General features: G+C 36.5%; 1 protein-coding gene across 1 annotated transcript; it reads left to right on the top strand.

Moving 5' to 3' along the window:
* Nucleotides 1–52045: 52045 nt before the first annotated feature.
* TTC29 (tetratricopeptide repeat domain 29) lies at nt 52046–123857 on the top strand. Its single transcript, XM_005525633.2, has 10 exons — nt 52046–52184; nt 54862–54958; nt 57353–57436; nt 70811–71034; nt 80674–80859; nt 96391–96603; nt 99167–99252; nt 114551–114642; nt 120431–120554; nt 123540–123857. Exons 1-10 carry the CDS (start codon nt 52046–52048, stop codon nt 123840–123842), a joined length of 1548 nt encoding a protein of 515 aa, XP_005525690.2. The 3' UTR covers nt 123843–123857.
* The last annotated feature ends 20322 nt before the right edge of the window (nt 123858–144179 follow it).

Here is a 144179-nt window from a genome sequence, read left to right as displayed (position 1 = left end):
ATTTATGTTCAAATTCACTTTATTTCCACATTTGTTAAACAGTAAGAGTTCTTGGATCTCTATTCAAGTAAGCAAAATGAAGCAAGAAAAGTTATATGGACTAAAATTCTTGGTACCTAGATGTTCTGTGTAAGAACCTTCACAGGATTAAGGCTCTTACCTTGTGCAGTTTTGCAAGAGCATAACGTGAGAAAGACATGCCAGACGCACTACTGCACCCAGAAGGAAGCAGACCTTCAGAGCCTTTCAGCTGTGATTTGCTGACTGGCAGAAGTATATGGATGTAAAGAGAGCAGGAAGCCATTTCCACATAGGTTTCTGTTAAGGGAGCAAGAGTGGAGAGCATGATAAGCTCTCCACTTATGTATGTATATAAGCAGTATAGGCATCATACAGAAGAATACTTTAGCTCTGACTATAGATAAACGGATTTTATCATCAGTGGTGTTACAGCTGTAATGGTCTAAAGACAGAAATGAGGCAATGTTTTAGAAAAAGAAATATCTTCCATTAGGTGTCCATACAGAGCAGCTTTCAGGTGCATGGATCTCTTCCTCATAACTCTGTAACAAGGTAGAACCATTACCCACTGCACCAAGGGCTGGAGCCCTCAGAGCTACTGGCTAGTGGGGAGCATCCTCCTCTAGTGAGGCCACCTTTCTCCACAAAGAGGAGGAAAGAGTAAATGGATAGGATCCGGAGTCTTCCATGCAAAAGGAAACAAAAAACCTTCACTTGGGCATCTGATAGAAGACAGGATGTATGCTTTGTTAAAAAATCATTTACATTTAAAACATCTTATTTACATAAAAACAATCTTAGGATATTTTTGTTTATATTGGCTATGTAGTTTAGTGTAATTGGTTAAACATTCTATCACCTCAAAGTCATGTTGTGTAGATTTGAGAAATTTAAAATTAAAATGATTGTTCTCTTTTTTAATCATTAGCAAATCACTGCCTTACCAGCACCTTCCCCCGCTGGCTTTTCACCAACTGATTGTTTGCAAACTACCTTATAATTCAGTGGGAAACTTACTGTCACATAAAAACATGTGAAATACTCTTTTCATGACACAGGAGGGAAAATATTCTGAACTCATTATCAATCTTGTTAAACTAGACCTGAGATCACATTATGTTAATTCTCTTAATTTTTTTAATTTTTTTTTCCAGCTTTTGCTCAGGACTGTCACTTGATTGCAACTTTCAGAAGTGGCTGGATGCTTCTTTCAATGAACCAATCTTTCCAAATTATCTATTTAATACTATTCTTCCTTTCCTGACCAATATTCACTATTTGATACTACCATTAATAATATGCTGAGAAAGTAAGTTTTAATAACAAAGGCAGCTGGTCAGTGAGAAAGTGGCCATGGTATTTAACCTGGTTCCATGTTCTGTTTTAAAATATTCTCACCAGAAGAAAGAACCTTATTCCTTTTTTCCTGATTTTCCTTTTAAAGAACTAGTGCATTTTTAAGTACATCTTAAATAAGTTTGTAATTTTTGGCATCTTAAGGTGCCATAGCAGAGAAATGAACCATAAATGAGAAACATCAAAAGTAGCTTAGAAATTTTTTTTAATATTAAAGCGATGAATCACAGGCCAAATTAACAAGTAAAGGAATCCAGCTGTAATGAAATCTTTTTTTCTAACATAACACTTCATTATAAAGGGAGTTTTTCTATAATAGTAGCAAGTGTAATTACATTTTTATATATAATTAGGACATTATTATCATTTCACCATATCAAAGTTCATTATAAGACATCTCCAATGCATTTTTCATAGAGCAAAAATAAAAAGAGAACAGGGGTCCTTCAATTAAAGTGGTATAAGGACATCCACAGAGACTGAGGGAAGCTGATCAAACAGCTTAGCCCAAAAGGGACCAGGTAGAAACTCAATGCTGCAAGTTGTGTTTTTATATATCCTACTTGTTATTAATTATACTCTTCACCCTTCTCATCTATCACTACATTGTTTGAGAGACAAAAATGTTTTTGAAATTGTAAAGCAACTGAACTGAATATGGAAGATATTAAATACCTGTATTCTATGAATATGAGTCTTGAGATTTCCTCTGCCTTCTTGTGCATGTGGCTCTTTTGCCCAGGAAGATACATCTCTGCCACGAGAAGGACATGCAGCTGGAATGCATGGGAGGTGATTCAGATTAAAGTGTTTAGGTTCTCTTTATTTTTTAGTTAGAAAAATAATTGGGCCCTTTTCTCTTTCAAAAATCCCTTTCTTCCTGAGTAAGGTGAGGATTAAGGAGCTACTGAAAACTGGCACAAGAACAGTAAAATATCATTTTGATTATTAGTTTGTATATTCCTTGAACACTGACAAAACTGTGCATACTTTGGTTATGCCCTGCTTACTTTCCTACTTCTGTAGGATTTTCTTTGCTGATCCTCCACATAAGTCCCTGTATGTTTTTCTAATTAGCATAAGAGGTGTGTTCTCTTCCACCTTCAAAATGCATGTTAAATTTCTCTGGCAGAGCTATGGGCTGGACAGTGTTTAATTTTGAATTAGCATTAGGCTGAGGGTGTTACATGCCATTTATGTATTGGTCTAGAAGCAGGAGATAGGTAGGTTAAATAACAAACAGAGTAGGAAATGGAATATTTCTAGTCTTGTTTCAAGCAATACATTTCAGACCTGCATTTTGGAGAATACTTCCTATTCATTTCTGGCAGAAGCTGGAGGTGAAACCCCACCTCACACTGCCAACAGCTCTGACTGCTCACAGTCCTTCTGCTCACCTACCCCAAGCTGACAGGGAAATGCACCAGTCCTGCAGGGCTGATAACAAGCTCAATTCTTCTTTAGAGCAACAGTATAACATAGGTATAGCATCCCTAAATAAAAACAGATGGATGTTCTTATGTTTAATTTCTTCACTTTTCGACTTTCCTTTCTTTTCTCTCCTAGCAACTTCCATTAATTGTTTCCATTTAGTTTGGGATTATCTCCTGTTAGCTTGTTTTCCTCTTCTCAGTTCCTCTGGACTTTAAACCCTTCTACACAACCATCTATATTATCCCTATGACTTTGCCTGATATCACCAGGATTTTTGTCCTGTCAGGGCAAAAGTTAATTTAGTTCAGTTGTTAAAAAATGGGATGGCATTTTTAGGGATCTGACGGTTCTCTCCCAAAAAGAGAAAGGATTGAGACAGCAAGACAGGAATGACAAAATCAGCACACCACCTATCTACACATGTAGACAGCTTCTATAAGTAATCACTTACAGATGATTAATTACAAAGGTCTCCACTAACCTTACAGTTGTCTTTCAGGCTCTCTGTGATAGCATAAATAATTTTTGAAACAGGTCTAGAAGGAAAAGAATGTGGGGGTCTCAGATTCCAGTTACGTTGAGTCTTTTAGTTTCTGACACAAGAGCCACTGTAAAGCTTTTAATTCCTGCTGCTATTTCAAAAATACAGAGAGACTCCCTTCCTTATCTACCAAATCAGCAAAAACAAAATAATGAAAGTATTGCCTGCTATGTAGTGCCACGTGAGTGGGGTTTGAATGATTTAAGAAATTAAAAAACAGTGAACTTAATAGACTGCATTTACTGAGGCACTTCTTTTAACTGCTCAAAAGAAGGAAAGCTGTCACTTCATCTTAGCAGTATCTAGTAAAAATCAGGTGAATTACCATTTTTAATGTATCATAGCATATAGAGAGTCAGACATAATGTAAATTTCCAATTTTATTAATTACACAGAGCTCAATTACTTCATTGTCCTCACAGCCAGAAAAAAAAGGTGATGTGGAAAACTCCCAAGCTTCCTAAACTGCTGCTCTGCCTTCTCTCCACAGCACTCTTTCCTTTGTAGGGTGGCTTCATTCTTTGAAAAAATAAAACAATAATTTTAAGGAAAAAAAAAATACATAAATATGATTTTGTAAGGAGCAAAAATGTGTGAAACCAGCCATGAGAGGAGGAAGAAGAAACTTCTGTATCATTATATTCCTTAATTTCCAAGAGAGTAAGGCAATAGATGATGTTTATGATAAGTCTTTGAAGCGTTTGTAAATGGATGTCGTGAGGCTTGGCTGCAGCCTGGGCAGCTGAAGCCAAATAATCCCATTTTTGTAATGCTGGTCCTCACTGCAGGGCCCGCTGCCCCAGGTTCATCAAAGCACTGACCATGGCTGCAGGATTTTAGCTTGGAGTGATCCATGCCTGGAAAGCCCAGAGAATGAACAAAGTAGGCTCTTGTCTGTTTGAGAGACTGTAGATGTCCCCATAACCACTCACCACTGCAGAGCCTGACTTTCAAAGCATTTATGCAGCAGCTGTTTGGCCTTTGCCTTTTCTATAAAAGATTTTTTTTTGCACTTACATAGATACCTGCTGGCAGCACTGTGAATTTCTGGTGCAGGAGTGCTGAGCTAGAGGAAATCAAATCTCAAAGACCCCAGTAAGATGCTGAGAGTTTCTTGCTCTGAAACTTTTAATACTTGGACTTCTACCTGATATAGTTTGGGTTTAGTTTTCTGTGACAATAAGCATTGACAGAATTCTTCTGAGCTGCAGTTAGGAGAGGCCAATATCTTTTAGACAAAGAAGGAGCACAAGGGAAGACCAGAAAGAGAAAATATGGACCCAAAATGCAAGGGGCCTAAAATCAAGACCAATAAAAATGTTTCTGTCTTGGTTTTTTTTCCTCTGTAAAGTAAGGATGTTAGCACTTACATCACTCAAAAACTGATTTTAGGAATTTTAGTGTTTGTTCAAGTCCTGAAGAAATCTTGTCTCTTTAATTAAGTCCTTGGGAAGAAAATTAGTGTTAGCATGGTTCTGTCTGCCCTTCCTTTTTCTAGAGAGATATTCCTGTCCCTAGTAAAAGGTCCATATTGAATTTGAAATGTGGCAGGTAGGAAAACAACATGAAATATTTCCTATGGGAGCTTCTCACACACAAATAGTAACACAGCTCTCTGCAAACATAGGCAGGTATCCATGACTTTATTCATACTTACATCATATTCTGGAATTTTTCTTTATGACCAGGAGCGTTGGAAGAATTTTATTTCAGCAAAAGTGTGATTTTGTTGAGCTTGATGAACTTTTCATGAACCTTAACTGGGAGATACAGGCCTCTAGCTGCTCCTATAGCTACAATTCTTGGTGTATCCATCCTCCAGAGCTACTCTGCACAGGGAGTGTAGGACAGATATGGAAAAGAAGCAGCATAGAGCACCCACCATTGTTTTGTCCACTAGCTAAACCTTACTTCTGACATCAGTTTCAGTCAATTAAATTTCCATTGCATTCTCTCTTTTACTGGTCTTGATCTTTAGACAGTCTCAAGATCACGATAAGTGACTTTTGTTTTTTGGAGAAGGTACCTTTTTAAATCATTATGGCCAGATATCCCTACTGTTGGCATTCTCCTTTCCTAGGAACACATTTCAGTATGAACTGATTCTTTTAAATTTGACAATAATGTGTTTCTAGTGATTGCTTCTCTTGGCGTGCCCTCTTCTTTCTCTTGCTGCCCGGTACAGCCAATCCACCAGTGCCCACCAGGCATTCCTCAAAAAATTCCCAAACATGCTACAAATGCAGTGGCAATGAACCCTCATGCTGGTTTTGACCAGCTGAATCACTATTCAAGTGCAGGGTATGGCATTACCTCAATTATTATAATACTACATTTCCTCAATTATTATAAATGACAAACATTGCATAAAATAAACACAGAAGAAGAAATACAGTTGGTCAAAGTGAAATATTCACCTTGGAACAAAACTGAGAGATTACTGAGAAGTACTTCAAGGACTGTATTGTCCATCAGATATGATAGATATGATCAGATAGAACTAAATAAAATTATTCACTTGATGCATTACATTTTATCACTATAAGCAAGTGGAAAATGTCAATGAAGAGATACAGCCCTTGATTTGGATAAGCAGCATGATAAGCAGTATCTGGTGAGAAAAATGACAAAATCCATTTGCATAAAGCAATTCAATTATATAGGATGGTACTGAGATAAGCTGAGTAACAAATGCCTGCAACTGAGGAAATCATATCTGAATTGACTGGAAAAGCATAGTCTGGCAAACAGGCAATTTTGTAACTAAGTAAGTGCCTTAAGTAAGGCAATTAAACAAGCAGTTGTTTACCTTAACCTCCACACATCAGAGTATAAATGGAAGGCTGAGAGACAATGTGGATTAAATTTTCTGTAGAAGAATATTAATGCTACCAGCCAAATGTGCTAAGAAGGCTCCTTGTGATAAATATCCTGGTGATCAGCATGCTCAGGTCTAGTAATTTGAAGTTAGCAGAAACTCAAGATAGATCATGTCTGCAACATCCTTTTGCTTCTACAAGCAAGCTTAGGAAGAATAACTAAAATAAAGGAAAAACAAGGGAAGTAATGATTGCCAGCAGTGTTATGCAGGGGTCACTTGCTCTTTGTTATGAGTATTCCCTAAACCTGGAAAAGCTAAAGGAACATGACAGCCACCCATACCTGAAGTATGCCTTCCTCCTAGTGATGAAGGGCAGGCTGAGAGGCTTTTAACATCCCTAAGTTTTCTGAACTAAATTGCTCCCAAACATTTAAGGAGCCAGTGGAAAAAAGATGCAATGGAGACACAACTGCTTCATCTTGGTGCATGCCGTGTGTCACCCTGGAGCAGGTGACTGGCTGTTCCATGCACAAATGCAAGATTCAGAAGGCAGGGACAGACAAAAGACGTGATGCCAATGAGAAGGTGTCTGCAGCATTGCTACTCCAAAAAGGATACCAGGCAGCTTTCATATAAAAACAGCTGTTATCAACAGAATGCAAATAATTAAAGTAATGAATTGGCTTTTTTAATACAAAATTTGGTCAGTTCAATTTTGCCATTTGACAATTGCAGTTCTGTTTGAAAATAAGTGTGACTAGTCAGAATTTTCTTAAAACCAGTAGGAGGTGACATCAAAATATTTTCAATGCATGCAGCTGAAATATCTATGTTACCTTTATGTCCCAGTTTAGATTAATCCAACACAGTAAACACTATGGTTGAACCTTGAAAACAGCAGAGTTACAATATTGTAGTGAAATGTGTTGAAAATGTTCAATCTACAAGAAATACAAAAAAATGTGTAAAGTCTACAAATCTACCAGCAGACAGTTTTAAAAGCAGCTGGAAACATCCAAAAGATGAGAACAAGAAACAACTAAATGTTTGTTGATTTGTCAGTCTGGCTAAACATCAGGAGCAAAGGACCCCATGTACACAGTGAATTCAAAGAATAAGAATTATCCTGGCAACTCCTTCTAATACCCAGGCCATTGAAAACCTGAGCTCTGAAAAACAAAAACAGCTCTCAGAATTGTGAGTGCTCTGGAGTCAGCACATGCTGGCCAGACATCACCCAGGTTGGCAGTGACCTGAGAATGAGAGTTTTCCCATTACCAAAGCAAAAGCTGCCAAATCTGTGTTTCTTTCTCATGCCCTATGCGTAAGACAAATATCAGAGCAGAAAAAAAAGAAATCAGGCATAAAGTACTTGAGATGTTGTATCCTAAAAGGAAGTCTGGACAGATTCTTCCACTGTCTCTTTGCAGCCTTGCCTTCCGTAGAAATGTTTGGTTCTCCACTGTAAAACTGTTTGTGTATATTTTATTGTAACTGTAGATTTGTAATTATCATCATCCATGGAGCCAAGCTGACATCTCCTAATTACATTTTTCCCCCAGTTATCTGAACAAGTGTGGCAGTGCTGTTTAGATTAGGTTTGGTCTGTTTCACCAGGATATTTTAGAACAATGTGATTATGCATAGTTGCACCTAGCTACTACTATCATGACAAGTACAGAAGTTAAATTATGAAGCAAACGTAAGCTTTGAAGAAATTTTTATTTAATCTGTATTCCCCTGTTTCATCTGCTCATCCATCCAGCACAATCTGCATCATTATTAACCACACCATATTTCTAAAAAAGGAGTATAAAAAGTAAGACATCTGTGTTATAGCATTAATATATTCAAAGGTTTTTACTTTCATCTTCCAGGCATTAACACTATGTAAGTGCAATGTAGGCGCAACTTACAGCATCCATGAGATACCTCGAGAAAAACGTGCTAAGAGTCAAAAAAGAAGGAAAAGAAGATACAAGTAGACCAAGTATTATGTAAAAAGAGGACTTTTATTCATAAATAGAGCACTTTTGCCTATTGCTCCTATATACATTTATTTCTAATTGCTACCACAATTTTTAAGGCACTGAGGCAAGCCTCCAGCAGTGTGCTGAAGGTGTGTTTGTGCTGTTATGCCCTCTGGCTTTGCTGCCAGCCTATTCCCTTAGATCAGAGCCAGAAGGCAGACTGTTTTCGAATACCGATCACCTCACCCGGACCTAATCCTTTGAGTTCTCTTTGGCATCTATTCCTTCTGCCAGTTTCCTCTTCTGTTCCTCTCTTTTCTTCTGAAGTTGACAACAAAGACATCCTCAGGGCCCTCCTTGATGTAAGACCACTCTTGATGTTGTTACAGTGTGGTTTTTTTTTTTGTACCCTAAAGTTGTGCTACTTTTATATTCAGCTAGCACAATATTTGCACACCAGAAGATAAAGAAAATGAGAATATGTTACACAGAATGATAGTTTCTTTTTTATTTGTACACCTTGGTCCTTTCAGTGGAAACCTTTTTTTTCTTTTTCTGTCATTCATCTACATACCTGATCAAGAACCTAAAGGTATCTTTTTACAAGCTGTGCTGCTTATATACCTTAAATTGGCCTGACCTGCCACTTTTAATTTTAAAAAGATGGCTGTATGGGATGTGGATGAATATGGAATTTCTATGAAGCACAAAACTTTTGAACGGTTCCTGTCCTCTGTGATAGTGAGTTTTAAAAGGGAAATCTCCAAAGAGCTAATTAGTAGACAAGTAGAGCTCAGGCTGAACAAAGCTGAAAAGATAGCAGATAACTAAAAGGACCTGGCCATAGCTGACAAAAATCAAAGCACTGACAGAGAGCTGGCAGTAACCTTGGGCTGCTAACTGACAGGGACAATAAAAAAAGCCTCTGAGTGTGGCAAAGAGTGACAGCCACAACCAGAGGCTCTCTGAAGAGCCTGAAACCTCCACCAAAACAAAGATATAATCTTCTGCCTGGCAGCACCATACATTTTCCCTCCCATTCCAAAGTGGAGAAATTGGAGCTTGTCTAAATAATTCTGCTCCATGAATGTGAGCCAAGAATGGAAATGTCCAAGACTGGTGTGCAAAGTTTAGTGGAAAACCTGTGGTCTGAGGGGACAAGTCTGCAAAAAATGTAAGTTTGACTGGGGGACAGTGAAGGTTTCTTTGCTTACTCTGACACTGGAGCAGCCACAGAGTTGCTTGTTTCTTATTCTTTGTAAGCCTTCATGAGATAAACATTTAGCACAAGCTATGAAAGAAATTTAGTCACCACATGCTCCCTGAAATGTAATATAAAATGGAAAACAAAATTAGCTTCTCTGCAGTTGGTGGGACAGGGCAAATGCTTGCTGCTGCATCACGTTCATAGAGGAAAATGTGATTGATCTGGTTCTAGAAGTCAATAAATGGTGGCAATGCATTGTATTTGTATGCCCTCACTGATTGTAAACATTTGCACACATCCTCTGAAACACTGTTCAGTAAATGATCCCTTACAAACTAAGATACTGATGAAGTGCACACACTGGACCAGCAACTGTGTAAATGAGTGTACAAAAAAAAAGGCATGGGGGTCATTTCAAGAGACAGAAGAGATAGTAACTGCAGGGAAACTAAGGCTGCAGAGGGCATAGAGCATTTATTGCTTCTGGGCATATTCATTTTTAAGACAGAGATTTAACTTTATTTTCATATCTTGGTGTTCTACCTGAAACCAATTGGTCTTTCATAGAGTAAAACAGTGACAGACCATTTTAAAAAGTGGCCAGTTCCTTTTATCCTAAAAGCAATAGTGAGCCTACTACATATCAACAATCCCTCTGAGTCATAGAAAATTGCACAACTTGGAAATGTCTTTTGTTTTTTGAAAGGAATATTGATGATTTTGACGTTAAAGAAGCACTGAACTTTTCTTTATGGACTCCAGAAAATCTTGACAGCTCTTAAAAGTCCTTGGTTTACCCAATCCTAAACCCATCACTGTGGCACACTCTCTTGGATATGTGTGTTTAACTTGACCTTTCAGCTAAAGGCTCAGTTATGAAATGTCATGCGGGTATTTGAAGCATTAAATAAGGCTTAGAAGTATCTAAGTATCTATCTGCCCCAGATATTCAAGTAAAACTCCTACACCTCAGTATTATTATTTCAATTTGCTTAAAAGCTTGGAAACATCTAAGTAATTTTTTTCAAAATTAAGACTGCAGTTTGGTAGTTTCCATCTGTCTGCAAACCAAGGGAAATTCAAAATCTTATAGAAACTGGCTTGCAGCTTCTCAGCCTCATAAAAGAGATAACCTTTTGCTTAATTTATATCTGTAATTTCCCAGCTTCAAGACCTGGAAATTCTTTTATTTAAAATTGTTGAATATTAATATTTTTATAAATTTCACTCATCCTCCACATCATCTATTTTCATTCTTGATTACATTAGACCAAAATAGCCTTTGACTATGCTTCATTTCTCCTTATTCTTAACTATGTTTCTCCCTCTTGGTCTTTGGCCTGACCTGTCCCTGTAAGATTTCTTTTTCCATTCTTTCATGCTACATGTCTTACAGTCTCTTTTCAAGCCTCTGAGTTTTACCTCATGGCTCCCACTTTCTTCTCTGTAGGTGTTCCTCACTCCTCGCCTACCTATATTTCGCTTGCACCTCCTGCACAGGATACATTTTCCTTGCCTTTCCCTCAGAAAGTGACTTTACTCTTCCAAGTATTTATTCATTTTTAGACACAACTCTGTTAACACACATGAACCAGAATGGCAAGGAAGGGCCAGAAGCAATATGGCCATCTCCTTCCTTTGTCAAACTGTAGTGTTTCCCTCTGTTTTACTGCACTGTCTTGGCTACTCCCCTCCCCTTTACGAAAAGGTTCACAGATTCATTCTCCCTTCTCACACTGATAGAGCTGAAAAGCTTTTACATTCTGGTTTTGTTAATCTTTGTGCTTTAATTCCTCACTGGCTAAAGGGCTGGTACAGGTTAATGTGCTAACACATATATATACTAAAACCCTTGTAAATTGGTTTTGGAAGGTAACATTGTACTTCATTATACTCAATGCATTCAAAATGAATACAGTTTGTAAGGGTGACATTCATTTCTGGTAGCAACTGAAATGAAATTGGGCCAGTTTAACTGAGATTGACATTAATATATCACTGAGCAGTTAGTTATATCGCATAAATTAGATATTACAAATTCAAGAATCATTTGTTATGCTTTTAATACAAATTTTCCTGACATAAGTGAGATAGAGATAAATAGCCACTCACAAAGATGTCATTTGGTCTCTTGGGTCTATATAGATGATTTCTGCTGAGAAACTGTAGCAATAAATTGCAATAAAATGAGGGACAGGCATCCATGGATTTTTTTTAGGGATCTTTTATGATTGGTTCCTCTCTTTTTAGTATTCATTTGTTTTAGTAGTATGTGTGTATGTTTGTGTATGGGCAGAAGAAACTCCATTGAGAAACTTTGGAGTCTCCTCCATTTAACTGACATTAAAAGAAATGTCATAATGTAATGATGAGTTTTACTTTGTTGCTTCTTCCAGCGGCAGGAGAACAGCTCTAAGTAATGAGGTTTTATTTTGGGTGTTAACTCAGATAAATCTCTACTTCTCTTTTCTCAGGATTATCTTGCACAGCCCTTCTGGATGTCAGTATGTTCACAATTCCAGTAATTACTTTTAAACTCTTGATACCTAAAAAAAAGTTAAAGTTTATTATTTGCATGTCACATTTTATTTTTGTAGATAGCTTCATGTATTGCTATGTATTATTACATTCAGTTGAACTGTTCAAAATCTTTTCTCCCTGAGGTTTATGGGAAATTAGGAGGAAATTCAGAAATGCTGCTTCCTTGGTCTTCTTTGAGGCAGAAATTCAGAAATGACAGAATTTTCTCTTGGGTAAACATTCAAGTATAAGTGTCTTCTCATTCACCAAATGCTGACATTAACCTGTGCTCAGGCTGTGTAATCTTTCTCAAGTACAGCTTGGTGACTCTAGGTCTTGTGGGTAGCACTTGTGTCCAGGGAGCATTCCTGGTACTTGGAGGCAGCAGGCAGGGGCTGTTTGTCCACAGGTGTAGATAACACCAGCAGTTGTTCCTGCAGGGCATGGGCTTCATGTCCCTAAACAAAAGTATCCACTGCTTAAAAGATGCTCGCTGAATATTGTGCCCGTTTAGGAACATCCAAGCGTGGATGTGGATCAGAGATCAGCTCTTTTTATTTCTTGTATCCTTCCTGGCATGATGTGAGTCCTCCTGTCAGGATGAGTTCTGTCAGGCTGCCTTTTCCCTGGGTCTGTAGAGTGGCACTGTGGCCTCTCCGAGGCTCTCTGTGCACACAGAACCCGTTGCATTGATGAATAACTCGATGCTGCTGTGAGCCTTCGAGGACTTGAGGCCTCATGGGCCTCATCTGACTCTTCTGAAACTACTTCCACATTCCAGTGATGTAAATGAAAGCGAGAAGCTTGAAGTGCCTTTCCTTTTCATATGCACATTCCTTGAATGCTGCCTGAAATGACCAACAGCAGAATGTAAAAGAAATGAAAGCTGGAGCTCCTTCTGCCAATGCAATCCCAGATCATCTGTTACAGCAGGACTGAATATTTACTGAAGAAACAGAGTTATAAAATTGAATTAATATGAGTGCCGCCAACACAGCCTCGCAGAGAAAATGTGGAGAAATCTAAAAATCTCTTTTCTCCCAGTCATATCACACTGCACATCCTTCTGTAGTTTTTTCTTTATGCATTTAATAAAGCTACCAGACACTGCATGCATACTTTGGTCCACCATACAGAGATTTTCCAGGGATATCTTTAAGCAGCACTGACAAGGGATTATTTTGTGTGTATCTGGTTTGTGAGAACTGTGTCTAAAAAATTAATAAAAAAATTCTCTTGTTGTTATAATTTTGAATTAGTCATTGTGGCATTAGTCAAATAGGATTTTTTTCAGTCTTTTCACTGAAAGAATTTCCTTTCTTCTTTATCAAAAACTTTATTTAAATAAAAATCTTTTATTTAAATGAAAATCAATAAAACCCATGTTGCAGCTATTGCTGTTAAGTGCATTTTAGGGAGACTCTAATGGTTGTTAGAGTTTTGCTTTTTATTATGACAAAACAGCTTCAAGTAAAACACACCTGATGGAAAAGACATATTTTTGTTTGAAATATGTGCAAATTATTATTTTCCCTATTTTTTATGGACAAATAGTAATATTTGGAGCCAAGAGTGGTTTCTTCCTTCATTCATTTGGGAAAGAGAAACACAAATTTTCTTTTTGGAGATTCATCTCCATGTTGTTTTGCATTCAAACCAAACTAAATCTGATATCTCTTCATGTCACACAGGATGTGCCTGCCTGCTTGCTGTGGTGGGATTGCTCACAGGGAAGCTTGCAGTTGCTTCCACACTGTTTCCACACACAGGAGTTTTATAGTTCAAGTTACTGATTAAAGGTCACTTCTCTATTTGTATTCTACTTTGACACTTCAGATGAGATGAAATTCTTGAATTATAAAGATATTTAGGCTATTATGAATTGTGCTGAGCAGTGAGAGCTCAGAGTTCAGCTCCCTGGCGACTGAAAAAGCCCCAGATCGTTCCCCAAGAAGCTTCAAGGGCTGATTTTTAGAAAAGACTTTGTTGAGACCAAAACCTGCAGCTTTGGAGCAGTCTTTTAATTGACAGTGGCTCCATTAGTCTAATGTATTTTAATATCATACATGATTTTAATCTCATAAACATATTTTATAAATCAAAAGGGAGATGTTCTGTTGTATTTAAAGCTGTTAAAAAGAATATTAACATTATTTAAAAGAACCAAATAGCATATGGGGATAAGTATGAAATAAAAATAGGATTAAAAAATAGCTTCTTCACATTAAAAATGTTATTCATGTGAAAAAATATTAATTGCAATTAAATGTAAACTACAATTAATATCAATATTCAGTGTTCTTGTCTGTTCACTGACTGCAGTAAAATGATTCCTGAACTGGATCTGGCCTAGTGACACTCACCTACCTGTGATTTGAAATGGTGATGATTTCAATCCTGAGAATTTAAAATTTTGCTTCTGATCTCAGGTCACCACAGTCTCATGGGGCACTGGGCTGAATTACTCTGGGACGATCGGAGCTCTCATGTTGCAGGATTGATAGTTCCTTCCTTCTTGCCTTCCCCCAGGATCCATCAGATAAAAATTGATGGGAGGGTGACATGTTACTTAGGCAAAATGATCTTCAAATCATATAATTTATATTCATTTTGTGAGTTCTCATTTTCATTTTTCGTTTTCATTCAATTTCTTAAATATTATCACAAGTTTCTACATTTCCTTTGAGGGGGGTGGGGGGGAAGCTGTGTGCGCACATCCAATTAGCTGTCAGAAAGATATTTGCCAGAATTCCCGTGAACACACTGATTGTCAATAGAACTATTCAACAGCAAAGCTGCAGTTTAGCTTAACCAAAGTCCCAGTTGTCTTCCCTTTCTCTCCCCAAATCACCTTACATGCATAAAAAAACCCATGGGAGGAGTGTCACACACTAATTCAGGGAAATGCTTGCTTTACTCAAGTGCAAGGGACACAAAAATATGCTCTGAAATGTCTAACTCTACACTTGGTTGGTATTATGGCTTTTGGATGCACAAACCAGGTGTGTTAATTTGACTCTGTTGCTGTGTAATTCTAAAACATTATGTTGATTCTGCATAGAAATTCTCAGCAAGCTCAGTCTTCTGGCACTGAGCACCAGTAAAATCTGTAAGTACCTCATAAATCAGATAGAAAAAGCACACAGTTAAGTTCCAAAGCTGCATAGCAGTATACATGGCTTTTAAAAGTTATTTATTGCCTCTCTTTCTAACTGTAAAGAGCATGATAATGGCATTTGATTTTAGTTACCTGTTGCTAACTGCTCCAATTTAGTGGGAAAGAAAAGAAACCTGCTGCAGCTTTTTAATAATTTTGCAGGTCAACAAAGACAAGAAAACAATGTATTTAGATTGACCAGAAGCAGTAGGGAACACAGGAGTTGCAGTTCACTTTTTCACAATGTTTTTATTAACATTTATGATAAGATTATTATTTTTATTATTATTTTTATATTTGTATATAATATATATTATTATTATATATTTTTATAATTATATTATTATATATTTTTATATTCTGATCCTCATGATCTTCAAAGTCAGGCTTTCAATAGTTATAAGCCTATGAAGATTTTTTTTAAAAAAGACACATATTAGGGTGAGTGGTTTGGGGTTTTTTAATTTTCAAAGTGGCTGTTCTGTTTCAATTAGGCTAACTCAAAGAGTAACGTGAATTAAATCTGGAAAGGAACCCCAGCTAGGTAGAAGACTTCTCAATCTTCAGGAGTGTATGAATTATGATAGCCTTTGGCTAATCATTTTGCAAGATTTATAGCCATTGCATATTCAGTTGCTGACTGTCAACCTTGTCAGGGGATGGAAAGACCAAATTGATGAAAGAATCTGCTGCTGCCAGTGGCTTTTTCCACTACCCTCAAAAACATATGTCACCGTGAGAAGTCAGAAGAACACAGAAGAGCTCAGGTGCCAAAAATGCTTTGAGTGGAAGTTCTTTGCATCTTTCTAGGAACCAACCCAAAGATCTACTCCAAGTGACCCTGTCTAGCAATTCAAACATCTTGTATGATATAGAAATATAAAATCCAGACCACCAAGAGTTGATGGGTTGGTTCTCATCACAGGTGTGTTAAAGTGCTCCTCTACCTCTCAGCAGAGATAGTTTACCACAGGCAGCATGTCAGCAGTTTAATGGTCAACAGGAAAACCTGGATTATAATTTGAAAAATTGAGTCAAAAATGTGTTTCTTACGCAAAAAAAATGAAAAATTTGCCTAGGAGGACAAACATGCCAGTGAACTAATAAAAGAAATGTAGAAACAAGAAACTATTATTGTAATCTGTAATGATTATGGCAACACTCTAATTGCCTAAAATTATGACTTTGTAGTCAGGCTATGCTTGTGTAGACTTAGCTTGCTTATTTTGTTTGGTTTTTAATGACTACTTGTTTGGTATTTTAATTACTCACAATCTCCACTAGTGATCTGCTAACAGCACTAGACAAGAGAAGCTTCTTTATATCCATAAACAATCTAACAAAAATTGCTTCACAGCCACCAAACATTATTTATTCATCTCCATCCTTCCAATAGGTCTACAAACCCTTAGTGATAGTTGCAAACAGGCTATAAAAGCAGAGACACAATGGCACCTGCTACTTTCAAAGTTGTTGAGTTAAAAATTTCTCTTCCATCAGTCCCTACGTATTCTAGAAGCAGTCTCCTAAAAAATCAACCCCAACACAGACACCCAGAAACATGCAATTTGGGGAATACTTTTAAGACATAAACCAAGTGTAATATTAAAACAAGACAGATTGTTCTTTTCATCTTCATAATGGCAGAAGCATTATTAATTCCACAGCCAAGTTTATCTCTCTTTGGTCAATAATTTTGTGTGATATGTTGTTTAAACCCTCCATCAAGATCAGGGAGTACAACCTTTCTCATAGTCCTATCGTAACTCCTCAGTATGAGGTGGAGTAAATTGTCTTTTACTTCAATTCTTTATCAATAAATGGGAATAAAAGTTCATTTCACAGCAAACAGATGTTGGTGAAAATGTATTGGTAAGCCTGATAGAAGCTCAAAGCTTTAAAAAACATCTCACGTCTTTGCTGGTGTTGATCATTCTGGGAAAGGGTGAATAACAAATGGTTTATTTTGGTTTTTTAAACTTTTTGAGAGAGTTTTAGGAAAATGTGAACTGGGGGATGGGGAATTTCTAAACTGCAAGTAAGACTTATGAAAACAATAATTATTAAAGACTGAATGGTAAATATAATTACTTAAAGGAAACTGAGGCCAGCTGCTTTCCTAAAATTAATCTGTGCTTTTTAATATCAACTACACATTGGTCTAACCTATCTGAATTCAGATTAGCTTAGCTATAAGAGAAGGTTTCAATTACTAGAAGGCTGTTGTAATTAAACCTGCAATGGATAAGCAATTTTTAAAGATGGTAAATGACACCCTCTCCTTGATACTGCTTCAAGCAATTCCTGCTGGTGAAAAGCAATGTCTGCTCCTTGGAATTATTTTCTGAGAAATCATTTGTTCTTATGCAACAGTGAAAATAAATAAAGTCTCCTACAGCCGGGCGTACTGAGCACCGGGAAATTGTATCCCAAAGACTGCAGATAGAAACACTGACAGTAAGTTTTGAAGATAAAACAACTGCTTTTAAAGACTCTAATAAAAAGTTGTTAAAAGTAAAAGGGTACATCTAAATAACACAGTCAATGCAACTAAAGATTACAAACACAGCTAAAGTCACTCTTGGGACCTCTTTATTAGCAGTACCTGAAAAAGAGAAAGGCAAATATTACAGGCTTTTGGAAGATCAGTTCAGTAAAATGGACATTAATAGAAGTATCAGTTTCAGAGCTATTTTCAGAAAGAAAGACTATTAAAAGTGTTTTCACCAATAGCATCAGATGATGTACTCTCTTGTAAACCAGACAGATTACTTGCATATGTGCCAAGAATGTGCTGAGACTAGGAAGTGACCAAAACAGAATGAGGGAAGTTGGATATTTCTTGTCTCGGATACTTCAGAGATTTTTGTGTATATGTTATTTATAAATAAATATATTCAACATAGTCAATTCAACATCAATATTCAACATCAATTTGAAGTGTCAAATGGCCAAACCTAGATTTTTCAAGCACAACAGGGCCAGGCATACCAACACAGAAGGAAGAAAAAAAAAGATAAAAATAAGTAGATTAAATTAATTGTTCCATTCACACAGATTCATGTGTTCTGTCTAACCTGGTAACCTTTTTCATCCACTGAAAGGTGTTGCCTGGACTTGGGATACCTTGCAATTCAGGCATAACTGATTCAAGTTAGAATAGTAATATCTGTTTCCCTGAAGTATTCTTAAGTATTTACAAATAAAATGGAAGTTCTTATCCAAGTCCTCCAGATGAGGAAACTAAGACCCTGAATGTTATGTGATTAGAGTAAGCTTGTCCTGCAAGCTAAGGGACAGGGTCCACCAAACTTGGTGCTATTGCCCTTGGCTCATGTTGATGTCCCTTAGGCAAGGACTGCATATACGAGGTGACAAATGCCATATTTTTTTAATGTATGGCATTAGTTGTTTAACAGAAATAGATTTATGTTTTGGACACATAGAACAAAAGTGAGCACAAGGGCTCAGTGAATCAAGGTCAAGCTACATATTAATAAAGAACTTATGTATCACATATTGAAAACTGTCTGGACCTCAGATCTCAGAAATTTGCTACAGGGAAAGATATTTGAGGTTATCAGTTGCCTCTTTCTTGGTTATGTTCCTTCACTTCTCATCCTCCATCTCAACTCAAGTTCCATCTAAAACCTTCTGCCTGTGCTTTTATATACTTCTCCCTGCACCAGACTCACAATTCTGAAGCTCCACAGCACTCTTCTACTGAAGGACATAGCTCAGTGGTATAAAGGAAGCATTGTTGGGAAATGGGGATGAGAGGCATAGCGCTTAATCCAGCTTCCAGCCTCTCTCTCTGTTCACCCACACTGCAACATCAACCCACAGCTCTGCCCTGGCATGGAGTTTGGAAAGGCAGTCACAATGCCACAAGGGTTGCCATGGCTGCTCATTCTCTTTTCCTCACTCTTAAACATTCATCAATGCCAGAATTAAGGAAGACTTAGATAGAACTGGTTATACTCTTGTTCTCTTCCCATGCACCCTAGTGGGAAAAGAAATCGTATGTGCAAATGTTTTGCTTAAAATGTGAAGGTTCTGTGTGTTTTCCAGTCTCTTCTCTACAAGTATTCCATTTGTGTTCAGTGATGTACTCATCTCAGAACTGATTAAACAAACTTTGGAACTGTTGGGCATCCTTATGTCCCACTGAAGTCAGCAGCCGTCACATGTGCAGTGCTGAGCTGAGCACAACAGCCAACCTGAGAACAACAAATGCATTTAGAGTGCTTGGACACACGTAATTTGACTGTACTGAGCTGCTGATTTATTAACCATACTTTCAGCTGAAGACATACCTTTCCAGAAAATGCTCATACAAATTTAGCTAATGTACTGTATGCAGTTTGTATTAACTTTGTTTGCTGACTTCACTCACCTTCATAAACAGAAACAGCCCCTCATACTGAAGCAAAAGCATTTTGTATCTCCTTTTCAATTAATTGCTGATATTACTCCAAATAATTAACTTCCACTCACTTATTCCTAGCAATTAATCCATGGAAAGCAGGAAATAAGAGCTATAAAATAACACCAAAACACAACATATTTAAGCAATGAAGCCTGGGAGCTGGAATTTTAGTCAAGTTGGGATCTAATGCTTCAGTCTACAGCATTATAGAAATGGTTAACTGCAAATTTAGACCCAGCATTAAAACCTGCCACAGTGGGGTTCACATGATGGGAAAGATGTAACAATACACTCCTCTGTATATAGATGTATTTCATGGAATTTATCCAAATGCAAAGAATTTACAAGAATGGGAATACTGGGTTTTCATCTTTTTTGTTTATATACTTGCTTTGTAAATTCAGATATGGGGATTACATTCAGAACTTTGAAAGAAACAGTTTTCCCAATCACTCGTCCAAATTTATCAATTAAGTATCATCTGCTGAGACACTGAATTCTTTTAAGGAAGAAAGCAAACTCTTCCCCACCCATTTTTTCATTCTAGAGGGAAGATGTATTTCCTTCTAGGCTGTCCCTTCAGAAGGAAGTCTTTCTACAGATTGCAGTCAATATTTTGCTTATACACTTTTATTTAAATTGACACCAACTCAGAGATGAATATGGTGAAAGTGTCATTAAGTTTGTAGGATAAAGCAGCTCCACTGCACTTGAAACTCAGAAAACCTGCAATTATGTCTCTTGTCTTACGATCCAAATTTTCAGCTTCTTGATATAGAAATGATTCCCTTTCTTACCCAAAGCATGTATATACCAGACTTTTCACAAACATTCTTGTTTTGCAGGCAGTTTTTTACAATATTTTACATTGAGTGAGATAATATTCTTTCTATTTCTTTGCTGGCTGAGAATTATTTGTAGCCAAGTTTCTGGCATAAATACCAACATTTAGGAGTCTACTGCCTCTGTGAAAGTTCCCAGCAGTACACCTGTGGAACTGAATTTCTCACCTGAGGAGGATGGGAGAAACAGCTGAAACAGTCAGATTTTATTTTTTACAAGCATAGATGTCTTTTCAAAGTTACTTACACTTACTTTTCTAACCAGCTTGGTAAAGCCTTCTTGTTTCTTTAACCAACTGGATAAGTGTAACTGGAAGAAAATGAACATGTCCTGTGATGTGTTCCTCTGAAAGATTAGGTTCTTGATGGAATGCAGCATTTCAAGGAGCCCAACGGGCTGGAACATTCTAATTTTATTTCACTGCATCTGAAGGCGCACTTGAATATAACCCAGCAAACAGTCTTCAGCGATCTCAGGCCAGTCAAAATATTGCCGAGTAATTGTTGATCATAAGTGACCAGATAAAGAACTCTTATGTTTGACAAGTTTGTGTGGTTATCACCTGAAAAAATGTACTGAGGAAAAAGAGCTTCGGGAATTCAGCAGCAGGGTGGATGAAATTGGAAATTCCTCTAAGATTTTTATTGTTTTCAAACTAAGCAACTCTTTGAGCAGACATGAAATTATTCATTTGCAGTCCCCAAATTCCCACAAAATGATCCCCTTTCTCCTCTCCATTTAGATGACAGTGCAGTGCATAAGGAAAAAGACTGTTTGCCTGATGGGCTGTATGTTTTTATTCACACATATCCAGAAATAATGGAACAAGTCCCTCAAACTTTCAAAAAATAATTTTTCATCCAACAGAGACCTAAACTATGAAAAATTTCACCCAGCAGCCAGAAGTTTTCAGAAAGTTATGAGCTGCTGAAAATGGGGATAGCATGGCAAACGTCACACAGCCTGAGCAGCAGTAGTCATTTTCTCTCCCACTGTAATATGTAGCCGTATAATTTATTCATGTTCCAAAATACATTAGGTAAAAGGAATGAATTCCTACTGCTGGTAGACTGAACTCAAATCCAATAAAAGTCAATATAGTTTCTAATGTGTAGGATTAAAATGGGGGGGGTTCCTCAATTAATTGTTTTCCAGTTGCACTAAATGAGCAAGTTTCCATTTTGGTTGGAAATACAAAGTGCTTGTCAAAATGCCACTTCCTACTGAATTTTAGCTTCCTGCCCTGGGAAAACAATCCTTAATAGCTTCCCCCTCCCTCCATTGACTAGCTCTCTTCATATTTTTGAAAAAATTACAGCAATCCCTAAGAATTAAAATGCTTGCCCACAAATTATTTTGTTTTAATTTAATTCTTTAGAGAGGAGAGCTCTTCAGAAATTAAATCATACTCTTTTCTAGTTACTGAGCTACAGTGCCTCCTTCTGCTTTTTTTGTGATCATCTCCACTTTTCATACTTAAGTGAGTTCCTTTTGTTATTCATTTCACAGAATTCCATGGCTTGCATTTTTGTTGTTTTATTTTTTTACATAGAAATTAGATTTATTTTTCCCCCCTATATAAAAATCTGTATACATAGGATCAGAGTCAGGGCAGGGTATGTACTTAATTATCCATTGATGTCTTATCCTTGGAGCATTAATGGGTAAAGACAATTTTCACCAGGAATAAAGTCAAGTCCCTAACGTATTTAAATTGTTTTAAGTTAATAGGCAGCATTCACTGCAAAGTTTGTTTTTGTATTACCTTTTTTTTCTTGAAACCATCAGAAATTTCTGTTTTACAGTAAGGATTGCAGTGTGTTCTAAGCAGGCCAGAACTTCCAAAGCATTATTTAAATGCCTCAGCTGAATACCAGCATTCTTTCATCCTGTTTCACACACTGAAGTACCAAAAGGGTAAATAACTTGCAATATCATTTTTGACTGACTTGACTTTGAAAAAGGCACAACTTACACAAACAACCAAGTAGTTGTTAGGTGCTTAACTGGATCTCTAAATGATCCCATATGCTGGTCAGCTAATGCTGATAATGATTATGAACACCTCAATTCATCATATTAATGAGTTATAGCCAATAGAAAAGGACAAAATATATAACTTTTCCACAAACTTAGTTAAATGTCAAGGTTTTTAAAGGCCTAGTTAGCAAGTATATTAGATGAGATATGTCAGTTTCCCAATTTACGACTCTGACTTGTCTCTTGTGATTCCTTATAGCCTCTAGCCATTCTCCTCTTACCTGAGGCATTCTCTGGCAAAAACCTGATGCTTCCAGTCATTCTGCATTCTTGTGTTCCTTCAAAAATAATTGGACAGGCACCTCTCCATAAACAATCATCATTAGTCACATAAGGTACACAGATAAGAATACCATACAAATAAGTTTCAATAGAATGTCTTGAGCTAAATAATAATAATAATTTGGCCAGCATGCTAAAAATGTGATTGACAGGGGGTTAATGCACTAAACACTTTTTCCAGCAGGCTGTTAAAATTAGTTCCTTGATGCTCAGAAAGTCCTGCTCCCAGAAAAGTGACACCGACATTGACCAGTGAGTTTGTTGCTGTTCAGTAACCTGCTCCATTTCCAGACTATATGATTAAAGTCATTATGGGAACTGTCAGGAGGAGGGAAAGAAATGAAAACTGTCATAAGAAGCAACTGTTGGAAATCTTGGGTTTTTTTTTTTATAATGCTAAACTATTTTAAAATATTATCTGTAATTTTAATATCACAATATCCAGCTTTATAATAAGGATCCGTGTAATGAAATAAATCCTTTGAGGTTATACATAAAATGGTATATATGAGCATCTTTATTACATACATATGTAATATATGTAGTAGGAAGAAAATAAATCATAGATTTCCTTCTACATGAAAGGAGTGAAAGGAGTGAATTAGCTTACCAAAAAAAATAAAAAAAAAGAGGATTCTTATTTTAAAATTTACTATCAGAATTAAATCCTCTAAATTAAATAAATGAAATAGAGAGTGAGGGAGAAAAGAAAGGATTCATAATTGAAAGAATTTTGTTTTTTAAAAAAAAGTCTGTCGACAATGTAATGCTTTCTAACATCTATTCTACAAAACCAATAAGATGCCTGATGAGAATGTACTAAACTAGAAAGTTAAAAATGTCCTAATTTCAACTTTCAACTTTTGTAAATTTATTCTAATATTTGATGCAATTATATACAAATAATTTTACAGAATATTTTACACTCCTAAATACCCATTAAGTTCTGTTTTTGCCGACCTGCAAATTGCGCTGTAAATTGTTGTTAGTTATATAGAGATTGCTATGCTTGTCATGTGTTGCTCAGACACAAATTATAGTATTTGTTTTGGATTGAAAATTGATTTAACAAATTCACAAATACTTAAAATGTTTAAAGATCAGGAGGTTTTACATTTCAACATAAAGATCTCACCCTTTCCTTACTTATATTTAAAATATTTTTGTAGATCCAAGAGGGTGCTTAAGATGATAGTATCTTTTATACAATAATACCAACACTATAATTATCTTATATTTATTTTTCTTTTCTCACCTGCTATGCCTAGGTTTTGACATTAAGAATATTGCTTTTGATATTTTCAGCATTAAAAACCACTTTATGCTTTGGTTCCATTTTACTCCCAGTCAGAAAGATCAGAAAAAGCTCAAGTCACACAGTGAGAAACTTTATCCACTGAATGAGACATTATCCATTCCACCAGACTACAAATCAAAGAGTATCTCTTAGGCTGCTTAAAAATTCATTTTAAAATCTGATCCTGATTGTACTTTTATGGTAATTTCATACCATCAATCATCCTTTTACCTTTAGTCTCTAGGTCCACTGCTTTCCCCATAGATCTCATTCTCTCTACCTCATTATAATTCTTTAGGTGAGAAAACAGGGTAAGAAACCTTAACAGAAAATGAGAGAAAGATGTAAATTTCTTGAGAAAAGTCAGGTTCACTAAGAAGCAAAACTAATGATATGTTCTGATCTAGGATTTTTTTTTTTAAATTAAAAGATGGAGGGGGATAGAATAGAGTGAAAAACACTTTTGCCATGCAAATAATGTGTTTGTAATATGTGTTCTAACTCAACAATATCATTTGTACAACCAAGCTGTCAAAATATCTTCTTAGATGGAGTTCCTTAAAAAAAAAGAAAAATAATAAAATAAAGATTTTTAGATCTCCACAGAACTTTTTCTAATTAAGTGCTGAACTCCCTAGAATTCTGAACTTTCCATTACCAATAAGGCTGAGCCATCTTTGCTAATACTACAGATTATGGAAATTGCAGTAATTAGGAAATGGAACTAACTGTGGAGTGCTACAAACATACTGATCAAAAACCCTTTCTTACACTTAAAATTTATGTAAAATGAACATAAAACCTTGTTGGTGTGTTCAGCAGTGGTAGTGTTTCATCAGGCTGATCACAGGAAGGGAAAGCTGCTCTGTGTTGTTCCACCAGTTCTTTGTGGCAGCTACAATTCTTGGAAATTGTCAAAATCTGGCCTACTTGTGGTGGCTTCTACAGGAGCTGTAGTTTCCCAGAAGTCAGTATTATAGTTTCAGTCTTTTCATTTGAATCCTGGCCATAATGAAAAGCCTTTTTTACAGCATTGGTAGATATGAAAAATAATGAAACCACTGTTTGAGACATCTGGGCTGCAAGAAAAACCATTGTTAATCACAGGGGAAAAGGATTTTTCCAGTACTGTGGGCTCAACCATGTTACAATTCCTAATGTCTTTAACAAAATGTAGCCATAAACCACTGAATTCTGGTAATAGCAATAATCCCTCCAAAGTGGTTTGTTACCAGCAGTTAGTGACCAGTTTCTTAGTTAATGGCCTGAGGGGAAAGGCTTTAAAAAAGCTGTATGCACTGTTTCCTCTCAGGCAATTTAACTGGCTGCATTAAACTGTATTTTCATTGAGCTTCCTAACATTTGTACTCTGATAAAATTCTAGTCAGGGAAGGGAATGAGGTGGTGGTGGAATATGTCATCAATCTACTTTGTAAGAGAAACACTTGAAATATAAAGCTATCTAGTGTCTTCCTAATCTGAATAATGATAGGACTTGGTTCTGATGGTAATAATAAATGCTAAAGTCTTTAAATATCATGTAAAATTAAGAGTAATTAGCAACTTTATCTGAAGAAAGATTAAAGAGTCTTCAGCTTTATGGTCAATGCCTTTGAAACAATCAGGGAATACAAGAAAAAACATTATGTGCTTTCATGCAAAATAAAAATGCTAATCTGCAATGCTCATTTTCATAAACTGAGTAAAAACAGTGCCTTATTTGGAGGAGTACCACATTCTAGCATGATACTTGAGAATATTAAAAAGTTAATAAAACATGAGTATAGGAGGACACATAAAGCAATTAATATACAGTTTTCATTCGTATTTTACTGAGTTAATACATTGTTTCATAAAGTGTTTTCAACTATGTCACTGATGTACTGACTTACACAAGTGAGAATTTTTTTTAAAATATACATGCTTTATCCATACTTTATGAAAAACCTTTCCAGTAGATGAAAATATTGTACAGCACAGTGCTCTATTAAAAGGTAAAATAAGAATATTCCTTCACTATTTTAGTTGTGTAACAAGCTGCAAGTCAGGCAAATCCATAAACAACCCTATGCTGATTCCTCTGCCTGCTCCTAAACTCACTGGGCTTAAATGGCATCTCTTCATTTTTTGCTCACATGGGTAAAAAAACTCATTAATCAGGAAGTTTTTCCCAAGTATGGCAGTAAAGTCAAAGGAATGATTGGCATTACACAGAACACTCTGTAACATTCACACAGGAATATAGGCTCTCATTAGGCACAGCATATTAAAAAAAAATCCAAAACAAAATACTGTACATCTTTGCTTGTGCTATATCGGATGCAGGAATGACAGGGAAAAGAACCACATGTAGGGAAGCGGGGGAGAATGGAGAGAATTTGAGAGTTCTGGAATCCCAGCAGGAATAGAAGGAACCAGTTCTGGGGAACTCTGACAATCTGCCTTCCTGCTTTGGGGAAGAGCTGTAGATGGCAGAATCCCAAGGGAAGCTGCTTTTGTGCAGGACACTAAAGCAAGGGTTTGTTGAGACAGAATTACTGTGCACAGCCTTTGTGAGGCCCTTGAGCAGCTGGTGCCATTACCCAGCCACATCACATGTCATAAGACATAGTGAAACTGGCTTTTTCATTAATCTTGCTTTTATAAAAGTGATATTGGAGCATTTTTTTGCTGTCTGGTCCCAGTTAAAGTCTCTCTACCACCCACCACAGAAAGAATCCTATTCCCAGTAATTTGGGATCTACCATTGCTATTATAAGGACTAGACTAATTTCAAAAAATTAGCAGTGGTTTGAAGCAGCATTCTTGTGGTGAGGGAGCTCATTCTAACTGTGTCACCTAACTATAAAGTCAACTGAATTATGGAGAGTAGAATGAACTATAACACAGTCAAATATTTAGAAATAAACAGACATGGTACTCGTTGGAAACACACCACTCATGCAGTTATATCACTCATAGAATGTCTTAAGTTAATAGTGGTAATGAACAGCATTAAAAGTTACCAAAATGGAACAATTAGGTAGCAGCCCTGGAATTTTAGGATAGTTATGTGAAAACAGGAAAGGGACAATGAAAACTAGCAAGAAGTGGAGAGAAGGGCTTATGATTTGAGAGCAGAGACAAAGGCTGTCTTGGGAAGGAAAGGCTGAATACACTTGGGAAAGGCCCTAATCAAGAAGAATACTTATTTTAACGAGTGGACCTTATGTCACATCTACAATTTACAATTACAAGCTGAAACATTGTTCTTTAATAACAGAATAGTAACTGCGCTTTTTTTTTTTGTTTTCTGTGATATATAAAGGGAGCTTGAAAGTCTTTTGTTTTTTGGGGTTTTCATGGCCTTCTTAATCCTCAAAATATCAGATGTTAATATCAAAATATCAGATCCAGTTTTGCTGGAGGACGTTTTTGCAGATGTACCTTCTGTACCTTAATTGATCTGATAAGAGAGAAGGGACTGAACATTTAATAATACATTCTTCCTTCAAAAAATTAATGAAACAAGAGTATGAAACATTAATGGGATTACTTCCTATTAAACTATCCAGAGAAAGTGCTAAACATAAAGGGTCTCGTCATTGAGGTGACGGTATAGGTTAAGTGCTCTGTTTGCATGGAAGGGGATTGGAGGAATCTGGGCTCCCCTGGATATTGTTTCATCTCTCGCCCCTACAAGGGGCTGAGCTGTTCCATCCACTTGTCTGAGGCCAGGCAAGGTTTCAAAACATCCAACTGCAGACTAGTTCCTTTGAGCTGAGGGACACCTCAGTTCAAAAGCTGAGCAGAGGAAGGAAAAAAGTGGACTAGAAGCATGAGAAAGAGATGAGAGAGAAGAAAGGGACTTGGCATCAGAGCTGGTTTGGTGCTGTCTGATTTGAATATTTTGAAAGCAGAATTACTTCAATTTGGATCATCTCTGTTAAAAATAAAACAGTTGGTGTTCATGTTGAGTACAAAGACACCCAGAAGCTGGGGCATTTCTCTTTTGGCTGTAGAAATCTTAGAGCCATTGTTAAATCCTGATTCTGCTATGACTTTGAATGCAGCAGCATTCATTTCACATTGAGCTGACAACAGAAGATATCTGATGTAGGAAAAGTTCCTACCTCTGAGAGCCTGCACAGAAAGAATTGGACTGGCAATAGTAACTTGATTTCTAGACAATTTTCTTCCACTGATGATGAAGCAAAAGCTGATGACTGAAGTTGGAATTTGAAGAAATTGCAGCTGGTGCCTTTTGTGTTTAACAGTTTTGTGGTAATTTACAAACTGCCAGATACAAAACTAACCATTTTCAGGTTACTTCTTCACAGTATTTTGTCATTAGGATGACTGTATTCCCTACCAGTTGTTTTGCAGGAAGCTGTTAGCTTAAGAGGACTGGCAGTGCCCTGCTGGTGTCAAAGCAGTGATTCTTTGCTTACTTGGTTTGTTCTTGTCATTCTCCAAAGTCTCAACTTGTTTCACTTCCCAATATTTTATTTAAATCTCAGTGAGATAATGGAGCATGGGAAAAGACCTCCTATTTATGGCTGAGCCTGCTTTCAAATCTGCAGGCTCAAACAGAATTGCATAGTGTTATGTGACCCTTTGCACTGCCTGTTCTGTCAAAGCTTTGGCCACATCCTGCAAAAGTGGTCAGTGATGAAGAGATCTCTGCCATGATTTCTGGATTAGAAATGGTGTGAAAACGCAGCTTTCCATTAAAAGAAAACAAAAACAAAACCAAAAACAAAACCAGAGAAACACAAAACAAGTTGGGTTTTTTTAAATCTTTTTCTACTTTACTCCTCATGCTAATACATTTCTGACAAATATTATTTTCTCCGATGACATTTTTACAGTTGGTCTATAGGAAATGTCAGCCAGAAAAAAAAAATCCCGCATTAATCTGCATTCTGAAAGACTTCTCATTATTTCTCATCCAAACTAGGAGCTTACTAAATAACAAAGTAGAATGCAAATAATTAAATAATGCAATTAAGCTCATATAAAGTTAGAGCTGTCCAGAAATAGCAGGGGAAAATTTCACACCATAATTTATAGGTGTATATAAGATGTATTAGTGTGTATAAAATTGCATTAAGAAAGATGGGGGTATTGTTTTTATGCACACTTTATATTCTTATCACTCAAATCATGTGGTTAAAAAAAAAAAAAAAAAGATAAATTAAGATGATCCTGTGCTATGGAACAATGTACAGTGATGATTCCAATGGAATCTGACAGGGATCATCTTTATGGAATTTTTCAAAACAAATTTCTGTACGGGAACTCCAGTGGTGGACAAAAAGGAAAGTTCAAAAATATCTCCAGTGTATGAGATTTTAAGAATGAGTGAGGGTGACTTAATTTTTTGAGCAGACTAGATTACACCTAATGCTTACAATAAATTATTTCCCAAATTTTTGTTCTGAAAAGGGAAGCAATGAGCAATCATTCCTTGACGAGTTTCTTCATACTAGTAATGATCATAGCAGCTTCCAGTTACTCCTTTTTTATCAACCCTTTCTTTATGTTTATGTCAGCCTTTCTCTTACAGAAACTCTTCCCTACCCTCAGTTGTCTTAATGATTATGCACAGATCCAAGGATGGACCCTTGGGGGAATGGAGAACAGGGGGACTCTATACGTAGTCCTAGTCCCCTAAAAACTGAGGAATGCCCACTATGCCTATCTAGTTCAGCCTTGCCTTAGGGATATAAACCTGTGCAGTTTCATAAACTGAGGCACAATCTGATACATTACAGAGCCTCTGTGCAATTTTCTTTAACAAGACAAATTACTGTAATTAAAGGGATTTTTCTTCATATTCTATTTTAACAAGGAAGGTTCAGAAGGTTCCTGATACCAAAATCAAAAATGGTCCTAGGGCAAGAATAAACATTATTTTGGCTATCTTAAAAACAATGCAATTCAAGCTTAGAGCAGAGAACAGAAGATACCCAGTCCAAGAGATTAAACTCATCCCCCAGGGGACAAGGACATGTGTGACCTGCATGGCCATGTAGAGGGAAGAGTCCTTATAGTTTGAAAACTAGAAAAAAAGTAATTGCACAGAAGCTATTGACGTAACGTTTTAAGTTATAACTTTGTGTAAATAATTTCAAATAGATTAGAAAACACCTGCACATGGACAAGTGGCATTTATCTAAATATTAGAGGCCCTTTCTTAAGTCAAGTTGTGAAATTCATGCAGTCATAAAACACCAAGAAATGAGTCTGGGACAAAAGCCTTTCTTATAGCTGAGAATTTAAAATTAATTATTTTTAGGTTAATAAAATTTCAAACTTAAAATTCAGATATATTGAATCCTTAGTCTGTTGAACAAGAAAACATAAATGAAACTCAATACAATTGCAGGAATTAGTAACAGAGAAAGTACCTAAGGAAGGAGAAATCAGCTCTTTTGCTAACATGCTACAGACAAGAAATAGTTTCAATTTTAAATAATTTGAAGAGTGTTTGACACAATGGTAGGGAGCAATCAAGTAATAAGACACAATTTTCTCTGCCTTCCAAAGGGTCCCTCTTTATCTTCAGTATCCTGCTCAGATTTGCTAGTCAGATCTGACTACTGCATCCTATTTTCAACCAATCCCTTATACCCTGGTGGTCTTCAGCCTCCTGAGAGTATTTTTATTATATCTTTGTATTAAGGACTTTAGAGAGAGCATTTGTGAAATTGTATTAAACCGTAATTTGTTTCTTCTTAATTTGTTATATTGTTGGCATGTCACAAGAAAGTTGGAAGTTACTTACAGGTATTTATAAAGTGATTTATCTTTTCAACATACAAATAGGCACCACTAGCAATGAAAACCTCTCCCTTACATACCAAATCATGAGCAACACACCCAGGACATTTTAGACATCTCAGCAAAGTGCTTTGAAAGTCCCTACTTTACAAAGACTATGGCAGTCTGACAGAGAGTGATCTCTGCTGAGAAGGGCAGCAAAAGTGCTGCTTGTAATCATGAGGGCAACTTTGCCAATAAAAACAAGTAAAGCAGAAGGCACTGAAGTTACTCGCATGGAGTTGCAAAGGTCCAGGTGTGCGTGTGATGCACACCCCCAGTAGCTCCTCTGCTCCACAGCCATGGCAGCAATGTCAATAACAGACAGCCCATCCTACGTGTCTGAGAATGCACAGAAGAGAATGCTCTGAAGAGTCTTGACAAGCAGTGCCCTGGGAGTTACTTTGCTTTCAAGAGACTGACTGCATTATTTGTGCTTTTGGCAGCAGCGCCAAAAAAATATATATATTTAAAAAAAAAAAAAAAGGCATTCTTTATCTCAACTTTATTTTCTATTGTTGAAAATTATTTCTGAAACCAAAAGGATATGACCTTGCATCTGCTAGACAAGAACTACAATGTTAAAAAGATCAAAAATTTATTTGGGGAGGTAAACTGAGCAAACACAATATGGAACTTAAAGAGAAAACATCTATAGAAACTATGCTTTTAGACATCAGATTTTTGAGAGAGGACATGTCTTAATGTAAAAGAAATTTAACATACTTTTCCGTCAGGTTTTTTAAAATAAATTTTAAATTATCTGTGCATATTTTGGGGTAAATTCAAAATTTAACTCAAATTTGAAAAGCATAGATAGCTTGTTTCTGTGATATGTCTTCCCCTCTCCTTGTTTTTCTTTTTATCTGTTTCTTCTGTTGACAAAAAGTCAACAACTTTCAGTGTAGTATTTTTCTAGTGTCACAAATGTGACCTTGATCACCCTTTCTTCTGTTAAGTCTTCAGAAACTTCTTGTCACAGCCAGCCATACTTTTCCAGAATAATACTAAAACAGCTTGAGAATTTATTCAGTCTTCAGTTCTAACTACATCTTTTTCTGCTCTCTCTGATCAATCTGTCTTGAGTGCTGCTTTACCCTGATGTATTGTTTTCTTTCCTGCCCATATTTCTGAACAAGCCTATTTAGATAGTCTGTTTCATCAATTTTAACATCAAACTCTATCATTACCTGTTTTGCCTTAAAAAAAATAAACTTTGTGGAATCCCATAACATACTAACTTCAGAGCAGCTGTCTACCTAGTAAAATAAAGACACAAATTCATTATCATGTGTCAACATTCCTGGTTAGCTCAACCCATCTAGCTCTGGAAACAATAGCCCAACAGAGGAGGGTGCAGCACGAGCTTTCCAAGGCAGGAGTGCACAGGATCCTTTTCCCAGGATCCTTGGAAACACTGCACTTGGCTGTGCAGAGCCAGCACGGCCCTTGATCTGACTACAGAAAATAAGGAACTGCTCTTTCATGAGGGCTTTATTTGTTCTAGACTGGAAACTTCTTTCTTCCTAATTGTATTTAATTCATGCACTGTCTCTGCCACTGCAGATCCTACCTGTCCTGAAACAAAAGCACAAGCTGTAAGTGTGGTCAAATAGTTTTGTTAACAATTTTTATTATGCCAAAATAACACAGTACAGTATCATAATTTTTACTAAAATATTTTCTGCACTGTTTAAGTCATATTACTTATTTATCCTCATAAGAGGATAAATACACCTGCCAAACCAGGCAGAAACAGATGTTCTGTCTTTATGATAACTTTTCTCTCACCTATACTATACAAAGGCATATGACATCTCAGTGCAGAATTATGACACAATCTTTCCTGTCTGGATGTTTCCTTCTCGCTCTTCTGTCTATTGGTTTACACCTGGAAGTAGTTCTATATAGTCTTTACCCCTTTTCAAAGCCAGACACAGTTCGACAGTTGAGGTTTTTTCCTTTTTTTCTTTTTTTCTTTTTTTTAGTTGAATATTTGTTGCTGCATTTTAAAGTGGTATTCAAATCTGGAGCACAATACATTGATGAGCTGCTAGACTTAATATGTGCATATAAAACCACATATATATTTATATATGCTAATCCATTTAGAACATCCCTTATTTAAGAAATGTATTATTAATTATGATCTCAATAATGGCAAAACAACTAAAAATCAATGCACAGTGAATAATTCTGAAAGTAAAGATATTGTATTTCCTAAAAAAATTTGTTAACAGGTATGAACTCTGAAATATCTGTTTTCCTGACTTGCCTTATTTAGAGAATAATTCTGAAAAACTCATTGGTTTAATTTTTTTTCTATTTCCATCCCATGATACAATAAGTGAAAGGAAGTCACAAGCAATGTTCTCAGCTTGTGAAAAATGGCATGGCTAAGTGAGAGATCCTTTATGCTAGCTGAGAATCTAGCCCCACATTTCTAAACACTACTCACTATTTAAAATGTATTTTAATTTAAAGAGTATAAGCCAATGAAATTTCATATATATAGACAGGAAGTTGTTAAGCATATTGCCTGTAATTACAAAAATGAAGGTCAGATTAATACCTAATATTATTTTTTGCTAAGATAATTTATGCTCCTTCTGGATGAAAGAAACATAAAAGATTTCTATCTTCACTTTAGAATGGAGCCTGATGCAATGCTATATGGGAGTTATTTTTTGCAGTGGAATTTTTAAAAGAAAGTATGTAGGGAATTCACTGAAGAGGGGCTGCTGCCATACTGTGTTAAAGGCTGAAATAGTCAAGCTAAGAAGAAGCTGTGTATAGGGTTCATAAAGTAGCAGTGAGGGGACAAATCACATGTAATATGTTCAAAAAATGTCTTGGCAATTGGGAATGAATGAGTCAAAGTGAGAGGAAGATTTAAACACAGATATGATCCAAATATGCAAAGAAGAAAATCACACTGAAGGTTGGACTGATTTCAGTGACATGAAATGTAAAATTACAGAACATATTTAGAGACTAAATGTGGAAAATGTTAATGTAAGACCAAGTCAAACTTCTTTTTCAAAAAGAATCTGCTTTTTAAAATTGAAAAGTTTCAGTTTGCAGAAGTTGCAGTATATAGGAATGACAAGTTTTAGTGACAACTTCGGAGCCATGAAGTCCAGGGCATGTTATACGGGAGCACAAGTCCTTCCACGCAGAACAGGATTCTAACTGGGATCTCATTCAAGATCTTGGACTAAAAGGATTCTCTCAGTGTCACATTATTACACTTTTCTAAATCACTTTTAGCTTAGCTAATCTCATCCCTGGCAGGAAGAGACTATGTCTGCATTTGCTGTCTTGTCCCATTTCCTCTGATGCTCCTGCAGTTAATACCACACAAGATGTGGAATTTGTAGGGCTTGCTTTGACTTTACCCCTGGCAAAACAGATCTGAAGAACTGGGCTGAGAATCCACTGCTTTCAGGTTCAAATCTGGCTACTGGGTTTGTGTGTTTTCTGGAATGTTTTTTTAAGTGTCATAATCTTGAATTTTTACATCTAATTCCCCTGCCAGCCATAATTGATCATATTCTATAGAAAATAACTTATATGGGGGCATGAAGCTTTTTGCCACACCAAAATCTTATGGGGATTCTTAAACATAAATACTCTGTTCTCCTATAAGTCTACCTGCTCTGCTGGAATTTTCTTCTCGGAAAAAATTCCTTTTTCCAGCATCAGTCACTTCTTTATCTCAGGTCTTGTAGTGTTGTACAGAAAAGGTCAGCTCCAAACAGCCCTACTGTGTGTCAGTCTCTTGACCTAGTACTGGATCTCTCTTCTCATCTCTGCTGGATGCAGCAGTGCTGGTTCCTCTTCTTTCTGAAGTGGCTTAGGAAGAGCACTCTTCTCTATTTCAGAGTCTGCTGCTTTCCTCCCTTTTTATTTAGGAAAGAATAAAGTATAAACATCAGCACCTTCTTCTAACACGGCACCAATGCCCTGGCACCCAAACAAATAAATCAAAGCTACCACTATTAATGGCTTTTTTGCAACTGAGATGATATGCTAAAAGGATCCTTTGTGTTCCCCTCCCTAAGAGAAATGCCAGATAAAACTACTACTCTGTTTAAATGGTGCCTGACTAAAGATCTTTAACATGTGGAATGGAAAAAGCAGTGAGAAAATAGTTCCTTTATCAGGATATTCCCAACTGGCAGTTCAAACCTATCCTACCAAAACTAGCTGAGAATGGAAAGTCTGTTTACATGTTAATTCGACCCTGGACATCTCACCTACCCTTCATAACTGCCAGGCACTGTACTTGGCAGCTCTGAGATCAGTCCACTGCACACTCAGTTGTATTTTCCTGCATTTTTACTCTTTCTCACACAATACCCAACCTGACAGTGTTTTTCGTCTCTTTTCTCTCTAGAGGTTTATTCAACAGGTTTCTAATAACTTATCCTTTTCCACTAACATTAATTATTCTTCTTTTTCACATTCTAACTAGTATCTTTAAACCTTTCATCCTCCTCCACACTTCCTGATGTTTCTTCACTACCCATTCACATTTCTTGAAACTACTTTCCTGTCAGAAGTTTACACTCCTTCTCTTTCTATCTTTTTCTTAATGTCCATCTTTATTTCAATCCGTATCTTTCCCTTAAAAGGCATCCTCCGTTTCACATAGATCCTTTTCCAAAGGATTTTTAATTCTTAAAGTGATATCCTTGCTCTTCCTAATGGTAAGTTTCAGGTCAGGTCAAAACACTAATGAACTAATGTCTATAAATTTGCACTAGAAGTACAGTTCGTTACAGCAGATCTTTTCAGGCTTTTAAGTCCTTCCTTGCTTTAAAAGTTCCTTTACTGTATTTAATTGTATCACCATGGAGAGGCTTAGCATGAACTGAAAACAGTAGATGTAAAGGCAAATTATGAAGTGCACCAGCAATGGTTTCATATCTTACACAGCCCTGTCCAAGATTATCTTACGCAAAGCAATCTGGGAATTTTCTCCCCACTAATAACTAGGAGCATCTGACCTGTATAATTAGAGAACAATATAACCACTTTAAATTTCATCAGTTAACATTTCATTTACTAGACATGAATATCTATTTTGTTTTTTAAAATTAGATGAGTTAGTTTTATAGTTGGTGTTTTTGTAATACAACAAAATTCTAGTCAAAATAAGCACAGAACAAGGTGAAGACTGTATCACAGAAAAAGGAGCCTTCTACCTCAATGAATAATTCATTTCTGAGCCATGGAGGCCATAGAAATCTGAGAACAATAAATAAATATAATCTGCACCACAAAGCTTGGGAGTGCTGTGTGGGGGTCGCTCACTCGAGCCCAAAGACTGATAACCAGTTTGGTTCTGGCTGCCCTGCCGAAAGCTCCAGGTAATGTAATAAAAGCTGTCATCAGACCCCTCCAACCTCAGGTGCCAAGAAAATGCTGCAGCAGAAAAGCAGCTGTCAATTGTTTCTAAAACAGCTGAAGAAAATAAGTAGAACATGTTGGTAATCCAAGCTGATGAGAAGAATGTAGAAAATTAAGAGACCTTTACTCCAAAAAGATCTTCAGTGGCTGGAGGCAATGAGTGCAGGAAATTTACTGTGGGCTATAATAATTGCTGCCTGCCCTGGGAAACGGCATCAAGGCCAGAGCAGTCATGGCTCCATGCAAGCACATCCTCTAATTATTGAAAAACCTGTGTAGAGTCTCAATGTTAATCAGTCTCTCAGAGACTTCAGCTTTATGTAGTTAGTGCAGATTTATGGCATTTTTCTTTTCTTGTTATTAAAACTGATATTTCACAAGGAAGAAACTATCTCCAGACAACTGTTAAAATGCAAAGTTTCAGCCATAAAAGAGAACTGCAGAATTATTCTGAGACTATTCCACAGAGAACCCAAACAAGAAGGGTAAGAAACAAAACATCAAAGACACACAGAAAAATGGAAAAAGATGAGACTTTAAAATATTAACTAAAGACGCAACAGTTGGCCTATAGATTCAAGAGGTTAGAGTGTAATTAATTAAGTGCTTGTTACAATTAGGGAAATAAACAGTGCATATGCTAATGCAACATGAATAACACATAACTATAAAAAAGTAGAACAAATTGAGAGGTTTGCACAGTCACATTACTGGAGTAATTTGCATTATTGTATCAATGATGTACTTAAAAAACAAACACAAAACTTCAAAAATCTATTGCAAGCCAGAGTTTGCTTCCTTTTACCAGTGCTGCAATAATAGTATAATGTACAAATTCTGATTATTCCACTGAGATGATTTTATATTATATTTTGGAGCAACTTTGAAACATCATACACAGTGGTCTTGGACAAATAACATGTTTAATCAATATTTCAGATTTTCTACCCGCTGAGTCTGCAGATTTCTGGAAAATAAAGTGGGCAAAGTTGTGTGTTTCAAGATCTTTTCTCTTACTCTTACATATTACATCAGTCCCTACTTTCCGAAGTACCTGCCACTTCATAAATAGATGAACTCTGGGAGAGTTCACAGAAATGAAACCATAAAAATTGCGAAGTTCTATGTCACTGACAAGATTTCAGAAGGGTTTGAGGGTGGGGAAGGCAACAGATGTGTAATTCACACCTCATTTGGTTGTCATCATTCTGAAAAATATGAAATAATAGATCTACTTTATCTACAGGTTTTAATTTACTGGTGAAAGCTCACTGTGCTCTTCAGTGGCCTAAATTAGCATCAAAATAATGTTTCTGGAAAGATGTGCATAAATACAGCATAAAAACTGACTGTAGATTGTACTTATAACCCAAAAGAGGCACATTTATTCTGTCTAAAAAAGACTGTGCAAGATACCCAATTAACTATATGGTAACAGGAAGTTCAAAAGATGTAACTGGAATAAGCAGTGGGAATGCCTGAATCAGAGCACAAGACTAGAATCAAAAAAGGAGATGCAAACTGACACCTGACATCAGCTCTCTATTCTACTTAAGATGCTAATACTTGAAAAGAAAATAAGGACTAAAATACCACAGCCATATGTGCAGGAAAGATGCAGAATCATTTGAAGTACAAAAAATTGTATGCAAAAGCAAGCAATGTGTTCAAGAATTCTCTTGTCAACACAGAAAGCTCTTAGATGTAAAGACATCTGGGACATTATTTTAGACTAACTTGCAGCTGTACCCTGAACTATGATCGTATGATAACTTAAATCCTGTTGTGAACTCAAATGTGAATCACAGCTGCAGATTTTACTGCCTGATGTACTCTGAAGGTGCCATCAGTTACAACAATGAAAATGCATTAAAGCATTCGAGTGTTTTATCTTCTGTAAAGATTTTGACCTAGTGCTACTCACCACCAGAATAAATATTTCTCAATATTGAACTTGACCAAACTCCAGCTAATCCTGGGAGGGAAAACATGCAGTGGGATTGGTATTTTATTCCCAGCATGACATTTGAAAAATGTATCTCCATGTAATGCTGGCTGTTACCAATGCAACAAATACTGCAATAACTGTGCCAATAGCAAATAGAAATAGCAGGGCACCGTGGAAATCTCTGTGTGCTGATGTGTTTGTGAGCCTGGCTGTGCTGGCTTTGGCTGTGACAGATTTTATTTTCTTCCCAGTGCCTGGTATAGATCTGTACTTTGGATTTGTTCTGAACGTGAAGTTGAAAATGTGGAGATGTTTTCTACTGCCATGCTGGAGACGGGGTGTGGGAAGGTGGGAAGAGGCACATCCAGGACATGTGACCCCAGTAGACCAAAGGGATGCTCCAGACCATGTCACGTCATGCTCAGTATACAAACTGGGGAGGAAAAATGAGGAGGTGGGGGATGTTTGGAGTGATGATGTTTGTCTTCCCAAGTCACCTGCGACGGGTCCCTGCTCTCCTGGAGATGATTGAACCTGCCTATCCATGGAAAGTAGGAAATTAATCTCTTGTTTTGATCTTTGCTTTCCCTGTTTAACTGTCTTAATCTCAACCCATGAGTTTTCCAGCTTCTACCTTTCCAATTCTCTCCCCAGTCCTGCTGGTGGGGCAGTGAGCAAGGAGCTGCCTGGGGCTGGGTTGCTGGCTGGGGATAAATGAGGATACCAAAAGTAGTTAGACCAATGATTGCTAATTACAAATTATAACTCATATGTCTATCAAAGAATAAAAGCACTCCATAATACTCAATGTTTTGCATTTAGCACTTTAGATCCACATATTCTCACTGGTGTGAAGTTCTGTTTTACAGCATTAGCTACCACTTTCTGCCTTAGTAATAAGATCCACATCCATAAAAAATCTGATGTCTTCCTCACCCTTTTATAATAACAACATGCTGAAATGCAACTGTATGCAGATTATATAAATATAGACAGGGAAGTCTAGATTTTCACACTTCTCTATCTGCATAATTGTATCTTTTCACTTTATTATTTACCTGTTTACCTTACAGCACATTAATTTTAAAACATGAATAACTGAGTTTTATTGGGTGAAATATGAAGTGCCGCCTTTATAAAATACCATATTCTACAGTAATTACTGCAAACTGCAGTAATGCTCTTATTAGCTAGAGAGTCTGAAATTACTGCTACAGAAATCCTGTAGTATTTTTTCTAAAGGAGGAGAAATGCTTCATTTGTGTAGATACATGTAATTTTCAATCCCAAAACTTTTTTAACCCACAGGAAAATTAAAAATAGTTAATCAATTTTACTTTCAAATGATACATACAATTATCATACAATTATATATTTATTCTCTGCTTCAACTTTCATGCAAACAGAAAAATGTTTTGCACGTCGATTTATTCAACAATACATTATCAATTACTGAAAATACAGCTGGCAGCTTCAAAGATATGAACAGAAAGTAAATTTTTTTGAAGATTTGCTTCACTGCTTTTCTAACCTGACAGTTATTTGCCTTATAATAATGAGAGATTATCTCACCTTTTAAAATAAGTGCAAGATTTTTGAATAAGAAAGTGTTTGAACAGAATATTTTAAGACCGAGTGGCAGATTTGGTGAGAGCTTCATCACTTACAAACTAAACAGATACTCTGCAAAGACTTAACAATTTTAAATCAAAATCCATTAAGCAATCTTATATGGATTATGCATTTATACAGTGACTGAATAAGAATAGATGTGTTATTTTCATTTCATTTTATAAATCATCTACAATTTTATGTTGATATCCTACCTTTGACACTGCTCATACTAGACATTGTATGTGGTGTCATGATGTGTCTTCATGTGTGTAAATAAGTGATCTGAGATTAATGTTTTTTGACTATATCTTTCCAGGGAAGAACAACATATGTCATTTTTGCTTACCTTCCTCATGGATATCACTGTGTCATAAGCTGTATGACGTGCTTTTCTGGGCATGCCTGCCAGTGTTTCTGTGTGTTGTGCTACCCTGTTTGCCTACTCCCTATCTGTATGGATACAGAATTATGTCCCTCTTCAAAAGACACTGTAAAAATACTGAGGAAAAATATAGTAATTTAAAGACAGCAAAAACAAAGGACTGGTTTTTTAGGGAGAAGGTCCATGTGCTATGAGTTCTAGAAAAACAAAAATTTAGTTATGTATGAGGGAAATAAACACCAATACTTGAAGAAAAATACAAAGCACAAGGAAGGAGAATCACCAGCTCTTCAGAAACAAGCCAGGCAGCTGCCTGTATCTCACACCATTTTTTTTCAGCTCTTTATATTGTTAAAATCAAGGTAGGATCCCTATAATGCCTGTATTTCATTCACTTCAGTCACCACATTTCTCTGCTATGATACTTTTAGAACCTTTGCCAGTTAATTTGCAGCTGAGAAAAGAAAAAAATTCCTGATGGTTCCTGGGGGAGCCTTGTAAAGTCTTTCCTGGTTGGACAGCAGGGATCCAGCTCTCAGGGGAGTTTGCAGGACAGGGAAACTGCACACTAAGGCTGGGCACAGAGGCCAAAAGGTAGTGCCTGAACTCTGCTCATGTTGAAGAAAGCAAGGATTCACTATGAGGCCTTGAGGAGAGTTCAGAGGCAAAGTTCACAGGGTGGACAAGAAGACAGCTGTTAAAATTACAAAATTAGATGATGTCATCTATAAGATTACAGTGTAGGTGCCTATAAACCTATATTATGCAAGATTCTTAACCCTGACTTTATTTAAATGGTTATGGCAGAGAAGACTGGTTCTGCAAAGCAGAAGCCTCTTGGCTGAATTGTCCACACTGGGTTCTGGTGACTAGAAATTCCTCTCAACAAATGCAACATCAAAGACAGATGGGTGCTGACATTATGGTGTATCATCCAGGAAGAGTTAATGTTGAATTTTGTTATGGACATTAGTCTCCAATCTTTCTTGCAGTAAACTAAAATTATTATCTTTACTATTGCCACAATCCATCTCCCAGCTGGGCCATGTTACAAAACTACAGTTTCAGTTCAGCTTGTTCCCATGTACTTAGCCCAAACTGTTTAAATAACATTGTTCAAAGAAATTATCATTAATCACACTGTAAGAACATCTATCTGGCAACACTTAAGACAAAGCTGAAACTGATGTTCTTACAGCATAACGGTAATGAGTTGTTACAGAATCATAGAACCATAGAATGTTAAGGCCTGGAATGGACCTTAAAGATCACCTAGCTCCACCCCACTCCCATGGGCTGGGTCACTTCCCACTAGACCAGGTTGCTCAAGGCCTTATCCAGCCTTGTCCTGAACACTTCCAGGGATGGGGCATCCAGAGCTTCTCTGGGCACCCTGTGCCAGCATATCACTACCGTCACAGTAAACAATTTCTTCCTAAGATCAAACCTAAATTTCCTTAAATTTTCTAAATTTCTTACCACTGCAGTTCCTACCAGAGTCCCTGTAGCCCTGCTGTAGCCTAGAAAGTTGCTACAAGGTCTCCACACAACCTTCTCTTCTGCAGACTGAACAGCCCAAATTTTCTCAGCCTGTCTTCATAGGAGAGGTGCTCCAGTCCTCATATAAATTTTGTGTCCTTCCTCTGGACTCATTCCAATAGTTCCATGTCCTTCTTATGTTAGCAATACCAGAACTGTACTCAGTACTCCAGGTTATAAAGGTTTTGAATCCATGGTCAAATCCCAAGAAAAGCTGCCCTTAGCATCATCTTCTCTGGAGCTGAGTGAGAGATTTAAGATTCAGAGCACTTCTAAATTTGTGGGAAATGATCATCGGGATAGAGCAAGATAGACAACATGCCTCAATTCCCTGCATCTGAGGAAACTGTGGTGTAAAAATGCTACTCAGATGTGTACTACAATCACAATAGTGTGAAGTTTGTCCATGGAATATCCGATTGTCCAGGAACATCTGTTTTCAATACACATGCTCTTCCAAAGCCTAATTCATGAGAAATTGACACAAACGCCTGTTTCACATTTAGGGGAGAATGTGACTCAACAGCTTGGGCCTTGCGGCCACCACAAGACAAAGGCATTTACGTCAAAGCTTACTGCAACTGCACATATATCCAAGTTCTGCTCTTAGCATAGTGATAATGCTTTTTTCAGGATTTATGGCCCTAAACTTTCATTTCCAGCTGCTGTCTTCTGCTTTACTCTCCAAAATTTTACTTTGACCACATAAGGAAGCAAAATAAGAGTAAGGCTAGACTGGACCAGTATTAACTTGAGTTACACTTGGACATCCCTACAGACTGAGGGACAATAAATATCACCTTCATCTGTGAACACTTTGTTTTGACGCAGATCCCTAAAGAATGAGTGAAACCAGTGGCTTTTGCTGGGAAACTCCTGCTTTCCTGTTCTGAACATCTTGCAGGCAGCTAAAAATCTTCCTCTTTTCGTGGTAGTGAAGAAAATCAAGCAAATGTTTCTGATTCAAGTATCATTCCATAGCAGCATTTCACTGAATTCTCTGGCTTTATAAGTTCAGTTATTATTTTTGTATTATCTGGTAATTTAGATACAGTTATTGTAGATTCTTCAGCCTGTGTTAGATATTCTCTGTACTCCCCAGAGTTTTGTATCCTGTTTTATACTTCTTCTCTTGTTTTTATCAGTTGTCACCTATTGTGCCTCAGTATTTTACTCTCGGGTACTTCAATTATATATGAATTTGATGTGCTTCACAGCAGCTACTTTCCATTTGCCATCTAAATATCTTTGTAGATGAATGTAGTAACCTACATTTAACTTCACAGGCAGCAGTGCAAATCTACTGCATTTCAGCTTTTGGGTTTTGGTGTGGTTATTTTGTCTGTTTGCTTTTATTTGATAATTGATTGCTAGATAGGTTAGGGTGTTTTTTATCCTCTGCTTTCCAAAAATAAAATGGAAAAAGAGAAAAAAAACAACTGCTTAGCAAAGTCACAGAGCCTATTCCTAAACCTGAAGGGAAAGAGGCTAGCTTGGGATATTAGATAGCTCATCTCTAAAGTTTAATCATATTGGCTCCCTTGGTGGTGCTCATTTACTTAAGTTCAGCAATTTTTTAAGAAAAGTCCTATTACAAGACAAGGTAGCTTGTCTGGTTTCAATGTCTTAGCAGAAGTAATTATTTGCAAAGCATTGGTAATACCTCACCAGACTGATTTTTCAGAAGTGCTTTCATGCCACAATTAAGCAGAATCTGTTTTCTCTGTACTCCTATAAATAAGACACTTTGAAAACAGAGAAGCAAGATCCCTGCTCTAGTATTGCCTATAGAGGTAAAAGCCAGGTAAAGAAAGTGGCAGGCATATGAGCTGGCACTAACATTTATTGGAATATCCTTTGACTTATTTCCAGATAATATCTGCAATCTCTGAGACACAAATATTTGTTTGATACTTTTGTAATTTTTTTATGTAAATATAAACACACTGAAGGAAAATCAAGTGTAGCTCACATCATGCTTCCCTATGCTCCTTATACACTATCACAGGATAGTGAAATACAATTTAGTATCAAGTTCTTAGAACTTTGAGTTTGGGCTCTAAGTCTTATTCATTATATGAAATAACAATCAGTGCACTACATTATATAAACCATTTTTATATTTATCAGGGTTTGGGTTTTTTTCCTCAGTCAGATATCTCTGCATCAGTCTACAGTATTTAGAAAATTATCTGGGTAGAAGATATATGCTGAAGAAAAAGGACCTGCCCACAAAGCTTATGGCTGACCACAAGTGTTTTAATGGTCCTCTCAGCTCTTAAAGTTACTTCACAGAGCAGATAATGATCTTCTCAAAGTCATGGAAAATATGGCTTTTGTGCAAAACTGAATTTTAGACTAATATAGCAGTTTCTTAAGCAGTCAACTTTCTGCTTGAATACAAAAATACATTCAGAAAAATATATATAACAATAGACATATATTCCTGCAGGAAAAAAAAAATCCCAGTGCTAGAAGAACAGAAAATATCTGTATTGGACAAAAATAATTCAAAAGAGAAGCCTTCCATTTATAGCAATAATATATTTGTTTGGATTTTTGCTTTTCTGAATCTGAAAAATTAAATAACATATCTTTGAGATATGTTAATTGAAATAATTTTTAAATTATTTTGAAATAATGTTAAAAATAAATAATTTGGTGGGACTTTTATATCATGATTTGAGTAGCAGTCTGACTAATCAGGAAAACAGCATGAACAAATGGTAAGTAAATAGAAATCAAAACACATCAAGAAATAAATGTCTGAAAAAAAGACCCAGCAATGCTCTAGGGAATTCTCTGACTTCAAATCTGTGCAAATACAGATTAAACTTAAGATGTGTTGTTATTGGCTAAACAATTTTTAATGAAATATAGAGACCTATGTGCTCTTAAATGGATAATTTATGCGCAATATTATTGTCTCACAAGGTTTAATTAAATGTTTGCCTTGTGGCTAATCAGCTACAATTAATAAATGAAGCCTATATTCATGTCACTGATAGGGAATGTTAAAATGGCCTCCATTGTAATTTCAGTATCTTTTTTGTGTCTGGTTAATAACGACAATCTAATGTATGAGAAACTTACACAAAATAATTTGGTAAGGACACTATGACAAAGTTCTGGTAGTATAATGCACAGGCTTATCACAATGCCTAATTTCAAGTTTGGAGGTAAGTACACAGCAGTACTGGATGTAGAAGTGTATGCTTACAAAGTGCTTTTCAACCCCAAAGTTTCCAAAATTCAATTGAAATACTCTACCAAAAAAGGAGCAACATTTCTTAGCCTTATGGATAGAAGAGTTTACACAGTGGAACATAAACATCCATTAATCACCAGACCTACTGAACCCAATGGACTTGAACTGTCTCTGGCATGACACACCTAAGTGTTGCCTTAGACTATGTAAGAACAACACATTATTTTCCTAGACGTGACCTTTCCATGCTTTTTCAATCCTGCTACTTTAAGTTATAAACCTCTATAGGTAAGCCTTTAAAATATAGGTGAGCTTCTGCTGGCTACTCTCCCATCTGAACATATCCTATAAATCATGGGCTAACAGAGAACAGGCCATAAGCAATGCTGGCTGTCACTGACAATGTTCCAGAAGTCATCTAGACAGAGAATTTTAGATCTGCCAACCTCAAAAGACACCTGTTGCGCATAGTTAGCATGTTCTTATTTGTTACTTATCATTTACACTGCATTAGTGCACACAGGTCTCAGGGCTGGGCTCCATCACAAAAAGGGACGTGTAAATAATTGCTGTTGCATATATCAGTGTTTTAGATGAGATGTAATCAATGGGTGTAACCAGAACTAGAAAATTATAATGAAAGAAGAGTTTAATAGAAATTAAGAGTAAAAAATCTTCAGGGACCAAGTGTAAATCTTCAAGGTACAGCTTATTGGGGAAAAAAACAATTTGTCTGCCAGCTGAATATGATCATCTCTTGCTGTAAGTCTTATTATCTCAAAGATTTTTTTTCACCAATTTAAGCATAATTTATTATACAAGGAACAGAACTGTACAGGATAATTCTACCGTCATCATTTAAGCCATTCATTTTGATTGCACCTCCTCTGATTTAGTTAGAGTCTCATTCAGCCACAAGCCATACCACGTGCAGAATCATGAAATTCACTCAGAGGAGACTGAAAGGCTGTAAATACTGCTGTCTTCCATTAGGATAAAGAAAAGCATAATTAATTGCTGTACAGTAAGAATATTGGCTGCATATTTTGTCTCAGGAAATGAAAACTTATTTAAGAATAACTTATTTCTCTTGGGGTTGTAAAGACATCTTTATCTGTACATCACTATTCTTTTACCCAGGCTTCCATTTATTACAGAATGAAGACTACACAAATTATTGTATTAGAACTCTTTATCTCAGCTGTCCATGGAACAGCTTGTCCCAACATACACCAGAATAAACAGATAATAACACACTGAATACTGAAAATACAACAGAGTTTTCTAAATGTGATTACAGTGTTTTTTCTCTCTGTTACTAGTATCAGTTCTACACATAAAACGTTTTTTTAAATGCTCTATAGGATAAACATTCATAACCTAATTCTGATTACAGTTTCCCATTCAATCATGAAGGAGACCTTCAAACTCACTTGCCTGAGGCACTGAGAAGCTCCAGGTCTTTGACGCTCATGAAAGGAAGATAACAATCACTCTTCAGGGGAGAGAGATTTTATTATACATACCCCGTGGGTTTTTTTTATCCTTTATCAAACTGCACCTTTGTGGGCCTTTAATTTCTTAATGGGTTGTTTATCCTTTCCCCCATAATTCATGATGAAAAGCTAGATGTCACAGAGATATTGTTATAGTGATGAAAAAGTTGTACTGATGAGCTGAGTCAGTGATGTAGTTTGATTAACTTTTTACATAAATCTTTCTAGACAGCTTTCAAAAGAAGGCCAAACAAGTCAGTTGACAATGTTACAAATGTTCCAGTTGGTGAAAATCCATCTGATGCAGATCTATAAAAATACCTGAAATAAGTAAACAGAACCAGGAGAAGATACTGATGGCATAAATTTCATTTTATTATAACATATAAAGTGCATGCCGGAGCACTTTTGTCTGTAATGCATGGAGAATATAGGGTTTACAATAGCATGTGTCGTGGTTTTAAACCAATAACTAAGAAAATTACTTATTTCTTGCTGTGAGATATGGATTAGAACAAGAGCAAAACAGGCATAAAACTTAAAAGGGAAAAAAAGAAAGTTTATTGACAAACTACAATAAGAACACCAGAATAAACTTCCAGAAAAACCTTTTCATCCCCTGTCTACCCACTATTCCCTTGTTCACATGACAAAAGAGACAAAACCTTTGGAACTTTGATGGTTAAAACAGTCCCAATTCTTGCTACAGTCTTTTCACCAGTCTTTATAGAGAAACAGAAGTTTCTTCCTGTTAATTTATGGAGTTTCTCACAAGAAAAACTATTTTTGTTATAGTTTTCCATTGCTCTAATGTTAGCTGCCCAGAGCTGCTGTTATTAGAGCCCACTCCTCCCATTTTCACATCACTCTGAAGTGTGTATGGGCCATGAGTCTAGGGATGGGATTTTTAAGGATAAGTTATTCAAAGGCAAAAAAAGTCTTCTTCATCTGTTTCCGTGAGCTTCACCAGAAAACAGTTTTCTCATTGCCTCTCAAGGCTTCAAATCTTCCAGCACTTCACTGTACCATAATTACTCTACTTTTTACTCAAAATTTACACTTTGAACACTCTATTCCTCCCTATATACTGTCATGAATTAAAGGAGTGTTTTCAAGACCTTATTGTCCATTTCCATAGTTTTAACAGAAAGATATTTCAGCTTAATTAAAGCATCTTCTTAATTCTCTACCTTTTCTGAAGCTTCTTTTCTTTCCTGTCACTAGTAGTTTATAAAGTCTCTTTTCATGTTGATCACTCTCTTTTCTCTGTCTGGATAAAAAGATTAATCCGCAAGTCTCATCTGGGAAATGAAAGAGTTAAAATCTTGCCCAGGCTGTTGTAGGTAGTTCTGTGGCCCCGGCCGGTGCAGGAGCTGGAGCCGTCTGCGATGGAAAGTTCCTCATGGCTGCTCTGGAGAGTGTAGGCGCCGCGCCCAGCCCGCTGCAGGCCCAGAGCCTCTCTCTCTTTCTTCACTCAGCAGTCTCCAGTGAATCCAGCCACAGCAAAAAACCTGCAGCCGAGCCAGAGATCGGCTCGGCCCGGCCCGGCCGGAGCCCGGAGAAAACCCCCTCCACAGGGCCCGCATCCCCCGGCCGGGAGACGCTGGGCCCAGCCCAGTCCCCGCCCGGCCGCATGGCCTGGGCAGGGAACGGGAGGCCTGAAGCTCTGCCACCCTTCCCAGCCAGGAAACAAAAAGAGAGCCAAGAGAGCTCTGGTTTTACACTTTAAGGTAGGGTTCACAAGTTGATCCCACTTTTCAATGGCCTAAACTGCTGTCAATTCTCAGCAATGACCGATAATTGGTCAGGAGAAAAGACTCCAGGCAGTTCCCAGCAACTTAAACTTTTTTAAAGGTAAAGTAACTCCATGACAGCATGATATATCAAGACTTAAGAGAAAGACTTTTGGAAAGCTGTATTACTTGTAATTCCAACATTCATGACTAAGTTTATTAGGTGTTCTCAGGCAAACACCAAGAAAATCTTTGTACACTGATTGCTACCTGGTAGCACACTCAGTGTTGCCCCTCTCTAGTTCCCTGGTTTTGTATTTTTAACAACTTGGCCTTTTCTCCTTTTTTTTTTCTTCATACTTTTCACCACTATATTTCAGTTTTCACCAAGACTCTCCCCCTTTCCTACCTTCTAAAGCAAAGGAATGGGAACACTTCAGGTTCACAGCTTTTTTGTGTAGTGGACAGGTAGATAAGTAATAGGAAAATCAGAATTACCAGGGACCAAAGATGGATTGGTAGGCAGGAATCAAAACACTTATTTTCTTAATGTGCAGTATTCAGGAGTATCCAGATATGTCCTGGTGAGTTTTGGGCATTGCCACATTTAAGCATGGCAATTCCTTTTCCATGTAACCATTAAAGGTGCACAAACATATTTCCTAAGGGTACCAGCTACTCATAATGATCAATACATTGCATCAGTGTAATACATTTTTTGCCTCTCTAGGTTACATTTTTGAATATGCCAATGTCGGAAATCAATTTTTTTTTTCAAACAAATTAATTTTTCACACAGTTTTTACAAAGAGCATTACAATATTGTCATTCCTTGGACATTATCACTGCTTACAGAATAGGGAGAAAACCTACTCTAATGATAGGAACAAAAAAGTGCTAGCAACTGAATTTTTTTTCCATGGACAGCATCCTTCCTCTTCAGGACTTGCAGGCCAAACATTTCTAGGCAAATTAAACTGGTGCTGGAACACAACATTGTAATAGGAGTTGGTTTCATCCTTAACCACAGAAAGGCTACTGCCTCCTCATATTACTATGGAGATGTAGACTGCCTTTGATTCTCTGCTAAAGAGTGTTCTCTCTAACTTACATATTGTTTGGCATGCAGGATCCTTTGAACACATCTCCATAAAAAAAATTCTTACTTTGCTTCCAAGTCAAATGAATTATGTATGTTTAACACACGAGATGTAGCTATGGCATAAATGTCTGCTTGTGAAGTCCAGATATCATTCCAGAATATTAAGAGCAATCTTAAATCTGCTGGTTTATCTTTTTGGTTTTTACAAATAATAGTAAGTCAAATGTTTTATTGAAGTCTCATTAAATTACATCAATAAGCAAAACTTGCAGCCTCATTAAGACAGCAAAGTCTGATTGCCAGGCTCTATTTTTCTGCCAGGATATATAGATTTTTTAGCAGAAGCCCACGGTAACTGGAAATATCTTTCTTCTTTTAAATTACTTGTTAACTGAGTTAACAATATTGTCTATTCCGTATTTTGCCTGATCAATGAAACACTGGTAAATTATTATTTTATGGCTTTAAGGTATTAGAACAATACTAGCTTCATCCTCCTTTAAAAAGTCTTAGTGTTTCAAGAACTTCTGAATATGAATACTGATAGACATGTTAATTCCAAAAGCTTTAATGGCAGTTTTCTTTCAGTAACTGAACCATTCTCCCTCATCTTTGAACAGCAAACAACTCTTCGAAACTAACAACATAATTACATCAGCTGTCATCTTCCCAAATGACAGAACAAATATGAGTACCTTGAGCATTTGAAGTTTGTCATTGATTAAGGTTTAAGATCTCATCTTCAGGTCTTAATAGGGCATAGTTGCTATTCAGATTGTTTTCTGTATTTTATACTTGCAAAACCGTCCAATTTCCTCATTTTAGCTCAGTTGACCATATGTATATTTCCCTCATAACCTTTTACGTGCCACAGCAATTTTCTACAATTCCTTCCTTTCAGTGTACATGAATGCCACCACATTCTTCCTCCAGTTTTGCAGTTGTCTGCCTTGTAAACCACCCTGGCTTTTCAGCAAACATATTCCTTAGTTGTGCCATTCTGGATGAGTGGATATCTGTTCTACCACCCTTAAACCATTTCCAATTACTGTTCTCCCACTTCAGATTAAATTTCTTCTCCCAACAGACTTACCTTACAAAAGTATTCACCTTTATAAAGTTAGCACTTCCAAAGGGTTAAGTATATATATCTTATTGGCTTGGACTTAATTCTGTTTGCACATATCAAATGTGATCAAATCATTATCAGTTATACCTAAGCTATGGCTAATTTTTAGTTCTGTGATCAATTCCTTTTCATCTGACAAGAAGAGGTCTAATATAGAATTCCTCTGTGTTGGATGCAACATTTTTTGAGTTAGGAAATTGACATTTTAAATATTTTGAAATTCCAAGTACATTTTAACATTGGCAGCATGAGACCTTCAGCATATGTCACTCAGACTGAAATTCACTCAGTACAACTGTGCTTTCCCTATGTGTTGTATGTGGGTAAGGCATAGGTCATGCTGTTCTCTAGTGTGATTTGATATCAGCTAAGTACCCTGTCAGCTTCTGACTTATCCACTGGAACATTGACCCATAAACATTCAAGATCCTTTGTTTCCAATTGCCATCAACTCAGAAACAGGTAATGCCATTTTTTAAGTGCTTTCTGTCCACTTGATCCTTCCAAAATAGATTATAGCAATTGATTCTGACATTCCTGTTTTCCAAACAGTTGTAGCAATAAAAACTAGGTCAAATCTGTGCTAAAAAAATGATCTCCTGCTGGTGTCAAGTTTCCAACACGAAAAGAGAAGTCACTGAAAAATCTCTGCTCTTTATATTCTATAACATCCCAGTTGGGTTTCTCTTACAGTTTTCATTTGCACTTAACAGAAGCTCATTGATTCCTTCTCAATGTTTCCATTTCTGACCAGCCCCCAGACACCCAAGCAGGCTAGCCCTTTAGAATAATTCCTTTGTGAGAGTAAATTAAGCAGCAAACTCTCCTCAACAGAAAGTGAGGATATTTCCCACAAACCAAATGCCTTCACATTGTCACTCACTCAGAGATTAATTCTAATGTTTTTTCTGCTTGGTCTTTCCCCTTGCTCAGAAGTCCTGAAGGACATGAGGCGGGTTCACAGGACCTGGAAGGATGGAAGGAAACAAAGGTGATTCAGGGACTGAAACATTGGTCTTACAAGTAAAGCCTGAGGGAGCCGGACCTGTTCAGTCTTGAGACAACCGGGAGGGGACCTCATGAAGGTCTGTCTGTATCTGTAGGAGGGATGTCAAGAGGATGGATTCAGGCTTTGCTCGGTGGTGCTGAGCAATAGGACAAGAGGCAATGGCAGAAACTGATGCACAGCAATTTCCACCTGAATATGAGGAAGAACTTCTTTACTGTGCAGCGACCACACACTGAAACAGATAGTCCAGAGAGATTGTGGCCTCCCTCACTGAGACAGATATTCATGGACCATGGGAACAATCCTGTGCCACGCACTCTGGGACAACTCAGCTTAGGCAGGGAGGTTGGACCAGATGACCCACTGTGGTCCCTTCCAACCCTAACCATTCTGTGATTCTGTGATTCTGTGAAAGAAGAAAACCTGCTCACTGCAGGTATCCATTTATCATGAGAGATTGTCCACACTTCCTAAGGCGTCCATGCGATCCTGGCTCTTTGCTTGACAGCTTCAGAAACTCACTCAGCATTGAGGGACGCTCCCGTTTGAGGCAGCTCGTTCGGAGCTCCTGAAAAGCACACCAACACTTCGGGCCGTGACGATTTCCCATAGCCCCCGTATTCCCCGGGGTCTAACCCGGCCTCGGCGCCTCCCCAAGCCCGCCGGGGAGGGCTGGGATGGTCCCTGAGGGTTTCGGGAGCGCGGCCCTCAGCGCCGCCCGGCCCCAGCGCCGCCCGCCCCCGTCGCCATGGCAAGGCCGCGGCGTCCCGTGAGGGGCCGGGCCGGCGGAGAGCTCGTCCTGCGGCCGCGCCATGGGCCCAGGTCTGTGCCCCGGGGAACTGCGGCTGGTGGGGCTGATTTTATCCGTACCGGAGCCAAGGGTCAGGGTGTGTAGCGGGACAGGTGAAGTGTCCCTGGTCGGTGGTTGGTGACAGCCAGGCAGCGGCGGAGGGCGGCTGTAATTCCCAGAGCCGCAGGGACGGAGGGCATTGAGGATACGGGTCAGGCTGGGGCCGTGACCTCGTCCAGGTCAGTTGGAACAAAGAGCATCTATCACGCTGGCTGTAGATTTCAACATTTTATTGTTAGTTTCTATTTTTGTATTTACACAGTGTAATAAAGCAGTGTGGCAGTCTGTCCTGTCACATTCTGATGTCCTTTTATCTTACGAGTTGCCAAGTAGCAGCAGATATGCCCACAAAGACAGCCGTGTGTTGTATCCATCTCTGCTTCCTCACCTCCTTCCCTCCCTGGGAAACCCTCAGCCTCCAGTTAATACCTCAGAAAATGTGTAGGAAGAGGCAGCCAACAGGTTTCCCAAAAGGTGCCGGGAAGGCACCATTGCTATCAGCTGATGTTTTACCCTCGCCTTCAATGCACCTTGGAGCACTTACAGTACGTAGGGAGAGTCCCTCCATTATGGGACTAAGTGAAGCACTTCTTGAGAAACACACTGCACCACCTCATCTTTTGCTGAATTCTGTGGGTGTTTGATTAAGTAAATGAGAAGTGGCTTAAACTTGATAATAAAGAAGCAAGACGTAAAGTGATCTTTAAATGACTAGCAATGAAATTTACATGACTGGAATAGCATTGGTTTCAGAAGGATGTGTTGCTGGTGCCTTCTGTCATGTGTCTGTGGTTGTAATTTACCTGTAAGGATCAGTTGCCCTGGAAATGAGGGAAAGACACCCTCCATTTCATTCTGAAAACAATCTCCCACATCTAAAGTAAAAGTTTAATTGGCATTATTATGAAGCAGTTTGGGTTTTCATTTTTTTTCCTCTCACAAGCTTTGAGTTTGAAATAGGAGCCAGGGTTGTATTTTAGTCCTTGTGAGGCAGAAACATGCTAAGAAAAATGTCTGCATATTTGCCTCATGTGAGATGTGTATGCCTGATACCCTCTTTTCCCATAGACTTGATTTCTGTGGATTGGGAACTTGGGGCATGTAAGCCAGCAAGGACTTGTCATGTGTTCCAGCCAGGTGCTTTGCGGCAGCCCCCAAATCAATAGCTTTCCATGGCTGCAGTGGCTATATGGGGGCTATATGGGAGCAGCTCCTTTCAGCTGCTTCTCCTTTTCTGCCCCATAGCTGCAGTCAGCCCCCCTGCCTTGCCAAATTCATCAGCCTCCACTAAGGCATGGCTGTGTTCATTTTCCAACTTGATACCTCACAACAAAGAAGCCTGTAGAAAGCTTTGCATCTTCTCTGGGCTTCAATATTGCTGTTTCAAAGTTTAATTACTATTTCTCACACAGCAACTTCCGAAAAAGGGGTTTTCCTTTGTATATAGTTTTTGTATACAAACCTGTCATTCTCTGTGAGAAGTGGTGGTGGCTCTTTTATAGTGGTTAATTACCCATATGTTTTTTGTTCTATTGATTTTTTATTTTCTAGGACACACATCTGTTAAATTTTGCTGCCTGTAATTGCAGACCAGTTTATGTATAAATAATATCTCTTTTCTTTCTGTAAAAAATGTTATCATTAGTATGAGGCCCCAGAAAAATTACTTAGGAGAAATATCCTATCCTGTCATCTTTTCAAACTATAATTCTCCTCATTACTTGTTCTAAGTAACACAATTTAAAAAATTACATCACTATAACCACAGCAAAATACTGCATCAATGAAATGGCTTTTGATCCCAGAAAGGCTAATATATAAAATATCTACTAGTCTGGTGCTGATCATTCAGTAACAAATTGATTCATATCTAATACTTGTTTCCCAAAAAATAAATTTCATTTCACTAAATGTAGCAAATAGTTAAATTCTTTGCCCCCCTTTTATTATATTCTGTTTTTCCATCCCTATTAAAAGTTTATGCCTTCAGGCCTACCAGCAGGGCATGCAATACCTACATTAAACCAAATTTAAAAGTAAGGGTGCTCCTGCTGCTAACGTCCTCAGATCACAGACATGCAAAATGAAGGAACTGGCAGCTGAAACTTTAATGGTAGGAAGTGTAGACTGAATACTTGGGGAAAAAACACAGTAGCTCTATATGACAAAAAAGTCCTATTAGCATTTATGTACTTCAAAATGACATGCTAGATGATTCTAAATAACTGTGGGGCTTTTGGCTTTTGTTTTAAGTAAAGCCCTATGTTGTAAGTATAGCATTACTTACATTTTTTTCCTTCAAAAGCTTGTTTCTATTGTGATTATGTAGAATTTTGAACATTAACACAGTACCTGTTGTTGCTGTGCATCCTATTTGTCCACATTGTGAATTAACTTAAAATATTATCAGTACTTGGACTTAGCTTGAAAAAGCACAGGGAATCCCATGCAGGTATGGTTCCTGAATCATCTGTCCCTATGGAAATCAAAAGCACCTCAGTGAAAGAGAGAGATCTCTGGAAAGTTAATTAATGACCATTCCTTTGTGTTATGTCCTACTGAAGCAATGCTGCAATTTGTGTGGAACTGGAGTTAGGCTTTAAAGCACTGGAAATAACAGAGAATGGGCTGGGAAGCAGCACAAGAAGGAAAAGAAGCTGCATTGCTGTGAAGGGATTATTTCAAGGAACGTTGATTTTATTTGTTTGTTTTAGTTAAACTGAACGTGTTGCCTCAAGCGGTCCTCCAAAGCCCAGGGGAACATCCCAAGTTTATAGAGCAGCCTCTTTGCCCCCCATTAGAGTTTGCAAGGTAGGTACCTCTTCTCTTTCAAAGCACCGCTTTTGCTGTGAACAGCTTCAATCAGCTGTGCCAGGGTGACAAATTATGTTTGCTCTTTCACAATATTTAAAACTACAGACATCATAGGCAAGGAAATTCTCTCTTAGGAAAGTTCCACAATTAAAAGAGAACAAAAAAGAAGGTGTCCATTTGATTAAAAAGCATTTCTCGTTAATATCTGAGTGATTTAAAATTAAATAGGAGCCAACTTACAGGTGAAGTAGACTCTTTCTGTACACTTTATGAAGTACTGTGAGTCATTACTGAAACACTAGAGAAATAAGGATAAAGAAGATTGGAAAAGGCAAGTGACAACCTCTGGAACAAAAGAAACAGTGTCTTTTAGCAAATGCCATCCTCATCTCAATTCTGTAAAAAGAAACAATGTCTGTTCTAAGTCACAGTCTCTTTTCTTCACATTGATTAATTAATTAATTAATTTTAATGTTTTTAATTCTCATTGCATATAGGAAGCCATAATGATTTTCTTGAGTTGATGGAATTTCCTACTGTATTTTTTCCTCAGTATAACCTGCCCATCTTTTCTGTGTTATTCCTACATTAGCATCATTGATAATAACAGCGTAAGATGAGTATTTGTTATTTCTATTAAGCTCAACTCTTTATGATGGATGACCATGTCTGTAGTTGCATCAGTCCAATACAGAATTACAGTTATTACTGTATTATTATCAGTTATTACAGAACTTATGTAAAAAGTTTTTGCTTATGTTTCTTTTTTCCCCTTGGCTGTAGTTTTCTTTAAGTTTGAGGGTATTACCAATCAGAAGTCAGAAATTCATACTTGGCTATAAGGCTGGTGGCATTTAAAGTTGTATGTGATTCTAAGAGTTTTGCCCCTGATTTTTTTAAAAAAATATTTATTAAGATACCTTTGTAAAGACAATGGAAAGGCATCAGGCTTTCTTTTGTTTCATTTTGTTTCATTTTTAACTGCAGTTAAAAAGTGTGGATTAAATTGCAGCAAGCTGATAGTAATTTGCCTGTTGTAGTTCACTGTTTCAGTTTGGGGGTTTTGACTTTCCCTACTTCCAAAGATCTCCTAAATTTTGATTATTCTGGTGTGAAAATTTTTATATTGAATATGCTTTGGTGTTGATTATAAGTGCATTTTCATGGCAATATCCATAAGGTGTACATTTAGCCAGATCAGCAGCAACTCCTACGGATTGTGTTAAGTGCAGCCTCAAAGCACAAGCCTCCACTGGTGCCACTCAGCAGCAGCAAATTCTGGAACAAATTTAAAGACACTATTTGTGAGGGAAGTTTTCACTGTTACATTTTTTTAAATACAGATATGTCAAAATATCTCTGCTTTGCTTAGCTATTTTGTTTTCATTTAAATGAACTTGGTGAAGTGTCTTTGGTATTCTTAGAGCAATAAGGAGCGTGACACTTATATTAGCTAACATTATGAAAAGAGTTTATTCTCATCACTGTAATGAGAGACAGCAGTGTAATACAGGCAGAGAAAGAGCAAAGTAATGGATTTATGTGGAACACTAATGCTGAATTTCTTTTATCTTTGAGTGATTAACCAGACAATCTTTGTGCTCTTTCTCAGAAGAATAAATTCACATTACTTTTAGAAAGATAACATCCTGTACAGCTGGGATATCAGATTCTGTTTACATACACCTTATGGTCAGTAAGTGCATAATAAATTTTCCAGGCATATTGTGTGTTTCACAGTGGAGATGGAAAGATATGGTGGCTGAAGTGAAAGGTGAATGGTGCACAGTTCAAATTTTAAACCTACATCCATGCATCCTGAAATTTGCTCTTTATCTTAATGACCTACAGATTATCCCCTCAGTGGAGCACCTTTTGCACTATGCTGCTCAAACTGGAAAGCCAGGAGCAGTTTTAAAAGATTGCATTGCACCAAGGAAAACATTTTGAGTTGGATTTGGGAATTCTTTTCTTGATTTTCCTTTGTTTTTAATTTTGAAGAAGCTAAATATGAAATAGATTGGACCATTCTGGTCCAACAACACAAAAATGTAACGGTTCTGATTGAGGAAACAGTTTAAATATGGATAGCTTAATCAATTATTACTGATTTAGCTAATACACAATTTCTTCTAGTTTAGACAGAAATAGCAGATAACCAGATCCCTGAAAGCTAATATCACCTCTGTTTTCTTTCAGGAATAAAGATTTGAACTAGCTACAGACCAAAAAATTAAAAAGATATTTGTATGTGCTTATAGAATGTCTGATATATTACTTTGTCAATATTTCATTGTTCAGCTCTACTTGGCAATGATAATATATTATACATGCTGAAGTCTATGTAAGCACCTTACAGTATTTCTTTTAATTTTTTTCATTTAAATTTAGGATTCATTTGATCAAAGACAAAGATGCCATAGATGATTATTTGGCGAAGAATATCAAAGGGGTGTCAAAACAAGAAGCTGCTGCGTAAGTTGGCTTTTTCAAGGCATTTTAACATCTATAAGTTTATTGTTTCCTTTGTTTCTAGTCATCATAGTAATTTAAATTTAAAGTTCCCTAGGCCCTACCCTTTTTAGTGGAACTTGGCATTTAAAAATTGAAGTTGATATTAAATAATGATGTTTCATTTCTCCTGATGTTAAATATATCAAAGCATTTATTGCCTTGGTTTTACTAATTTGTATGTTTACCAATTACATCAGATTTGTAACATTATTGTTAACATTGTGTCAATAATTATTATATTATGCTGCCTTTTTTTTTTTTTTTCTTTCTCCTTCTCCTTTTTTTCTGAGCTTTTGTGAAATATCTCCTTTGGGGTGGGAGCTTAGTGTACCGACATACATGTTCTTGTAATTTTGAATTACTATTTAGCCAGGCCCAAGTGCTGACTTCTGTGGTAAAGCATTTAATACCCCATTAGTTATTTAAAAACCCACTGAATGAAAGAAATCTAGATAACTTTTGATTTCTTACAGCTGAGGTATTTACATTTAGAAGTTACAAGAGACTATGACTGACTTATTCTTCTGGAGTCTTTTAACAGATCTGGGGTTCAGCACCATCAAAATTAATGAAAGAATTCTAACAAACTGGGTTGCTGGTTGCTTAAGTAAGCTGATTTATTTATTTCAATATTTAAATAATAAAAAGATGCATATACAAGGGCTCTTGGCACCTTAACAATGAATATTGCAAGATCACCCTTGCAGCATAAAAACATTCTATCAGTCAGACAGGAATTCCACCAGCTAGTTTCTTGGAAAACATGCTTTTTTTCTCCTTCCTAGCCTAAGAATGTGCCTGCAAACCTTCCCTAAAAACTTCCACGTTGAAATCTAGAAAATTACTAGAAGGATCAGATGTCAGGGAGCAAGCATAGAACTAAGTACCTTTCCCTTACTGTCCCTCTTGATTCCATGCCAGAACTGTGGAACTGGCTACTCTGCTCATTACACTCCAACAATTGTCACAGGCTGAGTTGCCTTCCCAGGGAGCTCTTTCAGTCCTCAGCCCCAGTGGATTTCCACGCACCATGCCAGGGACACAAGTGTTCCTTCTAAGGTGATTACACAGGATATCACTATTTTAGGAGGGCCTTGGGGCTTCAAAGTGCATTTTAAAAGCAAACAAGAAAACACAGTGCAAAAAATCCTCCTAAATGATGATTTTATATCCAAACCCCGAATGAATGTTGTGGAAAAGGAAACCAGCGAGGACATCCACAATGAAGTAAGAATTTTATCATCTGTTTTGCCATACCTATACAAAGTGGAGTTCCCTTACAGTTTTGTAAGAGTTCCAAAGTTAGCAAAGCCTCTTAGAAGATTAAACTGAAATACCATATGTATTCTGCTTTATTTCTATGGAGATTTTTAAAGTACCTACTTTAAAAAGTTACATTCATGTTCTGTGAATTTAATACTTCTTGGAATTTTAGCTTTTGATAATAAATCAGCAGTTATGAAATTTCTGTCTCTATATATAATTTACTAAAGCTCTTCCGTAACCTTGATAAAATCATTTGAGAGCAAACAAAACATAACAATCTTACTACACAGTTGTATTAGTACTATGCTAATCTAATTAGAAAAAACTAAAAGCATAAAATGTAATCTAAAACCAATTTATTAAATAAGGTAATGCCATGTCTGTAAATGATCTTACTGAAATCAGTGTAATGCTTGGTATGTCTCAGCAGGCAACGGGTGTTATTATTTTAAAAATGAGAGATGGCTTGTAATATGCTGCATAGTTTTTCAATATTGTTTCCATTCCAGAGGCAGATTATTAAACTTCTTGATAGAGGGATTGAATTGCCTTCCTCTGACATATAAATATCTGTACTTTTGTTTAATATGGAGGTTAACTTAATATGCCAGTGATTATTTCATCAAGAAAAATTCTTGTAGCAACATTCCTGCTTAATATTAAACAAACTTTTTTTTTAAAACGTGTATTAGGCAAACAACAAATTTATTATCTTCTAAATAAAGGAGTGTATAGGTGGTATCACATTTATGGAAAAAGCAATATTCTTTAAAATTTTTTCCCTTAAATTCTGTCCTTCACAATATTCCTTAAAATTGAGATGAACTATTGAAGGAAAAAGTTTGCAGTTATTCTTGTATTGTAAAATATTTTCCTGTGTTTCAGACTGCAGAGAGAAGAATACCATTAATTGTGTTCATCATATAATCTCATTTTGTCCTGTGAATAAATGAGGAGATGTTTTTATTATTTTTTTTTTTGTAATTTTTTGTCCCAAGTTGATATGCTAGATCATGGAGAAAAAATAGTGCTTAAGAAAGGTAGTACTTTAATTATATTAAAACAGGATATTGCTTTGTTTTTTCATTGATTTTGCTTTGCTTCCTTCTCAAAGACTTTAACTTGAAATAGGAAGTGAATATGGTGAAAGGATCTGGAAATGGAAAAAAAGTAGAAGTTCATTAATGCAGAATGTGAGTGCTTTCTTGCCACAGAATCATGCTTTTGTATGAGGAGGTTGGCTGACTCCCATGGCCTTCAGTATGCTTTCCTTGATACTTTCTGTTCTTAGTCCTGAATCACCAAGTCATTAAAAGCTCAAAATCAGATTGCAGTAAAAATTAAAAATAGTTCATATGACTGAAGAGTCAAGAAGTTCATGATGAACTGTGAAGTAAAGCATTTTTCATCAAGAGATTGATTCCAGGATTGATTCTTCAAATTATTTTAGAGCCTAAAATGGGCTAGAATTTGATATTGTCGTTCTTGTTTCCTGATCTTTTTTGTCAGGGCCAGAAAGATCAAATAACAGTTTTCTCCACTCCATAAAAATGAAGACTGTTATTTAAGGTCCTCCTCAAAAGAGGACCACGTCATCAAGAAAGAGTTGAAGACTAGAAAGAGAAACTTTGAAATGTATTTGATGAGAGGAATAGCTTTGCTTAGCTGTAAACCAAAAAAATAATTACATTAGTGATGTTACTACATGTATTTTAAATACATTTGAGTTGAATGATGAAGTTCCACTGTCCTCGAGACTCTAGTGATCAAATGAAATCCAAATTATTATACAGAAATGGTAAAGGCTTACCTAGGTATGCAAAAAAATTGTATTTGTGTTTTGTGTCTCGTGTGTGGTGGAACAGTGTATTATGGAAAGCTTGCTTGATAAATCTGTGTCAGTAAAGACAGGCTCTAAGATTACGTTTTCAGGCAGGAGACAACATTCTCTTACATGCATTCTGTCAGATGTTTTTGAGATAGAGTGGGCTGTTCTGCTTAGAATTCTCCAATGGCTGGCCCACTTTAGGATTAGCTGAAACAGAAAAAGGCAAAAGCTTTAATTCTCAGGTGTGCTGTGTCCCCTACAGCAGTTGTTGGCCATCTCTGTCAATACTGGGAAGGTGGATCATTAAACTACTTTTCAGATTGTTGACTGCAAAATGGAACATAAAATTTCTGCTCTAGCAGTGATGAACAACAAATATAGTGAAGTATAACTTCTGTAAACTCCCTGCAAAAAGAGCGGAGTGGCTTTCACCCAAGTTTAACTAATCCAGGTTAATAACCCCAGCTGTGTGATTAGTTGAGCCCCATCTTTCAGGATCCAGGCAAGTGCTTTAGAATAAGGTGAATCCATACTTTTGAAGAACCTCTTTCCCTCCATCGCTTCTAGATAGATCATAGGGTGACAAGCTCAGATGTAGACATAATTTAGCACTCTATCCCACACTGCAGAGCTATGGAATTTTGAAAGCTGTAAAAAGGCTGAGGGTAGAGGTCTTAAAGACTGATTCCTGAGATACCATCTTTACAGGAAGCTGTCAACTGTAGAACAGAAGTGACCTGGCATCCATTTTAAAACTTCTGTTAGTGCCATCTGATAAAAGATTATTTTTCCATATTTCAGTCAGAGACAAATTATTTACTAGCCTCCCCAAGTTTCTGCTCTTTTCAGTGTCAGCATCAGCTAGGTAGATTTAAGGGAAAAAGATGTGGAAAAACTTATGAGGGATTAAGTATTAGAGGAGTTTGTGGAAATAAATAATTTCTTTCCTACATCCGTACATCTTCTGCCAGTGATCTCTGAATATTCAGCCCTATCTGTCCTCCAGGACTAAAGAGGGAGAAACTTCCTCACCTGACTAGAGGCCAGGATGATCTGGAGAGTTCACTGAGGGAAAAAAGTGGGATTTGTGAGCTGATGGAGAGAAGACCTAGTTTAAGGTTTGCTTTGTGTTTAATAGCCATGATGGACTAGATTTTTCTTGTCCTTTGTTTGTAAGTTATTTAAATAATGAGAGTTTCAGTACTCAGTTTCTGATTTATTTGCTTCTTTATCTGTCTGTATTCTGTTGGTTTTTTTGCTTTGAAAGACCAGTGCTTTAAGGAAACGGAACTCAAATAGCTGATTGGGGATTTGATTAACCCACACTTTTAGTATCTGTCACCTCTACCACAAAAATTAGTTAGGTGACTTCTTAGGTTACTCAAAAAATAGATGGGGACCTTTTTTTCATTGACATCATATTGACATGTTTTCTTTTTCACTACCTGAATCTTTTACTGTGGCTTCCCAATTTGAAGTGGCTTCATTTAGGCATGGGGATTTTGTGTTGTAGGGCAGATTTGACCATTTTTGACAATTTCTGTTAATAAGAGGCTCTCGAGGGACAGAAGAGGGGCACTACCAAGAAAATAGGTAAGGAAAAATACCTTGTTGGTATGGAATTAAGGCAAGGAAGGAGGAGGTGCATCTACTATTACTAGCAAGCTTGCAAAAGGCAATTTGGGATGCAGACAGATCATGTGTAGATGCAGATTCTGCTTTTCCCTTGAGCGCACAGTATTTGGTTCCAGTGATGCACTGCTGTGAGCTGACTCCATTTCTTCTGTGTACAACGCTGTGGAGACAGAAGAAGGGAGGCAAGCTCAAGGACATAGCTGTAGACAGAGAAAGAAGTAAACTTCTTTCCCTTTCATATTCAGTCCTAGGAAGACTTTGCTGTTCTTCCTGATGTCTGTCTTTGGACAGGACCTGTGAGCACCTTATGGCCCTCTTTGCTCACATTACTCTGGTTGAAAACTAGTGGAATGTTGTGTAAACTCAATTGCATTTTATGAGGGTATTTCTTCACTTTTAGATACTAAAAACTATGGAAGAGGGTAAATCAGTACCAAAGAAATGTATCCTTTCATGGTAAAAGAAATTTTAAATTAAGGCACTCTGTCCCAAACTCCCTGCTGGTTGTGGGAAGGGAGATGGCACAAGTCACTTAGTGAGCTAGATGATAAATTTTAAATTCCTTTCACAATATTATTTAAATATGTATTTTTTTGCAGTCTGAATAATTCCTAACAATCTCGCTTGCCATGACCAGGATTCAATGTTTATTAAACAACTTTCAAAAAGAGATTTTAGAACTTAGAGGCACACATTCTTTTTGGTCAAATGAATGATCTATGTGAATTTTGGGGCTGATACGCATATTATTTAGTGTAATTAGGCAGCAATCTGAAGAACAGAACTGTGTAGGAAGCGAATGGTTTGCCTTTCTTAAAGAAACTTCTCTGTGCATTTGTGTAATGTGAAAGATTTTTCTTGAAAAGGTTAAAAAAAGTTCTAATCAACTTCTGTACATTATGTAGAACTTCATTTTCTAAACTCTGCAAAAGAAAGTTTCATATTTAATGGGAAATCATGAATTATTCCATTTATTATCTACTTCCTCCTTTCAAAGACATGATCTGGATAAAAGGCGGGGTGAATAATTTCAAAAAATACAATACATTTTTAATGGGAAGGTGCAAACTACAGATTCTCATGACTATTAGCAAGTATAGAGGAAACAGAATTTTACTTGCAAAAACTCATCAAACTCTTGCAAAGATAAAATACATGACATACTTTAATAAAGAAGAACACAGTGAGCTGAAGTTTTTCTTTTTTATGTAACTTGTTGTTTTTACTAAGTTTGGTCTTACGGTTTTTTAGTGCTTTCATTTCACAATAGTTTAACAATATTTACTACTGAAGATAATGTACAAGCAGCACACTGCTGACTTCTATGTTTAAAACACTCCATAAAGGTGAAGCATCTCTAGCACACAAAAAGAGGCTGAGATAAAAAAAGATTGTCTAATCTGCCTTGGTACAGTCATGACTTCCTAATAATTTTCACAGTAAGTCCCGCATTCTGTAAAATCCTAGCTTTTCCTTTCTGCTCAATCTCTGTGTGATCTATTTGTCCTTACCCTACTGAGTAAATTCAGGTGGGGACTTGAATAAGAGATCTCCTAAACAAAAGCAAAAATACTGTGGGAATTGTTCATATGAATCCTGCAATGAATGCAGAGCCTTGTATAGGGTTCTATGATATTTCATAACAGCAGCTCGAAAGCTTACAGAAAGTAAACAATTATGTTTATCTGTCTTGCACCCAGAAAGAAACTTGCAGAGAAATTTAACATGTAAAAGAAACTTGCAGAAAAATTTAACAACTGCTTTGATATCAAGTCAAATGGAAAGGATTTCAAACTCACATGTTTCTAGCTCTCAGTCCATCAGGTCAGCTCTCACATAAAAGAGGGAAGTTAAGAAATACTTCATTTTGATAACTAGTAGTCCATAAAATAATTTTGGTTAAGGAACATTGTTAATTTAAAAAGAAAAGCGGAAAGATTAATCATGATAATGGTTTTTTTTATTATGCTGGAAATAATCACAGGTGTGTGTACTTTTGTAAGATGAACGTTTTTATAGGGGTAGAACATTTAGCTTTATTTTTAGTGTTTTCTTAGCTTTTATGTTTGGTGACATTAGAATGTTTTAAAAGTTAATTGCTAAATTTATATTTCCATTTTCTGGGTTAATGAGGATTCTTAATTATTACAGTGCTTACATTCATTTTAAAATATATTTTCTGTGTCACCCTTTGATGTTTATAATTGATTAATTTTTCATTTTATGTAGCTTTGAACAAAAGGAAGTGAGTTCAATATATGTGTTCTTTGTGGGATCCTACTGGCAGGGTGTGCATCCCCCTTTGATTGCATGATTTAGGTTAAAGTGTGGTTTGACAACAACCCAGTGACTGAGGCAGCAGATGAAAAACACTGCATTGCTAAAGCTGAAAGTTCTTGTACATATACATGTATATTGTATAAAGTACCTACATCTCTTTTATATATATATATATATATATATATATATATATATGTATGCTTTATTTTCATCTTTCTATTAATAGTTTTGGATACATAGCTCCACAAAGCTTTTCTTCTTTAAAAAATCTATATTGTTACAGGCCAATTCCAAGTGACATTTTTCCCTCCCACAATGTGTACAAATTGTTGTGCAATTTCATTTAATTTATAATTAGAATAGAGAATCCTTTTTATAAAGTTTGGGGGTTTGTGGATTTTATTCTTACTTTGTAATAGGTTATTAGCTGTTTCAAGCTTGTAATTTGGAATTAAAAAGCAGGCTCCCCCACCCCAATGTAATTTAACACTCAGCCTTAGTAGTAAAATATTCTGAAGTGTAAGCTAACTGTCTGTTACTGCTTAATGGCATTTACTGTACTGTCATATCTTTTTTTAATGAGATTACTATAGTCTACAATTTAACATATTACCATCCAGTAAATATTTCATTAAAAGAAAAGTATTTAAATGGACAGTCTTTAAAGCAGGATTAAAGAGGCTGTGCCCAGATGCAGTTAAATAGCTTTGTATCAGTAGCAGTACGTGGTACTGAAATGTGCTGAGTGCCTGGACCATCCAAGGGCTTAACTTACCAAAATACTTATGTGGATACATTTTCACAGAGACCTGGGATAGCACAGGACTTGGATGTATTTTTAAGTTAGCTGTGTGCCTACCTTTGGTGGGTTGCAGCCCAGGGACGTGGCAGTGTAGACACCAGCAGTGTGAGTACAGGGGTTGACACCACTGGAACCTGGGTGCTAAAGGCAAATCCTCACCTTCCATATTTGCCGAGTGTTTGCATGAGCATTTTTGGCATTCAACAATTCCCTGCACAAACTTTAACTCATTCTGGGCATGGGTCACCAATGGTGTTGCAAAACTGTTCTTGTTTTTTGGCTGTCCAGCTATAATGAAATAATAATTCCTCTTTCAATTTTTAGGCAGAGCAGCCTGAAATTATAAATTCTTACAGCATATTTTGCTTTTTTGTGTTTTATGTAGTATATTTGTTTTTACTTAATGCATATATTTTTCAAATTTTTGGGAGGAAATTTTGATATTCCTGTGTTTATGATGTGGTTTTTTGCATCTCGGTTAAGCAAAAAGTAGCTAAGTATTCACATACTTAATGTAATTTGAATTTTCTTGTAGAATCATAGACAGGAAATGGGGAAGTAAAATAAATTTGTTTAAATAAACTTAAGCAAAAATATCTTTATTATTTTTTCATAATTTTGTGATGCTTATCTAGGGCATTTTATATCAGTCATTGGCTTGCCAACTGCAGAAGGAAATCCCAAGTGAACAAAACCTATTTGAATACAGTCTTTAAACATTATAATAATTGGTAGAGTAATTATTTTACACTGGGTGTACATTTTAATATTTTATATACTATAGTTGTTTAATCCATGCCATTTTGTACTTTACAAAATGGGATTGCTACAGTAGAGTACAACTACTTGTATTGTAATCAGCAATCAGGAATTAGCTGGAAGTACTAATTAAGCCTTACAAAATCTAAATATATGAAACCTAATATTATATTTATATATCTTTATATCCTTATATCTATATATATATATCTATATATATATAGATAGATAGATATATATGTATCTGCCATCTGAAAATAGTAGTCTTCTGGAATTATTTTGCATGCCTGTAATTGACCACATCAGACAGGAGGAATGGAGAATTAAGCTTCTGATAAATGATTCTGTTATGTTATACTGACTATTTTGATTATTTCTAACACCACTTCCTGCCTCTTGGCCTCTTAATCTCCGTTTTCTGTCTTCTCTTTCAGTGTAAATGGTAGAATGCAAATAGCCTTATTGTGGAGGATTTTAAGTTGAAGGGAATGTTGCATGGTGCTGTGCTGATCTCCCATCATTGCTTAAGGGTCTTGTAAAAGTGCAATACCATAGTATAGGAAAGTCCTTGAGACTGGAACAACAATGTAATTTTATTAATCTCACTGAACATTTACTATTTATTATTCTTGCACTGGTAAAGGCAGATTAGAATCAAGTTGCCGTGATTTCTCAGCATGACTCTAGATTGTTTTATAATAGCAATGATAATGCAAAAAGAAATTCATATAAGAAAATTACTTAAGTAGCTGTATAGCTTTGGAAAAAATTAAAATGTCTGTAGCTATATCTGGGTACACTTAAATTAAGCACAGTGTTAACAAGAGCAGTGTCTTTATAAGTTCACAGATCCATGTTCAAAAAGTAGCTCCTTCCATCTGTGTGATATTATATGGCACAAAATTGTCACCTGTACCAAGGTGCCACTAAAATGGCACCTTTCACTTTTGGTTATTTATTTTATTTATTTGGTGCTGAAAACTCTTGTGACATGCAACCCCCATCATGACAGAGACTCTCAGAAGCTCACCGAATTTTTCAGCACTTTCTGATGGAACAGTACATCGCGGTAACTGCTGGTGTAGGACCAGATCCACCTTGAGCTCCCTGCCCAGCCTGTGTAAATAAACATAAAGCAACATAAATAAACATAAAGCCATAGCTGAAATGAGTACACAGGCAGAGGATCCGGGGATTCTTAGCATCAGCTGGCTTTGTGGTGAGTGCTGAGGTTCTCATCTGTTGAGTTTCGTGGATGAAAAAACCCAAACCAATTCTGCTTTAAATTAAAATCAGATTAATTGGTATCTTTGTTTTAACCATAAATACATAAATACATAGTCCCAAATTTCATTTTAAAATAGTTTGCTTTTAAAAAAATGCGTCTGAAACCTTTTTCTTTGGCGCGATCTCATGATCGCCCTAGGGGAGGGAGGCCTTTAGGTTTGCAGTCACATCACATTCAGTTTTAAAATGAGACCTTCCAGAGCTGTCTGCTCGCTCTGCTCCGACACTTTCCACGGCTCGCAGGGGCCCGTGCGAGCCCGGGACAATCCCTTTGTTCTGCGCCGGGATCCGCTCATCCTGCCTGCAGTTTCCCACATTTCCAGTAGATGCCCCCAGAGACCATTAAACCCCGGGAACGGCTCCGCTCCGAGCAAAGCAAAGGGCGGTCAGTCTTCCCTCATTTCGCTCCTGGAAGTAACATAATTGTCCAAAGGAAACCTCAAGTCGGCGCGGGCGAATGCAAGAAAACAAAGTCGCTTGTTTAACAATAAATCGTAATATATCAGGTAGCAAGGTTCAAAAGTGTTTAGTGTAAGGTATTAATGTACAAACATACTACACTAATGCTAACAGTGGTATTTTGTAAAAAAAATCACAGAATCACAGAATATCCTGAGTTGGAAGGAATCTTAGGTATCTTATTTGATATTGATATTAGAAATTAAGTAATCTTTAGTTATCTAAAACATGAGTTGTTCTGCTCAGCCTCAGATTTTACATGCTGCATGATGGAAAAAGCAGGATGGAAAATGTTTGGAGATTGAGGATTTATAGTTTATTTCAAGGTATCATGAAAAGTTTACTGCTCTCACCTACACCATGCCTCTGTTCAAAAGAAGTGTTTGTTGGGTTAAAAAAGGACCTTGGAATTTTCATCTGGAAACACTTTGATAACTGTAACTATTTTAGATTTCATTGCAGCGTCAGGCTCTTTTAGGTGCTACAAATACCATTTATCCCCCTAATATCATTAATCTCTTGCCCAGTTTTATTGTTTGTGTGTGATCAGTCACTCATGGCTTATATATTACAGAAACTTGAGGAAAAAATAGTAGTATTATTGTGTGCTTTGTGCATTGTAACTGGTATTACATTTATTTTTATGCCACTAAATTTGAAGGGTTTTACAGTAGATAGCTTCATTGCTTGTGTGCCAAAATCAGTCCTCTTTGCCACAGAAAAAATGTGCTCTGCACAGTAGTATTACCTCAGCATTATTTTAATTTCTTAATTAATTGGGATGGGATTTATTAAAACACTCTTGACACTGTTTTTTAAAAATTACATTTTACTATATGCTTTGTTTTCCTCTACTGGTTTGCTAATAATGCTTTCTTATGGGGAAAATATGCTTTGGCTTGAAGTAAAATACATCTGTCTATAGAAAATAAAATGTTACATGCACACAGTTTTTTTATTTGTATGAATATCGGTTCTGTGCTCAGTAAGTGTGCACTGTATGTTAAAAATTACCTGAAGGATATTTTGGGTAGTGACTCCTGAGATCTTTTATCACCACTTCCTTGTTTACCATTACAAATAAACAGGCATGTGTGTGCCTGCTATGCAGAGTGTTATTCCACTTCTCTGAGTTATATTACACTAGGATTCAGTCCTCGGCCTTTGGAAATTGGGAGGAATTTTTTACCTGTGCTCTTCAGAGTTGTGGTCTTTTTTTATTTATTACATAGAATTTTCAAACAGGAATGAAAAAGGTATTCCATATAAAAAAATAGAGAATACATTGCATGGTATTAGCATAGTATCTTTACAGTATTTTGAGGCTGTATGCTGTACATTTGGTATATGTCAAATATAGCATACTCTAGCAAATTAAAATTTAAATGTTTAAACATATTTCTTATATACTTTTATAAGATAAATGTTGCAAATTTTTATGGAATGGAATGGAATGGAATGGAATGGAATGGAATAGAATAGAATAGAATAGAATAGAATAGAATAGAATAGAATAGAATAGAATAGAATAGAATAGAATAGAATAGAATCTGTGTGAGCAATGTGTGATTTTCAGTCTCAAAAACCATCTATTTATATGTTAAACACAAATTCAATATTGTCTGGTCTAAATCGTGTCAGGATTATTTAATATTTTTATTCTCAGTTCTGCAACTGAAATGCAAAAAATACATGTGAGGGATTAATGTGCATCTGTGTAGTAAGAGATTTCATTTTAATCATGTCTATTATGAAATAATGCAGATTATTTGCTTCCTACATCGTACATTGGTGTCTATTTAATTGATGTCTAGCTAAGAAATTTTTTGCATCACTTACATTTTTTGAACATTGTTAAAGAATTGCAGTAGGCTTTTTTAAGATCAAAGTATTAGTCTTATTGGGCAATTATTTATTACACCTGAATTTATTATCTATACTATAAATCTAATTTTTCAGAATTCTATATTTATTTTGAAGCTGAGATAATTTGATTTAAATGGATTTTAATCTTAAAGGACAGTCTTGAAAACAGTTTGGGAACTTAATGGAATATACAAGATAAAGGTAATGCTTCTGGGTCCTTGCCATTTTACAGAGCTAAAGGTTGGTTTTCCCAGACTGGACAACCATCCCTGCAAGCCTTTCCATCTGTACTTTTGTGTTGCAGTCCCATTAGATTCATTGTTTTCTCCAGAATAGGACACAATGATTGTTTCATGCCATATAAAAGAAATATTTTGATTATTTCCATAAATAATACCCCCAAAGGTGTATTACCACTTGAGAATATTTGATTCCACAACTTTTTGATATGTACATCTTATCAGAGTTTATGAAGGCGCTAACTTCAATAAAAATTCATCATAGCATCATTTGATTGTAAAATTAGGGAGAAACTACCAAACTTTTGCATCACTAAACCAGCTGAAGTTATATGCTAAATGGAAGGAAAATTGTATCTAACAATTATGTTTCTGGCATAGCGTTTGACATTTTTAAACCAAGCCATCCTGTCCTACAGCAAAACTATTCCATGTATATATATATAACATATACATATAACATAAAGCAATATATATATAACATGTAATAACAGTGTTACGTATAGCAACATATATGTTGTTTTGACATGTGCCTGAGTGTTCCCTGTGCACTGTCTTAAAGCAAACTAAGGGTTCATTGTGTTTTCATGAACTAATGTGAACATGGGGGGAGGGGTTCCCATCAGTCAGCCTTTTTTACCAAATACCAGCTAAAGAATACCAGTGTAATTTTTTACCGTGTTTTCAATGTATATATTGGTATTTATTATTGCCACGTTTGCTTCCCTAGGGTATGGCATTCACAATCAGATTTTAGCAGATCTCTTTTTGAGCAGGGGAAATAATACCCACTCCCTGCTGCTGAACTGCAGAGGTCTCTTCCTGAAAGCTGTTGCAGTTATCTGCACTTATTTGGTAAGGTGAAGAACAGAATACAGGTTTAAAGGCTTAAAATCTCCCTTTCTTATTCCCAGTTACAGGAATTCATACAAGAAGAACATCTGCATAGACATGCTGCGCCAGGGTTATCACAAGTCCTTCTCTGAGCTCTTCACTCTGATCCAGAAGTGGAATGCCTTGAGGGAGGCTGCAGGGCCTGGGTCAGCCATATGGCATGAGAAGTCCCTGGAGGAGCAGCCTGATAAGCTGGATCAGCTTTACCACTTCCTGACCGGGGCTGAGGCAGCCCAGCGAGCAGGTAAATGGGGGGATTGTGGGTAGCGGAGCAGCGGGAGCCGCAGCCGCCAGTGCCTGGGGGAAGCTTCCAAATTGTTTCATGTATGAATTTGAAACGCTACTGCATCTTAGCACATTGCAGCCTTAGTCAACTGAGCTGTATTTATAGAATAAATGATTAGCAACTGCAGATATCAGGAGAGGTTTTGTGAAGGAAGAAAAAAGAAGGAAAAACATGTAGAGTGCATTTTGATATCATCAGAAATGTTTGATGTATTTATAGCTTTGATAACATCTCAATTATTTTCTCATAGTTTCATTATTTATTGTTTTTCTTCCTCTATAGACCTAAGTAGTTGGTTTTGTATTAAAAAAATTAATAGGTGAAATGTTGTTTCACACAGTAATAGTTTTATAAATCTGATTTTATTAAATACCGTCTGCTAACTGTGTTTGGATTTGTGACTGACTTAAAAAGGATTGTGAACGTGTCAAATAAAATACAGCACACAGATGTAACATGCCACCTGTGAATTACTAGATATTAGTGAAGACATAACTCCAAATTACTGTATTTTCTCTATTGCCTACTATTTACTAAGCACTCATATTTATCGTTTCCTTTTACTATAAATAGTAACATAACTGACTTCATCTTTCTCCATTGGAATAATTTTAGGGATGGAGGCAGATAAAGCTCTGTCTGCAATCCTGTTTCATAGCTGAGTTGATTCACTGTAGCTGTCTTGTTTCAGGTTGCATTTTGATCATTACAAATATAAAAACCTACAGTAAAGCCTGTGACTTTGGAATCTAAGCATTTTGTCTGAAATTTAGAGACGGGCAACTTCATTTCAAAAAAGGAACAGCAAAATAAACCCTTTTGGCACTTCAAAAAAACGTTAATTTTAAATGTTTATTTTATGTTTGCCATGAAAGCAAAAACTTGTGTTTTTTTCATTTAATTCACTGTAATTCTTGACAGGAAGTCCAGCTAGCCATAATTGGAAGGAATCCTCAGTTTTCCTGGAGTATGACTAAAACTTGAATTGGCACCCCAGTATCTTGCAGAATATCAGAGAAGTTTGGGGGTTGGACTGCCCTGACAGAAGCATCCTGCCAATATTTGATGGTTAAAAAGTACTAGACATAGCTTGTCTCAATGGACCCGCTCCCTGCATCCACTTGAGGAGAACAGTTTGCCTGCCTTCAGTACATGATATTGTTCAGCATTACAGGCAATGTTGTATGACAACAGAGGTGGCAAACAGGCTCCCAGAGAGCCAAGGCATTGCTGAATGTGCAGTTCCTGCCCTTCTCTCACTGAACCTGGCATTTCTTGTGTGCTGGACTCTGTAAGGTTTGTACCTTCCCCAGAGACAAGGTACCACCACCAGCTGCCTGATTGCACCTTGCCTCTGGGAGAGACTATCTCCCAACTTTGCCTGTTGATTAAAATGGAAGAAGAAAAAAAGAATTAGGAGTTGGCAAGTATTGTTATTGAATTGCTAGATTAGAGCATAGTTTGTTTTGATTTTTTTTTTTTTTTTTACCAGTTTCAATGCAAACCTTTGCACAAATATCTTGTTTGTATAAAATGAGGTTTGAGTTGCCTGGCATATAAAAGGGTGGATGGTAACTCCTGCTGCCAGTCTGAGAGCCAGCAGTGCTGTGAAGATTCACATGAATTGTGCAGCTCATCAAACACTAATTCAGTAGTTCTGCTAATCCAGTTACTCTCTGATTCTAATCAAATTGCTTGGGGCTCTGGCTTATGATCTCCTGACAACTCCAGTTGACACCATTTAAGAATCATTCAGCAGTTCACCTCAGCTGGAACTTACCATGATGTAGCAGCCACAACAGCAGCTGACCTGCATTTGCTCTTCAGCTGCCACAGTTCAAGTTTAAAAGGGTGAAAGAAATAGTTGGGTCAGCAAATGGTGAGAATTTCATGGCCTGGTTGATATTGCTAATATTAGGTTGGCTGAAATTGTACATACCTCAGGTAACAATTATGCTGGAAAAAAAAATAGCAGTTATAAACAATGACCATAAAAAATTTATGACTTGTAAGTTTCTTGATGAACTGAAACTTCTTGAAACATTGGGGTTTGAACCTGGAGTGGTATGTGGAAAACAAAACACTGACTTTGTCAGTAAATAATTTTCTTACTTGTTATTTAATTTTTTTCTGATATTTTTGGATCATAGAATATTACTGTCTGTGCTGGTTTTGTGCTGAACCCACTACACTGCCTTAATTTTGAATATAATTTAGAACTTCTAATTTTAGAGTTTTATGGTACTTATCATAGTGTACAGAGCAAGCTATGTACACATTCCATTTTCATACTTATTGGTGGAAAATGTTAGTATTGTAATGGTTTATATGGTTTATAGTTCTAGGACACTACAATGCTGTGCGTAAATTATTTGCTTCAACAGAATCAGAGCCATCCACCACAATGTGCAGGCTGATATCAAAGAGCAATTACTTTCTTTACTGCTGGGTTTGAAAATAGTAACATTTTGTTTACCAGCATTACACTGTACAGACTAATTGCCTTTACACGCATCAGTAAAGGTTCTCTTGCTTTTCATTTTTAATAGAGTATTTTGGCTGAACTTCAAATCATACAAGAGTTGTCTTTTTCTTTTTTTTTTTTAATTGCCTATTACCAATATTTGTGTGCAAAGAAAGCATCTTTTTTTCCCGTCCAGCTTAAACTCATTTTTGTTGTATTTGAGTACCTCCCAAGTATTTAAAAAATGGAGAGGAAACTTTAATCCCAGTAGCTTCTCAGAAAAGTGACTGGTGGATTCATTTTTCCCTGAGTTCAGCATTATTCTAAAAGCACTAGCAGAAATATTGGTGACACTTGACTATGTTTTTATCTTCCCTTCTTTATGCAAGTAAAGTAAATATTTCTGACTTCAAAATTGAGGGAGTTTTAATTGTTTTCTGATGTTCCTTTAACCTGGACTAACCTCTTTTTTTACTAGTTCTGGTTTCAAGAACTTAGGAGAAAAAAAAAAAAGGAGGCAATTGAGCTGTTTAAATATGTATAGTTGTAGGGCTTTTTAGAGAATAATGCAGGATAAATGCCGGAGTAATGGATCTGCACAGTTCAGCATTTGATGTATACAGTGATTTCTTGGCATGTGTATGGAAATACTGGGGGTTCCTTCAAAAGGCATGTTATATTTACTATTTATCAGTACTTGTTAGAGTGAGCTGGTTTGCTTGTAGATGTTTAAAGTAATGCAAAGCACGTTCCAGCTCAAGAACAATTAAAGGAAGAGATGTCCCAGCTGTTAACTCTGCTTTGCCAGAGCAGGAATGCAAAACCAGGGAAAATGCTGCAGTTCAGTGGCTGCAACATGTGTTGGGAACTCAGCACTGTAGTGGCAAATTACCGTGGCAAATCCAGAGGATGGAATCCTGAGGTATGAACAAGTCTTCAAAAGGTCAAGACACTGCTTATTAGCTGATCACTGGAGCAGCTGCTGGATACCAGGAGTTAAAACCTGGGAGCTGCTGCCTTTCTAAGATTCCACCTGCTCCTGGTTCCTGACCCCACTCAACCTTTGTGCTGTGCTGTGTGCTAAATGCTGAATCTCTGTGCATGTGCTGCAGGCTGCTGACCCTTGTTCTAGACAGTACCAGACACACACAATTAGAAAGAAGAGACATCTTGTCTTTCTGTCCCTCACTTCAGTATCGAGAAAAATTTTGACAGTATGAGTTATCATTAGTTTTTGTTGTAAAAGATGTCTTTTTATAAAGCATATGAAGAAAGCATGTGTCTTTGATGTGTTTGCATTGGAAAATCTTAGTTCAATATACTCAAGGCTGAAAACAGAGTTTAGCATTTTACAGTAGGCAGCTTTTCTGTAAGATTTTGCACTTACGCCTTAGGCCTGTGCAAGAAGCATAGCAATAAACATATTGCCCATGCTATTTTAAAAAAAAATATGGAAAGGGGTTATGCATTAAAAGAAAAAAATAATACAAACCCTCTTTTAATATTTTCTTGGATGAGGCATAGTTTTGTTTGCTTTTGAGGGGCTGGGCAAGGGAACACTGTTATTTTCTAAGCAAGTTTGTCATTCCCTACTTAATATTTTATCACAGGAAAAAAATGCAGCAGTTGCTGGAGACCAGTGGAGAATTTTATTATTTTTGTAGTTACCTTACAAAAAGTTGAAGTGATCCAGGAAAGAAGCCAAGCCATCTCAAAGTACTGCCACTTGTAGAACTACCACTGATAAGCAGCACATTTTAGAAAATTTCTGTAGTATGTTTTCATTGTAATAGCTTGGAGTCCCCTTTTAGCATTCCAGGTTACCAATTAATTGCCTCATATTATTATCATTAGATGGCTTTATCCACTAAAATTATACCCTGGCCATTTCTGTAGCATTGCTGTATAGACTGTACATTTGTTAAGCATTTTCCCTTTATGTACCTGGAAATGTTGGGAGTGGTGTGCTCTGTGTGCACTCTAGGAAACAAACTCTCCCTGAAACTTGGTGTCATCATGCTCTCAACTCATATTTTCACTTTCTTCATTTATGGACTTACGGCTAAACTTTTGGGAAAAAAAAAATTATCCATTTATGAATAAACTTTCTGGAATATTGAGGAGTCCTCTACCTGTAGATGTAGAGGCATCCTTTTTCTGAACAAGCAAAAGGGACTGATTATTTGCCATGTATAGATCCAGGTGGGAATAACTGATTGCAGCACTGTATTCAACTGCAGTTTATGCCTCTTCTTGATTCAATGACTTCCATCCTGGATATTTCTGTGTGTGAATTCTTCACTGCATCAGCTGTCTACTAAATCACTGATTTTGATCTCTCTGGCAAAAGAAAAATGAAACTTCCGGCATTAATAGTGTCTCATTCTGACATAAAAAATTACTCCTAGTGACTTAATTGACCTTAGGCCACTCCTTTATGTGTCTTCAAGAGTGGAGTGTCAGTTATAATCCAGTCATACAAACTTTAAACAGATAACTGAAGTGGGGGATGAGTGTTAACGCCTGTTGGAATGTTTCTGTATGGCCTTTGTGTGGCAGGAACAAAGGACTGACTGGTGGCTTTTTGAGTGGAAAATACTGAGTCATAACTGGATGTTGAAAAATTTCTTTCTGTTACCTATTGTTTAAAAATGAGTGTAAGTTCTTGTTAATAGAAAATTGAACAGCTGCCTCTTTTATGCTTCAGGAGAAGCACCAAGCTAGGATCTCTTCATGATGTTTTCATCTGTTCTCTAAAGACCATTCCTGTACTTCCTTTCTTCCACTGCATCCTGTCAAGAAAATCATAGAGATGTAGCAGCAAGTTGTGTTTGAGTTGCACTAGCATGGCTTGCTGACCTTCTGTAGGTTTCTTTTTTTCTCATTTTAGCCATGTTGGAGTTCTCACACTCAAACTGCACCTCACTACCCCTTGCATTGCACTACTTAGTAATTGTCTAGCTGAGCACAGCAAACATGCAGACGTGGATTTGAGTGATCCTCTGTTCCGTACACAGCCTTGCTTGCCAAGGGAACAGTTCCTGAGAAGAGCCCAGGAGCAAAGGTGTTCTTCTGTGGGCTCATCAGGGTCTACAGCTTGAGCACAGTGAAGGGAGACACTTCTTGACAACTGAGGTGCACCTAAAGAGATCCCGATACAGAGCATGAAATACCCCGTGTGTTTAATATATGGGGCTTAATGTTTAAGCTTAAGCTGAAGGTTGTTTTGGTTTTTTTTAATCTCTGTTTAACAGGAAGATCTCAGGAAGGTTTGGTAGGACAATTATGCTTTTGTAAGTAAACACTCAATTAGAGAGTTTTTCATTGTTTTGATCAACAGATACCTAAAGATGACTTGTCTACATATATTTTATAATCAGTGGTAGAGAACCTACTCTACAAAATCAGAGAGTTCAAAGTTTTAGTATATGAACTGCTTCTTGGAGATCTTATACAAGAGAGTATTTTCCTATTCCTCTCCTGGGGATGTAAAAGTTCACTTTCACTAAGTCTGACACACGAGCTTTGCCGCTGTCAAAATAACATCAATTAACTGTATTACTGATTGGTAACTTAGACTTTGAATCCAGAAGACAATATGACTTTAAAAATCTGTAGTTTGGGAGTTTGTTTTATGGCCAGCATAGCTGTTCAGCCACTGTCCAAGACAATGCCAGAGAAATGGTTGTCTTTGTGCGCATCTCATTGTTATGCATTGGCAGGATCACCATCAGAGGGTCACATTAAAGTTCATTCAATCAAAGCCGTGGCAGTAGCTGGAGTCCGCCTCAGGTCACTTCCATCCCTTGGGATTCGCAGGGCACTACTTGAAGTTATTTGCGTAATTTTATGTCAAATAAGTGCCTTGATACTTTGTAGCAATGATTTCAGAGGAACAAGTCTGTATCCAGTGTGTCTGTAGCTAATGATGATCCATCCAATTATCTCTTCTCTTTCTGCGTTATTGCAACCATTTGTATGCATTCCCTGGTATCTTTTGAGTTCATTTTCACTCTGCTGTGCTCTGTACGTAATGTGTATCGTTATCTTTATGTTAGTGGTTATGATTGTCTTGTATTTCGCTGCTCATATGGTTGTGTGCTTGTGATTGTGGGAAGCTCTCCCTCTACTTCTGAGATAATCTCTAAAAGCATTCCCTTGGCTGCAAGCATTGCTCAGGTTAGGATGAGATGATAAATCTCAGCCAAGAAATATCTGCTTTTCTTCAGTGAGAGGAAAGGGATCCTAGGTAACTCCTAGCCGTATCTAAATTGGTTCATTTGGATGGATCCCAGCTGGGTCTTGATAGACATATCTGTGTGTGTTGTCCTGGTTTTTGCTAGGATAGAATTCATTTTCTTCTTGGTAGCTGATAGAGTGTAGTGTCTCAGATTTAGTATAATGTTGATATGTGTGATGGATAACAATGTATAGATGTATAAATATATCTGTTATATACAAACACAGGCATATATATGTGTATGTGCATGCACACAGGCAAATATATTAAACCAAACCCAGTTTTGTTATTTCCATTCCAGAATCATTTGACAAGATTTTTATGAGGCTGTTGTACCAAAGTAGTCTTTATTTCTAATGAAGAAATATGTTTTATATGATGTAGACTACAGGATATTCTGAAAAAGAGGCACCCAAGAGGTGTTTTTTCAGTCCTGAGAAGAACCACAAGGCATGAAATCTCACAGCCACGAAGGATATTCAGATTAGGAATGCATAAAGTCTGTATATTGATTATTACTCCTCTCAAAGCTGAATTTTGAAACTTAAGCTTATGTTTTGGTTTAAAACCTTAGATCCAGAAGATGAGATGATAATCTGAATGTAATTTCTGAGCTGTTTCATTTTTGGTGATCATAAAGAGATTGTGAATCACTTGTTTCTTGGAAGGATGTTATCTCTTTTAAAATCCTAGAAATAGAAATTTATATAACACACATTGCTTCAAAATCATAACTTTATGTATTTTAGTGGGAATTATTAAAAAGGTAAAAGTCTGAGGTTACAGCTTCATGGAAGGGAAAATTCTGAGAAAATAAAAAAGAAAGCAAAATAATAAATAAAATAACAAGCAATAAAAAAGTGTTGTTTATCATTAGAGGAATGTATTTTTAAATCAAAATATAAAAAGCATGTTCAAGAATGGGGGGAAGGTTTCAGCTTGATTTCAAGAAACTTTAAGCAGGAAGAATTCAGACAATGTTCTCTGAAATGACCAAGATGAAGAAAAAAGGAGGAGAAACAAGGAGTAGATGAACATCATGAAGACTGCAGACATGATTAGGTGGTAGACCTTTTTCTCAAAAGACCAAAGTCCAGTGTGTTGTTCAACACACTGAAGAACTTTATCAAGATATTCTGAAGTCAAATAGAATCTCAACAGAGAGAATGAGAGATTTATGTTTCTTCAACAAGGTCATATATCATTTGTAATTTTGAGACAGAACATGCTAGAGATAAGGCTGACAAAACCCTCATGTGGTTTAGTGATGAATTTAAAGTACTTGTTTGAGTTATTGCTGCTGTGTGTTCCAAACAGTGCAAGTGACTTGCATAGGTGGTGCAATTTACAGTCATTTAACTCATTCTTTTGGAAGCTGGATTTCCCCCAATTTGTCATGTAGGCAACAGAAGAGAATTTAACTGCATCTTTTGATTAAAGTGTTTTAATATGGTTATCACAGTTTCAAAACACTTAGGAAAGATCTGAACTTTGAGATCTTGCCTATGCTGAAAAGATTTATTTTTTCCCAGTTGATTTTCGTGTGGCGCTCCATACCCAAAATTAAGAGGGGTTTTTCTTTTCTCCCTTTTCTCTCCTTTTTGAGCAAAGCTTACAAATTGCAGAACTCCCAAAAACAAAGCAGTTCTGTTCACACATCCAGGTTAGCCAAGCAGTCGTAACTCCTGTTCTTAACTCCTTCTTAACTTAAATACATGGAAATTCCTTAACAGCCACAAACACACTAGGTAGCCCACCAAAATCGCAATGGAGTTTTAGCTAATTATTCAGTTTCACTTCTGGCATGAGTAGAGTTTGCACAGAAAATTAATTTCTATTGGCCATGAAGCGTATAGCTTCATACTGTACCTTATTATCTCAGATTTTTCAGCATCATATAAGAAATAGATCTTTCAAATTCACTTTAGGGAGGAACAGTATGATAAGATTTGTCAGGAATGTTTTAGATTTCTACTCCAAATTAGTAAAGTTTTGAAATAATTCAAGTATGATATCTTGTGGATTTTATTTTTTAAAGGTGCTTTTCCAAGGGAAATAAGCTGTTATTCTGTGACTTTAAATTGTGGATAATATATTTGTGGATAATTTTGTATTGCTACTTAGATTTAGGACTTGCAGGTTTTTTGTAAATTTTAGGGATATTGTGTGTTCATTCAGCTGTCTGAGATGATAAAGAGTAGGATTCAAACTTCAGGCCATAGAGAATATCTGTGACTTTGAATCTCCCCTGCTTTCCACATTTGTTCTGAGAACAATTCCTTGGTGAATTGGGGGGTGCAGGGGATGGAGGGCGGGTCCTAGGGAAATGGGTGCAATTTCAATTTCTCTTCCATTTCTAAGAGTGCTAAGGTACTAAACATGGGATATACGTGAAAACTCAAAGCCTCTCTTGTAAATCATACTTTGAACATTTAAAATTATATTAATTAATAGATTGTGTTTGCAGTGTTCTTTTTGGTTCTTTGTCTCCATCAACACAGTTGCTACCTTTGAGGTCCAAGGTTTGGAAAACTCTCAGGCCTTTTCAGGGCCCAGAGGCTCAGACAAATGCTTCCCCAGTCTCACTCTGACTTTTCTTTTGACTAGCCAGTGTTTTATCCAGGTTCTGTGTGTTTTATTGAACAGAATTTTGGTTTTGCACACAGAAATGAGAACAAAAATATGTTTTTAATTGTGCCTGACTTGTAAGGTTATAATTTTCCACTTATATTTCTCCGAATGAACACATAGCAGAACTTGATGGCATTTGAATGGTGGAAATATAAATAGCTCTTAAATTTCATTATGATTATTCATATTATTGCTATAACATGCAAAATTTCTGAACACTGATGATAATATAACATTTTTATTGTGATTTTTGTTTTTAAAGGGCACTATGAGAAGGTGTATGATAACCAGCTTAGCTTGGCCTGCTTTTTCAATGACCCTGAGGACAAATGGTTAAGTAACTACTTTTATGAGCAAAGCTATAACACTGCTCGGTTAGTAGAAATTGATGGTGGGAAGAGAAAGGCACAAGCATGTGTAAACATGGGCCTCATCGAAGAGGAAGAAGGTAAGGCACTGACATCACAACGCTGCTTTGGATGACATCTGTAGTTACTCTTATTGGGCTGAATAAAAGAGCTGTGGACATGTAGTTCTGTAATGTTTAGTCCTGCTTCCAACTTACACTTCGATGAACAGTCTTTATTTTTGTTCTTTTTAAAATGACATTCTGGTTTTCTTGACTGCAAGTGACACCCTCTTTGTTCATACATGACTGCCACATTGGTGTTTGCATCAGACAAGCTCCATTTCTCCATCCACATCCTTAAACTGCAGGTCTCTGAAATTAGAAGATATTAATAGAAGTAACTAGAATCACAGAACAGCTGAGGCTCTAAGGGACCTTGACAGCTCATCTGATCCAAACTTTCATGGGAAGGGGAGGCTAAGTGAGGTTATTTTAGCACCCTGTCAATTGCATCTTAAAAACCTCCAGTGATGGGGACTCTACCACATCCCTGGGGAGCCTGTTGCAGTGAACAGTTGTTCTCATTGTAAACAATACTGCTTTCTTATATCAAGGTGAACCTTGTTTCTGTATTTAAAAGCATATATTACCTTTCATGGCAGAGGGGTTTGTGTGTGGACAGTAGTCTGAGTATAAAAATGGTGTTTTCCTCTGCATAAAATCCTTTTATGGTATGGAAAGACATGCAATAAGTGAGCCTCAAGTAATCGAATAAAGCCTGTCTTCCAGTTCTAATTTGTAAGTGTACTGCATGCCTAACTATTGCTTAAAATATATGATTTGTGAAGCCACTATTATTTTGTTTCTAAATTTGACTGTGGGTTGAAACAATTCCAGCTCTGAACTCAACTTGTGGCTGATTTCTTGTATAAAGTGACTTCTCTGAAAACAAAAAAAAAAAAGAGGACTGACAGAAGTTGAAATACTTTGTGGAAATAGTCTAATTCCATTAAATGTCTGACAGAAGATGTGCGTTTTGAAATGCCCAGTTTCCCAGCAAAAGCCTGCACATAAGACAAAAAGTCTGCAGCCTTTTTTCTTTTTTTTATTTTTTTAAATTAAAAGGATGTTGTCTAATTTACCTCTTGTTCTCTTACAGCTGACATGACACCTTTTTTTGTATTTCCTCACATCTTTCTAGGCTGATGGTCATTCACACTGTTTTCCTGTGAACTGTTGCCTTATCTTTCTTGCCTGCAGATTCAGTTTTAAAGAATTTTGAACTGGATTCAGTTTTAAAATTTTAAGCTTTTAAAATTTTAAAATTTGAGCACATACCAATAATTAATAAAGTGGAAAGATTACTTTCCATGGTATCATCCAGTTTCCCAGCTGATAAGATAGCAGTTGCTTAAAGCCCAGCCAGTCACAACCAAGTCATTTTCATTTTGAATGAAAAATGCTTAGGTAGGGTATCTGTCTCTTACTCGGTAGAATGAAATTACATTAAAATTGATGGTTTTTAATTTTTTTGTAGCCTTTTCACTTGGTCTTTTAGTTACTAAAAAATAAAATTTTAAGAAGGTGCAGACAAGCAAACATTTATATCTACTTGTAACTTCAAAGGCTGTTGCTGAATGTGACTCACTGCAGTTACCCAAGTACTGCCTAAAACAAAAATTTAATGTTTTCTACTTTTATGATGTCTTAAGCAAAAGTTGTTGAATACTTAAATACCTTGAGGCCCATTACAAAAGCACATAAGTAAAGTTATGAAATAGCCTGAGATGATCAGAGAAGCAGAAACTTTCTTTTCCTGCTGAAGAATATTAGAAACTTTAAGAAGAGAAGCTTCTTATTAACCTTAGTAAAGAGAGATAAAGCAAAGTGGATTTTTACTGCCCAGGGTAAAGATCCACTTAATCTGTGGGCTCTGTCTGTTGCAAGTATTTTCTTTCCAGAGAGAGAGAGAGAGACAGGTAAAAAAAAATTAAAAAGCTGAGAGAGTAAGCACAGGATTTGCTTTGAGGGACCACAGAGTAAAAAAGACAGCAGATATATTCCATGCACTGTGTATTTCCAAGGGTGAAAAATTGATTCAAGGGAAAGTTCTGATTGGAGAAAAAACATAAGAAGAGATTTTGGGGGGCCATTGTAGAATATTGCATCAGTTTGAATAGTGTTACAAGTAAAATTTTATTTCTGCTATTTTATATTTTTTTTGTTCAGTTATTCATAATTGGGTAATCAATTTGTGAACCAAATTAGTCAAGTTCCCACTTCTCTGGGGGTGTATCTACAGGAATAAATGTAAACACCTGGTCCCAGTTATTTTCAGTTCTCTCATCCAATAGTGTATTTTTCATTACTTGGGAAAGGAAGCTGTCTGTATATGCTTAGGACTGATTGCTTGGGAGTATAAAGTTAAACACAGACTTGTAAAGATTGCTGTTTGCCTTGGAAGAAAATCAATAAATTTGCTGGGTAATTTTTGTGTAATCAAATTTAAAGTTCTTTGACTTTCAGCCTGGTCTCTGTCCTAAAGGCTGGATATAACCTGATGTTCATTAATCTTCAAAGCTAAATATTTGAGGTGTCGGTGGTGTAGACTTCAGTCATGATATTTGGATGCAGGCCACTGGTAGCTGCCAGTAAGGGAAAGAAAACAATGATAAGTGAGTAGCCTGCTACAGACACAAATGGAATGTTCTGCTTGGAGCAAACATGATTTTAATGGCATTTCTGCACAGAATGAGATTTTTAACCTCTTCCCTAAAATACTCAACCTGTAAAATAAGATCTGAAGCATTTATTGATTATTGTAGGACTGTTCAGATTTTGATACTGTTCAATTAGCTGTGCTACCGTCCTATTTTGTCTTTCCTCAGAGGGCTGATAATAAGTAATTTTATTATTTTATTTTAGTTACTCATTTATTACTTATTTTTTCATATAGCTCTTTAATGTGCTGATGTAACTTTACAGACACTGAAAATGCAATGATGTAACATGTTTTTCTCACTTTAAATCCAAAATTACTTGTTGTCCAAGTAAGCACAGGCTTCATGATAGAATCTTTTGTAAGAAATGGGAGTTTTAAAAAGCTGCTTTTCTTTCTGTGTTTTCGATGTGTTTCCAGAAGTAATATCAGTCATTATAAATGTTTGCAATGCTCTCCTTATCAGAGAGTAAGAATATAATCATAGTTTATGATAGATTATATTAGTGTGCTTTCTGCTGAAGTTAATTGTGAACTTGAGGTTTACACTGTTGTATCTTGAAGAAGAAACAGTTCGAGTGCTCTGAAAACGTCTAGTATTGCTTTCTGTAGGTTCTTACATCATTGCAATATTTGAGTGCTTTCTGTTTTCTGCCAAATGCTTACCACCTATCATGCATGAAGTGATATACACTTTAAATATATGGATCCCAAAGTTTAAGATGCCTTATATCAGTAAAAAGAGCAGTCTGGGGGAAAACAGGGAATTCGTACTTGTAGGAGCTCTTTGCTTCAAATATCTTGCAACAAAACCAAAAACCAGATAAATTCCTATATTATTCAAAAACATAGCACAACCAGACATCTGAAATTAGGGTACCTGTCAGTTGCAGTGTTTGGGAACATTTCTGGATACATTTAAATAACTGTTTGAAAAAGCCTGTAAGTATCACAGTAGAGTCCAGTGAACAAAACTTTCAAAATTAATTACAAATGTATACCAGTGCCATGTCAGAACCTGGATCTCCCCTGCTATGAGAGCTGTAAGATGTGTGCAAATGATGCCATTAGTCTCAAGGCAGTGGGGACTTTGAATTGGTCATCAGATTTATATTCTGGTAGCACATAAGGATTAACAAAAGTGGAAGTAATACTTTATCTGAAATCTTTACTGGATTGAAAGATTAAAGGCAAGCAGAACTGGTGAGAGAAAAGGAGCAAGTGCAAAGCAAATAGCAATGCTGGGAATCTCAGAGCTGATTCCCACAACATATAGCTAATTCAGAAACCCAGTTTTGTCCATCTGTGTGTGTTTTTTTAGATTGTGAGTCTTAGGAGACCTTGATGAGGAATTCCTTTAGTCCTTTCTAAAACAGCTTAGGCATTTCAAAAATTTGCCATATTCTGCAAATTAATGGTTTATAAGTGTTCAGTCCTAATACAACTCTGCCTTGATTATAAGCAATGTTAAGGTCTGATTACTTTTCAGAGTCATGTTATGCCAGAGCTGATCACTTTGCACCTACCCCAAAAAATATTAATAAATTGCATTTGATTTATTTGAAAAGGTGTAATTGTTTTATCTGCAATCATGGTAAAAATACAGTCTATTTCATATGCTGGAATTTGACAGAAACTTTTCTGGTTGAAAGACCTACTGAACAGGAGGGACTTATAAGTTTAATTAATTTGTTGGGGAAAAAGCCAGCACAGAATTCTTGCAGATTTTAACAATCTCAGTTGAGACTGTGTTGTAGGATTTTCCCTATTACTTTGCCATTGTATTGAAATTTAAGTTTTTATCAAGGCATTGTGGAAATTGATGGAAAATATTCTGATTGTGTTTAAGGGGAATTTCACAGAGTGGCTTTATTGGAAGGAGCCTCTGAAGATCACCTAGTCCAATTGCCCTGCTAAAGGAGGTACACCTGAAACAGGTTGCACAGGATAGCTTTGAGTTATGAAGCTTAACTATTAATTACTGGATATATTTGCTGAACAACAACTTAAAGATGGTTCATGATATCTTTTGGCTTTGGCACATAAAAAATCCAGACTGTTTATTTTCTTGTTCTTAGTCAATAAATTCTTGCTAAGAATCCATTCTTACTAAGAAATTATTGATTTTGTATTTTGAATTGTTTATGGCAAGTGTTTTTTAATTGAAAACTGTAATGTATAAATAATTGAGAGAAACTCGGCATAAATTCATGAGTATCTATGCAGAGGAAATATGCACATTTAAGCAGAATTTCCCCAATTGGTTTGCCTTCAGGCAGAAATAATTTATATTCAGATATAAAAAAGAGAATGTTAATATTGCAAAATGAAGTACTAAAAAGGTTTAAAAAGGCAAAAGTTAAAATTGCTAATGAAATTTCATATGCTTTTGTGTGTATGCAATTTGCAACTTTATTTTAATTACATAAAAATATAATTTCTTTTTAGGAGATTTCTAAGTATAGCCAGAATAAAATTCACCAGTGGGATGGGTGGCCCACATGCACCTTCTACATTAATAGAGATTTATGTTGTTATCTGTGCTGCAAGTCTGCCAAGCCCACTTAAATAGCAAATCCTCCATAGTATAGTGTAGAAACGTTCTGCTTTACAATCTGATTGCATAATTGCAAACAGCTGGAAATAAAACAAACCAGGGGGACAGCATTTGTGAGAAGAGATTAATTTCTTCCTAGCTACCTGTGGAGTGCAGAGCTGTCTCTGATAACAGAATTGCTGCATTTGAACAATCCAGCCTGTCTCTTTAACTGTGTTGTGTTTCCACCATGAGGTGTATGCTCAGTATCTGAGATCTCCACACCGTTGTATCCACAAGTCTAGCTTAGACACTGGAAGAAGGCAACCTAAAATGAATCCCACCTCTTTGTTCAGGAACAAACACAAGTCAAGTTATCAGCTAAAAGATAGATTTTGTCTGTCTTTTTGTGTATGTTGGAGATTCCTTTCTGTAAGCAGCTTGTTTTGGTTTAAAGTGATACCCAGTTACATTTGTGATTTTTGAGAAAACATTGAGCTCATCATTATCTTTATAATGAGATTTTTTTCATTGTGTAGACCAAAAAGAAAGAAAGTATTTAAAGATATAAATTCCTATGTAATTTCTTTTTATATGAAGTTTGTGTGTTAGTTAAAACATGACAGTGTCCTAAAGGAGAGTCACAGTTCTAGAGATTTAGAGATTTTCTATCCTTTCAGATGGGAACCACAGGTTTGTTCTGCATTTATGCAATACCTTTTCCTCTGTGCTTCTACAGCACTTGTACTTGGTGAGTTTTAGTGATAAAACTAAACTGTGATAAACTAAAGCTAGATGAGAATATGCTGCTCCTTGGCCAAGCAGAGTGCTGCTGTCTCAACACGTACAGCAAGTTCTGCCTTTCTGTCTGTCTGGCGTTTGGATCAGTGTCTATCCTTAAGATATTAATTTTCTAAAAAAGTGGTGGGAACTTACTGTCCTATTGACTTCTTACCAAATTTTGTTGAAACTCACTCCAAAAGTAATTGAAGAACAGGATGATCATATGGATTTGCTCCCTGCAGAGACTACTCTAAAAGTGTCTTTTTGTACTGTTCATTGTCTGGAGAGAAAATACATATTTATATAACAGTAGTAACCATTGGTTTATCATGATATCCCCCTCTCCTTGCCTCAGGTTTCATATCTCAAACTACAAACTTCTCAGATTTATTCCTACTTATGATAATTTTTTTTTTTTCCAAACAGCTTGTTCAGAAAAAGACATGTAGGAATAGTTTGGACCCAGGAACATACTTGCTTGTTTCCAAATCCCTTGTCTTTGACTACATAAACCTGTTGCTAAATTTGAAGTTCATACACTTAGAGTCTCCACTTTAAAGACAGAAAGAAGCCTTCCATTAATAGGACATTAAATTCTCCATACCCAATTTGACCATTTAAGCTTCTTCCAGTCATTGATTTTCACCATATCAACTGAAGCTAATTCTCCTTTGTTATTCTGCACTTCCTGTATCTCACAATGCAATTTTATTGTTTTCTGATTGCTTAAGAATTGAATATATGTTAGCTGGGAAAAACTTGATTGTAGAGCATAATTTAAAAAATTTAAGCAGCAAATTGCTAGGAGTTACTCTTTGGATATTCTACTTTTTTCTATCAGTCAGAAGCAGCCATAAATCCTACTGGATTCTTGGGAGGACAAATTGAACAGGTTTATTAAATAATTGAGCTCATTCTCCTGCAAGTGCACAAAGTAGTTCCCCAGTAAATAACGTCTTAGTAGACGTTTAAGTAGACTTATTAGTAAATAAGTAAATAACAGGGTTGTTACTGTTATTGAACTGGTATTGACAAGTACTGTCTTGAATTGATGTTATAGAAATTAGGAATATTTTCAGTTCAAATTAGCAGTCTTAAGAAAATCTGAAAAAAGCTTCTGAACATGCAACGTGAAAGCAAAAGGGGTCTGCCTGTTAAGTTCATAAAAATATTCTTCATAAGATTATTTTTATTCTTATTTTTAAAAGGTTTTGGTGGGTAATAAAGATTTGAATAAGAGAACTCGAGAATTCTGTAGTGCTCCTACTTCTGACACAAAATCCTGTGAAAATGTAATACTTTCTGTGTTAGTTTAGTTAATTTAAATCAAGGTTTATTATTAAGCATGGGGAAGTAATAATATTCTTTACACTAAGAAGAGTAAGGTTCCTTAATCCTTTCATGGTCACTCCCAGTTTCCTGGATTAACTCTTCAAATGGAGAATCTTTTAGTTCTGCTATAACGCCTGGGGACAGGTCTGTATTCTTGCTTTCTAATAAACTCTTCAAAATATTCACAGTAGTGCTCAGGTGCTGATTCTAAACTCTGTCATTTGTGTTGTCATTAGGAGTTTTGACATATGAAAAAGAGATCCTAAATTAGTTTCCTTTCCTAGGTGTTCAGTGATTGTAAAGTTCGTTTTCAAGTCATGTAGAAAAGCTGTGGCTGTTTACTTGAACTGTGAAGGATGTATCAGGAATATTTTAGAAAAAACGTTTGATGTGTGCTTGAATATAATATGTTGCACTGAGGTGAACTGTTTGTATAGATACTTCTGTCCGAATCATAGTCTAAATATTTTTGGTATCCAATATTGCTCTGTTTGCTTTATGTGCATGTTCATAAGACCATGACATTTAATGAAGAGATCTTTTTAAAGTATTGATAGCCATGAGTAAATTATACTGTGTTTGATCTGTGTTAAAGATTCAAAGTCCAAGATATTTGAATAGAACTTAGAATAAAAATGTAATTAGGTTACATCCCTAAAGTCTGATATATCTTTAAACAAGACTGCAAATGAAACTTTATTAAAACTTCAAATGAATTATTTCTTTGCTTTTTTAAATTCTTTTTCCCTCTCTTCTCTTTCATGTCTATTACTGACATTGCTACTTGTATTTTACCTGTCTTTTCCAGGGTACTTTAATTATTTACTGCTTAATGACTAGTACTGAGATGAAGCTGCCCGCTCACTCACAGGATTTTTTTTTTTCTTTGCTTCAAAGCTTTGAGAGGTCTTGGAATACTGTAGCTGGACCAGCAGTTGTCATCATAAACTTTCCTGGAGGCAGTTTTCCCTTTCAGTAATTGATAAAGGAAGCTGTTTCCAGAGGTGCCTTTCCAGTGTCACTGAGAGCTGCCAGGGTTGCATGTCCTCAGCCATTACCAATAAACTGGAGAAGCCATGGGTAAAGCAAGCATGAAGCTGCTAATAAAAATATATCTTACTCTTCAGAGAATCATTCAGGTTGGCTGGGATCTTAGCAGGTCATTAATCCAACTGGACTTCTGGAGTAAATCATTGCACCACAGAAGAGCTCCGATGCTGGAGCACTGCATCTGATAATAAATCTGTTATTGGAAGCTATGAAAAATAAGAGAAACTGGGTGGAATCTGAATAAAATGTAAACACTGCCCAAGAAGTATTTAAACCAAGGCAAGTGTTTGATGTGACTTAGCAAAAAATGTAATTTAGTGAAACTAATCTGCTTCAGTGTCAGTTTCTTTAATGGATAATGATCATATTAATCTTTGAGGTTTAATGCTAATATAACTTGTTTTCGTTATTTCTGTTGAACTTTAAAAACTCTTGAGAACTGAAAAACAGAATTGCAAAATAGATGCCATTCATCCCTGAGTTTTCTGCTCCCTTCCCTTTCTGCATTTAGATATCCACCCATAGACATTGAAACATATGTGAAACCTGAAATTGGAGCATCCCACTGATTGTGGGCCTGCTCTTACCCAGAGCCTGGAGCCTTACAGTGTGAGCTTCCTGAATACATTTTGCATCTTTGGGTAGCCTTTGTATATTTAAAGCACTTTCATGCTCTGCAAGCATGAAAGAAGGCTTGAATAATACTGTGAAACAAGAATTCCATTCTCTCCAAATTGCATGTGTAATCATTCAGCTAATGTTCAACGTTGTTTGCAATGTTCTTCTCCAGATTAAAATTGATATATATCAAAAAGTGTTTATATATAATCAAACAAATCAAAAAGCAGCATCTGACAAATGCTGCTTTCACAAAATGTGTTAACCTAAAAAGATAAAGGAATTTTAATTGTAAACCAGTATTTTGCATGCTAGTTCATTTGAATATGAATGTAAGACAGACAAGTTAGTGGAATTTTCATTTGGGACCTGTTTGGTTGTCATTTTTTTTCCCCTTGCTGGTCCACAGTACACCATTCCCAAAGCAGATGTCATTTCGGCTGCCTGTGGGAAAACCCTCCTGTTTGCAGCTCAGGAGTGCTGGCAGCAGAAAGGGAAGGGATTAGAGAGCAGCCAGGCAACCAGAAAAGCCATCATTATCCCTGTCTTGTGAGGTGTCTCTTGGAGAACCCTTTAAGCAAGCCCATTTTAGAACAGGTTTGATATCCCAGTGGTGTGATACAGCATCTGTGAACTGTCCTGCTGTGGGTTCTGCAGTCTGCACTGCCCTCTAGGTTTTTGTAGGTGTATTTTGAGAGCTTGAGCTTTAAGGCAAGTAATATAGGTCCTCAGAGGACAAGACTACATATGCTCTAATGCTTACTGGATTACTACAGTTATGATTTTCTTTTCAGAAAACACACATTTGTTTAAGTAATGTAAACAGAAATAATGTATCATCCTCTACAGTGCAGTACCTAGGATTAGCCTGCCGGTCTTTCACCCAGAGAAGGGAGGATAAAATACTGTCCTTTTGCACTGCAGTCAGTCCACCAATGCTACATCTTGGGTTGTGCTGAAACTTTCCTTTCCTTGCTTTCTTTCTCCTTTCTGTCCTCGAGTGCTCTACTTCTCAGGCGTGACTTAAGCTGGCCTTAGGCAACTTGGACTCCAGGTAAGATCCACTGGTGTACTGTCAAACTGGACTGGGGAATGGTCAGAATACCCCATGATGAGCCAGCATGGTCATTGCAATATTATGAACTGCCGACATCATTTTGCTAAAGCTCATGGTGGAATCTTTCTGAAAAAGAAAAAAAAAAAATCAGCTTCTCTAAAGTAAATTAATATAAGGTTTTATTCAATTTCTTAAAAATACTCACTTTGATTGTTGGCTGATAATTGGTTATGTTTGAGATGAATGTTGGAGAGTTATGAAACCACAAAATTTTATCTTAAATCCCTTCCACAATTTTTGTTTGTTTTTTCAGCTGGCACGTGAATTCAGGTTATTATATGTGAGAGCTGTCCCAGTGACTTCTTTACAGTTCTTTGCACCTCAGGAGTGCAAGGTGGTTTAACTGAATGAGAGGTGTTTGCTGAATGAGAACCTTGGTTTTATGTTTCTTGTGAACACTTATGCTTCTCTGTTAAACACTTTTGTAACAATCTCTGTGGCAGACTTAAGTATTTCAGCGTGAGTAGTGCTGTCATAATTGAACGTAGAAACTGAGCATAAAACAGGTAGTTCAAGTAGTTAGACTGAAATGTAAGCATATATCTTTTGAAAGATAATAGCATTTTTGGTTTTCATTACCATTAACTGATGCTTCAATCACATTTTGTGTTCTCATTGTAGTGAAATAACTGATAGCAAAAGATGCTCTAGATTTAAATGCACTATAATATACTCAAAGTTTATTTTTCCTTTAAGTTGTTTTAACCTACAGTGGAAAATTTTCTGAAGCCCTCAATAACTGTTTGCAATTTAGAATTAAATATGCTTCCTGCTTCTAGTGGTGCTGCTGGGGCAGGTTACCTAACAGACCTGTCACTTTTCTTGTGCAGTTGTTTCTGTGGCATTATTTTCATTGGCAAATATACGACATGATAGAAAAGGAAATCATTAGGTGCTCTCAGTATTGCTGAGGCATGGAGCTAGAGCAGGTCAGTCACTGCATTTTGCAGATTGTGACATTTTAAATTACCTGTACACTACTGGAAGCAATCTGTGGACCTAATTAACATCTCACCTAATTAAAGTCAGGAACATATGTAGAGAATTCTAGATAGTTTTGCACTGCCTTTATTTATTAAATACCACATTATTCAGATTTGAGTCTCTAATTTCAGTGTTGAAAACTTCAGGTTTGTGTGCTGTTTTCTTAAGTGGGAGTAACTTTTTTTTCCTCCTTCAAGTAATCAATGCGCTGCTGAATGAGTTCATTTTAATGCACTCAATCATGCCTCTAATGTTTGTAGCTTACGGGCGCAAGCATCAGTAATGCAGGAATGTTATATGGCTTTAGTTTGGGCCATTTCATAAAATATTCATGGAATCAAAAATGTGCATCAAAATAGCGGCTGGGAGAATTACATTTATGTGCCTGCTTTTATGGCAGCTTCGCATTTAAACCCATTTGTGTTAATATCTAGTCAATCTTTCTACTTAAAAAAAAGGGCAAAATAGTAGTCTCCATATTGGTTTTGGTTTGGTACCTATTTTGATATAGCAAATCTGTATTTTTGGACTGGGTTTTAAGGAGAATTAGATACAAACTTTTAGATGATCTAAAAACATTTCTCTTCCATATTTACAAAATTATATTGAATTGTTTTGCTTGAATGAATAGATTTAATTTTTTACTTTGAAGCAACGCAGTGAAAACTGTAGCAAAAATCTGTGTCAGTCTTATATAATTGTTTAAAACTGATTTTCTACTCTCAAATTTCTATTGTGACAATGTTAGCCTCTCATATTTAAGGTTAAGCTATTGCTGATGGGATCTCCTTTGTTATGCCCTGAGTTATATTAAACTATAAAAAACCACAGAAGTGTAAAATTTTATAGTGGTAGTACATATGTTGTAAGAGTTACCATTCTGGTTTTTGATTCCTTTTATAAGAAGAGAGATATCAGAGATTCTCCAACTCCATTTGGTATCCACTGAGATAAATTCTGCATGGTGGTGTGAGAATAAATATGCAATTGCTATTAATGTTGCCAACTGAAAATAGCTTTACTGCTTTGTGTAACATTCTGCAGATAGATTTTTCAAACATGGATTTCCTAGAAATACCTTGTTGATTTTATCTTTGAATTCCTAGTCGTATAAAAATCTGCAAACTGTTTCAAGAGATTTTCTTACTCCATTATTTTTCCTCTCATTTTTCTTTTTTTGGTCTTTGGGTTTTTTTTTCAGTTCATAATAAAAGTAATTTAAAACTCTGACTTGCCATTGCCTAAGTGAGATAAAAATGCTCTTATCCTCAGAAATGTTCTGTAATTGGCTAATTGTTTTTTTCGAATGTTTTTCAAGATTTTCAGATGGTGTTCTATATATGTCTGCAGCTAACACTTGCAGCAGTTCAGTATTTAAAAATTAGAATGCAGTGACCTGATCAGTTCCAGCTGAACTGACTCGTGACAGGGACTAAACTCACCAGCCCCCTGAAAAGATGATTTTCCCACAACATTTGAGTTTCACAGAAACATTATGGAATAAATAAATAGGCTGATGTGTCATTTGCCAATGGCAGCAAGGGATTTCGGTTTATATTCATGGAAGAATAAATTCCAAAGTCTAAAACATTTTACCTTCCACAAATTTGAGAAGTCTCCAAATAGCTCATTTTATTTGAAAGAGTCTTCAGTAAGCAAATTCTCAGCCATGTAGAGACTTTCATGTCAGGAATTCCACCTCTTCCTTGTCTAGGAAACTAGCATGTATTTTGGCTTTCTGTCCATCACTTTGTTTTTAGTATTTCTGTGAGCAGATTCTTTTACATTTTACTGCGTAACCTTTCTTGGTAATTCAGTGAAGCCAAATGTAATATAGATCCATTTAAATATTACCAAAAAAGAATCATATTGCATTATAATTTTGAAACTTGGTGTAGATGGATTGTTTCCAAAGAGGCTTCACTGAGATCTGTCAAAAGGAGTGTCAGGTCACGGCTCTTAGGCTTAGGTCAACTCTTGAGAACTGTGGGGTGCATGCAATGTATGAGTTCCATTTCTAGTCTGATAGAAACTTTCACAAGGAGATTCTGCACAAGAGGGAGCTGGGGTAAGAATCACCACACCTACAGTTCTAACAACCTGAAAGTAGTCCTTAAGATTGCAAGTTTTATTTACCTAAACAATGTGTCCTGTTAGGTGATCATGTTAACAGTGTCAGGAGAAACTCAGATACTGTTCAGCTGCGTGGTGATACCACTTGTTTGTTTGCTGCTTCCCATTCTTACTAAAAGGTTTTGAGTAACACATGAATCAAATTCTATTAAAGAATCCATTACATATGTAGTGTATCCCAATGACTCAATTGTATTATAATACCCTTTCAAAATAACAAACTATTTATTAATGAACGTGGGGGAGAATTCCAAGGAAGAGTCTGTATGTGCTTATGAGAAACCAAGTGAACAAAATGCTGGCCTAGAGATTAACATTAAATTTTAACTCAACTTTCAATCATTTGTCACAAAGCCCAACATGAGCCTCTTCAATATCTTAAATCTGCCTTTAGCAACTTGGATAACTGGAATTCTGTTGACTTCTGTGTTGACTGTGCCCTAGGAAGTTAGCTGAACGGGATAGACAAAGACAGATTGGAAGCCTCTTGAGGTTTTCATCTAACTTCAGCAAATATACATCTCTATTTTTTGTTACATCTACTATCAGGGAACAGCTTGTAACTGGTTGTTGTAATTTGCCTTTGTCTTTCTATTTGTGCAGTCTGATGTCAAGCGTGTGATATTTTGGAAAGAATGTACAGAACTTTTCCTGTTTTCCCAGTGTTTTGGGCCATCTCTCCAATACCTGTCCCTAGCTGGAATGGAACTGAATAAAGCCTGCTGTCTCCCCTTTCACCTGGCACTGCACTCTTCAGCACCTATTTTCTCCTCTGGGATTCCTACATGAATTGTAGGCTGTGGAGCCATAAAATTATTTGTCTACGGCACTCATTTAATTCATTGCATCTTTGAAAGAGGAGTTTCTTGTGCTTGTCGGTTTTAGCTGAACTTGTTTTAATCATCAGAGAAACTTAATATGAAAATAAATTCAATTCTAATAAAGATGAGTTATGTTTTATATTGCAGAGTTGAAAGCATGGTTATAAAGGGGTAACATATGCAAAAGACGAATCTAAATTGAGTTAATAAGAGAAATCTGTCATAGCTGTTCTGCAGCCTCTAGGTTGGCTGGAGGCCTGGGAAGAAAACCTCATTTTCTCTAGGAATGCTTGAAAAAGATCATTCTCCAAGCTTTTCTCCCTTCCTTTCCAATGACTGGGAAACAACTTTTCTCCTCCCTGGTTCTTTTTGCATCTTGAATTCAATACTGTAAAAAAAGACTGCAAAGCAGCAATAGTTCCTTGTAAATCACATCTCAGAAGAGAAGTAAATTACAAACATCTAAATTAACATACTTTGTGGTTTGTTTCAGCTGTTAATACCAATACAGTTGATAAACTGATGATCTAATGGACAAGATTCCTTCATCATACACGCACAAACTTATGAAGGCAGGGTCACATTCACCATTCTCCCTGCTAAAGAAAAGTCTTTGCTAAACAAGATATTGTGACCAGAATGCTTTCTTTAAAATTATTTTTAATTTAGTCGTCTTATCTTACCTGCTTCCCAGCAATACCCATTATATATGAAAAAAAGCTTATCTGTTCTTTCCAAGAGCTTTGAATTTACATTGTCCAGCAGGTATGGAAATCTATATTGAATTTTATGCACAGAGGTAAATCCAGCTGAAGATAGAGGAAAAACTACTTGAATGTGAAAATGAATTGAATTCTCTCTTCAAAGTTTCCTTTGCCTTAAAGATGTTTGAGTAACTTGCATTTGAAGACCTTGGAGTATATCACTTCAGGCTCAATAATTAATCTATCAATGGTTAATGCTATTGCAGTAAATTTGCTAGATAAACTCATCAAAGTTGGCCTTGCAATAACTGTTGAATAAATGCTTTGCATGATAATTCTTTTTCTCATTGATTTAATTTGTTTGAATTAAGATTTTTGGTTTTTCCCCACAGTTTTGATACCTTTATCATCTACACTTCAAATCTTTCAGCACAGGTTTTCTTTATGGAAAAAGAAACTTGAGGAATGGTCTCCATTGTGATTGTTTATGCATAGATGTGATTTTGGTATATGAGAACCACAAAGGCTTTATGAATCTAGAATAAATTTATTTTTTAGAATATCCTGACTTTGCATCCCTGGAATCACACCCCTTCAACATTAGGAATATACAAAAGAAAGCTAATTAAAAATGTGACAAATTTAAATTAGAGCGTTACTGGGTACTGTGAAATTTGACCATATTTTCCAGCTGTGAGTTACATGTTGGAGTCTTGAAAAATCTGTGGAATGTTTGTCTACAACTTACTTTTAATGATAAAATTATTATAGACTAAAAACTTCAACAATTTTTGTTGATTGCACTGATTTTAATCATGAATGATGTTTTTCAGGTCACGTCATGAAAGCTGCTGAGCATTTTGAAGCATTTTATCAGCTAACAGAGGGCTCATCATGGAAGGATGAGACAGGCCGCACTTATGCTTCACTGGCATGTCAGCATCTCTGGAGAATTTATACATTGGTAGCAGACAAAATGCTGGAAAATAAAGAACACCAAGAGGCCATCAAAACGCTAATAAAAGCTTTAAGGATGGCAAAAGAAGGTAGGTAGAAAATAATGCTTTCTCATACCTTCATTTGATGTGCAGGCCATGATTTTCCCAAGAGTAAAGTAGAAAGTGTCAACAATTTGACTGGATGATTATTTCCTATGAAACTCAAAGATAAATGCTACCAATACACTTGCAGATCTCACTAAAGGAGAAATGCCTTCTTGCCGACAACAAAGAAACTTTTAGGTTCCTCTCCAAAAAACCAGACAACATTGTGGGAACAATAATATCAAACTGTGAACCCATAATCAGAAAGTGAGGTCACTGATGGAAGGGTGAAGTGATTTTGATTGGCTAGTCATTGTTTGGCAGTTTTTGACTGATATTATCTGCTGGAAAAGTTACCTTTTCACTCTACATAATTACTTAATTCTTGAAAAAAACATGTTTTTGTCATAAGCAAACAAAATTTTCTATCTTAATATACATAAATACTTCTAAACCTAAAGTAAAAAATTACAGAATCGCAGAATAGCAGAGGTAGGAAGAGAAAGCTCTGGAAATCATAAGGGTGTCCTGAGCAGGCAGTTCAGAACTACATCCAGTCAGGTTTTGATATTTCCACAGGTGGAGCCTCCATAACCACTCTGGAAAAGATTTACCACTGTTACCCTCACAATGAAGAAGGTTTTTGTTTAAATACATATTAATTCAATATTTATCAGTAGATCCATTAGGTTTTTTTAATTTAATAATGTATGCCGAACCTTTAGTCTGTGACCCAGTCTTTGATTAGTAGTTGGAATAAATCAACTGTCAAAAATGGCTAAAAATGAAAATATTTTCCAAATTTTAAAATGAGTTCTGTGATCAGTAATATTATAACTGTATAGGTCGTAATACAAGCTTGCAGTGTTTTCTATAGCTATTATCTATAATATATGCTTAAATTACAGCTACAGTCAAACTCCTTAATATTATCTGTAGTGAGTAGAAGGACTGGTGATGAAATTCCCTATGGATGCCTTCTTATTACTAGTGAAAACTGCTGGATATTAGGTGATTGTCAAAATGGATCTGATGTCTTTCCAAAACTTATTTTGATCAAGTAGATACTCTAGTTACCTTATTTCAAATTTCAAATCAATCACTTTCACAGCTTCCTGAAGCAAATATCACATATCACTATGCTAAATTTAAGTTTTAGGAACTTCTTTCTGAGGATTTCTTCACTCCTCATTCCAGACCCATACTGGCTAGTGGATGTTACCTGTAATGTCCATTCTGCCCTTCTGGACCATCATCTGTATTTATGTATTTTAGGAATTAGGATTAGATATTACCCTCTTCAGACTGCCAAGTCCTCTTAAGCAAGGAAGGAAGTTCTTTATGTCCCTAGGAACTTTTAACTTACTATTCTTCTGTGAAACTGTATTTCTGTATCATTTTCTCTTATTATGCCTTTTAAGGGGTATTGAATATTTGAAAAGACCATCAGGTTTTTGAGTTATGGGCTTTTAATAGTGGTAAGTAACCTATTAAGTGCTATAGATAGAGCACTGCTATGGTCTCATCAATTATTATCATTCAGAGAGTTTCAGAACTAGGTATAGGTTTCTGTGTGTTTGGACAGAAAGAGTCTACAGCTGTAAGCAGACAATCTCCCTTTTCATTGTAACTATATATATTTATGCATTTTACAAAATACCTTGATATGCATGTATTCTTCAGGTTGATTTTTCATCATTTATTGTGTTGGAGAAGCTGGATATTGAGCAAGAGAAAAACTGGATTTTTGGCTATTTTTAATGTAATTTCATCTACAGAGTTTTATATGGCTGCTCATGTTCCAGGGGGAAATTTTTGAATATAGTGTGATACTTTAAGAACTACATAATTTTTTTCTATTAATTTTGGTATCAAATAGATTATTTTCTCTTGAAGGAGCCATGCAAAAGGACCAGCAGTGTTTCTTAGACCAGTATCAGTGAAATAAAGCCTGGCATGGAAAGCTGGGATGCGCCTTAGCAATACCCCAGAATTTTCTAGAAGTACTGCTTGCAAGTATAAGTTACCCATTTTTTAGCTATTTTACACTACAGTAGCTAGTAAAACAGGGGAATAAGATGAAACTCATCAACTGGTGGTTCTCTCTTGTTGTTTCACTAAGATTCACCTTAGCAAAAGGTGTAGGTCAAGATACGTTTTGTGTCTATATAGTAAGGTTTATTACCTATCTGTAGCCACTTTTCTATTATATTGAGTATATAGAGAAAGACTACTATAATTTTCTAATTTGTGAAGACACTAGGCCTGTGATTAAACATTTCATGACAAAGAACATTACACATGTTAATTTGATTGTACTTTATTACTGGAAGATATTTTCTCTGATTTTGCTGAACTTCCTTGGTGAACTCCATAGCCTCTATTTTCAATTACTGCTGTATGTTTTTAGAAAGAGATATGTGGCGGGGGTAAGGAAAGGGAAAAATTTATTGCAGTATTTTAACACCTGTATGTTATCTGTATTTAAGAACCTGCAAGGTCTGTCTGTACCAATTTTGTTTCTTTCAGATCATGCTAGTAACTCTACTTTTAACCCTTCCTGTAGGAGGTGATATAAAGATGCATGGAGAAGCAGCCTATTGCTTAAGTCTAGCGTATCATTTTTCTGGAGAACATGAGACAGCATTAGCAGTAAGTTTGTTCTTTGCTTTAGCTTTCACAGTGCCTTCCTCTGCCACCTCAGCATGCTTGGCATTTGCAGAATGGAAAAAACTTGGAGAGACTTGGCTCATGAACCTTTCATAACTTTATCTAGTTCTGTAGGCAGGGATCCATCAAGCATCTGTGGTTCCAGTAAATTCCAGAACTGATGGAGTCCAGGTTTCCATGCTTGGATCTGTAGAAATAATATAAATTGACAGTTTGGGTTATATGTGACTAGCCTTCCTTTTCCTGTATATATGCAAATTTCAAACAGTCTCTATTTAGTTAGGGTTTTGTATAAAACACCAGTTTTGCAAATTAGTCTGGTACAGTGTATTTATGAGCAACAATGAAAAATACATCAGTTCACACACTGAGATTGTTAGAACATCAGTAATTTAGAAGAAATATGAATTGCTTTTGAAAAGCTGTAATGCTGATGCAATTCCTGCTGTGGAGACTTGAGTTCAAACTCCGCTTCTCATGTTTCCCTTGAGCCTTAATAATTCTAAGACAGTGAGAGCTCTGCATGTGGAATTCTAGTCTAGAAGGAGGGTTTCCCTGCCTCCTCATAGGTCAGTGTGAGAGGAAAGATAAGCAGGAACTTGATTCTTTTGTGCCAATCATCAGTCACAGTCCTCCATGATCCTCTTAAAAATGTTCTGTAGAAAATAAACTGGAATATTTTGTTCATGATTATTGCAATTAATCAGGTGGATAATTACTCTTTCTGTTTGTTCTTGTAACTTCAGAATGTCTCGGTATTCTATTAATGAACTAGTTTTATAGCAGTCATTCATTGTGTTGTGATGTTTTTTGTTTTGTTTTTCTCAGAAGCAGACCAACAGAAGTCCCAGAATAAATTCAGCATATGTATCATTATTACTTGCTTGGCTCTTGCAGTAGGTTTTAGATTTCTGTCTGATTTAATTTTTGTTGCACTTTTTTTAGAAGTTATTGACCACCTTTATACATTATTCTTCAATGCTGAAAGTTCTATCTTCTGCATAAATCAATTGAATGCTGGAAAGGGGGAGCCTGTTCTCAATGAATTCCAGTTAAACCTGTAGCTGAATGTAAAAATATTTCAAAACTAAAAAGCTCCGTATAATTTTATAAGATTGTATTTAATAGTTGCAACAGCAGCAAGAATATAATATTTGATCTCTTACAAGAAAACAGTATGATAGATTAGACTAGAATTTTTTGTACTTTGTTTTTTGCCTGACAAGTATGCTAGCTTTCTTACCTGAGCAACTTTTCTCAGACTCTCAGAAAGTTAACTTTTTGTTTCACACATACTGTGTGAATTCTGAAGAACAGCAAGCAAATCTGCTAAATAAAAAATCCTGCATCTTAATCTCTCCAGAATATAGAAAGGATCAAACTTGAAAGTGTAAAAAATATTAGTTGTCCTGGCATTGTTTTCTCAGAATAAATTTTAACTACGTTTTGTAGTTATTCCTTTCCCTTCATTGTTCCTCCATGTCTCCTGTCAAAAAGTTACAGCAATCATTTGGAAGTTGCATTTCATTTTGTTGCACGCAGAATTTTTTTTTTTAAGGAAGCTTCTGAAACTCTATTTTTTTAATGTACTATTGCTCATTTTAAATATATAATCAATAGGTAGTACCTAATGTTTTTAGTCTTACCAAAATACCTGGCAGTTAAGGAAAGCAATGTGCAAGGGGAAGAAGGTCTTGGTAGTACAAAAACAAGTTATACATCATGTTAAGAATATAAAATGTTATTTTAACAGTAATGGAACTACAAGCACTTTTCAGTGGTAATAATACAGTGACATTTTCTAATATAATGGCATTACCAATAGTATTACATGAAAAGCTTTTTAAGTACTTTTGTTTAAAAAATACACTGTGTTCTATAGGATGAGGAAAAAAGGGTACAATTTTAGCTCCTTTTGTCTTTTGCAGTGATCAGTATAGACAGCAGTAAAATATCAGTGGTTGACAGTACTGTTGAGCAGTTGTCTTCACTCTCCAGTTGGAAATCATTGCCTAAAATTTCCCCTTCTGCTCTCAGTTTAATGGTCTCTGTATCCAAGGGGAGCTCAGATGCTTACAGAGATGAAATCATTGCCTCCTGTTCCCAGGGGCCCACTGGTTATCATTACCCATAACATGCAGACAATACTGCTAGGAGCCAGTTTGCCTCATGGTAATATGTAGTTCATCACCAGCTTCTGTAGCATGCTAAAGAGGTCTTGCCACACAGCTTGGGACTATTCGGATGTAGACTCTGGGGTCTCAGCAGTTATTTCCCTGCTTTGCATCAGTTTTCATCTTCTTTATCCCTTTGTGCCATGGTCCACCTCAGGCAGTCTCCTTCTAGGGGAATCTGAAAGGAGCAGCTGTTACAGGCACCATTTCCTCCAATTGTTGCCACTTGGTTCCTTTTGCTCTTTAGCTTCCCTCCCCCAACATGCACACACAGGATCATGCATATGAACTTGTTTCTCTTTCATTCATGTCTTCTAGCAGGGCAGAGAAGCATATGTTCAAAATAGTCATTATCTGATGCAGTAATTAAAGACTGAAATTATTAAGTTGCAGCCTATAAAAAAAATGCAGTCACTTTGTATCAAATGGGCTGGTTTTGTTAGAGAAGGTTTTTTATTTGCTTGGGACTTAGTGTTTAACGTGATTTGATTTGGTGTATAATCTGTATAAATTAGTTTAATTTGATTTGATATTATATATGATTGATTTCAGTGGAGCTACTCAGATGTAAAAATATAAATGTGTGCAAGTTTAAAAGCCCAAGAACTAATTACATTCAATAGCAGTAGGATATGTTCATAATGTTTTTCATATTGTCTGGTTTATAATCAAGCCTAATGGTTTTTCCACAAAATATTAATAGCTCACATTATATAGATTTCATCTTAAACATTATAGATTTTTGTCATCGAGGGTTCTCCATCTAGGCTAATTATAAAATAAAAGTTACTGTTTACTTATTTTTTCCTCAGACTCATTATACAAGCAAAGTTTTAAGTGAAACATTTCTGTGTCATTAGAAATCTTGCATAAGGTATTATAATCTAATGCTTGATGGGGGCATTTTTGTGTTTTTTTTCTTAGACTGAGCTTTCAAGAATTCTTTGAAGTGTAGGTATCATGGGTTTTTCTCTTCCAATTAGAGTTGCATCCCAAATCACTACAAAAAATCCAGTCCTTGTTCCTCATCTAAGTATTAGGGGTTTTTCCAAGTGTTCCTTTATTTTGGATATTGAATTCTTTGCTTCAGATATGTTACACATTTAAATAATAGAGGCAGCATTCATGAGTACTGAGACTCATGCCAAGCTAAATGTGATAATTTATGACATAATGCTATCTTCATGAATTGTCAGAATTACGATACACAAGCCACAGGCATAAAATTATCAAGAAAATTTATGAACTTGCAAAGACATCTTCACATTCCAAATGACCCTGTTAAAGCAATCAGAGGTGATTAATGGCCGTAAACTTAATTTCTGTAAAAGTCTGTGTCAAAACAACTGGGAATTTTGTCTTCTCTCATGCAGCTGGGGAGAGTATGAGTGGGGTGCAGATATTCTGAATTTGGTATGTACAGTATATTTTATCTGATTATATCTATTATATCTCATTATATGGATTATGCCCATCTGGATGGATGGATTTGGAAGGATCTTAGCAAGTAAAAGGAAAAATGCAGAGTGAATGTTATTCTCTTTTCTCCCAAATACTGAGTAAGGTTATTAAGAAGAATGAGTGTGTAAAGTTAGAAGGCTGCACTTCAAGTCAGTGGTGTCTGAGTAGACCACTGAGTTTGCATTTAAGCTTTCCTTATTGTTACCACCAAAAAATACCCTCTTGAATGGGAATTCACAATACACATCCAAAGATACTCTTTAAAGGAAATTATTTCAAACCTCCTCATTTTAAATCAGCCATACTGTCCTTTATTAATCTCTAAGTGATATTTAGCCATTAGTAATGAAATGTAACATTTTCAGCTTAGCAAATGGTATCACGTGCTTGGAAAAACATCTTAGCATACCAGTATAAGAAGTCTCATCATTGCTAGAGCCTCCACTTCCATTGACACAACCTTTAAACTGTATTCGTATAGGAATTTAGTGGTTTTCATATCTGAGGAATAAAACCCCAAAACTTTGAGCCTTTGTAGAAGAATTCATCTCAACACTGACAATAGATTGTGTACAGAGAAAGGAGTGGCCCAATTTTGAAACTGATTATATTTCATGTTCCTGAAGGGTCCCACTGCTGCTAGACACTGATGAAGATGATACAAACAAAATTATGTGAGAATTAATATTGCAAGTGAACTTTGTCCTGACAAAATATACTGACTCTAATGCTGAGGGAATTAAGAAATGAAAAATTGTGTTGACAATACTAAAGAAGACCTAGAACCTCAGGAAAGAGATACATGTCTGATCATTCAACTAATTTTTTTGTTGTTAATTTAGCATTTAATCCTTTAAGTGAAGGACAGTTCTAACTTTTTTTTTGGACATGAAAGCTAACAGTCTCTTAGTGAAGGAAGGATTTCTTCTGTTGATCTAAAGTTAATAAGATTTTTCCTATCGTAACCAGTTTCTTGAAAACCTGGGGTGAAAAGGGTTCTGATTATGCCTGAGATGCAGCAATGCTACTTTCCTTCAATACTTTTCCATACACTAAACAGTTTTGCACCTTGGTGTTATGGTGTCCACTACACTTGCATTGAAACATGGTGTCATTTTCTTTTTCAGTCTGTGGTTCAGATTGCATTTTGCTTGGTTAATGGCAGCACAAAAACTCCCTTCAGTAATGTGGATTTTTTTCAAGATAAATGTGCCACAAGAACATCCTCTGTAATAAAACACTCTTAAATGCAGTCCTGCTGCAGAATTACAGTAGTCTAGTTACACAAAAACTGTAGAACATGAGAAAAAAAATACTAAGTACATAAAAAATCTATTACCTGATTATAAGAAAAATCACAATTCCATGTTTACCCACAGCAACAATGAAAATAAATGTTCTAGCAACTTGTTGATATTTACCCTATTTTGGAAAACAGCTCAGACTATTCACTGAGTCTTCACAGAAGTATGGTGAACGTCGTTTATTTCTATCTGTAGCACACTTTTATAGGGTCCAACAGGGTCCGTGGGCTTAGCAAGCTACTATTGGTTAATACATATTGTTTTACATTCTTTCCCCAGAACACAATGCCATTGTTTTTCTTTATTCTTGCTGTACAAGGAGAGTTTCAAGAACACTGCCTTTAATATTGTCACCTGGATTAAAAGCTGGGTTGTGCAGACAGGCTTTTACTAAAATATCATGTTTTTACTCTGTTAAAATGTTTCTCTACAACCCTATTCTTTAAGAGTCTCGTGCCCCATAAGAACGGCTACCAAAACATCATGAATGGCTAGATTTCCATCTTATCCATTACACTTTTCAATTTACTCATTCATACATCCCAAAAGAGTAGGACTACTGCAGTAAGTTGAAAGTTTGCGTGCACAATCCATTAGATAAATCTATAGCACCTTTTCAGAGTGTTAGAATTATCTGACCACTGGTGTTCTCAAGAACCTGAATACAGGTTGGTGACTAAGAGTTTAAAACCTCAGTCTTGAGGGCTGTGCCTGGAGGACATTGTTTTCTTTGTTTCTACGTCTGAAACAGTGTGAAAGTTTCTTCATTTATGTCCATTTACAAGATTATTTACATATATTTATGTATATTTACAAGATTACATAGCCTTACTTAAAATATATACTAAATATCCTGCATTTAGAAGTTCTGCTATTTAACATACCAAATATGGTTTGCCAAACTTCAAAATCTATTTTTAGTAATAGTTTTACTCAAAAATGATAAATTGTAACATTTTATTTATTGTTTTATTATTGCTACACACACGTGCAGGCACTTACACACACAGACACACTTTCTGTATTAGTATCTAAAAGAACTGGAGGGGAGTGCAGTGCAGCACTAGTAAAAATATATTTACATCATAAGAGATATTCTAAGATCAAGAGAATTCTTTGTATAGCTCTGAATTATTTCCAAGAAATTTTTCCTAACTGTTATGGTTGAACTCAAAAGAGGGAAACTGCCCTTATTGGGGGTTTGCTCAGCTCTAATATCTTGAAAAATTGAGAACAAAGCCATAAAGATTCCTTAACCTGCTCTGCTAGGGAATAAAGATATCTTTACATCTGATTTTCACAAGGCATGGAGGGCAGAGCACTTGGCAATCATGGAGCCTCAGCTCAGGTCTCGCTTTTTTGATGTTGCTGCTGGGATGGAGCAGCCTCTGCGTGGTCTCTGCTGGTGTGGCCCGTGCAGGTGGCTCTTCCTCGTGCGTTCCCAGGCAGGTTGGCAGCCAGACAGGGGACACAGTTAGACAGGGTCTACTTCTGGGAAAAAAGGTTAGTTTGTCCTGACTGAGGTTTCTGAAACTCCACTAACTGTCTTCTGTCAGTTACAGGATGTGATTTAGGCATTTTCTCTGGACTCTATTGAAACTTTTTTTAGAGCAGCTATTTAATTCTATTTAACTTCTATTGGATTTCTAGCTTAGGTGTGCTGTGCATAATTGAGGGAAAGGGATAGCTACAGCATGTCTATGTCCATAGTTTATGTTATCTGATAACAATAACATACAAGATCTTAGGAACTGCCAGCCCATTAGTGCACTTCCATTAGTGAAACTGCACATTCTATACCCAGGGATGTAGCAAATGGCTGAGGAACTGCAAGAGAAATTTTCTAATTCTGTTAGATAATCTACTTACAGAAGTCAGACTCTTAATGTGTCATGGGAAAGGAAACATTTGTACCCACACTGTACAAATTCAGGAATTTCAGTACTTAAATATATTCATAATCTGGGAGGTTTTGTTTTCCATTGTACAGTTAATTCTAATGAACATATTATAAATAAGAATTCTGTAAAGTAAGGCTTTTAAAATTAGATTGGTTTCTCATTGGTACAGTTCAAGCTACAGCAATTCACTTATTAAATGTATGCTTAAATTTCACTTCAGTTATTCTCAATGACTTTGGGGTGACAAGTCATTTATTCAGGTATTAGCAAATGCTTAACGACTTTGCTTGATCAGAATCATCGATGGTTAAATTGGAGAAAAGGTCTTGATTCAGGCATTAGATGCATTAGATCTTGAGGAATTTAAAATTTATCCTTTGATAGATAAATAACCTGAGAAGTTAAAACACAGAGGCGTGCCTGTGTAAAACTGAGAGCTTGGTGCCTCCTTGCTAGAAGCAATTTGTTTTGCTGTTTTGCTTTCAGCTTATGTATTATTTCAGAGCTGATCAAAAGAATTGGTAGCAAAGTGTGAAATAAATTGTACTTCTAAAGAAATCGATTTCACATTCCTTGGTGCTTTAAATGATTTTAGTAATATTAATATTTAAAATATTTCTGTCTGAAATCTTTTTATGACTGCATATACCAGTAAAGGTCCCTATTTCATTCAGCTGTTTTTCATACTAGTATATTACACAGTAAACATTGTAGAAATACTGTCTTTTTGCACTGAAATGGATACAAAAAATCTCAAGTGTCTTTTTGCACCTAAATGACTCAAGTTTTATTCAGTCAATAAGAATAGTCTATTAATCCTTTTTCTGTGTTACATGGGTTAGAACTTGAAGAATATAAGGTTCTCAGCTGAATGAGATGCCTTCCTTAACTTCTAGATTGGTTTGCAGAAAAGTAACTACATTATCTAAATTAAATTGGCTTTATACTTTCCTAGTTTATCTCAGCAGTTTTTACCATTGTTATGCAAATTTAAACTTTGCTTGCTTGCTTGCTTGCTCTTAGCTAGGAAAACTTTGCGTAGTTAAAAATACCTGTTCAAGATATTAATTAGTAAGCATGAAGCAGAATATTTATAGGTGCTTTGTCTAAGAAATAATGGGCATTTAAGCATGCAGATATATGTATTATGATACTATTGTCTTAGCAGGCTAGAGTGATCTGACAGCCAGGTACATTCATGTAGAATGTACACATCAATCTAATAAAAGCAGTCCAAACATCTGGATCACAGTGCTGCTGTACAAAAACATTTCTTAACAATTCGCATTATTGCACTTACCCCCGTTTCCAGTCCTGTCCACCCTTTTCTCCTTGTTTCTTTCCTCGGCTCTGCCTTTGTCTTTTATGTACTTGCAGAATCTCATTTTTCCTTTACAAGTCACCTCCATCTGCTTATGTGTCAGAGTGGCCGTGGTGCCACACATCACACAGAGGAATTCTCAAGATGAAGGACTGTATTCACATCACTACTTCTGTCTCAGCACTGTTTCGTGCTTGTCACTGCTCGGCACTCAGCGCCACACTGCCTTGTTTTGTCAATAACCATTTATTTGTTGCTGGAATAGTAGCAACCATTACATCTGACCTCCCTGTTTCATCAATTATGAATAGATTATTGGATGTGAACATCTGCAAAAGCTTGCTGTTGAACTTACCTCCTGGCTGGGATTAGATAAAGTATTAAACTGTTGTTTATTGTCAGGCCAAAACTCTACTGGGAAGCCAGGGAATTCCAGGACTAGCAGACTCCCATCAGCAAGCACCAAAATTGTTTAGTATTGCCACCGTTTCCCATAAGATCGTAGCCATTTATTATTTACACTTATTACTAGTTGTTATAACATACTTGATAAAAGCTCTTGGCAGGCACAGTGTTTCCAGCTATTGTCACATCTGTCAGGATGGAAAGGATACATAAACTGGTTTTTCCTCTTATGTTGCTGTTAAAGGGTAACAGATGAAGCTTCTTCACTCCAGACGGTTAAGCCATGCTTCATTTTGAAGAAATATGTCAGCAATGGCTGGCTTGGAAAACATTACATTCCTGTCCTAAATATAGATTGCAGTAACCTTTACTAGGGCAATGTCTTTTGCAGTGGAAATTTCAAACTGCACAGTAACAGTAAATGAAAATACTTGGATTTGATGTTTGCATAGTTTTTTGCTCTGAAGGACCTGGATGACATTTTAAAAACTTTTCAAATATGAATGAATAATAAAACCCTTTATGATGTATAGGAAATAAGAAAATCATTACTTCATTCCTGCAAAGTTGTTGTGTAAAGAATCAGAATTAATATAATTATTGGTGGCACAGAAGGCCAGAATTAAGGACAGTAAGGCAGAAACAAAAATTAAAGTTTATTCAATCATCTGTACATTTCATCTCTTTAAGCTTTCTGTGCAGCAAAATGAAACATACAGGATGAACTGCTGACCTTGTAGACACCAACAGAAGTTTGAAATTACTCTGGGGAAAGGAACTTTTTCAATTAGTTACTTATATTTACATATCATCCATTCAGAATCAAAGCAAGATGTACATGTCCTGAGTATTATGTGAAGCAGAAAAGATGATACAAGCAAAGAGCCTTAGGTCTGATCTTGATAGACTGTGATGGAATGAGTGAAATGTTTGTCTTCCTTCCCTTAATCCTTCAAGCAGATGCACACACAAGTAACCTGAAGCATGTGTTGCTGAGTGTTTGTAGAGCATGAGGGTAAATACTGCACTTGATAGCCCAGCAGATCAGTGGAGGAGGAGTGTCAACTGGATTAGTTACCCACAGGGAGAGCGGAGCCAAGCAGCACCTCAGTGATAGCCATGTCCTAGCTCTAGAAAGTCTTCAACAAGAGTGTTCCCCTTTGACCTTTGACTTGGACAGACTTCTGAGTAGATTCTTCTACTTCCCTCCCCTCTCCCTGATCCCCTTGCTCCAAGATGTATGCTTATGCATACATTGTATGTATACAAGATGTATGCATATGCATAGCATTATGCATTATCCAAGTAAAGTCCCTGGAATAGGAGTTCTGGAACAGACCAGACCAATTCCAGCCAAATTCTTTCTGTCTCTGTAAGATTGACAACATTTGTGGATTTCTGGTAATTTATCCAAAACTACAGCCAGTGTAAGTGCATGTGGATAAGGGCAAGGAGTTAACATTCACACGACTGAGTTGGTGAATTTTAGTTGTGAGTAAAGAGGGTAAAGTAACAGTTCAGTCAAATCAGAGAGTGCTGCCTCTTTCCTGGATGTGGCACTCAGTTTCTGTACCCCTGAACTGCGAGCATGCAGATGGAATATGTGCAGCTTCTACCCTGGATGCTCGCTATGCCTGAGCACATTTAGCACTGAGCAAGGTGTGGCCTGCCATTCAGTTGATACTGATGTGTAATATTCCTGGGATCAATGAGTTCTGCTCATTATGATCAATACATTTCATCAGCAATACAATTTTCTTTTGCTGTCCTACCTCTCCCATGCTGTGTTTTGGAAAAAAGGATTATATCTGGGTTTGTATTGTGAAACTTCTCTTTAATCTTATTCGGCATGGCCACAGGTGTGTAACCACTCAAATTATGGTAATAAAGACTGCACATTTTGTAATTTTTAAATAAGCATTTCTGAGGCAACTACTGGTCAGAGTTCGTTGAATTGCAGTGTGCCTATGCATGCAATTCTATTGTCTCTTATTTTCACTGGACTGTATCAAAATGATTATTTAGCAACCATCAGAACTATGTGGTTTTTTCTGAAAGTATTTAAGAGGTACAAGGTGGTATGAGTCCTGTAGTCTCACTCGACTGCATGGTCTGTCTACCAACACCTATTGTTAGCTTCAGAAAAATACTGTCAGATGCTGCTAGCCAGGCTGGGCCTTAGCCTGCCACTGCAGTGCCTGTCAGGAATCATTAGCTACTGATCTCTTTGACTAATGGTCCAGTTGATTGTCTGATTCATGTTCAAGATCTGTAAATGAGGCAGAAGCATCTTTCCTGCTCACCAGCTGTGAAATGGCTAAACACAGCTAGATTCGCAGAAATCAAAACAAATGTATTTCCAATAAAGTTTGGCAGCAATATCAAATCTAAAGTTGAGAGCGGAACTATGTTTTTGTGTTTTTTAAAGTTACAGTATTATAAATCAATGTTATCTCATCATGTGCTTGTCAGAGAAATGTATTTTACCAAAACTGTGAAATGCTGGTAGTAGCATTAATCTTATGTTGATTGGATAGATGTTCTTTATTCAACATAAATTCATACTTTCAATATTTGCTCTTTTGTCCATTATCCCCAGATGTATCAGTGTTCCACAGCCTCTGTGCTTTTGTCTGAGTCCTGCATATGCTAATGGGGTGTGCATGCATGTTTTTGTGCACATATAAAAGAATTACAGGTATGAAAACAATGAAAAATAAAGGGTGGGATTTTGGATGGAGGGATTTCTTGGGGGAGGAGCTCCTGTATCTCTTTTATATTAATGGAATAAGGCCTGGAGGCTCAGCCTGGCATAATGCCAAGATAACTGAAGTAAATCTCTGCCTGAGAGCTCAAGAATATTTTTCTTGGAAAAGGAGCTAAACATGAAATTTACCACTAGTTAGAGAATTAGGGTGAATTAGTTACCACAAACAGGCTCTAGTTTGTGGATTTAAGCAGAGCTTAATACTTTATTTTTACACTGTAATTGTGGACACAATAGACTTACAAAGACACAGAACGAGAGTTGATTTTGTGAATGGATGCTTGCACAGGAGCTATCCTGTGGTCTGTTATGTGGGAGTTGAAATCCACCTTCAACTTCTACCTTTCTATCCTGCATGAAGAAGGAAAAGTGATTGAAAACCACTGTATTAGACATTGACTTCATGTTATTTGGGTTTTTTAAGCTACTTTTTCCACAGACCCACAGAAGTAAAACTTTTGAGATAGTCACTGTGCTTGGTCACATTGATCCAAAAACTAATCTGTGACCAGAATCAGTGTGGTTTTTATAATTGCTATATTGTTAAACTTAGGTTACATTTTTTTATATAGTGTAGTATATATAGTGTATATATATAGTAAGTATATATAGTAGAAAGAACTGTACATTATTCTAATCTGTTCAACCTCATATACCACTAGTTGCTAGGAGTATCAAAATGTCTTTGAAACAATATGGAAATTTTATAATTTTAGAATGGAGTCTAGTATGATCAAGATAAATCTATTTTAACAGCTTCCTTCCTCAGAACTCTTTTTACATGAAAAATTTTTCAGAATTTTTAATTCTAAAAAAACTAACAAACAAAACAAAATATAAAGGAAAAATAGACGTTTTACCCCTTCAATAAGTAAATCTCTGGAAACTTTGTCTAACTTTTGAGAAGGAAATTTAGCTTAATGTGTGTAATACCCAAACTGGTTTTAGTATATGTTACCACGATAGATTCTTACATAGTCCCATTCAATATCTATTTACACATTGTTATATATTTTTATTAATAAATAAATGAACAAATAATTTCAAAGAAAATTACCAAGATGACATTTTCAAGCACTATATTTGCTATAGAATACTGCAGCAGAAGCATCTTACATTAATAAGGTTTTTCTTTTGTTGTCTGAATTTTTCCCATGCAGTAAAATTGCACATTTGTGTAGGAGTTTTCAGCATTAATTAATCCACCTGTTCCTTGGATATAATTTTCCCCTGCACAGAATGGCATATATATATATATATAAATGGCATTTATATATATATAAATGCTATTTTCTGGTTATTCTTCTATCTAAAGGCAAACTTTCATTGGGAACCTATAAATTCCATTAGATCCAAATGATGACTAGCAGAGCCCTGCCCACACAATACTCTGCCACATGCATGTCTTCTCCTACGTGGTATCCACAGCAAGCCGGTTACATGGATTGGTTGTTCCTATCCCATAAAAATAATCAGGAAAGTTTGTTGCCTATTTGTTGGTTTTAGGCTTTTTACAGATTCTGGCAGGCATCACTGTGCTGGTTCCAGTTGATTTTCCAGCATGTAAATTTTATATTTTTTTTGTTTTGAATGAAAATAAAAAATCTGCTGTAATTTCAAGAGACTTTGGGTGAAATCCTATAATGCTTATGTGTTTAACTGTCACTTTAACCTCTTTGATCTGTTCTTCTTTTTCTATCCTGAAATGTTTCTGTCCCGAAGTGTTTCTATCCTGAGGGTTGGAGGTTGGGCATACATCACAGGAGAAGAGAACCCTCTTCACTTCTTTCACATAAATGGATACTGGGCAGCTGTGACATCCAGGGGCATTACACAACTCCTTTCCATCAAGCTGCTGTGTCCCTTTCTGTGTCCCTATGTGTTACCTGAAGCGGGAGGAGTCATTTGAAATACAAACATAAAGAGTATATTTTCTATGGTAATTTATCAAGATTTCCTCCCTTTCATGAAGATGTTTCAATTTAAGTAATTTCCTCATTATTTAGAATGAAGTACAATAGAATGATTTGTATAGAATAGTGGTAACCTGAGACCAAAATGAGCATTTTTAATCAGTATGAATGAGTGGCTTTATTTATTTACTTCCGTCTTTCTCACAGCTGTTGCAGCGATGCAAGGAAACAACTTTTTACTTCAGCTGTGCTGTGTATGATTTTTCCTTGGGTTTATCTGTACTTTTCAGGCTTTTTGATATCTTTAATAGAAAAAAATATACAGTAGCCAAATCCTTAAGTTCCTAAGTAACCTTCCTGCACTACTTAGCAATGACTGCAAGCCCTATGTCCAAGTTTAATACTGTAGAGGCCAGTTTAAAGTAGGAATGATTTCAGTCCAGCAGATAACATTTGTGACACCTCCTGATACTCTGATAGCAAGTTTTCTAATATGGGCACGATTATTACAACAAATGCTGCAGTCCCCTGAGTTAAATGCAATACCAAGAATTATTTCCTGGACACCTGTGTGTTTCTGCTACCATCCTGGATCATTAGAAGGATGTACTGCAGGCACTGACAACATCATGTATGTATTCAGTTTAGGGAGAGTTCTGAACTGATGTGACAACTTCCTAACTGGAGTGCCTTTGTACTCTTTCTGTCACACTTAATGCATTGATAACTCAATTGGCAGTGACCTGCAAGGATAGGATGCAACATTAGAACACTACTGATAAGAAAGTACTTGAGGGATGATAAATAGGGCAGTGCACATTAATCAATGCTACTTCTGGTGCACACAGAGCTTGTGCAGCTAAAGAATAAGAACCATGTCCAGGGATGCTGCTGCATGTAGTAAAACCCCAAAAACTAGGAAATCTGAGTGGTGGAAACAGTAATGGAAATGGTGACATCCACAGCATTAGCACAAACAGGTTGTCTTCTCCTGAGCCATGCACTTTGCCAGTGACAGGGGATGCGCTCTTAGTGGAAAATGCCCAGTCTTTTACCTCAGTATCATTGGGCATCATGGGGCATGCAGGATACTGTCATATGTCTCTGGGCATCTCCCATCCCCCTTCAGAGCTGGTAAATGACATTCACTACTCCTTTCTTGGAAATGTGCAAAAAGGATTTCCATAGAGAGTCTTTGGAGATTTCCTGTTTTCTCATGTGTGTAATAGATTGGGTCAAGCAACAAAGAGGAGGGATGAAAGAATAAGATTTAATTTTATATGCACTCTCCTGTCATCGCCATTGAAAAAAAAAAAGGATGAAAAGATAAATTCTGCAATACAGGTGATGTCAGTGTTAAATTAAATTAAGATCATATATTTTTATGCAGCAGCTTTAAGCCTTCAGTTATGGAGGGGTTGATAATAATAGAGTAGATTCCAAGCTAATGCTAATAAACTTCTTGTGAGTGAATAATTAATTAGAAAAATAGCAGCGCTATCTACAGTATTTTAAGACAACATAGATTAAATGTATAACCTGTAATTGATTCAGTTTTGGGGCATCTGAATTGTACTAAGATAACTTGTGACGGATTAAAGAAAGAAAAATAATACTGAGTTGTATTTCAGCATATCATTCTAAAACAGTATGAATGCAAAGGACACCATCTTAAGTTATTGATTATCAGAAACTCAATAAAAGCACAGGCTCTTAAAATCCTTTAAACAACGGATAATAAAATTTATACTGCAAATCAGTAAAAAAACCTCTGTTTTTTTGCAAATTGCCAAAATACAGAGACATAATTGCAAGTTATGTCTTTTTGATTTGTAATTATGGAATAGTTTCAAACAACTATAAATAATGATCAAAACTCTAGTCCCATTATGGCTAATTAGAGAACAGCTGTAGAAGTGGGAAAGCTTTAATTTTGTGTTCTGTGTGGACAGAGAGATTGGGAGGGGAAGAAAAAGTGGGAATTCCTACTATTCCTAAAACACTATTTACTGTTTTTATCTTCCTGTTTCACAGGTTTTGAACACCTCTGTAGAAATCTTCACAACCCTTTGTGATTCTGCTGGCCTGGGCAGAGCATATGCAGCTGTAGCCCAGATCCTGGCAAGGTAGGTTAACACATCCTTGTCTGACTGTCAGTGCAGATTCACTCAGCTGTGAAAGACTTAAATTGTTAAGAGGTCTGTCGCTTCCCATTACTGACTGCTTAAATTTTAAGCAGTGCCCTTCTTGCAGTAAGTGACCCTTTCATCGAAAGTTATTTTAAACTGTTACACATTTTTTAAAATGTATAGTTCTAGTTTTTCTTTTCCTGTAAACCTGTCCTTTTTTCTTCCACATTTTTCAGGCTTTTTAAGTGTTGGGGTTTTTTTTTGGTTTGTGGGGGGACCTAACCTTACGAAAATAGAAATGCAGACCTATTTTCTAGGTTAAGAAAGAGAGGAAACCTGGAAGAATGTAGCAAGCTTCAGTAGGTGTCTCAGTGTAATATTTTCTGAACTGTAAATTTCCATTTATTGCACTCACTTCTGGTTTGTGCATGTGTAACTAGGTACAGATTTGTTGCAAATACGATGCTTGTGTTCAATATTTTTGTTTCAGCATCTGGCATTAAAATCTTCCTCCAGGTGAATTAGTTCAGGTACAAATTTTGACATAAAATAGTCTAATGAAATTACCATATGAGATAGGGAAAAAAGATATTAAAGTGAAGGTTGTAGCTTATTCTTGATTTATCCTGTGTTTGAAGACCTCAGTGCATATGATGCATGATAGAGCTCGGCAATATGGAGAGGGACTTGTCACCTGGTTTATTTCAGTGTGCAGAGCAAATTCTCCTCTTTGAGTTAGATCCCTTGTCTCTTGGCCTTATCCAAGCACACACGGATCAGCCACAACCACAGTACTCTTCAGCTCTCTGATGCATAATTCATGTGTACGTGTATTCTGAGCATCCTAAATAAGAACATGAGGAAAGATATTCAAAAAGACACAGAACACACTAAGAATACCAGAACCCAGTTTTAAAACTCTCATAAAGCCTAACCAAGAAAGATTAAGTAGAAAAACACCAGCTGTTACAATGAGTGGCTTTGCAATGAGTACAAAGTTTTCTGAGCTCTCAGTAGCATTCCTGAGCTCCTTGTATTCTCAAAAAGTAGCAGTCTGGGTAGAGGCTGGGTTAAGATAGTCAAGAGAACATCCCTGGTAAACTATGTATATTAATTTCCTTTCTGTGATTTAGGCATTCTGGAATGAGGGCACATGCATTTATTTACTCAAGAAGTTGCAGATTCTGAGACCTTTCTGAAGTCAGTTTGTTAAACCCTTCATCTGAAAGACCATGCCAGTGCAATTATTTTCTTAAAAGCAGACCAAAAGACAGAGTGGCTAGTGATTTTCTTCTGCATCAAATCTGTATTCCACACCTTCTGTGAACATTCTATAGCTGTCCATGAATGGACAGCCCCACTGCTTTCCAGTTGTTGCAATTTGGAAGAGAAGGAAAACAGTAGATGAGGAGCAGTGGGAGCAGATACTAAGGGTGGTAAGACTCCTCAGTTTAGTATTTAAGGCATTCTTCTAGAAGACGAATATTCTGATTCATTGACGTGAAGGAGGAGTTTAATCCCATGTATAGGATCAGGGATTTAATCTCTTGAAGAGCAGATTACAGAATACATGGGGTCTTCCTGGTGAAGACGCAGCCATAAACCCTTTCTTTTGAAAATGCCTGTTGACTACAACAGATAAAACCCATCTGCTAGTTTTGCCATGAAAGCATTTACCAAATTAAACACCTTACATATGTACCTGCTTTGAAGAGCTTTGGGTACGTGATAGGGATTTACTCTTCAACCCTGTAAAACATCATGATGGTTCTCAGCTGTCAGTGTTGGACACGAAATGATTCACACAGCTCTTGGTGTGGTGAAAGAAGAGACGTTTATTTGTTCTTTCAGTATTTGTAGGTTTTCGATCATGACTAGGGGATTGGATAGTCAGGTTAACACCTTCCCTACTGCACTGGCCGTGAGAGATGTCTATCAAAAGGCATATCTTTAATGGAATGTATAAACACCTATGTTTATAGTTACTTTCTTGGGAAAATTGCTAGAAATTATGAAAACAGTATTGAAATGCCTGATTTTTAGGGCGACACTCGGCAACTTTCAGTTGTTTGAGAAACTTACATAGGGAAAAGTATGGGCACCTATGAATCATGCATGAATCAAAATAGTTTGGGTTGGAAGGGATCTTTACAGGTCAGCTAATCCACCCCCCCTGCAGTGAGGTCTTCAACCAGACCAAGTTGCTCAAAGCCCCATCCTGGCTGGCCTTTAATATATTCAGGGATAGGGCACCAACCACCTCTCTGGGCAACCTGTTCCAGTTTTGCCACAGTTGTTGTAAAACATTTCTTCCTACATCTAATCTAAATCAACCCTCCTTCAGTTTAGAACCCTTGCCCCTTGTCCTGTTGCAGTAGGCCCTGCTCAACAATTTGTCCTCATCTTTATGATAAGCTCATTTTAGATACTATAAGTTCTCCCTGGTGACTTCTGCAGGCTGAAAAACCTCAGTTCTCTCAGCTGTCTTCATAGGAGAGGTGCTCCAGCCCTCTGAGAATCCTGGTGGCCTCCTCTGCACCCACTCCAATAGGTCCATATCCATCCTGTGCTGAGGATGCCAGAGCTGGACACAGAACATTTTGGATAAATGCACCAATAATCACTGCTGGTGACAGAATCCCCATATTCAGCTTGTTCGGTTTGCCTTTACTTGTATTGTTGCCTGGTCTGGGCTAGATTTGTGTAAATAATTCTAAGTTTGATGGGTAACATCTTCACAAGAAGATGACTGTTTCCCAAAAATAATGCGTTACAACTATAATGTCTGTGAGAATTTGCACTTATTTCCTTGTGACAGATTGGAGAAAGTTCCTGAGCCCTCCTGAATGGCTCAGAACCTGTCTATGGCTTTGGAATATTTTGTGAAATCTTTGCTGCAGATGTTTCCAGAGACCATGGGAAACTGAAAATCTTTGTCATGTACATTTAGTCATGTCATTTTCCAGGGGAAAGAATCTGACATAATAGCATCATGTTCTTGACTTATTCTGCCAGTGTCCACCATGGTAATGACTTCTTGTGGACACATGATTTATACATCCAATTCCATCACATGAGCAATCCTATAAAAGGTGCATATTTTCATAAAAGTCTAATAGGGGTAAAAATCTCATAGGGCATTTTAGCATGAAACTGGAAAATGAGTTGCTGTAGATGTGTAATCTCTTCTGCTGAAGTCATCATAACTGTTCTGTGGGATCATGAATGACTATATCTTTAGGAAATTGCATTTTATGCGTTTAGGAAGGTGATGTCTAAGGAGATAGAAAGTATATGGCTGTATAAAATAACATGTAGATTTTTGAAGGAACTGTAAAATATTAGCCCTTTGAGTAGAAAAGACCTGTTTATCATGTTATCAGGTCTTGTGCAGGATAAAGTGTTTCAGTAATCTTTCTAGCATACTTTAAATATCTCAAGCTGTAGTGCTTTTAAAAATACTTCCTTTGAAAAATTGTTAACCTGTACCAACTGATTGCTACCTGGCATAAGTGAAGTTCTAAGAGTGAGAAATATCTTTCTGATATGTAGCAAATTGGTTCCTGTTTTCCTTAAAGAGGTTATATAGGCTAGCAATTTTCATATTTTCTATATGTGGAGCAGAAGTTTTGATGTGAAAAATAAAAAATGGCCAAAAATGCATCAAAACATTTCTATTAATTCATGAAATTAAGAAAACCTTTTTACATTTTCTTCTGTCACTGATTCCATTTGCTTTATTACTTTCAGCCTCTAGCCCACAAACTTGGTGGCACAATCAAAAAACCCCTTAGTGGCTGTTTCATCTCTGCTCTATTTGATTTCTCCACTCTGAGTAAATGATTAAGTTTTCATGCATTGGTTCAACCAAAATCTATGTTCACTCAACCACATCCTTTATTGATTACTTCTACTGCAAACAGTAGGCCAAGTGTGATATACATAATTGGACAGTTGTCAGGGGATGTGGGTGTTAACAGTCCTGTTTTCCCAATTGGAAAGTGGAATCACCTTGATACACAAATATTCTGCACTGTTTCATTCTCATTCCTTGGACCAAGGAGTCCTTTTCCTCAGAATATATGTTTTTAACTCTCAAAGGTCTGGTTGAATGGATTTAATGATTATACCATATAATATGCTCTTCAAGTTGCACCTGTGCACTGCATATAGAAAACTAGAAAAATTTGAATTAATATTTGTCTAACACTTTAACCTTGTCTTTTAACTTATATAAATCATATGCTGTGTTTCTGTAGGGAAACATTTGATTTTCTTTTCTTTGGAAAAAATTAACAGGTTAAAAAAATATGTGTTTCTAATTTTAAAATTTAGAAGCCTTTTGACGTTTGGTAAATGTTTACAGTCTGATATGTTTCATATTCTCATGGTAATAAAATACTTAAATCAGGAAAGTTTAGTAAATCCAAGTCTGCTAATTGACCACTAAGCTTTACAGTAGCATATACTTGAACATTTCAAGAATGTTAGTTTGCAGTGATTTAGCATCCTTTTGTAGGAATTTTGCCCTCTCAGTCACATACAGATAATCACTGCAATATTGTAAATTTGCAGCTAAGCTTTGCTGTGTTTCCTCTTTCGTGGCAGGCTGTTATAATTACTCCAATAGCATAAAAGAGGGAAATTCAGAGTTCTGCCAGATTTTTTTTGAAAGCGCACATCCCTAATATAGTTTATAATAAACACTGTATTGTAAATAAATGCTAGGCCATCATTTTCTGCAGGAATATAACTTGAAGGTGGTTTAAGATGGTGAGAAAATAGATCACAATTCTTTATCACTTACAGAAACTCCTATTTGTGTGAATTTCTTAATTAAGTCTGGATTTTGTGTCTTGCTTGGTGCATTGACATTTAGCATGTTACACTCCTACATTGGTGACTCAAGTTCATGGCTAATATTGAGGTCAGCTGGAGTAACACTCCAACCTTAAAGGGAAAAAGGGCACCGTGCCTTATTCACAAGCAAGCTCAGATGTCTGTCTTATATCTTGCAATCACACTGCTGAGGTCTTATATTGTTAATATGACTGGCTTTATTAAAAAAAAATAAAAAAAATAAGGAAATCTGCAAATGTTATTGTCAAGGTACATTAGCCAATTTTCAAGTTAGATGCAGCTGTGACCTCAGGTTGCTCTGAGCTCACTGGGATTTGGGGGTGGCACCTGCAATCCACAGTTTATAGGTTTGCCTGTGTGACCCTGGCCACCTTTGATCCACCCAGCCACAGGGCAGTATTGTGTTACAGGGAAAGGCTGTCACCCCAGAATTAAGATACAATACTTTTATAGAGCTGCTGCTGCACCACCAGCTTCTAGAGCAGCTCTGAATGACAGAAGACCTTACTGAAAAAAACACCTTCATACCTCCTTCCCCTATTTTGTCAGGATGTGAGGTCCAGCTGAATTGAAGATATTATCAGCAGCTTAGTATGGAAAAAAAAATAAAAAATAATGGAAGGTCCAAAAATCCTGTTATATCAGTCACCTGTTTTCATTCTTGGCCTTAAAATATGGCACAATATTCTGAAAGAATGTTTTGTTCTATTTTGCTGAAAGGATCCAGCTTTGCCCTCAGACATTCTGTTTGGAAGTAGTTTTATTGAGTTCAGCACAGGTAGTGCTGGAGGCCATTTGGAAATAAAACGCAGTCATGAATGAGTCATCACAAAGTAAAGTTGCTTCAGAACAAGGGGGCAGATCTTCAGCATTTGAAGAAGCTATCTGAGTAAATATTTCATTTTGTCCCTGTCCTTTGCTTCAGTCAGGGAAAATCAAATGAGGCCGTGAAGTACTTGGGAGAATTTATGAAGAATGCTGAGAGCGCTAATCTAAGCCAAAGCCTGGTGGATGCAAATGTCCTGCTTGGAAAAGTTCACAATGAAAGAGTAAGTACTGTTTGTAGTAATGATCTCAAACTTGATTTACTTCTTGGTAAAATCTGGTTTTGTTTATGAGATGACGCAGGAGGATTTGCTCCAGGTGTTGCATCTTGCAGGAGTTACCCAAGGAGAAGTCACTGTGTGATTAAATGAAATGTGCCTTAATTTTCTGGGAAAGGTGAAAGTTTCACATCATATTTAACACATAGAGTATTGTTTTAAAATAGATGAATATAAAACTCCAAATGCAGATCAGGACAAACTTTACATGCTGTGAAAAATCTGCATCCAAATCACCATTGGGGCCATATATGCCCGTAAAGAGTCATCGGTTAATGCAAATGGAATTTTATTGCAGTGTACATGAATGCATACTGCACTGCATACTAATGAGCTGTTTATAATCTTAGCTACATTTTTTTCTCTACATCCTCTCAGCCAAATTTGTGAAATAGGTTCTAGCAGCAAGTAGTCTGTCAAAGGTCTGTTAGCAATGGACTTTCTCTTGTCACTCCACTTGCACTGCAGGAGCACTTGGGTTTTGAAACCAAAAGGATTAAAGACATTGCTGCAAAAGTGAAAGATTCCTGCTTTAACACCTATTTTAGAGATGAATTGCTACACAAAATTATTTAGATTCAATAAGTAAAAAAAGAATTTGTTCTGTACGCTGGATAATATGGAACTTAGAAAACGCTTTCACTATTAATAAAATAATAATATAATAAAATATCTTCTGTTGCATATTTTTTTGTCGTAAGTGCTATGTGTAATATATTGAACAGAGCTCTTTCCCCTTTTCACTTACTCTATCCCTAAATACCGCTTTTTTTTTCCTGGGTTCCTCTTACAGAGAACTCCCACTACCAAAATTGCTCTTCTGTTTGTCCTGTTTTTAGTTCATAAGCAGTAGAAACTTTTTTTAGTCTATAATCTCTAAACTAACCTGAGAGTTTTATGTTTACATGTGTTCTTAACATAAATGATGAATTTCTCATTGAAAATTTAGTTTTAAGTTCTTTGACAACTTGATGAAGTAACTGTAAAATTGATCTGAAACTTAGAAGGAAGCAGGGTGATATGACACTATGCTGAATTAGTCTCCTCCAAATCTGAAAAATAATTAAATAAATTCTGTTTAACTGCTTCTGTATTTCATCCCTTCTTCCACCATTGCTAATAATCAATTCAATAGAACAGGTATTTTAAGAACTAATCTCTATTTGATTATTCTTTAAATTCTCTTTCTCAGTTCAGAATTTTCTGCCTTGTGCTGGGGCAGTAGTGTAGAAGGGCACAAGTGCAGTTACTTAATAATATTAATATATATAAAATATTTAGTTAAAATATAAATAAAAAAATCTTAAAGTTTGCAATTCCCCGTTTTCTGTATAATTTTTTTCTGCAAAGTCAGCAGTGTTTACCAAAACTGAGCGTGAATTAACATTTCTTCTTTTGGATAACTGCCTGCTGGTGTCAGCTGTCATCACCAGTGTTCTCTAAGTTAAGTCATTATTAGGGTCTTTTTATTCAACTCTGTACATTCCCCAGTGATAAAATTTGCAGTAGTACTGTCCATCAAATTATATATCTATTTATATCCAGATCTATCCGTGGGGACCTTTAATAAACCAGGGATATAACACTTCCTTTTCTCCAAGCACAAATCATTTTGACCAAATTCACTTCGGTCTGTCCATACTGTTGCTGTATCTTTCCAGCTCTCTCATCTCACTATTCCCTCACCAACACTGTCTTTTTTTAATGCTGTACACACAGTTTTCTTTCTAGTCATGATTGTTTTACACAGATGTTTCTTGTTTCCTAAAATGCCTGGGTTTGTGTTATGCAGGACTACTAGGTCTCATTTCTCCTAGTTTGTTAAACAGGTTGCTTACTTATTATGTACACTCTGAAATATGCATGATACACTCTGTCATTTCTGATTTCACTTTTTCTGAGCTTCTTAGTCTGATTTGCTGCATTCCTTTCATTAATTGCATCACTTAAGCTGCCATAGTTCTCATGAGTATGGTAAGTAGGTGTTTCTGCTTTTTGTTATATTACAGTTTATCATTCTTTATTCATTGATGTGTCCTTACAGGCCTGGTTCTGCTCTTCTGCTGTATTAAACAGGGCTAAAAGACTACTGCCATTTCTATTACTCTTTTTTTCCTTTTTTTAATCATATGCATATTTTAGCAGTTATAGGAATTTTCATCCCAAAAAGTGGTATCAAGTGAAACTGGTACCAGTTGGAATCTCTTTTCCCAAGCTCTGTGCAGAAGGGAATTTCAGTCTTACTAAATCAAGGTGAAAGGATAAGACAGCTCTGAAAATATTTTCAGTCAGGAAGTTTCTGCCATCAGGGCAGCAGAATTCCACTCCAATAGTAGAACAGAGAGATAAATTATTTGAGTTTTCTATTCAGCAACATTTGGACTACATTTCTCCTACTGTTTCTCTTTTTGTGATTAGGAATATCCCTGGGGTTTTGTATACCCCTTTCTTCCCCCATAAATGAGTAAGTTTTAATTTCTTTTATTTTCTGTGCTGTGAGTCTATCACTTCATTATCCCTCATTTTTCCATTTTTAGGATTTGTTTTTTTAAAATTTAATACCACCATAAATTAGGACCTTTCCTCCCACAAAAATGTTGAATGCAATGAAACAATAGCAATAATTTCTAAATGGTCTGGCTGCAATCTTTATTAATACTTAGCATCGATATACTTGGATTTTACACTCAAAATACTACAGAGATAACCAAAAAACTATTAAATTCAAAGATATGAGCAGTATTATCTGGATTTTAGAGGTAAGAAAACAGCAAGGGAGTGTGATTTCCTTAATGCCCTGCCATGGGTCATTCTGTGGGCTGCCACATCTCTGAGGCATGAGAGGGCAAGGCTCTAATGTCAAGGTAAAATACAGTTGACTAGAAGTAGTTTTTAACATTATTTTCCTTTTTTTCCCCTCTTCTTTACTAGGGGAGCTATAACAAAGCTCTGGAACATTTCAGTCAGGCCTCTGAGGCAGCAAAATCTTTGAACAATTTGCCCTTGGTGGCTGAAACAGATAGCTACTGTGGCATCGCCAAGGCTCATCAGCTGATGGTGGCGTTCAACAGCCACATAGCAGCAGCAGCAGATCCGCTCAGCCTGCAGTGCCTGCTGGCATGGAAGCAAAACAGAAGTGACATGTGCGCTGACCCTCTTACAGCCGGTAAGGCAGTGCTTATGAAACACATTAGTGCTGCATTGTCCTCAACACTTAAGTCATTTTTCTTGTAGAGTTTTATTAAATTATTTCCCAGGTTTAATCCTTCTATGGAACAGAGGTTGGGGTTTACTCCTTTGTGCGCTTGTTTTAGAGGCTGAATTAAAGAAGTTAAAATAAAATATAACAGGGAGAAATGGATAGTAGTAGTTGCTCTTACTTACATTTTTTCACTGCTGTTTACCAGAACATCACAGTTACATGTTTTAGTCAAAACATAACTGTTTTAATCTTTAAAGAAAATAATAATAATCTCTCTCTACAGTGCACTTTTCAAGTGCATCCAAAAATAGGATTCCTGTTACTAAAAGTGAGAAGTAATTTCTGCTTGACATAGTTCTGAATCCAGAAAAACACACTGCTTTATTTTTGGTATCCTTGTACTTGACATTAGAGGGAAGGAGAAGAAATAAAAGCAAATCTGCTTTCTTTGGTTATCTCAGAAAGAGGGCTTTGTGTGGAGTAGACCTCTTTCTTCATGGGTTAAGTTTTCTTTGCTCTTTTTCCCTTGAACAATATATTAATACAAGACAAACTGAATTATGCATTATCTCCAAGTACTGATAGTAGTAAAATGTATTGTACTGAGGAAGAGGGATGTATAAGTCCACTCTACCTTAAAACTTCCTGCTCTGCATTCCTGTGAAGAGTGTGAATCGAGTACAGTGGAAATAAATGACAACTGGGGCAGTCACAATATGAGCTTCAGGGTTACTTTGTTATTCCCTCAATTATCCTACTCCTAAAAACAAAGAACTGCCTGGCTGCTGCTTTCCTTTGTATCTCACACTTTCATAGAAGTCAAAAATTAAGTATAACTTCAGTGGTGAATTTTGCATATAAAGTGGTAATTGAAGATATTAGCAGTTTAACAGGAGCCAGGATACCAGAGGCAACACTGTGAGCTACTGAGAATTATGGAACATTCATTTCAGACTGAAGAGATAAATTAGCTAGCATTCTGTTTAAAGTTCTAGTGATGGTAATGCTTCTTCAATGACTATACATATCTATATTTGTGATTTGTGTCTCAATAAGTGAATGTCTAGTACACTGACAGATTTTGTTGACTGTCAGAGTTATTTGGGTGCATGGCTCCTCTCTAGACCTGTAGTGCAAATGCTGAGAATTCCAACAGAGATGGTCAAAAAAAGAATTCATTAAAGAATATTATATACATTTCATATAAGGATCACTAACTATAGCTGATACAAATAGGAGGCAAACAAAAATCAACAAGGGCAACAGCAAAAAAACCACAGGAATCTCAAAGACATAGAATGAACTTTGTATATCCAATATACAAATTGCAGATAATAAACAGGTTTTCTGTTCAAGTTTTAAACATGGCTTTTTCCAGTCAGTTGTGAAACTCATTTATATCCTGAAATGATATGTGCCCCTTTAAGCTCAAAAATCCTGCTCCTCTTTAACAGTACTTCAGGGATAAACAGAGTATGATTAGAAAAACCCTTTATGTCCTGGCAAGTGTGGAACCACGAACAAGTTTTGCCTGCTGAGAGTCTCTTCCTTCTGTATTTCTGCCTAGTTTACCCTCTGTTACTTTCACTATTGCAGTTTTCATTTCGGTTCCAGTTCACTCCAGGAACCCTGTGGCTACTGCATATTTAGCAGCTCTTCCAGTTCAATATCATTCTTCTCATTAGTGCTCCAAGCTTACTCTCATGATACCCAGATTACATCCCGGAAAACATAGTGTCACACTGTCAGCACAATCTGTAGCATTCCTCATGTTTTGTGTGCCAAATCTCTCGTTAGTACTGGCATTACATTTTTAATATCTTTGTCTGGCAAAACATGACCTGGCACCAAGTCAAGATGAGGATTTGCTGGCTTTGAGTTCCAGGTACAGCCTTTATTCTACCTTCCAGGAGAATGTCTGTGCATCCTATGATGAACTCATCACTTAGGAAATTCCTGCTGTGATAATAGAGCAGTATTTCTAGCTCTTTCAAACAGCTCAGTGTTGATAATCTACTAGATTTTTCTCAGTCTTTTTGAGGATGGAACAGAGAAAGACAAGATACCATGGTAGTTCTTAGTCTGCAGGGAAATTTAATGAAAGGGAGAAGAAAGACAGTAAGTTTCTATTTCTAACTCTTCTGACTGAAAATTTTTTCTGTGTCAAGAAAATAAGAGTAGTTTCTGTATTCTCAGACAAAAGAAATACTTAATCTAGTGGGGGAACAATTACATTTAAATTCAAGTACTGCCATATTACCTTATGTCTTTGAACCAAGACTTATTTTCTAAATCAATCATTTCAATAACCAGGCAGGAAGAACCATTAATTACTCAATTTATCTCAACATTTATTAATAAAATGGATGTTTTGACCGGAGTTGTCATGGACAAAAGGGATGGGATTGTCAGAAAACAATGTTTAAAAATGCAAAGGAGGATGTGTTTCATTCTGCTGCCTTTGACTCAGTCACCTAACTTCACTTACAAAAGAGTTATTTATATCATTGTGAGATGCCACTGCAACAACAAATACAGTTTTATTGTTCTTTTTATGTTTAGTAAAATGGATAGAAAAGATTATCAGCAGAATCAGTAGGCAAAAAGAATTGTGAGTCCACATGAAATCCTAGAAAGGAGCCTACAGCCTAACATTGTCTGATGAGAAAACATTTCACAGATCTTTCAATAAATAATCACCTGATTTGCTGCCTTCTAGAGGAAAGAAGAATAATTAAAGGTGCTGAAGGCAGGGAATTTTTGAATCAGATTTTGCATGTTGATTACATGAAATGCTGACTAGAAATTGTTTTCTGTGAGTCTGATAACTCTCAGTCCAGGTTTTTGCATCTGGCAGGGCTGTGCCTTAGCAAGAGCCCTTGAATGCTTGAAATCATCTGAACACTTTTAAGAGTAGACTTAAAATGCATTGTCCTCATCCTACAAAGTCTTCAGTTGTTTTCTTGGGCAATAGTATGTGCTTTTGACATTACATTTATATTCCTTGACTTTGGAGAACTTGACAAAATTGACACATTTTACCATAGATTTCCTGTGTTTATTTTGTTGGAGTTTTTTTATGATAGCTTTAAATACTGCATATTGTCATCTATTCTGAAGTATTATGATCAACAGAATTATCTGATACCACCAACTTCAGCATGATCAGGACTATTTCTAGTATTCCACACCTGAGCAGCCTTCAATATAATTTAAAGTGCATGCACCAGCTAAACCTATAGCTTGGAAAATACAATCCCATGAGCTTTTGTTCTTACTCCCAAATATGTAGTCCCTCAATATTCTTTCTCCAGCCTCCTCTCATGGATGTAAGGAATGGTACATTCCATAGTGTGACTGTGTCTTTTTGTGTTGTGTAAAAAATTACATTTTCATCCTACTGACTGACATTTTGAAAGCTCTTTAAGATGTTTTAAAGTCATTTTTCTGTAAAAGTTGTGGCTAGCACAAAATTTCTAGTGTTTTGGAAAACAGCAATGTGACCAGGTGCATTTTAGATTGAACATGTGTGTTTGTCTTTCATTAATAAAAGGATTATCCATAAAGGATGGGAGAGTCAGAAGTGAGATATGAGATCAAGGATTATGCTAAACAAATTCAATTAACATTTCTCTGCTGTGACTTACCAGAGCTGTGTAATTTCTGGGCCATTTTGGTAATCATGTGCAACAGCAGAACAGGCTGCTTCATAATGTGATAAACTTCTTTTTTTTTCAGTCTCGTTTGTCTAAAGTACACTAAGTCCAGGAAAACTTGTAATGTTACCTCCTCCCTCTCAGCAGTCTGTGCACTGTGTGCTAGTCTGGAGACAGGGAGAAACTGAAAGGATTTTAGAGACACAGTTTGGGGTTTCTCAGAAAATGCAGCTGAACATTAAGTAATGGAATTATACACATTATTGTTCATTATATATAGCATGTATATAATTATAGACATTATTGTTCAAACTGGTAAATAAGAACTAGGACTTTAAATTATATAAAGGACGTGTGTGACCAAGTACAGACTCCAAGGCTGTCCCTGTGCAAGAGGCACAAAGGCTCACTTCTTAGTAAGCCTGTTTTGAAAGTAGTTCAAATTATTCACTCCCCTACAATTCACAGGATGGCATTTCTCAAACACAATCATTTTCTCCCTTCTGGAAAAAATACAGTGGCTAAAAATTTTGAAATATATACATTTAGGAAAATTATTAGGAAAACAAAAAGTTGAGAGATTATTCTCTTTTTTCCTTTAAAATTTGGTAAACTTGTGCTGCCTCTTCTTTATTCGCATCACCTAGCACTCATCACTTTCTAAATTTTATCTTCTCACCTTTAGCTTTTAAAAATATCAGTCATTTTTTACATTAATGCTAGATACACTCTTAAAATATTCTTAACTAAGTCTTAGGTAAGTGTTGAAATAGACCATGCTTGTGTATAGATGTTCATGGAACGGAATGAGTGTGTTTCTGAAAATCAGTTTTTGTGGTTCTTATATGTTATATTATTTATTATTAGTTGGGATTTGTTTTTTAAATATGTGTTAAGTGTGGTTAGAGATACACTGATGTTTTTAGCAAGTGAGAGTGATTGGTGCTTGGACTACAGAAAGAATCAAGTGTGAAGAGAAGAACTGAGGGTGACAGGGAGGTTTTTCAGCAGATTATGGTCAGTGGCTGATGCACCAGATTCTCGCTGGAGAGCTTAAGAACACAGTATAAATATCTGTGTCAGTTTTGCCAGGAGTGCAGTAGCTTGTTCTATTTTCTGTTGATGGCTGAAGTTTGTCTGAAAAGAGAAGAGTGCTGATATTCAGTGTTCTCATGCTTTGTACAAATGCAATATCCAGGGGGTTTTACTGTGATTTATGTTAAATACCAACATAAGTAATTGGGAATTGCTAGACAGGATCAGATCTAGGTCAGGTGTGTGGATTTTCTGTACCCTATTTAAGAGGAAGGTTCATGGAACATTTTCATGTTTAACGATGGATTAATGTGTTAGAAGTTTCTCTATAGTCCTTGCTGAGAGCTGGCACTTTTTTTATTACTAATTAGTGTTATAGGTTCAAAAAAATCACTATCACCCTGACTGTGATTGTGAGTGCTCTTGTCATCAATAATTATATAAAAACATTTTACCCGGAGGGGAATTTGGATCTTATCTAGGCTTTTTGCCATCTGATGTTTCATATGGAACCAATGTGTGGCATCTAAATCTTGCCACACATTTCCTTTAGACATATCCTGTGCTAAATGTTGTTGGCATCCAGCTGTGTTTTCTCAGACAAGCTCCCTAGATCAGCAGAAAATGGTTTCCTAAATAAGGTGAATTGTTCTTTCTCGTGGAAAAAAAAGTTGGAAGTGATGTTCAAACTGCAGTATATTGTCAGACCCTTTAGTGTAGCTTTATGCACTGAACTAGCATAGTTTTGTGCACTGCATTGTCGGTTCTTCTACATAAGTGAAGTTCCTTTCCAGTTAAAAAAGCAAAAATTCTCGGGGCAGAAGTTCAGTCCTGCTTGATTTTATGGAATGGTGCAAAAAAGAAATTTAATCTTTTGCCCAGCCATGTGAGGCCATTTCTGGAGAAATCTTTGATTTTAGGCACCTAGAAGTTTTAGGTTTGACTGAAGCATCGATGAAGAATCACAAAATGGAACAGCTGGCAGTTGTATTCTGGCAGTGCCCTGATGGCAGCAGGGCCAAAGTAGGATCTCTTGAATTGGCCCCTAGGGCCACTCCATGTGCCCATCCTTTCCTTTGCTGGATACACAAGCAGAGGTCTATCTAGTGGGTTGATGCTCAGGAAGGAGAATGGATCCTCATAAAGAGCCAGAGATCAGACTTTTGTGGGTTTATTTAATATTGAGATGGTTGTTGTCAGTTAGACTTCGTAAAGAATTATTTAGAATTATTATAAAGAATTATTATTGGTGCTGTCTGCAGACATGCCAACCAGGTTAGACCTCAGGCCAACATAAAAACAGCTCTCTGCTCCAAACCCTTCCTTACCCAAAGCTCCCCAGCAATCTTTGGACACAGAAAATCAAAGCCAAGGCAAAGAAACTCTGTTCAGTGCGTATGTTCTGTAACATAACCCTTAGGTCATCTCAGGAGTGTATCAAACACCTTCCTTCTCCTGGGTTTCCCAAGCCAGCTTTCTTTTCTGCATCCCTGGAAGATTTTTTTCCGAGATCCTTTTCCCTGCCTAGATACATTCTTTTATGTTCCTCTTATAAGTAACAAATTGCTGTTTGTATTAAGACTCTGTGGTCTGAAGATAGTCAAGATTTAAATGATGTACATTTAGAATAAGCCAATGTGTTTTGAAATATGTTGTACTTCCACAATTTTATGTGTTTATGAAACCATATTTCTTTGCCCAAAAATCCACGTCTCTTTATTCTTTTCTGTAATCACCAGAGATATTTTGTGATTTTTTGAACTGTTTTTGAAACACTTATTATTTTTTTGTTTCTCTTCATTCCTTGTCTGTTCTCTTGAGTTTTCTTGCCTGTTCTTCACTTTTATACTGCAAATTATTCCTTCTCCTTTTTTTTCCCTACACCTTCACTCTGAATTCCAGTTTTATGCATGTTTATGCCAATGTTTAAGGAATGTCAGTCAGTTCTCTCTATACCCAGAAGCTGCCATCGCAACTTACATCTTCTTAGGTATATCTTTTGTGCTTGTAGTGGAATCAACAGGAAGGTTTAGAGAGTTTATTTTCAGTGTTTCCTACTGTTTTCACACTGTTCTTCATGCTCTGTGTTTTTATTACATTGGGATCAGAGAATGAAGTGGAAAGAATTACACTTCCTATTGAGTATCTTGACAAGTTGGTTAATAGAAAATGGTGAAGTATCAAAATGGCCTTTAAATAGGTCTTAATCACCTGTGGGAATGGATTGACTAAGTTTAAGTACACAACTGGGTGATTAATTAGCTTGAAGATCCAAATGCATACTTGAATAGACGACCATGCCTCCAGGCTCATCTGCTTGTTCCTACTCACTCAGTTAAGCATTCAATATTATCTATAATGCCGAACATTCCCATGGAAAGCCTCATACAGGTCTTGCCATAGACCCAAATAATTATTCAGTATTTTTCATGGTGTGTCATACAGGTACCTATACTGACATTAATAAATATCTGATACAGTAATTGATATGGAGAGGGTGATTTGAAATTGTTCATATTCAAAGTTTTTTTCATATTTTTTCCATGTTTGCTACAGTGGTTTAATCTAGTTCCTTTTTCTTAAAATTCTGGCATATTTTTTAATTTTGGAGATATTGAGCTGCTATGGATATTAGTCAAATATAATGTAGCTGGTGTCAGCTCCTGTGGGGAATTAATCTTCCACAGCAGTTTTTGAAATGGGAACTGCAAGTGCCCAACACCCACCCCTCATAAGTAAACCTTATGTTTATTCATCTGCTAATGCCAGTGTCTATGAAAGCTGATACTCAAGCCCTGTCCTTCTTGTGAAGGTGGATTTCACTGTCTGGTATTTATAGGTCACGTGAACAGAGAAGTGAACAGAGCTGTCTGACTGTGTGTGTGCATCCCAACTGGGCATCTGTTAGCACTGTGCATTTCACCTGCTGCTGATAGAAAACTGAAGCTGAAAAATGGAGGATGCTTGTGCTCTAGGGTAATCTTGCTCAGCTCATGTTGTGCACGCAAGGAATTTGACAAATAGGAACTTCAGACCATACCCGAGGTGTCAAGGAAATCCAGTTTCTAGAAACCAGGAGGGGAGAGGAACATATGCTGCACAGTATCCACTGAGTTCTTATCCTGGGTGCAGCACTTGTAGTCCTCTGTTTACCTCACACTTCAGGCTCCTGCTGGAAAACGTCACTTCAGGATGTTATAGAGCCAAGTTCTTTGACTCCAGAACCTTTCAATCTGCCAAACAGTGCCTTGAAATGTGTAATTCTCCAGGAGTAAGCTTGTTCTCAGTTCTGAGAATAGTATTGAATCAAATTAAATTTTATTTTGTTGATATTCATAAAAGTATGTGCACTTATGCTGCAGCAAGAAGAGAATTGAGATGAAACATTGACAATTTCAAACATTAAGAAATCAACTGATATATTGAAGGATAACTGGATTTCTGTTCTTGCCATCTCTTATAGATCTTGAAAAGCCTCATTGTTCAAACAAGGAAAAATAATACTTCAGTTGCTGTATTAAAAGTGTCACTGATGACTGTAACAGGTTAACTGTGGTTACCAGAAACAGATAGCTCAGGCTAATGACACAGAATTTGATTTAGTTACATTTAATTTTGTTTTAGTTCAAAATAAAACATTTCTTTCTCTCACATACTTTGGTAAGTTTTTAATGATTTTAATGCAATCCATTAGCCATTTGGAAGATGGGTGTGCATATGGAGTACATGAACATACATGTGTATACCTACAGAGAGAGAAACCATATGGCAGAGGAGAATGTTGCATATATGTTAAAAATTGCGGACCAAATACTGCCCTTTTTATGGCCATAAAAGCTTACTCTTTTGAGGATGGTGGCACAACTGTAACTATAAGTAGATTTTGCCCCTTTAAAATACATTATCAAAAACTTCAAGACAAGCAGAGGTTCAAGTAATTGGGGGAGCTGCTAGGTATGATATTCGTGCTGGAGAACATAACCTAAATAAGAACGAAGCTCTGACTGAGGCTATTCTAATAACTGTATTTTAGTATGTTATATTTTGTATTTCTAAAGAATATTTTTGCTGGGAAACACTGAAAAATGTTACTCCCTAATGGTGGTATATTTAAGGAATGATCATGCAAGTAAAATGTGGAAGATGCAGGAGGAGTCCTAATACGTTGTAGGAAAATATGGGGTTAAAGTGGACTATATTTTAAGCAGTGTTCAGTTGACTTGCTGTGTGGGGAGAGACTGAGCAGTCCTGGCTAATGACTTGTAGGTACTGAATCCTCAGGTCTCTCAGGTGGTTTCCCTCGACCAGTTTCAGCAGAATGATGAAAAGGTTGAGATAAAATAAACTGACAGTTGCTACTCATCGCAGGCAGCAAGCTGTACCCTGGCAGATGAGACCCTGGGAGCCCTCTTTTTTAAACAAAGGCTTTCACTGCAGTGAGCAATGAACTCCACACAAAAAAGGAAAAGGAGAGAGAGATTGGCAGCTGGTGACCGACAGGAGGAGGGAAGGGAGGGAAACTGAGAAACACAGCAATTGTTGGCTAATTAGAAGCCATTCCCACCTACTTAATACCAACCCATTAAGCAGAAAACACTTTTCATCTTACTCTCGCTGCTACACATGACATTATACTCCAATCAATACCCTCCCACTGGCTGCCCCACTGCCCACAAATGAATACATTGCAGTTCAAGAATGCAGTAATTGAGTTGGGGCAGTGAAACTGCAGCTCACAGTCAAGATCTTTCTCTGAAGATACAAATGTAATGTTTGTTGCTGGGATAAAGAAATCAAATCCCTGTATTGACAGCTGTCAACAATTGGCAAATGGATGAAGTCGGCAATGGATCCATTTTAGCCTTATATTGAAGTGACAAGAGTTTATTTTCAGAGTGGGTTTTTGTTCCTCATTTGAAAAAGAAATCTAGAGGGTTTGCGCCCAGATGTATAGATTTTTAGGGGCATTTTGAATTCTGTTCTTCAGTTAAACCTACAAAATATATAAATACACGCATCATTGTGTGCATACAACAACACTTCTTGTATTTACAGCTGCTTGATTTTTATTTATTTTTAGTTTTGTAGGCTACATTTACTCAGGCTATTTCTAATTTCATTTAGATCTTTCTATGATTTCTCGGCATCACGTTAGAGTTTGCAATTTGGTCCACAATAGCACCTTGTGCAATAGATCTAGGCCTTACATTTCAATCATTAGAACCTTATATTTAAGTTCTGTGTTTAGATTCTTGCAACATTTCTCTTTCAAATTAAATCCCTTGTTCCCTGAGCCATCTGGAATTGATAATACCCTGCACAGTATGCAGTATAAAGTAATACTGTGCAAACTGCAGTAAAATCCTTTCTTCATATAAATTTTGTTACTGCAGAATCAAAACAGCAGGACACTGTTATGCTCCTCCTTGGTTGGACTGAAGACACCACTGTCAGTCTTTTGGAAGTACTGGAAGGAGGTTCCAGTACAAGACATGACATCTCTCAAGCCCTTTCAGTTTCAGAGAGAATTGAGTATCAATTCAGGAACTAAGATTCCTTACAGTGCAAGTTTGAAAACGTCTTTTGGATGCAGATGAATTGCATGCTGTGACATCTGATATTTGCAGAAAGAGGCAGCCATCACTATTGATGCTATTCATTGTCATACTGATACTGTGGCATTTTCAGCATGGCATTTCTTCAGATGCTGTTTGCTCAAGTACTTCTTATCTGCATAATTGTAGAACATGCTGTTATCTTGCCAGGCTGAGCCTTGAACCCTCGAGTCAGACTTTACGTATGTGGAATAACTTAACCTACTGCTTGTGGCTCTCACCATTTAACAGCCTGTCTATATCTGAGTAAAACAGTGAAAGCTGAGTGGAGTCAGTAAGGCTGGCTGACACAACAAGTGTTTTACATCTTTTGAAATTGTAAGCCAAATAACAAAAAACTGCTACTTCATTGCATCTTTCCAGTTGTATTGTAATATTTTAAGCTCATTTGTTAAATTATCATCAATGTTAACTCATCTAATTAGCTTCCCAGTATTGTAAAGCGCCTCTCAGTCACCTTCTTTGGGTATGCTCCCCAGGCTTCTTTTGATACATGTTTAATGGCACTGTTAGAAAGAGATTTGTCCTTAATAAGGTCTGTGAAGGGGAAATAATTGTCTTCTGATGGAGAGCTTTGGTATCTTCACTGCTTGTGAAGATGCGAGTGCCTCAGACTTAGGAGTTGATTATAATAAGACATGGAGACAGAGGTTTTTTTACTTAGAGATACTTGGATAAGACAATCAAACCTACATTTGGTTTCCACATAGATATAATCTGCTATATAAAATAATCTTGTTTTATCATTTGTCTCTGTAAACTCTGGGACTTTGATTCTTTTCAACACAGAAGTGTACAGGTTCAGTCTTACTTTGACTTGATGCCAGTTAGAAGGATCAGAGGCAGGCTAGGGAAAAAGCAGAGAGCAGTTGGCAGTCTTTGTGTTTCTCAGTGCCAAAGCCTGTGGGGTTAATTTGAAGATGCCCATATCACCTTGGCAGAATCATCTCCAGTCTTTTCCAGAACTGTGGCATTTAATGAGCCAGGACAATAAGCATAGGATCATAGAAAAATAGTAGTGGAAAGGACTATAGGAAGTCATCTTCTCCAGCCCCTATACAGGAGCAACAATACAAAGAATTTTTGTAATTTTCAAGAAAAGTTTTTCTTGTCTGTTCTTAGAAAAATCTGGCAATTGATTTTCCACAGCATCCACAAGGAATCTGTTCTAAAAGATAAAATTATGTAGAAAGAAAAAATAAACCAGAAAATTTTTCATTTGTCTAAAGTTGTCTGTAATTGTAACACTGTGTCTATTCTTCAAATTCATCTCTTCCACATTTGCAGTAAACTCAGACAGGAATTATCTGGCACATACTGGTGTTTAGAAGAAAATTTTCTAGTGAAGAGAATGGTTATAAGGATTACTTAGTCTAAGCATAAATTATATATGATGGAATGTAGTTCCTCCTTACGAACACAACTGGTGGAAGGAGGTAGAGAGCGGATGCAAGGGTTCTGTTTCCCTTTTTGTTTATTTTCCAGTTATAGTGCCCAGTAGGACTAGTCCATATCACTCAGCTGAGCACAGTAGGTTGGTATCCACTCCAAAAGGGCAGGAAGAACCTGGGCTTCTTGCCCAAGAAATAAACCAGTGCAGGGGCAAGGGTTGCTGTGTATTCTTAAATGGTCTCCCTAAGTGCTGTGAAGCTTTGTTGTTCAAAGTCTCGTACATAATTCAGGACTCTTCTCCTTACATAAGTTTCTGAAGCAGGAAAGCAGATGGATTTCTCCATTCATTTTACTGAGTTAATCCACTCATACTTCAACTCTTCCTAGAGATTCAACTGATCTTAAATAAAATATTTTAGATCTTTATTTCTGATTGAGTTGGTTTTTTTTTTCCTATGAGCACAAATAGGAGAATGGAACAAACCCTTTATCCATTCTAGACTGGATGTTTTGATACTTCAAGAACCCAGACTAATTTTTCTCTAGTTTCAGCGTTCACTATTTCAGTCCATATCCTCAAAAAATATAATTATAGTACTACTGTGTGCCTTCATAACTTTGGATTCTCAAAAAACTACACCAACTACTGTTTGCCAGTCTTCTGCAATGAAAAACCAAAATATTTACAAGCCATATAGCTCACCTTTTGAGCCCTTGTCAAATGCTTTTATTCCCTTTTCATTAATTCTTTTTTTTTTCCCATTCCATAGCAACTTTTAATTAAGAGTTTGGCTTTCTTTTTTTTCTCATCTTGGAATCTATTTTAAAACTATCTGCCATAGCTCCCTTGCTCCAATTCCTCAACTCAAACTAATTTCTAAATGTTGCTCCTTTTTCTATCCTAACTAAGATCTAACAATAGCTGCCTTCATTAGTAAAAGTTTCCAACAGAGACACTTCAGCCTAAGTTAGAAGCTGGCAAGGCTCTTGTTTGCTTATGACTCATTCATGGAAAGGAAAATCTGAGGCTGTATTTGTCTTTTGCAGAAGTTATAACTGAGGGAGGAGAGTACAAAAAGCATCAATCTTCAACTAGATCAAATGATCAATAAAACCCACTCAAACTGCATCCAGCAAACATTCTGCTCAAGGAGACTCTGCTTCAGAAAAATGGCTTCATCATAGCTGAACAGAAAATGTATCCTGTGGAAATAGTTATGGCCAGGCAGTGAGCTGATCCTCCATACATTTTTTTACTCCATGTGAAATAGAGGTGTGTTTGATTTTCTTCTACCAATTTCAGTTGTCTCACTGTGCTCTGAAATCTCCAGATTGATTAATGGAGCTTCTCTGGAGAAAAAGGATGTTTCTCTCCCCTACTTACATGTACACCGTGCACTGCAGAGGCACACACTGGTTTGGCTGTTATATTGTGTTTGGGGACGTGTGTTCTTAATGGAAAAAAAGAAGAAAATTGTCAGACTTAAAATGAGATATGTTCTCCATTATTGATTTCCATAAACTTGAGCTTCTTGCTCAAGTTTTCATAACCATTTAGTCTCCAGTGCCTCTCTATCTGTAAACATTTTCGAGTATTTGTCTCCAAGGATGCGTGTGTGGGACCTGCTCGTGTCTGACGTAAACTGTCTCAGTTAAGGGGAAAACTTTTCTTTTCCCCCTGACCTTGTGAATACTGTGTACATAGAACTTTGTGGTCTAGATATTGAGTCTGTTGCATTTTATTTTACTAGACTGAGGTTTCCTATGTTCCTGAAAATCTCAGATTCCATGGATAAAGCAAGGGCTTAAGAGCTTTTGAAGTAATCATTACTTAGAAGACTGAAAGATTGTGCTCTTGCAGCACCTCTTACCTTGTTTTTCTGGAAACAGATGAAAAAGTTTTCCTCCATCAGCATTGTTTTAATTGTGATTCTGATGTGTCTGCAGGTGATAAGTTTGGTTACTGCAGGAGTTAGATGAAACTTTGTATTTTATTTAATATTTTAAATAATAGTTTGTATTTTAAAAGGGGTTATTCACAGACACTCCCCAATAAATTCAATTTTTTTAAATTTATTTATTTTATTAATTCTAGCTCTTCATAGATCTTTCCTTATTCCAAAGTCATCTCCACTGGCTGATTTTGGTGGAATGCTGTACCCTGTACCTCCTGACTGCATGAAATACGTATAATGTGCCACATCTCTGCATGGTGTAACTCCAGTGTATTCTTATCTGTATTGGCACAGTGTGAGACAGAAGTGAGCAACACTTCCCTGTTGCAAAGTCACTCTTTATCCTCGTTTTCCTGTCATATGAGAAGCACTGTAAGCAGAAACACTTGATACTACAAAGCGCGTTCCTTAAATCAGTTTTAACTGAAACTACATCCACTAATGGTAATTTTTTATGTATTGCATGTCACTACAAGGAAACTGAGAATGTTTCTGAACCTTCAACAGCAATCTCTGTAAATGGGAGATTCTTTTTCAGTTTAACCTTAAGGGAATTCAGAATTTCATGGCTTTATTATGCTCACTAGGAGGATAATTGCTGTTATTGTTTAACTGCATTTACACACAAATTCCTGACACAAGCTCAGCCTTGTTTACATCCATGCATTTATATACATGAGGAACTGCAAACTTTTACCTAAAAACTTGGTCTATCTTGATGACCAGAGGAAATCATTAAACAATTTAACATGTACTTACAACCAATCCATGATATCCTTTTGAAAAATCACAATTTTTGTTAATCATTATGAAAATTAAGATCTCCAATAGAAAATTGTTTTTTAATGAACAGAGTTCTGTGTTGGAGAGCAAAGTGTAAGAGATTTAACATGACAGTATTGTTCTGAGGGGAATTTTGGTGCTTTTAGGTCAATTCTTGGAATAATTTACATAGGAAAAATAGCTTAATACTGTTCTTGCCCCTAATTAAATGAAATTGATATTCTTTCACACAGGTGCTTTATTTAGTAGGATGTGAAATATGAGAAAAGAAGCAGTAATTTCATTGTAAGCTGAAGAAAAAGGTCCAGGAGCATGAGCCTTTACAAGTAGCTTTATCTTACTTAAATGACACTTATGGAACAGTTAATTTCCATTCAGCAGTGGCTCTCCATCATTTAATTGGAAATATTCTATACTAAGAAATTGTCTTTCAGTAAGAGCCACTGATTATTGCTTTCAGCTCTGGGGTCCTCAGCACAGGGAAGATAGGAACCTGTTGGAGGGAGTCCAGAGGAGGGAGGGTCACAAACACAACCAGAGGGCTGGAGCACTTCTCCTGGAGAAGGACTGGAGAACTGGGTTTGTTCAGCCTGGAAAAGAGAAGGCTCCTGGGAGACGTTACTGCAGTCTTTCAGCACTTGAAGGGAACCTCTAAGAAAGGTGGGGACAATCTGTTTAGCAGGACCTGCTGTGATGAGTGGCAATGATTTTAAATGGAAATAGCTTAGATTTAGAGTGGATATAAATAAGGCAGTTTTTCAATAAAAGTGGCGAGACTCTGGGACAGGTTGCCCAGATAGGTGGTGGATGCCCCGTCCCTGGAAATATCCAAGGTCAGGTTGGATGCATGTTTTGGTGATTCATTCAGGTCTGCTCTGAGCAGCTTGATCTGGTTGGAGAAGTCCCTGCTCTGGATTGTCATCCAGACATTTAAAGGTCCCTTCCAACCCCAACCATTGTATGACTCTGCTTATTGTATTTAGTACATCCACCTTTTTCCATGAAACTCAGGGATCCTGTCTTTTGACTTCACTTTGCTTCCTTTACATTTCCTTGAAGTTGATGAGCTTCATGATGGAGTCCAACCTGAGCAAGGCATGATCCTTACTGTAGGCAGGAGTAAAAACAAAAAACGAAAATATTCTCATTCTGCAATCAATTTCCACCCCCCTACAGTCCCGGACAGCAATGTTATGCAGGGTGCACTCGCAAAAGAGCAGTCCTTCCTTTCTAGCGTTTTACATCGAGACACCAATGCAAAGTTGGTATTTTTAATACCCTGTCACGACTGACCGTGGTCATTTTGTTTGCAGGAGGTGTGGTGGGGGCAGAGAGAGCTCCCGGCTGCGGGCAGGGAGCGTGGGTGCCGGGGGTTGTGTTTAGCCTCTAGAGGGTGCGCTTTGATCCCTCTTGATCACACAACAATTTGCTGTGACAGAAGCGACGAGCGGGTGAGTGCAGCCGCTTGTGCGTGAGCAGCAGCATCACCCAGCAGCACACTCTGCCGAAGCGAGGCTCCCGGCTTATGTAATAAACCATTCCAGCTCGTGTGTGCCCGGCAGAGATGGAACATGCCTCTTTTTTTTTGTCACTGAATGGGGTGTTAGATATTCAATCAGCATTCAGATTTATGCTTCAGATGCTCATGAAAGAGGATGCTCTCCTTGGCGTGCCTGTCAGCGGTGATGCTTGCATGCAGGTTTTTGTATTTTTGGAGTTATTTTTTTCTGAAAATATTAACACAAGCATCCTGCCACGTAAATAGATCTGGGGAGAGCTGAAAAGTTAAGAGATTTGCAATCTAAGGTTTTATTTTACCCTTTGACTTCCTCATAAATCCTTTTTTTTTTTTTTTTTTTGGTTTAATGTGAAGGGTGTCTTCAGGAACATAGCTTATCATCATCCTGTTATATGTGTGAGCTTTAAAATGTAGTCTAAATTTGCTGCGAGAAAATTGTATTCAGGATCCAGTAATATAGTTGTATTCAAGACGGAATAAAAGGCTTATATTGCTACATTTGATTCAAAACAATGGCTTAATTGGCCAGGAAAATGTAGTTATCAGATGATAAAGATATGAAGTCAAGGGCAAGATATGCCTGAAAACAAGCTTTTTCCTGCCTAAAATTAGGCAAAGTTAATAGGTTAAATTTTGTTTATTGAATAAGAGAACCAAAGTTGATTGATATAGTAATTTCAGTGTTTGCTATGGCAAATATTTAGCTCATTATCAGTTTTAATAGCATTTTGCAGAACAAGCCTTTTCTTGACATGCAGAAAATACTATTAAATTTCCCTGCATAGATACATTGTTATGACATGCAATAACTACTTGAATATAAAGGGGATTAATAATTTAAAAGGTGTTAACAAATTAGGGCCATCATTAAAAATAGACTTTGAACCATTTTGTAGAAAAATCAGATTGAGGTAATGCTCTGCTCTTATGATAAAGAATTACAGCATTAATTCTGCAAAGTGAACTTATTGCTCCTATTCGTCTCCAAAACCCTGGAGCATTAAAAGACAGGAAGAATGAAATGATCACTGCGTTTTTTCAGGAACAACAGCTCTAATATTTCCATCACAGTTTCACCGCTCAGCTTGCATGGTTGTGCTAGAGGAAAAACCCATAAACGTCATGCTTCCCTTTGTTTTGTTTTTGCTGGTCTTATGGAATCAGGTCGAATTTTTTTCAGACAGTTTATATTAATATACTGAGAATTTTGCTTGTACAGCATCTGTGCAGAGTATAAAGCAAACATTTCTTCTGTATAGAAGCTGTTTTTTTCTTGGTTTTTAAATGTAATCCCTATGTTCCTTTTGCATTTTGTTTTTCCTTTCTTGCAACAATTGATGACCAGAGGCATTTCAAGGTTGAATTCTTGTTGCTTTGCAAATTATTAATTTGTTTTCTTTCCAACTTGAGATAAACAGAAATAAGATCACTTTTGAAGCCTTTTCTTCATTGTTTCAAATTGCATCCATTAAGCATGTAGAAAAATGGACCCTTTTTTTTTTTTGTGTAAGTGTATTAGGAAATACATCTGTGATTCTTACTCATGTAAGTAATCCCTGCCCATATAGTTTCACTGCAGTGAGGGTCAGATGTGGACCCTTATTTTAGAAATAGTTCAGTCAAAAGATTTAAATAAGGTTTAAATAGTATTTAAAAGGCTAACTGTTAATTAGTGCTCATTTACTTGTTGTTTACTTTCAGATGCAAGTTAGAGAAGAAAAAAAAATAATTTATGGGATTTAAGCAATAAATTTCACATTTCAAGGAGAGAGATACCAGGAGTTTTTAGGCCCCCAAAGGAAGCAAAACATTTGTTCTCCCCCTCTCTCTTATTCTCACTTGCCATGGCAGTCATCTCCCTCCATAATATTTCCCTCTCATCCCCCTTCCTGAGTTTTCCCTCCCCTTCCCCTTGCACTTTCTGAGACCGCAGAACCCAGATGGTGCCCTCACTGCTGCCAGACCCTGGGGGAACTGCTTCTGTTATACCCACCTCTCAGTAGCTGCACTAAGAAGCATGCCAAAAGTCCAGTGCTGAGATATGTTTAATTTTGATATTATTCCCTTTCCAGTGAATTTGTTTGTCAGCACCAATTTTTATCCCTAAACTCAAGTGTCTGATATTGGCAGTGGTGCAACATCGAGTTTAAATAAAACAATGAGTTTCTAGACATCTGGTTTTGATTTTAGCAGAGTCAGATGTTGTTAAAGCATCGATCAATAAATGGTTAAAGCATTGTTTATATAGCACCTCTATTCTTGCTAATACTGAAAAATTCATAACATCAGGATATTTTTCAGGCAGACCTGTATGTTTTGGTGCATTCAAGAAGTACATCTCCTTTTATATACCACTATAACAGTTTTTGGAGTTTTCTAATTACACAAACTGAAGAAATGGATGGAAAAAGTAGAACATGTGTCAGAAGAGAAAAGATTCACGTTCTGATAAAATATAAAATAAGAATAGCTGTGGCAACAATACAGTTAACAAGGGCCATCAATGATAACAAACCACTAGCATGTTAGTAGCCAGTGGAAGGTCAAGGACAGTATTAATCTGCCCTATAACAGAGGGGAGAAATTCTTAATAGATGACCTAGGGGAGGCCAGTGTGCTTTAATGCTTTTTTGGCTTTAGTCTTCACTGAAAAGGTCAGCTGGGATCATGTGGCAAACAGAGTTTATGTGTGCCACAAGAAAAGAAACAGATCAGTAAGATCCTAGGCTACAACAGGAGAAAGTAGGCTAGAGAGTACTTAGAGGAAATAGATCTTCAAATCCGATGGGCTGCAGAAACTTGATCCTACAACCCTTAAAAAACTGGCTGGAACAATCTCGTGGTCATTAGCCATTTGTGAAAACTGATGGAGTTCAAGTCAGGCTCCAAGAGTAGTGGAAAAAGACAAACCTGATGCTGTTTTTAGAAAGGGAAAAAGGAGGAGCCACCATGGAATTTCAGCTAGATCAACTTAAGATCCAGTCTTGGAAAAATACCAGAACCCACAACCAGATGTTTAATAGATATCTAGAAGAAAAAAGTGAAATCTGCAACAGCCAAAATGGGTTTGCTAGTGCTAATTTTGTCAAGCCAAAATAATTACCAAGAAACAGGACTTCCAGGTAAAGAAGTTAAAATAAGGAGAATATATCTGATATATTCTGTCTGAGGCTTTTGATATAGTGTTATATGCAACATTTATGAGCAAGAAAGGAAGCCTGAACTGCATGAATCTACTATCAAATGGGTGAATAATGATTATTAAAAAAAAACTCTGACAAATAAAGCTATCTGTGTCTGTTGTTAGAAATGGAAACCCGTTTACCTTGCTATTCTGCAAGGATCTGAGTCTGTAATGGGTTTTATTTCCACTCCTTATCTGGAGACTGGAATAGTAAGTATGCTTTACCTTGGAAGAGAGCACAAACTAGGGAAGGAACATAATAACCATTCTGTTCATGATGGTGCAATTCTAAAGGATCTTGGCAAACTAACACATGTAATGTTTTCAGCTTTATGTGTGTGTTTGTGTGAGTATAGATAATCAGGAGTAATCAAAGGCAGAATTACAAAAAAGGAGCAAGTACCAGTTCTGTAGAGGGTGGGAAAAAATCAGGACTAGCAGTAAATCACAAGCTGAACCTGAATGAACAGCACTGAGCTGTTGTGAAATCTGCAGACATCTTCCCGGGGTATTAAAAAATGATGACTACTCAAGTAATCCTTCCACTCCACTCAACACCAATAAGGTCTCAGCTTAGTATCATAGCAGTGCTGGGTTTCATGCTTTATGGAGTATGCAGAGCAGCTGGAGAAGGTGCAGGAAGGATGAAAAGGAGCTAAAAATCATGACCAAAAGAAGATATTGATTTAATGGTAGATTTGAGCTTCTGTGTCTATAGAAGAGACTCAGGGAAGAACAAAATTGCAGGTCTGAGCTTTGCAGAATTTGAAGAGGGGCATAAAATAAATAATGATCTTTTCTCTTAGTCCATGATAGGTTGAACTAAAAGTAGTGGACTGGAAAGTTGCAGTTAATGGAAGGATGCTTCTGATTGGCCACTGGGAAAAACTTTACAACACTGTAGGAACTTTCTTCATTGGTTCATGAGTTGTCATTATGATGAGGGTGATTTATATATGTATTTGACATTCATAGCAGAATATAGGCAGCAGCATTCCTAACATGCTGTAATTCTGGAGGTAAGCCTGTGAATTGCTCTTGACAGGATGTCATGGCCTAGGAATGAGAAAAAGGAAGGATTTTCTGTGAACAAAAAACTGCATTTTATTTGGCAATAAAGACTCATTTGCTAAAAAAGGGTGGGTAAAATTCCATTTCTGTGTGTCTCAGTTTGCCCATCTGTGAAGTCAGCTTTAAGATGTTGGTATTTTCTGTAAAGCAGCTTTCCAA

This window comes from Pseudopodoces humilis, chromosome 6 (genome assembly GCF_049639895.1).
Source record: "Pseudopodoces humilis isolate 2021_Gansu_Grassland_sample_001 chromosome 6, ASM4963989v1, whole genome shotgun sequence".
Classification (NCBI taxonomy): Eukaryota; Metazoa; Chordata; class Aves; order Passeriformes; family Paridae; genus Pseudopodoces; species Pseudopodoces humilis.
This window is presented reverse-complemented; position numbering and strand designations above follow the sequence as displayed.

Coding starts and splice junctions, on each gene's coding strand:
- TTC29 (XM_005525633.2), top strand. CDS start 52,046: ATGGCAAGGCCGCGGCGTCCCGTGAGGGGCCGGGCCGGCGGAGAGCTC. Junction 71,035..80,673: donor TGAGGCAGCCCAGCGAGCAG/GTAAATGGGGGG, acceptor TTGTTTTTAAAG/GGCACTATGAGAAGGTGTAT. Junction 114,643..120,430: donor GTAGCCCAGATCCTGGCAAG/GTAGGTTAACAC, acceptor CCTTTGCTTCAG/TCAGGGAAAATCAAATGAGG.